This window comes from Salmo salar, chromosome ssa01, assembly GCF_905237065.1.
Source record: "Salmo salar chromosome ssa01, Ssal_v3.1, whole genome shotgun sequence".
NCBI classification, from domain to species: Eukaryota; Metazoa; Chordata; class Actinopteri; order Salmoniformes; family Salmonidae; genus Salmo; species Salmo salar.
In genome coordinates, this window is record NC_059442.1 from 83,753,263 (window position 1) to 83,897,441 (window position 144,179).

General features: G+C 41.9%; 2 protein-coding genes across 3 annotated transcripts; both read left to right on the plus strand.

Annotated features, from left to right (window-relative positions):
- Nucleotides 1-30,064: 30,064 nt before the first annotated feature.
- Nucleotides 30,065-59,058, plus strand: btbd17a (BTB (POZ) domain containing 17a). The gene is made up of 6 exons (XM_014212543.2): nucleotides 30,065-30,599; nucleotides 36,311-36,438; nucleotides 36,664-36,821; nucleotides 54,646-54,804; nucleotides 55,146-55,305; nucleotides 57,467-59,058. The coding sequence occupies exons 1-6, from the start codon at nucleotides 30,497-30,499 to the stop codon at nucleotides 58,220-58,222; spliced, it is 1,464 nt and encodes a 487-aa protein (XP_014068018.1). The 5' UTR covers nucleotides 30,065-30,496; the 3' UTR covers nucleotides 58,223-59,058.
- Nucleotides 59,059-65,687: 6,629 nt separating this feature from the next.
- Nucleotides 65,688-117,033, plus strand: map2k6 (mitogen-activated protein kinase kinase 6). Of its 2 annotated transcripts, none has more exons than NM_001136549.1 (12): nucleotides 65,688-65,778; nucleotides 97,107-97,170; nucleotides 101,043-101,091; nucleotides 102,074-102,187; nucleotides 102,546-102,665; nucleotides 109,110-109,226; nucleotides 110,146-110,197; nucleotides 111,052-111,179; nucleotides 112,103-112,180; nucleotides 115,084-115,220; nucleotides 116,580-116,625; nucleotides 116,941-117,018. In NM_001136549.1, exons 1-12 carry the CDS (start codon nucleotides 65,688-65,690, stop codon nucleotides 117,016-117,018), a joined length of 1,074 nt encoding a protein of 357 aa, NP_001130021.1. The 2 variants fall into 2 exon arrangements, with proteins under 2 accessions (NP_001130021.1, XP_014066880.1); XM_014211405.2 differs by lacking the exon at nucleotides 65,688-65,778 and adding an exon at nucleotides 65,840-66,116 and having other exon boundaries at nucleotides 116,941-117,033.
- The last annotated feature ends 27,146 nt before the right edge of the window (nucleotides 117,034-144,179 follow it).

Here is a 144,179-nt window from a genome sequence, read left to right on the forward strand (position 1 = left end):
TTTATGGCGGCTCAAATGCAGTCCACATAACCTCCAACAGAGGAGGTGGCTCCGGTTCGGGGCGTGACCCCCGCTCCACCCGCTGATCCCTCTGTTTTAGTAGAACCGGACTGTAGATCATCGCTGGAGGTTCTGGGCTGCAGGCCGCTGCTGGAGGTTCCGGGCTCCGGACTGGGGAACGTCGCTGGAGGCTCCGGACTGGGGAGCGTCGCTAGAGGCTCCGGACTGGGGAGCGTCGCTGGAGTCTCCGGACTGGGGAGCGTAGCTGGAGGCTCCGGACCGGGGAGCGTCGCTGGAGGCTCCGGACTGGGGATGCGCACTGGAGGCTCCGGACTGGGGATGCGCACTGGAGGCTCTGGAGACAACGAGGACCAGCTGCCTCCAATTGGAGATCAACCCCCCAAAAAACAACATAGAAATAGAAACTTAGAACTAAAACATAGAATACCTAAACATAGAAAAATACAAAACATCCCCTGTCACGCCCTGACCTACTCTACCATAGAAAATAACCTCTTACTATGGTCAGGACGTGACAATCTTTACTTGCATGAATGTAATATGTTCTTGTTTATCTACCTTAGTTCAACGCACCGACTGGAAGTCCCTCTGGAAGTCCCTCTGGATTAATGTAAAAATTAACACTAATGAGCTCTAATTTGATCAAAAAATGTTGAGATGGAAGGGCATTCCGTGTAACAATGGCTCTTGTCTATACAATACTGTGCGTTGCCTTCATTTGTTTTGGACACCAGGGGACTGTGAAGAAACCCCTGCTGGCATATGTACGTATGTATGTATGTCTGTCAGAACTGTATGTTATTTGATCATACAAACAATTTGGAATTTTCATCATTGATATTTCTCATAAAAACAAGAAGTGATGGAGTCAATCTTTCTTCTACTACTTTTTTTTTGCCAAGTGAGATTGGCATGAGAGACACACAGGCACAGACACATGATGTGACACGCTTTCTACACACACATGGATTTTGTATTGTAAATATGTGGTAGTGGAGTAGTAGCCTGAGGGAACACACATTTAGTGTGTTGGGTAAAGTTTTATGAAATGTAATGTCATGTAATATTTTAAATTGTATATAACTACCTTAATGTTGCCTTGGCAGCAGCTAATGGGGATCCTTAAAAAATACAAAAACAAATGCATCTTGATGATATTTGCCCTCCTACAGTGAAGGGCAAGACGTGCTGCTCTGTTCTGGGCCAGCTGCAGCTTTCCTAGGTCCTTTTTTACAGCACTTGACCATATAACCAGGCAATCGTTAAGATGTGTCAGAACCAAAGCCTGCAGGACTTGTTAGGTCAAATGTGGGGTTAAAAAAGCAGAGCTTCTCTTTATCAAAGACAGACTTCTCCACATCTTTACAACAATTGAATCAATATGCCTTGACCATGACAATTTACAATCTAATATAAAACCAAGAAGTTTTGTTTCCTTAACTTGCTTAACCGCCACACCATTCATTACCAGATTCAGTTGAAGTCTGAAATGTAGGGAATGATTTGTACCAAATACTATGCTTTAATTTTTTATATGTCCGGGACTAATTTACTACTAGCCACCCATTCCAAAACTGACTGCAAGTCTTTGTTTAGGGTTGCAATGATTTCACTAGCTGTGGTTGCCAACATATATAATGTTGAATCATCAGCGTACATAGACACACAGGATTTGTTTAAGGCTAGTGGTAGAAAATTTGTAAAAATAGAGAACAGTTAGGAACCAAGAGAGCAGCCTTGCAGGATACCACACAAGCTGCTATTAAATAAGACTCTGTGTTATATTGGATAGATAGCTCTTAAACCGATGAAATGGTAGAGGATGTAAAGCCATACAGTATCATATATATTTTTCCAATAACAGATGATGGTCAATAATATCAATGGCTGTACTAAAGTCTAACAATACAGCTCCCACCATCTTATTATCAACTTCTTTAAGTCAATCAGTCATTTGTGTCAGTGCAGTACATGCTGAGTGCCCTTCTCCATAAACATGCAGAAAGTCCGTTCATTTGTTCACAGAGAAATAGCATTGAATCTGGTCAAACACAATCTTTTCAAAACGTTTGCTGAGAGCCAAAAGCAAGCTGATTGGCTGACTGTTAGAACCAGCAAAGGAGGCTTTGCCATTCTTGGGTAGCCAAAATACTTCCCTCCAGGTCTGATGACAACTTTTTCTCAAGGCTGAGATTAAAGATATGACAAACAGGAGTGGCAATGTAGTCCTCTACCATCCTCAGTAGCTTTCCATCTAAGTTGTCAATACCAGGTGTTCTCATTATTGATGAAAAACAATCCTTTTTTCACCTCTCCCACACTAACTTTACAGAATTCAAAATGTCAATGTTGTAACGGCCGTCGAAAGGAGTAGACCAAGGCGCAGCATGGTGAGTGCTCATCATTAACTTTTAATAGAACACTTTCAACAAACAAGAAAAACGAACGACAGCTAAACAGTTCTGTCAGGAACATGAACTAAACAGAAAGTAACCACCCACAAAACCCAAAGGAAAACAGGCTGCCTAAGTATGGCTCCCAATCAGAGACAACGATATACAGCTGTCCCTGATTGAGAACCATACCCGGCCAAAACAAAGAAATACAAAACATAGAGAAAAGGACATAGAATGCCCACCCTAGTGACACCCTGGCCTAACCAAAATAGAGAATAAAACCCTCTCTATGGCCAGGTCGTGACAGTACCCCCCCCCTCCCAAAAGGTGCAGACTCAGGCCGCAAAACCTGACTCTATAGGGGAGGGTCCGGGTGGGCCTTCCTTACGGCGGCGGCTCTGGTGCGGGACGTGGACCCCGCTCCACCTTCGGCTTGGCCCACTTAGGTGGCGCCTCTGGAGTGGGGACCCTCGCAGCGGGCTCCGGACAGGAGGGCGACTCTGGCAGCTCCGGACAGGAGGGCGACTCTGGCAGCTCCGGACAGGAGGGCGACTCTGGCAGCTCCGGACAGGAGGGCGACTCTGGCAGCTCCGGACAGGAGGGCGACTCACCTGGCTGGGGAGACTTGCAGGAGGCCTGGCTCTGGGCGCAGGCACAGGATTCACCAGGCTGAGGAGACATGCAGGAGGCCTGGCTCTGGGAGCAGGCACAGGATAGACTGGGTCTCGGAGACGCACTGGAGGTCTGGAGCGCACGGCCTGCACAACCCGTCCTGGCTGAATTGTCACTGTAGCCTGACACGGGCGAAGCGCTGGCACCGGGTGAACTGGGCTGTGCTGGGGAATGATGGCTGCCGTGTGTAGAGCAGGCGCAGGGTAGGCTGGACCTAGGAGACGCACTGGTGGCCAGATGTGCTGCGCCGGCGCACTTCTCCCTGGCTGAGTGCAAACTCTAGCACGGCAACGCTGAGGAGCCCGTATCGACCGCACCGGGCTATAGCTGCGCACTGGTGACAGTGCGTAACTCAGCATAACAGGGTGCCTGCTTGAACCGTTGCTCCCCATAATAAGCACGGGGAGTTGGCTCAGGTCTCCAACCTGACTTACCCCAACTCCCCGTGTGCCCTGCCTCTCAGGCTCCTGTAGCTCCCTTAACTTGTCCTCCCAGAATGGACGTTCCGACTTCCATGTACATCCTTCTCCCCGGTGCTCCAATCCACGCTGCTTGGTCTTCTTTTGGTGGGTGGTTCTGTAACGGCTGTCGAAAGGAGTAGACCAAGGCGCAGCGTGGTGAGTGCTCATCATTAACTTTTAATAGAACACTTTCAACAAACAAGAAAATGTACGACAGCTAAACCGTTCTGTCAGGACCATGAACTAAACAGAAAGTAACCACCCACAAAACCCAAAGGAAAACAGTCCCTGATTGAGACCCATTACCCGGCCAAAACAAAGAAATACAAAACATAGAGAAAAGGACATAGAATCCCCACCCTAGTCACACCCTGGCCTAACCAAAATAGAGAATAAAACCCTCTCTATGGCCAGGGCGTGACAAATGTTTTCTTTAATTATTTGGTATTTTATGCATGAATATGATGGCTGACAGTTTGATGTTGGCATTTTATGTCTGAGTCATTAAAATAATTGGCAATATCAAAAGGTTTTCTGATAAATGAGCCTTCTGATTCAATGAAAGATGGAGTTGAATTAGTCTTTCTGCCCATAATTTAATTTGAAGTGTTTTTACATCATACTTTATATAATTTATCTTAGTGTCTTAACACAGTTTCTTCTTTTTTTTCAGTTTACTCACATAATTTCTCAATTTACAGTACATTTGCCAATTAGCTATGCAGCCAGACTTATTAGCCACTCCTTTTGCTTAATCTCTCTCAACCATAACCTTTTTTAATTCCTCATCAATCCCGAACCATGAAAGGAGCCCTAGACCATTATTCCGATCTGCACAGAGCCCTGACCTCAAACCCAATCGAACACCTTTGGGATGAATTGGAACGCCGACTGTGAACCAGGCCTAATCGCCCAACGTAAGTGTCCAACCTCACTAATGCGCGTGTGGCTGAATGGAAGCAATGTTCCAACATCTAGTGGAAAGCCTTCCCATTAGAGTGGAGGCTGTTATAGCAGCAAAGAGGGGACCAACTACATATTACTGCCCATGATTTTAGAATGAGATGTTCAACAAGCAGGTGTCCACATACTTTTGGTCATGTAGTGTATGTTAATGAGCCATAAACAACAATACCAAAAATATGTTATGCTACTGTATTCTGGTACTAAATTGCAGTAAATTACTGGCAGGACATTAGCCAGTATATTACTGTAGATTTACAGAAAAAAAGTTTTTAGATTTCAGAATTCTCACTAACGGGTGCAACAAATATAGCCTCTTACAAGGCAGGCCTCAAAATATGTTAATGAGCCAGAGATTCTTTTGCCGCCCAAGGAATTTTCCCACAATGCACAATAATTCACAGTCTGCTGATGTCAATATACAGCAATACAGGTGTAACAGTCCTTTACAATTGCTGTAATTTTATAGCAGTGTAGTGGAATGCCATTGGGCCCTCTTAATGCATACCTCTTTACAGTACTGGACTGTTATATAGAATTACAGTAGCTAAGCATTCATAATACATTGTAAGCCTCCAGACATATTAGCATCTTACAATTAGAATCGTACATACAATATGCAAATTAGGCAATTAGCAATTACCTGCTAATACAATTAGCATCAGGTAATTATCATAATAGTGAGTGGCGTATAGGCAAACTAAGGGAATGTGCGCGTGAATTACATTTGCATTGCATTACATTAGCACTAATACAAGACATTTTAATAAAACAATTATAACAATAATTATCTTTTCCTCATTGCTCTGTAGTCTATTGGCATTGGGAGCTTGAGAAAGCATTGGGGATTCAGTTTAAACTCAAAATCAAGGGTTCAAATAAAGCAACAATTTGAATAACTAGATCTTCTAGCTGGAGCCAAGTATGGAATATTACAAATAGTTATGAAAATAGTTTTTGTTTTCAAGCACAAGAGGTCACCAAAACTTTCTTTGCAGAAGAGGTCACCAATGTGCTCAACTGTACATTTGTCCCATTATGGCTGTCCTGCGGTGTCACGTAGGACTGCAGATATGAGACGTGGCGGTGAGATGGGGTGAGAGGGGCTTGGAGGGGGTCAGAGATGTGGGGATCACCAGACCAATGTATTTTACTGGTGATTTGCCCCATTATGGCTCTCCTGTGGTTTCAGCTAGGACTGCAGGTCAGAGAACACAGCAAGGAGGGCTACGTGGGGGGTTGGAGATAGATGGGGGTCGTCAGAGCGGAGCGGGGGTCTCCTCACTGTATGTACTATATGTTTACCATCCTACCGCCCCGCATCTTGCACCACAGGCTCAGTCAAGTAGATAATGAACCCCAGAGCCATTGATCGTGCACAGGCATAGGTCGCTTTCAATCAGGCAGAGCCGATGGCCCGAGGCTGGGTGGTGCGTGGGAGGAAGAATATGCGTTAGGGGGGTCTTGACACAAACACAAGAAGAGTGGATGCGAGATCTACTGATTCTGAACGTACAGTTTTATGATACCTACTAATCTCTCTGCAAATATGCCCCATCACAGTCAAGTTTCAATCTACTCAGTCACTGCCTGCTACCTCCAACAGCTACAGAGGCCTCACTGCAGGGGTTGACGTCATTCGTTAAGAAGGAATGGTTTGTGTGTGTGTGTGTGTATGTGTTTTCAAGAAAGAATCAATCAGACAGAAATTAATCAGAGTTCTGTCCTTTCAAAGTCATAATATTTTATATTTTTCACAAGAGGTCACATTTAACAAGCTGTTTTATGACACCATCTACCCACACTCACAGCAAGCCGTCTATGTCCCAAATGGCACCCTATTCCCTACATAGTGCACTGCTATTGACCAGAGCCCAATGGGCCCTAGTCAAAACTAGTGGGTTTTATAGGTAATAGAGTGCTATTTGGCACACAACCTGTCTCTCTATCTCTCTGCCTCTAATGGTCAGCTGTAAACCTGAGAGGAACCTGGCCTGTACTCTGTATTTTTCCATCTCTCGGTTATCCTGGATCAGAAGCCCTGCTGATATCTTGCACAGTCGGTCACACGCACACATACACTCTCTCACACACACATACATACGCTCCAATCCCCACTTTTTGTTTTTTTTCCCATGGTTAAGCAATTATTGCATTTGATATCTTGGCGGAACCCCCCCAAAAAAATCTAACAATGCTGTGTGTAGTTTCTGACAGCCTCAATCACTGCTACAGCCATTTGTCGGCACTCCTTTAAGAGTAATAGTGTGCAATAGTTCAGTCCCCATTATTCCTTTTTAGCATCGGCAACATGTTCTGCAAAAACACACTCCCTGATCACACATTCTAAGCAAGCTAGAATGACTTCTGGGGTGGGCTATCAGCTGATCATCCCAATGCAGAAATCAGGTGTTCTGCTGCTGACAAACAGTCAAACAGCAATTGCCCCCTTTCCTGTCCCTGACCCATTATATAACTGGCTAAATGTCAAACATGCATGAGGTAAAGACAAGATTGAGAGCTCAGTTGAACTGTATGCACACAGAAATTATGTGGTTGAATTGTTGATGATCCCTTGTGTCCACATTATAACAGCCTTAGTGCATTACGGGGCTCTATAAGCATGGATATTCTTTTGTTCTGGATGAATGCTCTACAAAAAAAAGGCATGTATAAAAGGGACTTACTATGTCATGGATTGAATAATTTAGAATGCTCAGTTGAATTTATTTAATATGTAAGGCTGTGAAGGATATTTTCCAGAAATAACACTTTGCTACTTGGCTATCTCTTTTAAGTTGTTTCCCATATACATGTAGGTCAGCGTTATCTTCCAATATCAGATTGGTTTCTGTCAGTTAACGTCATCTTTACATTTCTTTGATGTTGCCCTGAGGGACAAGCAGCTTTTTATTACTCACTCAAGTGGATGACGTTAGAATGTCCGCCTTCCTGCATGAAACAGTTATCCTTAATCACTACTCATCACTACTACACAAAACCTACACAAAACCTAGTGGGTTTACTACTTGATTGATATTGATTGATTATATACAGTGCCTTCAGAAATTATTCACACCCCATAACTTTTTCCACATTTGCTTTAGCCTGAATTTTTAAATGGATTAGATTGATATTTTTTTGGTCACTGGCCTACACACAATACCCCATAATGTCAAAGTGGAAATGTTTACAAATTAATACAAAATGAAAAGCTGAAAGGTCTTGAGTCAATAAGTATTCAACCCCTTTGTTATGGAAAGCCTAAATAAGTTCAGGAGTAGAAATGTGCTTGAAAAATCACATAATAAGTTGCATGGACTCACTCTGTGTGTAGTATTAGTGTTTAACATTATTTTTATGACTACCTCATCTCTGTACCCCACACATACAAATATCTGTAAGGTCCCGCAGTCGGGCAGTGAATTTCAAACACAGATTCAACCACAAAGACCAGGGAGGTTTTCCAATGCTTCGCAAAGAAGGGCCCCTATTGGTAAATGGGTAAACAAATAAAAAAAGCAGACATTGAATATCCCTTTGAGCCTGGTGAAATGTTTTACTACACTTTGTATGGTGTATCCATACACCCAGTCACTACAAAGAAGCAGGCATCCTTCCTAACTCAGTTGCCGGAGAGAAAGGAAACCACTCAGGGATTTCACCATGAGGCCAATGGTGACTTTAAAACAGTTACAGAGTTGAATAGCTGTGATAGGAGAAAACTGAGAATGGATCAACAACACTGTAGTTACTCCACAATACTAACCTAATTCACAGAGTGAAAAGAAGGAAGCCTGTACAGAACACAGTTATTCCAAAACATGTGTCATGTTTGCAACAAAGCACTAAAGCAATACTGCAAAAAATGTGGCAAAGCAAATAACTTTTTGTCCTGAATACTAAATGTTATGATTGTGGCAAATCCAATACAACACATTACAGACACCACTCTACATATTTTCATGCATAGTTGTGGCTGCATCATGTTACGGGAATGCTTGTAATTGTTAAGGATTGGGAAGTTTTTCAGGATAAAAAAGAAACAGAATGGAGCTAAGCACTGGTAAAATCATTGGCCGAGTTCCAGTTTTGACTTAAATCTACTTGAAAATCTATGACAAGACCTAAAAATGGTTGTATAGCAATGATCAACAACCAATTTGACAGAGGTTGAACATTTTTGGAAAGAATAATGTGCAAATGTTGCACAAAACAGGTGTAGAAAGCTCTTACACTATGCCCAAACCAGATGTGTGCGTGCATCCGCTTGCACCATCGTGTGCAAATTGATTTTGTCCCCCCACACCAAAAGCGATCACGACAAGCAGGTTGAAATATCAAAACCAATTATATTCATTTGGGGACAGGTCGAAAAGCATTAAACATTTATGGCAATTGAGCTAGCTTGCAGTTGCTAGCTAATTTGTCCTATTTAGATAGCTAGCTTGCTGTTGCTAGCTAATTTGTACTGGGATACTGGGATATACACATTGAACTTTTATTTTACCTGAAATGCACAAGGTCCTCTTCTCCGACAATTAATTCACACATAAAACGGTCAACCGAATCGTTTCTAGTCATCTCTCCTCCTTCCAGGCTTTTTCTTCTTTGGACTTTTTATGGCGATTGGCAACTAACTTTCATAATAAGGTGTATTACCATAACCGACCTCAGTTCATCTTTCAATCACCCATGTGGGTGATGGCACGTGGGTATATGCTTCTAAAAGCCAATGCTGAGATGGGAGAGGCAGGACTTGCAGCGCATTCTGCGCCACAAATATAATAAACTTCTATTTTAGCACCTGGCAATGCAGAGGCTCGTTGGCACGTGCGAGCAGTGTGGGTGCAATGACTGAATAACATGCATGTGTACATTTATTTTGCGATGCTCGTGCACGCGACGCGACCGGTGTGGTCAGCATGTTGTGTTACAGCCTAAATTTAAAATGGATTTAAAAATATACACTGCTCAAAAAAATAAAGGGAACACTTAAACAATGCATCCTAGATCTGAATGAAATAAATAATCTTATTAAATACTTTTTTCTTTACATAGTTGAATGTGCTGACAACAAAATCACACAAAAATAATCAATGGAAATCCAATTTATCAACCCATGGAGGTTTGGATTTGAATTAAAGTGGAAAACCACACTACAGGCTGATCCAACTTTGATGTAATGTCCTTAAAACAAGTCAAAATGAGGTTCAGTAGTGTGTGTGGCCTCCACGTGCCTGTATGACCTCCCTACAACGCCTGGGCATGCTCCTGATGAGGTGGCAGATGGTCTCCTGAGGGATCTCCTCTCAGACCTGGACTAAAGGATCCGCCAACTCCTGGACAGTCTGTGGTGCAACGTGGCGTTGGTGGATGGAGCGAGACATGATGTCCCAGATGTGCTCAATTGGATTCAGGTCTGGGGAACGGGCGGGCCAGTCCATAGCATCAATGCCTTCCTCTTGCAGGAACTGCTGACACACTCCAGCCACATGAGGTCTAGCATTGTCTTGCATTAGGAGGAACCCAGGGCCAACCGCACCAGCATATGGTCTCACAAGGGGTCTGAGGATCTCATCTCGGTACCTAATGGCAGTCAGGCTACCTCTGGCGAGCACATGGAGGGCTGTGCGGCCCCTCAAAGAAATGCCACCCCACACCATGACTGACCCACCGCCAAACCGGTCATGCTGGAGAATGTTGCAGGCAGCAGAACATTCTCCACGGCGTTTCCAGACTCTGTCACGTCTGTCACGTGCTCAGTGTGAACCTGCTTTCATCTGTGAAGAGCACAGGGCGCCAGTGGCGAATTTGCCAATTTGGTGTTCTCTGGCAAATGCCAAACGTCCTGCACGGTGTTGGGCTGTAAGCACAACCCCCACCTGTGGACGTCGGGCCCTCATACCACCCTCATGGAGTCTGTTTCTGACTGTTTGAGCAGACACATGCACATTTGTGGCCTGCTGGAGGTCATTTTGCAGGGCTCTGGCAGTGCTCCTCCTGCTCCTCCTTGCACAAAGGCGGAGGTAGCGGTCCTGCTGCTGGGTTGTTGCCCTCCTACGGCCTCCTCCACGTCTCCTGATGTACTGGCCTGTCTCCTGGTAGCGCCTCCATGCTCTGGACACTACGCTGACAGACACAGCAAACCTTCTTGCCACAGCTCACATTGATGTGCCATCCTGGATGAGCTGCACTACCTGAGCCACTTGTGTGGGTTGTAGACTCCGTCTCATGCTACCACTAGAGTGAAAGCACCGCCAGCATTCAAAAGTGACCAAAACATCAGCCAGGAAGCATAGGAACTGAGAAGTGGTCTGTGGTCTTCACCTGCAGAACCACTCCTTTATTGGGGGTGTCTTGCTAATTGCCTATATTTTCCACCTGTTGTCTATTCCATTTGCACAACAGCATGTGAAATGTATTGTCAATCAGTGTTGCTTCCTAAGTGGACAGTTTGATTTCACAGAAGTGTGATTGACTTGGAGTTACATTGTTTTGTTTAAGTGTTCCCTTTATTTTTTTGAGCAGTATATATTCTGAACCATATACACACAATTATGGGGTATTGTGTGTATATGGGTGAGAATACAAATATATATATATATATATATATTAAATTCAGGCTGCAACACAACAAAATGAAGGCACTGTACATGTATCTGTAACATGGTATACTATATTAAATGATGGGAACAAGTACTCACCTACACATATACATCGGTATGGTACTCCTGAAGAGCTCTCCCAACGTAGAGTCTTATCCCAGCAGCCCCAGCCATTTCCACATTCCCCAATCCAAGCAGACGTGATTGGTGGTGGTGCATTTGGCATTGCCTCCACGGGAAAGAAAACTGCAACCATCCTTGCATTCACCCTTGCTACACACTCCGCAAACAATGTGAGTTGTGTGCATCCGTCACTACGGCTGGGTAGAGTAGATTACTTACAAGGCTGCTCTGTGCAATTAAAAGTCACACTGGTCGTGGCATCTTTAACAATCCATCCATTTGAGCAGGATGCTGTGCAGATTGTTGCTCCCCCCTCAGACTTGCATCCCATAATCCCTGCCCCAATAATGAGTGCAGTGTAACACACAGGCAAATGACTCCACTTTCCTTTAGAGCAGATGTCTTTGGATAAGGCTGGTAGCCATATGCACATTTGAGTTGTACCTGCTGCTGGTCAGTGATGTGGTAAGGCGTCTCTCAGTAATTATTAGACAATTGGTCAGACCTGAGTGAGCCACAACCATTTTTGTTCTACAACATCCACTGTGAGGAAATGTACGCTTTGAATGTTTTACCGTTCTTTCTTTTACCAGTGTTCACCAGATACTACAATCAGGATGAGATGCCTTCCTTCTCTAGGGCAAATATGTAGCGTACAAAATAATCTAACCGGTCCCTATATACTTTAGAGCACCCATTTGTTTTCTTGTTTCTGCAGCAACAGTGTCGTCTGAACAGTGTCTAGTGATTTACCTTAATCACAGAACCCTGTACCTTTCATCATGTGATCGAAATCACTCAGCATGAAATATAACGTTTTGCCATTTTGAAATGTGGTTCCAACTTCAGATAAGATTTTTTTTATATATATTTTTTATTTCACCTTCATTTAACTAGGTAGGCCAGTTGAGAACAAGTTCTCATTTACAACTGCGACCTGGCCAAGATAAAGCAAAACAGTGCGACAAAAACAACAACACAGAGTTACACATAAACAAACGTACAGTCAACAACACAATATAAAAATCTATGTACATTGTGTGCAAATGTAGAAGAGTAGGGAGGTAAGGAAATAAATAGGCCATAGAGGCGAAATAATTACAATTTAGCATTAACACTGGAGTGATAGATGTGCAGATGATGATGTGCAAGTAGAGATACTGGGGTGCAAAAGAGCAAGACGGTAGTAATAATATGGGGATGAGGTAGTTGGGTGTGCTATTTACAGATTGGCTGTGTACAGGTACAGTGATCAGTAAGCTGCTCTGACAGCTGATGCTTAAAGTTAGAGAGGTATAAGAGATATAAGACTCCAGCTTCAGAGATGTTTTGCTATTCATTCTAGTCATTGCTAGCAGAAAACTGGAAGGAAAGGCGGCCAACGGAAGTGTTGGCTTTGCGGATGACCAGTGCAATATACCTGCTGGAGCACACTTCACAAAATAGATGGCATCATGTGTCAGGAAAATGATGTGGATATATTGAAGCAACATCTCAAGACATCAGTCAGGAAGTTAAAGCTTGGTCGCAAATGGGTCTTCCAAATGGACAATGATCCCAAGCATACTTCCAAAGTTGTAGCAAAATGTCTTAAGGACAACAAAGTCAAGGTATTGGAGTGGCCATCACAAAGCCCTGACCTCAATCCTATAGAAAATGTGTGGGCAGAACTGAAAAAGCGTGTGTGAGCAAGGAGGCCTACAAACCTGACTCAGTTACACCAGCTCTGTCAGGAGGAATAGGCCAAAATTCACCCAACTTATTGTGGGAAGCTTGTGGAAGGCTACCCGAAATGTTTGACCCAAGTTAAACAATTTAAAGGCAATGCTACCAAATACTAATTGAGTGTATGTAAACTTCTGACCCACTGGGAATGTGATGAAAGAAATAAAAGCTGAAATTAATAATTCTCTCTACTATTATTCTGACATTTCACATTCTTAAAATAAAGTGGTGATTGTAACTGACCTAAGACAGGGAATTCTTACTAGGATTAAATGTCAGGAATTGTGAAAAACTGAGTTTAAATGTATTTGGCTACGGTGTATGTAAACCGACTTCAACTGTAGGTCTAACAGTTTGGGTCTAGAATGTCTCCCCCTTTGAAGAGGGGGATGACCGCGGCAGAAGCTGTTCAAGGTCCTGTTGGTTCCAGACTTGGTGCACTGGTACTTCTTGTTATACGGTAACAGAGAGAACAGTCTATGACTTGGGTGGCTGGAGTCTTTGACAATTTTTAGGGCCTTCCTCTGACTTCATCTGGTATAGAGGTCCTGGATGGCTGGGAGCTCAGCCCCAGTGATGTATTGGGCCGTACGCATTACACTCTGTAGCGCCTTGCGGTCGAATACCAAACATTTGCCATACCAAGCGATGATGCAGCCAGTCAAGATGCTCTCAATGTTGCAGCTGTAGATTTTTTTGAGGATCTGAGGGCCCATGCCACATCGCTTTAGCCTCCTGAGGGGGAAGAGGTGTTGTCGTGCCTTCTTCACACCTGTGTTGGTGTGGGTGGACCATGTTAACTCCTTAGTGATGTGGGCACCAAGGAACTTGAAGCTCTCGACACGCTCCACTACAGCCCCGTCGATTTGGATGGGGGCATGCTCAGCCCTCCGTTTCCTGTAGTCCACGATCAGCTCCTTTGTCTTGCTTAAGTTGAGGGAGAGGTTGTTGTCCTGGCAACACACTAACCTCTTCCCTGCAGGCTGTCTTATCTTCGTCGGTCATCAGTCCTACCACCGTTGTGTCGTCAGCAAACTTAATGATGGTGTTGGAGTCATGCGCGGCTACCCAGTCGTCGGTGAATAGGGAGTACCTTTTCAAACTGAGAAGCCTGATCTGAGGTCAGATCAACTTTGGAGAAGCTGCAGTACAGGAGAAGAGAACAGAGATTAAGGTTTTTCCAGTACCCATGACTGTTTTTCTGGAAGAAATAACAACACAACAAGCATTAACTGAAGGGAATATATACACTAGACCAAGATGTGCTGTTTTGCTAACTCTGCCACATGTATGCATATTGGTATGAACACTGAAATGTTGATTACTAAGCATTGTCCCTGTCAAACAAATCAAAATGTGTGTCTTTGCTAATTGGTAAAGGTGCGGTCATATTATCGTCAATAATAACAATAAAAAATAATACTATTCATAATAATACTATTCACAATCTGTATCGCTGAAATCTAAATGTAATTTCCTATTGAGCCGACAGACGCCGTGTTTACCTTGTACAGTGCATTCAGAAAGTATTGAGACCCCTTCACTTTTTCCACATTTTGTTATGTTACAGCCTTCTTCGAAAATGTATTAAATATTTTTTCCCCCCTCATCAATCTACACACAATACCTCATAATGACAATGCAAAAACTGTTTTAAATGTTTTTTGCAAATGTATTAAAAATAAAAACTGAAATTTCACATTTACACAAGTATTAAGACCCTTTACTAGGTACTTTGTTGAAGCACCTTTGGCAGTGATTACAGCCTCGTGTCTTCTTGGGTATGACACACCTGTATTTGGGGAGTTTCTCCAATTTCTCTGCAGATCGTCTCAAGCTCTGTCAGGTTGGATGGGGAGCGTGACTGCACAGCTATTTTCAGGTCTCTCCAGAGATGTTCAATTGGGTTCAAGTCCGGGCTCTGGCTGGGCCACTCAAGGACTTGTCTCGAAGCGTTGTCTTGGCTGTGTGCTTAGGGTCGTTGTCCTGTTGGAAGGTGAACTTTCACCCCAGCAAGTATCTCTCTATAATTTCCTACGTTCATATTTCACTCGATCCTGAATACTCTCACAGTCCCTGCTGCTGAAAAATATCCCCACAGTATGATGCTGCCACCACCATGCTTCACCGTAGGGATGACATTGGCTAGGTGATGAGCAGTGCCTGGTTTCCTCCAGACATGACGTTTGGCATTGAGGCCAAAGAGTTCATTTTGGTTTCATCAGACCAGAGAATCTTGTTTCTCATGGTCTGAGAGTCCTTTAGGTGCCTTTTGGCAAACTCCAAGTGGGCTGTCATGTGCCTTTTATTGAGGAGTGGCTTCCGTCTGGCCCCTCTACCATAAAGGCCTGATTGGTGGAGTGCTGCAGAGAAGGTTGTCCTACTGGAATGTTCTCCCATCTCCCCAGAGATCTTCTGGATTTCTGTCAGAGGGACCATCGGCTTCTTGGTCACCTCCCTGACCAAGGCCCTTCTCCCCAGATTGCTCAGTTTGGCTGGGCGGCCAGCTCAAGGAAGAGTCTTGGTGGTTCCAAACTTCTTCCATTTAAAAATTATGGAATTCACTCTATTCTTCAAGACATCAATGCTGCAGAAAGTTTTCGGGTACCCTTCCCCAGACATGTGCCTCGACACATTCTACAGATTCAGATTCAATTATTTTGATCTCATGGCTTGGTTTTTGCTCTGACATGCACTGTCAACTGTGGGACCTTATATAGACAGGTGTGTGCCTTTCCAAATCATGTCCAATCAATTGAATTTACCACAGGTGGACCAATCAAGTTGTAGAAAAATCTTAAGGATGATCAATGGAAACAGGATGCACCTGAGCTCAATTTCAAGTCTCATAGTAAAAGGTCTGACTACTTATGTAAATAAGTTATATCTGTGTTTTATTTATTTATACATTTGCAAAAAATTAAATAAACTGTTTTCACTTCGTCATCATGGGGTATTGTGTTTAGATTGAGGATGTTTACTTATTCAATCCATTTTAGAATAAGACTGTAACGTAACAAAATGTGGAAAAAGTGAAGGGGTCTGAATACTTTCCGAATGCACTGTGTCGCAATAATCATAATAATACATCTTGTGGTTTCTAAAAGCCTGACACAGCTATACCTATAGATGGACAATAGCACCTAAAATGTGTCCACACAATACAGATCTCCAAGAAGTTGAATGTGTGCTATATGATCACCCCCTGAAAATGACTCCCTCAGCCAAATATGTTTAAACTCAGTTTTTCACACATTTCCTGACATTTAATCCTAGTAAAAATTCCCTGTCTTAGGTCAGTTATGATCACCACTTTATTTTAAGAATGTGAAATGTCAGAATAATAGTAGAGAGAATGATTCATTTCAGCTTTTACTTCTTTCATCACATTCCCAGTGGGTCAGAAGTTTACATACACTCAATTAGTATTTGGTAGCATTGCCTTTAAATTGTTTAACTTGGGTCAAACGTTTCAGGTAGCCTTCCACAAGCTTCCCACAATAAGTTGGGTGAATTTTGGCCTATTCCTCCTGACAGAGCTGGTGTAACTGAGTCAGGTTTGTAGGCCTCCTTGCTCACACACGCTTTTTCAGTTCTGCCCACAAATTTTCTATAGGATTGAGGTCAGGGCTTTGTGATGGCCACTCCAATACCTTGACTTTGTTGTCCTTAGGCCATTTTGTCACAACTTTAGAAGTATGCTTGGGGTCATTGTCCATTTGGAAGACCCATTTGCGACCAACCTTTAACTTCCAGTCTGATATCTTGAGATGTTGCTTCAATATATCCACATAATTTTGCTTCCTTATGATGCCATCTGTTTTGTGAAGTGCACCAGTCCCTCCTGCAGCAAAGCACCCCCACAACATGATGCTGCCACCCCTGTGCTTCACGGTTGGGATGGTGTTCAACCTCAGCTTGCAAGCATCCCCCTTTTTCCTCCAAACATAATGATGGTCATTATGGCCAAACAGTTCTATTTTTCTTTCATCCGACCAGAGGACATTTCTCCAAAAAGTATGATTTTTGTCCACATGTGCAGTTGCAAACCGTAGTCTGGCTTTTTTTATGGCGGTTTTGGAGCAGTGGCTTCTTCCTTGCTGAGCGGCCTTTCAGGTTATGTTTGATATAGGACTCGTTTGACTGTGGATATAGATACCTTTGTACCTGTTTCCTCCAGCATCTTCACAAGGTCCTTTGCTGTTGTTCTGGGATTGATTTGCACTTTTCGCACCAAAGTACGTCCACCTTTAGGAGACAGAACGCTTCTCCTTCCTGAGTGGTACGATGGCTGCGTGGTCCCCTGGTGTTTATACTTGCGTACTATTGTTTGTACAGATGAACGTGGAACCTTCAGGCATTTGGAAATTGCTCCCAAGGATGAACCAGACTTGTGGAGGTCTACAATTGTTTTTCTGAGGTCTTGCCTGATTTCTTTTGATTTTCCCATGATGTCAAGCAAAGAGGCACTGAGTTTGAAGGTAGGCCTTGAAATACATCCATAGGTACACCTCCAATTTACTCAAATTATGTCAATTAGCCTATCAGAAACTTCTAAAGCCATGACATCATTTTCTGGGATTTTACAAGCTGTTTAAAGGCACAGTCAACTTAGTGTATGCAAATTTCTGACCCACTGGAATTGTGATACAGAGAATTATAAGTGAAATAATCTGTCTGTAAACAGTTGTTGGAAAAATTACTTGTGTCATGCACAAAGTAGATGTCCTAACCGACTTGCCAAAACTACAGTTTGTTAACAAGAAATCTGTGGTTGAAAAACGAGTTTTAATGACTCCAACCTAAGTGTATGTAAACTTCCGACTTCAACTGTAGATACATGATGAGGGAAGTGATCTTTCGAATGGTTAAATCAATATTTGCAATATTTGCAATGCCGGGAATTTGCATGTCAAAGATCACCAGGAAATTGACAGGAAAATTATAGCCACTACTGCACTTTTACACAGATGTAAGGTCCTCTGATAAGTAAATAACAAAACATTAACAAAATACAGGTTCTTAAAACATCAGTGTGCAAGCATGGAAAATAACAAGGCAGATCTTTTAATAGAAAGCTTTTTGTTTTTTTTCTGTAGCAGCAAGAGGCAGTGCTCAAGATCCCCATCAATTTACAATTGATAACCGGATCGCTCCACGCATAAGGTACCCATCAAAAGTTTGGACACACCTAGTCATCCAAGGAGTTTTCTTTATTTTTACTATGTTCTACATTGTACAATAACAGTGAAAACATCACAACTATGAAATAACACATATGGAATCATGTAATCAAAAAACGTGTTAGGACCCCTTCGAGATAAAATCCCGTTAACGGGATTGGTTGGCCAACAACCAGTGAGATAGCACGGCGCGAAATGCAACCACTTTGTCAGATTTCAAAATAACTTTACGGAAAAAGCACATTGTTCAATATTCTGAGTATAGAACTTAGCCTTCAATGCTAAGCTATACAGTTAGCCTACAACCACGGCGTCGACAAATCTCTAAAAATATATTTGAAATATTTTCTTACCTTTACTGATCTGGAATGCTTTTCCAACAGTCTTGAAGGAGTTCCCACATAAGCTGAGCACTTGTTGGATGCTTTTCCTTCACTCTGTGGTCCAACTCATCCCAAAACATCTAAATTGGGTTGAGGTTGGGTCATTGTGGATGCCAGGATATCTGATGCAGCACTCCATCACTCTCCTTCTTCGTCAAATATCCCTTACACAGCCTGGAGGTGTGTTGGGCCATTGTCTTGTTGAAAAACAAATGAAAGTCACACTAAGTGTCACCAGCAAAGTGTCACCAGCAAAGCACCTTCACACAATCACACCTCCTCTTCCATGCTTCACGGTGGGAACCACACATACGGACATCATTTGTTCAACTACTCTGCGTTTCACAAAGACACGGCGGTTGGAACCAAACATCTCAAATTATGACTCATCAGACCAAAGGACAGATTTACACCAGTCTAATGTTCAGTGCTCATGTTTCTTGACCTAAGCAAGTCTTTTCTTCTTATTGGTGTCCTTTAGTAGTGGTTTCTTTGCAGAAATTCAACCATGAAGGCCTGATCCATGCAGTCTCCTCTGAACAGTTGATGTTGAGATGTGTCTGTTACTTGAACTCTGTGAAGCATTTATTTGGGCTGCAATTTCTGAGGCTGGTAACTCTAATGAACTTATCCTCTGCAGCAGAGGTAACTCTAGGTCTTCCTTTCCTGTGGCGGTCCTCATGAGAGCCAGTTTCATCACAACGCTTCCACACCTCATTAAACTCATGAAAGAAAAATGTAAACTAAGGAGAGAATTCATTAAAACAAGATCACCTCACCTTAAAACAGAAGTAAACCGGCTCCAGAACCACATCAAACACCAACTCACTCTGCACAAGCAGAAGTAATGGTCCACATTCTACCATCAACTGGACAAACTTCAACCCTACCCTTCCCCAAATGCAACCTCAAGACAAGACACTGAACAGTTCCTAACCTACAACTGAACCCACTGGGTTTTGGTCAATAAATAACAAGTATTAGAAAAATATATATAATCATTTTTATAATTATTTGATATTTTACTACCTTTTACTTTATTCTACTCCAACCCTTGTATGTATCTCTCGTACTATATTTTGTACTTGTTACTATCAACTACCAATGAGCTTTCCTTATCTCTTCGAATGCCCTTCCCACTTCCCTTCTCTCCCACCCTCCGCAACGGCGACCAATCAAGCCAGAAGAAATGGGTAAAAAAAAGAGCAGATGCTCTGTGCTATTCAAGACCAAGACTACTACTAGCCCACTACTAGCTGTCATACATATGTATGTACATGTTTCTTGTTCATGTTCGACTGGCTTTGCAATCTACATGAGGGAGGAGGGATGCGAAAGCAACAATAAGTGCATTCAACCAAGAAAGGTGAAACGACCAAATAGCACATCATCACAAAAAAATGTAGGGATGGATCGAAATGTACATAATGGGTACCTGGAGGAAAATGGAGGAGGGTCACACTTTTTCCAATTTCAGTCAAGGGGAAGGTTTAGTATTTTTTAAACCTAGTCCAGGGGAGGGTCATGTCATTTGTAGTGAATGACATTCTATATTTCTCAGTGTTTTAGAATTAGGTACTTATTAGGCTATATATCGATGTATACCCAATGCAGCTCCTAATCTCTGATTCTCCACTGGGTGCACAATATCAAGTGCACCTATAGTTTACTTTGTGTGGCTTCAATCAAATGATCCATAGCCTCTAGGCTATAGGCTACAAAGTGCATGCTCAGAGAAGCACAGAGCAAAGTTATATTTCTAACGTAGCTGCTGGGATGGTGTAAAGAAAACTAGGCTGAATTACACACTGCAATGGATATTCCAACCCTGAGCACCGGCCTGCTCTGCTCTTGCTGATCAATAACTTTTTTGTGTGCTGTCTAACCAATGGCTGTGCTGGTTAGGCCAACATTGGCAGCCCTACGGAATCAAAGGCTTCTTCTGATTTTTGTTGTTGTTGATTAGGCCTAGTCCAAAAAAACGTTATTGCATGCGGACTAGCCTATAACCTATGTTCTGTTCAATTTCAGAAGGAGAGCACGAAGATGAGAAGGAGGACCGAGGTCAACTTTGATATCTTGCTACTACTATAATATATTTTATTAATAAAAATATGTTTCTTCCCCATGATGTATGCCTATTTATCAGAGTTATTGACCTCACAATAAACCAGATTGAAGCAACTTACATTGTGATGCTGAAACTTGAAGCAGCAGCTGCTGCACAATCAATCGGAAATGAAAGTAGGCAAATTCGAGTAGCCATAATTAATTTCAACCGTCTTCATTTTAATTAGACTTTACTAACAATAAGAGGGCTTTGTGTTGGAGCCTATTTCTTCCTAGTTTAGAAATAAGAGGTAGACCTTCCTGTTTGACAGACGAAATTAGGCTATATGCAGCTAAATCCATAGATTTGTCGGTCAATTCCTCTACCCACCATGCACTCTTAAGCCTACCTTCATGTCAGTGAAGGGCTGTTAAGTTAAAACCAAGACTGAATTGAGGGGTTATGATAGGCTTACTTTTTATTAAATCCCAAATATAAGCTTATTTTACTCCAATGTCTGCAAATAATTTTATTGTAAACAGTGTATTCATGGATTGCAGGTTGCGTCTTAATGTTATGAAGATTCTCTTGAGAACTGGTGACCTCTATACCAGCCAGTGTCTGAGTGAGGCCCGGGAAGATTGTCAAAGACCCCAGCCCCCCACGCCATACACTTTCACTCTGTTACTGCACAGCAAGCGGTACTGGAGCTCAATGTCTGGGACCAAAAGGCTCCTGAACAGTTTCTACCCCTAAGCCATAAGACTGCTGAACAGTTCATCAAATCGCCAACCGAACTATTTGCACTGACTCTCTTGCCCTGACTATATGTACACTCACTGGACTGTACCCACACACTCACACATACTTACACTGACACTCCAACACACACACACACACACACACACACACACACACACACACACACACACACACACACACACACACACACACACACACACACACACACACACACACACACACACACACACACACACACACACACACACACACACACACCATGTATGCTGCTGCTACTCTGTTAATGTGCTACTCTGTTAATGATCTATCCTGATTGCCTAGTCACGTCTACCTCTACCTACATGCACATATTAGCTCAACTACCTCGTACCCCTATGGCTGAGACCTTTTTAGAACGTTCACAATAAGGACACAACTGTGTAACGGAAGTGCAACCCATGAATAGACTCAAAACATGGTTCAAACCAGAGCCATCTAAATAGTCTACATACACCTTGCTCAGTCTTCACATTTTGCTGCCTTGAAATTAAATGTAGAAAGGGATTCATTTGAATTTTCTCCCTACAAATCTACACAACCTACTCCACATTTTCAAAGTGAACAAAAAATTATAGGACATTTTCCAAATAAACACAAAATAATGAATGTGTATGCTTTCACATCCCTGAGTTAACACTTGGTGGAAGCATCTTTGGCAGCTATTACAGCGGTGAATCATTTCGAATAAGATTCAATACTTGAAAATACAATATATAGACATCTTGGTTTTAATTTTCTTTCACTTTGAAACGTAGAGTAGGTTGTGTAGATCAGGGGTAAAAATCTGATTTAATCCTTTTTAGATATAATTTAAGGCAGCATAATGAGAACACAATGGGTGTAATGGGTGCAATGGCTGTGTAGACTTGTATATGTATATACAAGTATATGGCTCTGGTTAAAACTATTATTTCAATCTCATGGATGGTCAGTCCATAGCTCTGTCTATAAATGTGTATGGTTACGTCTCTACAGCCCCATCCCTCAGATGTTTACCAAAACAAGTGTCTTTAGTGCAGCTTTAAGGAAAATGTCAAGTAAAAACTATAAGACAGTACATTATATAAAACATGGGGAAAGGGTTATTTATCCATCATTTTTGTAATGCCTGATGGTTTCTAAGACTGAAGCCTTTGTTTTGCCGTCAAATGTTTTTGTTTTTTAAATGTTGTATGTTCATTCATTGTCTAGCTTTCATTTCAGTGATTGTTAGCAAGCTAATGAATGCTGTTACCATTGTGATTTCTACATAGTTTATATCTGGTTTTAATAACTCAAGGAGTTTTTTTTTCAAGCCCCCCCAAAATGTTATTTTGTTTTTACCTACTGTAGACAACATAGGGGCCATTTTAAATTGTTTCGCGGGCTGGGCCTTGAGGTTGACACGTGTCAATACATCTTCACTGAAACTGCATTTCTGTGTCTGCTGTATTTGGTTCGTCAATCCAAGCCAAACACAGCGGACACAGGGAAGGAGATCCAATGAACCCTTACACAAACTTTCAAAATATACAGTGTTGCGTTGTGACCATATAACAATGGATACTGTGGCAAAGAAGGGGGTCGAGTGATAAATGGCAGATATGTGAGGGCAGAACTAATAAACGGGCTCTGCCCGATCACTAAAATGGCCACCCCGATCAGAACTACAGATCACAAAATGGCCGACTGCCAAAACTACAATTCCCAGAAGCAAGGGGAACCCTCAGAAGGTGGAGCCGACCCACAGATAAAAGGTCAAGAAAAACCAGGAAGAGAGAGAGAGGGCGGGAAGGATCTATGAACCATAGAGAAAGAGACAATCTACATTGGCTGGATTTACCGTGTACGAGCTGGACTGTTTTGGACTTACCTGTTGGCGTTTAGACCTGGACCTACCGAGAACCAGATTTGTGTACCGAACCCTGCTATCCTTGACCTTACCTGCGGCCTGGGTGGACCATTTTAGTGATCGGGCAGAGCCCGTTTATTAGTTCTGCCCTCACATATCTGCCATTTATCACTCGACCCCCTTCTTTGCCACAATACGTTGTACCATAAGATATTGCGTTGTCACAATGGATATGTATCTGTATAAAATGCGCACCCAAGGTATGTCTTTGCATTACTTTATCTGAATGGCACACTTTGAACAATGTCTGTGTTTCTTTGTCAAGACACATTGCAACAACAAAAAAACTCAACGCATTATTAAATGATGACTTCAGTAAAATGATGACTCTAAATTCTACATCCATGGTATATCCCATGGTTAGGCCTACTGTAAGAATACCAGGTCGACTCGACTCACCGCTTTCATACTCTTAGAAAAAAGGTTTCTAAAAGTTTTCTTCGGGTGTGCCCATAGGATAACCTTTTTGGTTCCAAGTAGAACCCTTTTGGATTCCATGTAAAACCATTTGTGGAAAGCTTTAATACAAAAGTGGTACATTTTGTGATACAAGATGAAATAAAATAAAAATGTGAGTACATTACTTAGCGTCTTCATTGGAACTACATTTCTGTGTCTGCTGTATTTGGTTAGTCAAACCAGGCATGACAAAATACATCATGTACAGTTCCAGAGATGTTGCATCATGACAAACCAAATACAAGTGACACAAGGAATCCTTTATGCAGAATACCCTTCATGCAAACTTACAAAAGATATTGCAATATAATACGTTGTCACCAAAATATAGAAATGGAAATACTATTTTTCACCAAATGTATGTCTTTGCCTTACTATATCTGAACGGCCCACTCTAAACACTGCCTGTCTTTTATTACCTTTGAGTCATTACACATTGCAAAATATCAATACTATGACTTCAATGAAATTATGACTTCATTATGCCCCATATGCCCTGGTTAAATGTAGTGCAATATTTAGGGAATAGAGGGGTATTTGGGACTAAACCTCTGTCTCATTTTAACCGTCCTTGCTCTCCTGCCAAATAACACTACCACTAAATAACTAACAACTAAAATACATACTTGACATAGTCCATGAGACTGACTAATGTGTGTATAGTTTGGCACAATACCTGCATAGCCATTGACGTGTCCATCATATTAATGACTTTTCCCCCAGGTCACATTGGATGTGTCTGAAATGGCACACTATTCCCTGTATAGTGCACTACTTTTGACCAGAGCCCTATTGTCAGAAGGTGGGTATAGCTGGTGCATGAAGTCAGGCGCAGGAAAGCAGAATGGGTGAGCAACATACTTTACTCAAAATAAAGGCACAAGGTAACAATACACTTGACCAACAATAAACGGTAATCAATTACGCACGGGTGAAAACAGCACCCGTCGAAAACCAGCCATAACGTACCGAATGAACATAGAAACAATCACGCACAAAAACATGGGGGAAACAGTGGGTTAAATACATGAACATGTAATTGGGGAATGAAACCAGGTGTGTAGAAAACAAAGACAAAACAAATGGAAAATGAAAGGTGGATCGGCGATGGCTAGAAGACTGGTGACGTCGACCGCCGAACGTCGCCCGAACAAGGAGAGGGGCCAACTTCGGCAGAAGTCGTGACACCTATGGTGCCATTTGGGACACAGGCTATTTCACGGCTGCAGAGGCTTACGGCTACCAGCTACCGGTCAGGCTGAGTAACAATCAACTTTTATCACCACAGCCAGATATCCCTTCAGAAACCTGTCACTACAAAACACATTCATGTATTTTGAACTCTGAGCCCATCCTCTCCACTCTGGCCTGAGTCAACTGCAGATTTCCCTTTTAAAGCAAGAACTCATATGGGAGTGAGGCGTGCTCTGGGTAATCTCTCTCTCACACACACACACACACACACACACACACACACACACACACACACACACACACACACACACACACACACACACACACACACACACACACACACACACACACACACACACACACACACACACAGGGACAAATGAAGACACAGGTCAGCCTGTCTTGGCTACCATCCTTAACCCCTGTTTCCAAACTATCACTTAGCCACAGCTTCCAAGCGATGATGCACTCATTGTATCCTCTCTGCTCTCTCCGTTACATGAACAGCTTTTCAAGAATTCAACCTTCTGATCTCTGTACCAAGTGAAGTTAGTTGTGACAGTCTATTTATAGTTAATCAGTGGGGAGGCTGATGATGATGAATAGTGGTGAAAAAAACAGACCTTTTTTAAACAAAGCTACTGCAAGCGTTGTGATATGGTTACAAAATAATTCCTAACCCACGGACAACAGGTGACAATCCCAGAAAAAAGGAGCACTCCGCATAGATCTTTGTTTATTCACGGGATGAAGAAACAGGCTTAGGTTTCGGTGTAGGATGCCTTCATAATCAGAGTGATGAATAAGAATTTGTTCTTAACATTGTAAATAAGAATTTGTTCTTAACTGACTTGCCTAGTTAAATAAAGGTTAAATACATTTAAAAAATAAATAAAAATCAGGGCCTGTTTGTTGAGTCTTTGTTGTATGGCGACAAGTTATTACATAATCGTAGCGGTTGGGGAATAAGTAGACTTTGCTCTGCTAGTTGTAGAGATGTACATCTGTCGAGAGAGACTGGGGAATAAGTAGTATGGGAGGACATGAATATGTAAACTTGATGTCCTGCTGGAAAATGTCCTGGAAAAGGTTAAATGGATAGTTCACCCAAATTACAAAATTACATATTGGTTACCTTTACCCTGTAAGCAGTCTATGGACAAGGTATGACAGCAATACATGCTTTGGTTTAGTTCCCCTGGCACTGTTTACAAATGCTTACGTGTTTGGGAACGGTGTCAGCCACTGCCAGGGAAACTAAACCAAAGCATGGATTGCAGTCCTACCTTATCCATAGACTGCTTACAGGGTAAGTAAACTAATGTGCAATTTTGTAATTTGTGGGAACTATCCCTTTAAGACGAGCTTTATCTCCAAATACCTGAGTTCTTTTCTGTTTGTTCCTAGTTAAGGCCTATCTGAGTGATATTGCAGTAAGGCGACATCCCAAATGGCACCCTATCCCCTATATAGTGCACTACTTTGACCAGAGGCCTGCTGTCATACCTTGTCCAAGGAATAGGGTGCCAATTGAGATGCAGCCTTAGAGTTTACAGTGCTGGTTCCTGCATGTTATCAGACTCATACCACTGCAATGACACTCCTCTTGGCTGACACGTCCCATAAAAATGTACTCACAGATAACTTGATGGTGTCCCAAATGCCTTACCTATATAGTGCACTACTTTTGACAAGGGCTCTATATAGGGATAAGGTAGCCTAGCAATTAAGTGATGTGGGCCAGTAACTGAAACTTCGCTGGTTTGAATCCCAGAGCAAACTAGGTGGAAAATCTTTCTATTTGCCCTTGAGCAAGGCACTTAACTCTAATTGCACTGGTAAGAATGTCTGCTAAAATGTGTTTCCTTTTGGGCAGGGTTGTGACGACACCAGTATCACGATACACAGTGGTATCATGGCAAGGAAACAAAACATGAAGTTGTTTTAAATTCTTTAAGAAAACAGCCCTAATGTTGGAAACAAACATCATTATGTTGTCATCCAGAGGCTTTTTTATTTATTTTTTACTTCTATCACATAATATTTTACATGGAAAATCAAATATCGCGATACTGGTATTATCAAAACCCTACTTTTGGGACGGATTTCTTGTCTCAGTGGGTTTTGAGGATAAATAATTAATTGTCACAGAAGTGATTTCTCTGGCTGATAGGGAGCCATTAGGTGGAATGAGCTGATTTGCTGTGCGAATGAATTCATCTTTTAATCTACAATGTGTACATACACTAATGTGATTGGTTACATTACAGTACACATAATTAATTTAGTATTTAGTTCATTAACACGGATTTATTTAGCAGGGGTTTAAAAAGGAATAAACAAGCAATCAGACACACACACACAAACTCAAACAGTTAAAACAAGTTACAGAGGATTACTTTATCATCAGGGCGAAGGGAAGGGATCTCTTTATCTGGTGAGGACTCACAGATGGACATCATTATCTTCAGACTGTTTCCATGACGAATGCAAGGACTAATGTTGATACCAAGCGTTAGATAGCACAGAGGCTATGAGGCTGTGACTCCTTTCGATAATACAGACGAGCAGACGGTTTGTGTTTGACGTGAAGTGAGCCTACCCTCTTGTGGCAATAGGATGCTAGTGTTGATGATTGGCCAGATTTATGACTCCTGTGCAAAATGTATAATCAAAACCAATGGGTTTATTGTGTATTTTCTGTTAAACAAGTTCTGGCACAAAAATGTGTATCTGAACACACATTAGGAAAGAGAGGGAATAAAATAGGAAACGGAAAAAGAGGAGAGCTGTCTCTGAGACCCATCCCAGAGTAGTTCTTTCCCACATGGTTAAAGTCCATGCACTCTCTGCCAACCAGGAATTTGGTCTTTGGGATCCCAGCCAGACAATGTTGCCCCCTCTCCTCTCTGCTCTCCTAAAAGCCTAATTAAAAACCCAAAAGACAATGTGACTTCCTGCTTGGATGGTTATTGACTTTGACAGGTTCATCATACGTAATCAATAATCACCCCAGGACAGCCAGAATAGACTAAGGTCAACATTAATATGATACTGGACCACTGACTGCTACTGCTGCTGCTGCTTCCGCAGCCAGCCATTGATTATATTGTGCCTGGACTATCATGTTGAAGTTTGGGTCTTTGTGGGATCTTGGGGTAAATTAAAGCCAGTGCATGTTTAACCGGCAGAAAATGAATGGCGGCAATGTACATTTTTATGCCTTTCCCTAACCCTATATATTGTCTATATATTTCCTTTGTCTATCTTTGATTATGTGTTATGTATGCACAGAGCCGCAACCAAAATTTTTATGGGGAAAATAAAGTCATTATCTTATCTTATCTAACCCTTACCTTGACCTTACTCTTTCTTAAACCTAACATTAATCAATTTTATTCCTTAGGGGAGAGTGGGGTAAGTTGAGCAATTTTTTATATTCAGTATATAGTATTCTTTCTAACAAATATATCTACATTCAGCATGTTGTGTATCCCTGGAAATAATCAGCATTCATGTAAACATAACCGTTTTGAAAACATAGCTTGTTCATAGAAAGTGGTCTCGTGGCACAACTTACCCTGCGTATGCGGTAAGTTGAGCCGTGGGACAAGCTAAGTTAACCTGCCTGCCTACAAATTTCTGTACAGAATGAAATATTACCACTACAATTTTAAAACAATGTCTATCTTTACTTCCCAAACACTTAATTCAACACATTCACAATTGAATTTTGTCTCGTAAACATGTTCAGCATCTTTTAACACAGGCTTAACACCTAACAAACACTTTAAACATAGGCCAGGCCCTGTTGTTACCTCATATTGGGGTGGCAAGTAGCCTAGTGATTAGAGTGTTGTACTAATAACCAAAAGGTTGCAAGATCAAATCCCTGAGCTGACAAGGTAAAGATCTGTTGTTCTGCCCCTGAACAAGGCAGTTAACCCACTGTTCATAGTCCATCATTGAAAATAAGAACTGACCTGCATAGTTAAATGAAGGTAAAAAAATATATTCCAGTGATATTACCTTGGAAGAAAAAACATCTATTTGCTCAACTTACCCCATGGCCAACATTTTGACTATATTAGCTCAGGATGCACTTTCATACTATGTTTAGGACCTCATATTGACACTTATGGAGACCCCAACTTATGTATAGAACATTTTTAAAATTATCTACTTTGGTTTAGATACAAGCATCATGAAACCTCTAACACAATAAATTCATTTTACTTGCTGAAAATCCGTTTTTTTTGTACCTAACTTGCTTAACACTTTTTCCATTTGGTTGGTTCCTTCACAAACTCCATGAAATGATAACCTCTTCTTAAATAGTTTGTCAAATTATTAATTTGGAGCATATATTCCTAGAAACAAGGGTAGCTCAACTTACCCCTTTGGCTCAATGTACCCCACTCTCCCCTATGCCTAAACTTAAATTATCATTCTTTAGTGGGGTCATAAGATCTGTGTTTTGTCTGTGTATAGGTCACATTCCAAAAGATGTTTGCTCTACACAAACAGATGGAACGATTGACCATTGATTGTCTCATTTATTGTCTCTCTAATTAATTAAACGTGATCTCGCCTGAAGCCTTAGATACATTATTGGCTTGGGTCGCTGTGTCACGCATAGGGACTAAGCTCGCTGGTCACAATGACACACAAACACATATACAATGAAATGTGCAGACTAACACTACCAAACCTAGTCAATACGTTCTATGGCCTCAATTGTCCCATTTGTATAGTAACCTGATGATGCCAGCATACTAGCTATGATTAAATAATTGAATGAGATATATTGTACATTATTTAGAAAATTAGGATATTTTGGTTGGCTCAGAGCAGGCCACACGCACACACGCATGCATGCACACATGCACTAACACACACGTACTAACAAACACGCACTATCAAACATGCACTAACACACTCAGGCACATAGATTTGTTTTGTACACCACAGCATGACATGTTACCATCAATTGATGCAGTAGTTCCTTTGCCAGTGAAGAATCTCTATCCTAGCACCTTCCTAATACTCTATCTCCTTCACATCGCAGCTATGACCGCCCAAGGCCTGCTATACAGATCCAGATCAATGGCATGCACTGAGCAGCAATACACCCAAAGAAGAGAAAGTATTACAAAAATCAAAGCGGTCGTCATGACAATGGCCTACCCGGGCGGGCTGGAGACAGATTCATTCCACCAATCGATGGATGGTTCTATTGTATCTGTGCATGTGCAGAATCCTGTGGTCTGGAACTAGCGGATGTGTGCCAAAGTCTACAGACCTAGAAGAGCCAGTGTCCCACATACAGACCCCTCTTTCCTCTTTCAGCATCAGGCCAGACCGACCGACGGAGCAGGACAGCCATAGGATACCACAAGCCCAGCTAAGAAGGGGAGAAGAGAGAGACAGAGAAGGGGATATAGAGGAGAAAGAGAAGAAGAGGAGAATAGACAAAGAGGGGGAGGTAGAGAGAGACTGAGGGGAGAAAGGGAGACGAGTGAGACAGAGGAAAAGTACTTTCTGTAAGAGAAGAGGAAAAGGAGAGATGCCTGCTGCCCTTCTCAGACCCAGAGGGCCCCTGGCCCAGACCAACCTGATCAGCACGCTGCTGTTGTCTCTCTGTCTCCACACCGGCTCCGTCACTGGAGGTAAGGCCACCCAACACCAGCACTGTCTGTCTGACCCCAGTGACAACTCACCTTGCTGGGTAGGATGATAGCAACAGGGGATTGAATTGAGATAACAAAACATTTCAGAGCAATGTATTGTAGATGGTCATTGTAGGTGCATTTAAACCTTGGGGGCATAGTAAATGTAACAGTGGGAGTGTTTGAACCCTACCAAGCTAGCACATTTGGCTCCTTGGAAGTTGTGGGAACGTATTTTTAGGTTGCCGGTTCAGAGAAAGTTTAACTCTGATTTTGAGAACGTTTTCCAGTGCGGTATTAAAAACTTTCTTAAAACTTTCACTGAATGTTTCAATAAGACTTTTAATAACACTGCTGGCTTATTTTGAGTTAACTTTTTTGAACTCCAAGTACAGATAGGACACATGGAAATTAATTTCCTTGGGCATTAATCATCAAAAAACAGATGTATTTTTTATTGTGACACAGCATCAGTGAGATGCAAACCTATAGGTTGTTATCAATAAAATGTCACTATAAGATGCAGAGCGTTCGATTTGCCTGCTGGGGGGAAGGGAAACCCTAAGCTCCGCTAAAACCATTGATAACTAGGTGCCGTTTTCAAGGGATTGTTAAATACATGTTAACTATTTACTGTAGTATCGTCACATCTTAAAGAGCGTAGTCAGAACTACAGATGTCTGACTATTCCATGTAAAACAATTGTGCACATTTGGCTCCATCGTCCGAGTTATACAGAAAGTAACTGCATGCGTTTAATGATCAGTAAACATCAATTGATCATGTAATTTCAGATACGTAAGGGTAGCCACACGATATCTCTCAATATTGGCCACCATTAATTAGATATTTGAGTGATATAAAATAAAGTTAACTATAACTGACAAGTATGAGTGGTTTAGGTAATTTTCCATCCTTTGTGGGCTCTGCCTGTCAAGCATCAGAAGGGCACATTTGCTAATATGTTTACTTTGCAAGCTACCAGTAGAAACTTTGTACAGTTGGCTAAACATATATTAAGTAGACCGAATGTAATTTTTTCACTGACCAATTTAAGCCTACCTAGCGGCGTTAGCTAACATCCCTTTTTCAACATTGTTTTTAAGAGTTTTTCAAGATTGCTGCTGACAGACATGATTGGCTACATTGATTGATTGACCACGTCAAATTGGCTAGCTAACAAATATTGTTTGATTTGCTTGCCGTCTATAGTGATGACAGTAGTCCGACAGACAACTTTACCAGGACTTGCCAATGTCAAGCTCTTTCCAAAAGCCTAATTTCTGATGAAGCAAGCCAAATAGCATGCCAAATGAATAGGCTACCCTCACGTATCTGAAATTACATGATCAATTGATGTTTACTGATCATGAAAAGCATGCAGTTACTTTCTGTATAACTCTGATGACAGAGCTAAACAGTTACTTTCTGTATAACTCTGATGATAGAGCTAAACAGTTACTTGCTGTATAACTCTGATGACAGAGCTAAACAGTTACTTGCTGTATAACTCTGATGACAGAGCTAAACAGTTACTTGCTGTATAACTCTGATGACAGAGCTAAACAGTTACTTGCTGTAACTCTGATGATAGAGCTAAACAGTTACTTGCTGTAACTCTGATGATAGAGCTAAACAGTTACTTGCTGTATAACTCTGATGACAGAGCTAAACAGTTACTTGCTGTAACTCTGATGATAGAGCTAAACAGTTACTTGCTGTAACTCTGATGATAGAGCTAAACAGTTACTTGCTGTAACTCTGATGATAGAGCTAAACAGTTACTTGCTGTAACTCTGATGACAGAGCTAAACAGTTACTTGCTGTATAACTCTGATGATAGAGCTAAACAGTTACTTGCTGTAACTCTGATGATAGAGCTAAACAGTTACTTGCTGTATAACTCTGATGACAGAGCTAAACAGTTACTTGCTGTATAACTCTGATGACAGAGCTAAACAGTTACTTGCTGTATAACTCTGATGACAGAGCTAAACAGTTACTTGCTGTAACTCTGATGATAGAGCTAAACAGTTACTTGCTGTAACTCTGATGATAGAGCTAAACAGTTACTGGCTGTAACTCTGATGATAGAGCTAAACAGTTACTTGCTGTATAACTCTGATGACAGAGCTAAACAGTTACTTGCTGTATAACTCTGATGACAGAGCTAAACAGTTACTTGCTGTATAAGTCTGATGATAGAGCTAAACAGTTACTTGCTGTAACTCTGATGATAGAGCTAAACAGTTACTTGCTGTATAACTCTGATGACAGAGCTAAACAGTTACTTGCTGTATAACTCTGATGACAGAGCTAAACAGTTACTTGCTGTAACTCTGATGATAGAGCTAAACAGTTCCTAGCTGTATAACTCTGATGATTGTAACGCTTGTCGTTGGGAATGGATGACCAAGGCGCAGCAGGTTGCATGTTCATCATTATATTTAATGAATAAAGATGACACAAAACAAAACAATAAACAAAGAACGACAGGTGACAATTTCACAGGCTACAATAATCACTAGCAGTGCGAAATACAACTACCCACAAAATCCCAAGGTGAAAACAAGCATCTAATATATGACTCCCAATCAGGAACAACGACGTACAGCTGTTTCTGATCGGGAGCCACACAAACCACACAGAAATAGACAGACTAGAAAACCATAGAAAACCAACACTAGAACAATTACTAAAACCCCAGACTACATAAAGCCAAACACCCCTTAAATAACACACACAACCCGAACCATATGAAACAAATATCCCTCTGCAACGTCTTGACCAAATCTAATACAATTACTCCCTCTGCTGGTCAGGACATGACAATGGTAGAGCTAAACAGTTACTTACTGTATAACTCTGATGATAGAGCTAAACAGTTACTTACTGTTTAACTCTGACGATAGAGCTAAACAGTTACTTGCTGTATAACTTTGATGATAGAGCTAAATGTGGAATAATTGGAAATGTGTAGACTATGCTCTTCATGAGGTGATGATATTAAAACCAAATAGTTATAGCTAACATTTATTTAACAATCCCTTGAATACTGCATGTAGCTAGTTGTCAATGTTTTAGCGAAGCTGCCCCCCAGCAGCCAAATCGAACACTCCGTACCGTATTGTGACGTTTTATTGATAAAGACCAATAATCTCTGTTCCCTATCCATGGATTTAGTCGACTGTGCCACCAGAATAATATTCTTAAAACGTTCTTTGAACGTTACTAATGTTTTCTTGTGGTTTTTATGTAACGTTATCTTGAAGTTCTGAGAACATGACTTTAAATAGAACCATGAGGAAACCTGCACAAAACGTTATGCCGAAGTACTGAAATACCCACGGAAGAACGTTGTTTCTTAAGCGCTAGCTGGGTATCCTGCTCAATTCCCAGAAAATTATGGGAAAGTTGTATGCAAAATAACCATAGGCCCACCAAGCTCTCACCAAGCTCTAAGAAACATATGCTATGCTATGCACACTTGACCTACTCCAATTTGCCTACCGCTCCAACAGATCCACAGAAGATGCCATTTCCATCGTTATTCACACAGCCGTAACACATCTATGTGAGAATGCTGTTCATTGAATCCAGTTCAGCATTCAACACTGTTGTTCCCTCTAAGCTCGACACCAAGCTCAGAGCCCTGGTTCTGGAGACCACCCTCTGCAACCGGATTCTGGACTTCCTGATGGGCAGACCACAGGCTGTGAGGATTGGCAACAACCCCTCCTCCACACTGACTCTTAACACTGGGGTGTGTCCTCAGCCCTCTGCTGTACTCCCTGTTCACCCACGACTGCGTTGTTTGCATGACACCAACTCCATCATCAAGTTTGCCGCTGACACCATGGTTGTAGGCCTGATAAACAACAATGAAGAGTCAGACTACTGTATAGGGAGGAGGTAAGTGAACTGGCATTGTGGTGCCAGTGTAACAATATTGTTTCCATCCCTCTCTTCGCCCCTACCTGGGCTTGAACCAGGAGCCCTCTACACACATCATCAACTGACACCCACGAAGCATTGTTACCCATCGCTCCACAAAAGCTGCAGCCCTTGCAGAGCAAGGGAAACTACTTCAAGGTCTCAGAGCGAGTGACGTCACCGATTGAAACGTTATTAGCTCACACCCCGCTATCTAGCTAGCCATTTCACACCGGTTACACTCACCTCCCTTTTGACCTCCGCCATTTCCGCAGCAACCAGTGATCCACGTCAACAGCATCAATGTAACAGTTTTGCTTCCGTCCCTCTCTTCGCCCCTATCTGGGCTCAAACCTGGGACCCTCTGCACAAATCAACAAGTGCCTCCCACGAAGCATTGTTACCTATCGCTCCACAAAAGCCACGGCCCTTGCAGAGCAAGGGAAACAACTACTTCATGAGATCTGATAGAAACTGTCTCTGAGCCTGTTGGTATCTACAAGCCATCAGCGTGTTTAACACTTGAATTGGACTGACCACCTGCACTGACTCTCTGCACCTTAGCACACATGCACTAACTCACGCACACACAGATATACACTCATCCACACACACACATACATTCATGCTACATACACATCACAACTGCTGCTACCAGACTCTTATTGCGATTGCAAAATAATGCACAATTTCAACACTTGCCCCCAATTCCCCCTTCCCCAAAACAAGTGTAAATATTGTACTATAAAATGTTTAATCTATTTTACTGAGCCATTTACTTTATGTTCATATTCTTATCTTTTATTATTTCTTATTGTTGTTGCATTGTCCAGAAGGAACCTGCAAGTAAGCATTTCGGTGGGCGGTGTATACCATGTGTATCCTGTACATACGACTAATAAAACTTGAAACTTGAATGTCTGTGACTGGCATAACAAGAGAAAAACTGCTGATGCACAACCAAATTTCGAAATTGCACCTTGTGGATTGTACCATTCTAATTATCAACAATAAGTTGAGACCCCGACTGAGTTTTGGGAAATTGATCCACAGGCCTACAAAAGGGCGGCTGCCAATTGCCCATTCCTGTTTTCAACAATTTGTGCAGTCTTATAGTAATTTACACTGTCATCCTCATGCTTGTGTGAATCAGTACTGGTTGAGATTTCTGGAAACATTAAGTTAAAGTGTAAATTTACCCAAAAGTAACTGATGTTTCTTGTTCCCCTTTCTTCCGGAAAAGGTTGACCAACAGAAAAAGAGGAACTGCCTCTGACAAATTAATATATGCTAAAATAGATCCTCAATTCAAATAATATACAGTCTCTGAGTCCCATTTGAATCTTGTCAGGGCATGTATCACAGCCTACATTAGCCGCACATTAAGCAAAGTTGAATTAAAACTGACCTACGATCACCCAGACAGTGTGCACAGCTGTGATGATTGATCCCATGGATTGGGACTCTACCCCCTACTCCCAATAGTCATGGTGAAGGTTGAGGGGGCATAGATTGGGCTTTGTCCCATTTCTTTATTTAACGACCATCCCTTCCCCCTCCTTCTCTTTTCCCTATCCATGGTGAGGGGGCCCAGGCCATCTCCTGCATCTGTGCCCTTGCTAAAGGGCAAATACACCACTTTTCAACCTCATATTAATTATCTCCAGCATCATACCAGTGTCTGCATGTGAATACGGTAAATGTTTTGGTTTTGTAGCAACAAAGAGTTAAACCATAGAACGTCATTGCCCTTTAAAACCTAAAACTTCCTATTCTAGGCATAATGAAAGCTGATGAGATCCAGAATGGTGGTGGGGACACCATCAGCCACTCCCTGGCCCTGGTGCAGCGTCTGGAGGCCCTGCTGGCTCAGGGGAACGGCAGCGATGTGGCCCTCAGGGTGCAGGTAGGAAACTAGCCTAGAGAGTTAAAGAGGCTGGCCAGAGACCGGAGGGTTACCGCCTTAAATCCTGGGTCTTACTGGGACAAATCTGGTGGCTGACACTGTACTTGAACCTCTCTGTGTATTTATGTATGTGTCTTGGGAGGATAAAGGAAAGTGACAAATTGCAGTGTCTGTGACTTTAAAAAAAGTAATCTTTTTCTCTTCCTCCTCCTCCTCTTCTTCCAGACAGTGGGAGCAGAGCAGGTAAAGGTGATCCAGGCCCACTCCCTGATGCTGTCCCTGCAGAGCACTGTGTTCGAGGAACTGCTGCTCAGCCGTAACGGCACCACCCTGGTCCTCCTGGAGACCGCTGAGTGTGCTGCCGTCTTCGACAACTTCATCAGGTAATAATAATAATAACTAGATGGTAATTGTACATGAAGTACAATTGATGGGACTTGCTTTAACGCTTTAAACATATTTTTGTAGTAGTGGTAGAAGTTAAAAAAGTTATACATTGCTCAAAAAAATAAAGAGAACACTTAAACAACACAATGTAACTCCAAGTCAATCACACTTCTGTGAAATCAAACTGTCCACTTAGGATTAGGATGCAATACTGATTGACAATACATTTCACATGCTGTTGTGCAAATGGAATAGACAACAGGTGGAAATTATAGGCAATTAGCAAGACACCCCCAATAAAGGAGTGGTTCTGCAGGTGGGGACCACAGACCACTTCTCAGTTCCTAATGCTTCCTGGCTGATGTTTTGGTCACTTTTGAATGCTGGCGGTGCTTTCACTCTAGTGGTAGCATGAGACGGAGTCTACAACCCACACAAGTGGCTCAGGTAGTGCAGCTCATCCTGGATGGCACATCAATGCGAGCTATGGCAAGAAGGTTTGCTGTGTCTGTCAGCGTAGTGTCCAGAGCATGGAGGCGCTACCAGGAGACAGGCCAGTACATCAGGAGACGTGGAGGAGGCCGTAGGAGGGCAACAACCCAGCAGCAGGACCGCTACCTCCGCCTTTGTGCAAGGAGGAGCAGGAGAAGCACTGCCAGAGCCCTGCAAAATGACCTCCAGCAGGCCACAAATGTGCATGTGTCTGCTCAAACGGTCAGAAACAGACACCATGAGGGTGGTATGAGGGCCCGACGTCCACAGGTGGGGGTTGTGCTTACAGCCCAACACCGTGCAGGACGTTTGGCATTTGCCAGAGAACACCAAGATTGGCAAATTTGCCACTGGCGCCCTGTGCTCTTCACAGATGAAAGCAGGTTCACACTGAGCACATGTGACAGACGTAACAGAGTCTGGAGACGCCGTGGAGAACGTTCTGCTGCCTGCAACATCCTCCAACATGACCGGTTTGGTGGTGGGTCAGTCATGGTGTGGGGTGGCATTTCTTTGGGGGGGCCGCACAACCCTCCATGTGCTCGCCAGAGGTAGCCTGACTGCCATTAGGTACCGAGAAGAGATCCTCAGACCCCTTGTGAGACCATATGCTGGTGCGGCTGGCCCTGGGTTCCTCCTAATGCAAGACAATGCTAGACCTCATGTGGCTGGAGTGTGTCAGCAGTTCCTGCAAGAGGAAGGCATTGATGCTATGGACTGGTCCGCCCGTTCCCCAGACCTGAATCCAATTGAGCACATCTGGGACATCATGTCTCGCTCCATCCACCAACGTCACGTTGCACCACAGACTGTCCAGGAGTTGGTGGATGCTTTAGTCCAGGTCTGGGAGGAGATCCCTCAGGAGACCATCCGCCACCTCATCAGGAGCATGCCCAGGCGTTGTAGGGAGGTCATACAGGCACGTGGAGGCCACACACACTACAGAGCCTCATTTTGACTTGTTTTAAGGACATTACATCAAAGTTGGATCAGCCTGTAGTGTGGTTTTCCACTTTAATTTTGAGTGTGACTCCAAATCCAGACCTCCATGGGTTGATAAATTGGATTTCCATTGATTATTTTTGTGTGATTTTGTTGTCAGCACATTCAACTATGTAAAGAAAAAAGTATTTAATAAGATTATTTCATTCATTCAGATCTAGGATGTGTTATTTTAGTGTTCCCTTTATTTTTTTGAGCAGTATACTTTACTATTTAAAGCAAAGCAGTTCTAAAGAACTGAATAGAACGCCGCAGCCCGTCTGGTGTTCAACCTTCCCAAGTTCTCTCACGTCACCCCGCTCCTCCGCTCTCTCCACTGGCTTCCAGTTGAAGCTCGCATCCGCTACAAGACCATGGTGATTGCCTACGGAGCTGTGAAGGGAACGGCACCTCCATACCTTCAGGCTCTGATCAGGCCCTACACCCAAACAAGGGCACTGCGTTCATCCACCTCTGGCCTGCTGGCCCCCCTACTTCTGAGGAAGCACAGTTCCCGCTCAGCCCAGTCAAAACTGTTCGCTGCTCTGGCACCCCAATGGTGGAACAAGCTCCCTCACGACGCCAGGACAGCGGAGTCAATCACCACCTTCCGGAGACACCTGAAACCCCACCTCTTTAAGGAATACCTAGGATATGATAAAGTAATCCTTCTAACCCCCCCCTTAAAAGATTTAGATGCACTATTGTAAAGTGGTTGTTCCACTGGATATCATAAGGTGAATGCACCAATTTGTAAGTCGCTCTGGATAAGAGCGTCTGCTAAATGACTTAAATGTAAATGTAAATGTAAAGTATGTATGGTTTTGAAAAACTTTATAGTAGTGATAGTGTCTGCAGTAGTAATTGTAGTGACTGGTTATATTTGAAAAGGTAGGTAGATGAAAAGTTGGAATAGCTTGGACATATGACAGTTGGTTTGCTATACCTAGACTGAACGGTTTAAGAGTTACTGTTGGTGAGTTATATTGTGCTAATTTATGCTAACTTCTATCGTTTTAGACGATAAACAATTAAAGAATTTGAAGATATGATTTCCTGAACATGTAAAAGTTGGTTTGCTGTATCTAGATTGAAGGGTTCAAGAGTTACTGTTTTAGACAATGAACAATTTAAGAATTTGAAGTTAGGATAGCCTGAACATGTAAAAGTTGTTTTAGTGTCTCGAGTTTACTCTTGGTGGGTTATTTATGCAACTTTATATAGTTATAGTTGATAAATATCTTTAAAACACTTGAATTTTGGATAGCCTGAATGTTTTAAAGTTGATCTTATAGCTTAATCTAGCCCTGCAGACAAAGAACCATATATGTGCATCATTCCCCATTTTCAGATAATCAATCATTTCTAATTGTTTTTGTTTGTGTACCACATCTGGAGTTTTGCAGCTAAAATGTATATGAATCACACTTAACTATTCCTACTAGTATTGGTATTTTTTTGTTACACAAAACACACATTCTCCAGGTTTGCAACATTGTATCATTACTGCCTGACCAGGACCTCAGTCTGTCTGTCAATCAACACATTACACCAAGAGCCTTGACAGTTTTGATGATGGTCTCATTAGAGCGCCATCCCACTCTTGACAGTCACAAATACCTGCGTTCATGTACTAGTCAGGCACTAATATCTCATTAAGGTACAAAAATAAACTGATGCCTGTATAATTCTACATGTCCCTAACAAGCCTAGCATAAATAATATTATAATAATAAGAAAGGAAAAATAAGCTAAAACAACGTAACGTCTATACAGGTCCATTAACCCATAACGAACAGTAACAATGACGAGCTGCAACCTGTGCTCCTCTGTCAACTTTACACAAATTCTGCGCGTAACATTATAGGCACACACTCGCCATTATGCAGGAAACAGTGTAATTTTACCGATAGACATTAATCGTCAGGTGGATAGATAGATGTAAATGATACGTTCTCCGGACTAATCTAGCAACCACTTTCTTAATGTATAACCTATTAGCTGATATGTTTCGCTGCAGCTAGTTAAACAGAACTAAATAACGTCGTTAGCTAGCTACCTATGTTAGCAAGCTAGCTTGGTTGATATACGGTTCTTCCACGTACCTCTTTTGGACAAGTTTTCCCAGTTTTTCTTGCCCTTTACGATTAATATAGGGTTTCCCTGAAGGCCTCAATGTCTTTCATTGCCTGTCCTTCCATTCCTTTAGTTTGGTTTTTCTTTCCGACATTTTGGCGATTTTCATCGGCAGCAGAAAATGGAAGTGCTTGTCCGTCCATTCTTAGTTGTGGACATAAACGTTTTTTTCCGTGTGAGCCTATTTTAAAACATAAAATACAGTCTCATTAGCGCATGAAAGTCTTGCGAAACCACTTCATTTAATAGAGATGAAATCAAATAATAATGTTTGAACGTCATTTAAAAAAAATTCACATATACAGTTGTTTGTCACAAGGGCAAGATTGTAGTCAGTAGATGGGGTCAGCTGTTGTGTGGTTGTGGTCAGAAGTTATGCAGTTGTGGTCAGTAGTTGTGGTCAGTAGTAGACTGGTCAGTAGTTGTGTGTTCAGAAGTTGTGTGGTTGTGGTCAGAAGTTGTGTGGTTGTGTTCACTAGTTGTGTGGTTGTGGTCACTAGACGAGGTCAGTTGTTGCATGGTTATGGTCAGTAGTTGTGGTCAGTAGTTGTGTGGTTGTGGTCAGTAGCTGTGTTGTGGTCAGTAGCTCTGTTGTAAGTAGTTGTGTGGTTGTGGTCAGTAGTTGTGTGATTGTGGTCAGAAGTTGTGCGGCTGTGATCAGTAGTTGAGTGGCCAGCAGTTGTGTGGTTGTGGTCAGTAGTTGTGTTCAGTAGTTGCATGGTTATGGTTAGTAGTTGTGGTCAGTAGTTGTGTGGTTGTGGTCAGTAGTTGTGTTGTGGTCAGTATCTGTGTGGTTGTGGTCAGTAGTTGTGTAGTTGTGGTCAGTAATTGTGGTCAGTAGTTGTGTGCTTGCGGTCTGTAGTTGTATGGTTCAGTTGCTAGGCAACAGTAGCCTTGTCAACACTGCTCCCTTATACTGTGGCTAAAGCAAGTGTGAGAAACATGCTAACATACAGTTTGTTTGTGCTAATACTAAATAAATACTGCACATAGACCCACAAAACATATATGCTAGATTCGTGATAGTGTTTATGGACAAAGCAAGGAAAGTGAACTTCAACGCGATGTAGTTTATTGGAATTTGGAGCTGTTATTGATAAATAATTAATCTGCTAGCTTCTGACATGACTTGCTGCATCTAGAAAGAGAGCAGTTGATGGGTAACTAAAAAAGCTATATCTACAGATTGATACAAGCTATTCCTAATATTTCTTCTGTTTTGAAAAGCAGAGAAGTAGATTAATATTTTATACTCATGTTTTTGTCTGACTTGTTGGGGGTGTGGTCAAAACGGCAGTAGTTTGGAAAAAGAGTGGTAATGCAGTTACTAAAACAGTTGTACCGTAAGTTCCGTAGTAAATATTTTTGTTCTGTAAACAGATATGAATAGCAGAGAAGTAGACGAAGATGTCCTACCCTCTAACTTTTTGTCTAACTTGTTGGGGCAGTGGTCAAAGTGACAGCTGTCTGCAAAAAAGTTACAGAACATTTTGTTGATGTGGTTACTAAATCAGCTGTAACTTTTTATCAGAATCATTTTTGGGGTTCAAACCCCATATTTGAGTAACAGAGATGTAGACCTAGATGTAAACGCTTTAACTTCTTGTTGCAACATGGTCAAAGTATCTGATTTGTGTCAAAAGTTGCATTATTGCATTTACAGTGAATGGAAGATGGAAGTGATGATGTCACAATGGGGCTTTTTAGAATCTTGAGGAAATCCCATACAAGGAAATTGAGGACAAAAAGAAAGACAAAAAGGGTAATATTTTAAAAAACAACTCAAGCGCGACCATTCTGCATGTTTTAACATTTGAATGGTGTTTCTTGCTTAAACGGTGTAAGAGGACTAGTGCGCTTAAAGAATAAGAATAAGAAGTATGTTGAAGATTGAAGCTGGGGCTTTTGCTTTGCAAGCCCCACAATGATTAATTTGATTTATAAAGCACATTTCTCACATTAAAGGCGCTAAAGTGAGGGAGAGCATTGAGTGTGCTGCCTTCTAAGTTTGGGTGAAAAGGGAGACACACACACACACACACTCACATGCACGCACACACACACACACACACACACACACACACACACACACATATATATATATATATATATATATATATATATATATATATATATATATATATATATATATACACACACACACACAGTGTGTTGCCATCAGGTTCTTCAGTTGAGGAGGGAGACTAGAGGAAGTAGCCTGGTTAACCATGTGGACCGCTGCCCTCCCTGCTAGAGGAAGTAGGTAATAATTCAGAGGAAATTATATAACGAGGAATTACCCTCCTGACAAGCTTTACACACCAAGGTTTAGGGTTAATTGAAAAAAAAATTGGAGGAGAGGGAGTTTTGCTGTATATGTCACAAATGCTTTATATACAGTATTTATGACAGTGTACAACAGTTCTGTATTTTCATATAGCTTGTGTGACATCTTGTGGGTGTACTAAGTAACTGCAGCCTCTTGACTAATTCAGCATGGTTGGTTGGTGTGAGAATACAGTATATCAATGAGTAGTAAAACCTAATGGTCTATGGAGGAGTCAGCACATCAATCATTGATCATAGTAGTGTTGTCACGATACCAGAATTTTGGGCTTTGATACCGATACTAGGTTTAGTATCTCAATACTCGATACCATCACGATACTCATTACCAAAACGATACCCAAATGATACCACAGCAAAAAAAGAATGCATATTAGCCAAAGTAACTGATTGACACTTGATCCAGACAGATAAACTCAGCTACTGCTCTGTTTAATCGTTGGGCATCTTTTTAGTTCAATATCATGAACATTTTTCAGAGAGACATGTATGCATTAATTCATCAATTATACAATCAAACAATACATATGACTTTGTTTATACCAATCTATTTATTTGAATGGTAAATCTCTGTTAATAAAATTTGGTAAAACAAGATGTAGCCTAGAACTATCCACAATACAGGTGAATGCATATTCAATAGGAGTGTGTGCATGGATTGCGTTATTGAGCTTGTTTTGGCTGATTTCATGGGGTTACAGATGACAATCTGTTTCCGTTCCGTTTGGGACTTATTTTATTTACTGTTTACGGTTTTCATACTATCACAAACCAGTGGAGGCTGCTGAAGGGGGGATGGCTCATAATAATAGATGGAATGGAGTTAATGCAATGGTACCAAACACATCAAACACATGGTTTCCATGTGGTTGATACCCCTCCATTGACTCAATACCAGCCATTGTTATGAGCCGTGCTCCCTTCAGCAGCCTCCACTGGTTTGTGATAGTATGAAAACCGTAAACACAAAATATGCCGATTTCAAAGCTGATTGCCACCAAAAACTTTATTAATTCACTTACTCGATCTCTCTCTCACGGAACTGACTGCCTTGTCAACATTGGGTGTGGATACGGTGGGAACATGTCTGTGCAAGTGTGGTGCAAGAGTTCCAAGTTGTCTTGATTTACCAGTTCTGAGTTTCCAGTTGTTTTGAGCATGGCAGAAGTCATGCTGGATTGACCGCATGGCCGATGTTGAATGTTTATCCTTTTAAGCTTGGAAAAGAGACCCTTAAACCCGAACTTGGACCACCTGAATAGCAGGCTAGTGATTGCTTTGCAATGCTTGCAGTTAGCCACTGATTCCTGCCAAACCACTCATTGTTGAATTTGCGATTTCCAACTTGTTGTGTAATGTTAATGTCCAATGGCCGATGAACACCGATACATTTAATCTATAATTTCTCTTTATTATTTATCTTCATATGACAAGGATTGAAAAGGATTTGCCAGTAGATTGTCGACTTGACTGAGCGGTATGATGGCTGCGTGGTTCCATGGGGTTTATACTTGCTACTATTGTTGTACAGATGAACGTGGAACCTTCAGGCATTTGGAAATTGCTCCCAAGGATGAACCAGACTTGTGGAGGTCTACAATTGTTTTTCTGAGGTCTTGGCTGATTTCTTTTGATTTTTCCATGATGTCAAGCAAAGAGGCACTGAGTTTGAAGGTAGGCCTTGAAATACATCTGCAGGTACACCTCCAATTGACTCAAATGATGTCAATAAGCCTATCAGAAGCTTCTAAAGCCATGACATAATTTTCTGGATTTTTCCAAGCTATTTAAAGGCACAGTCAACTTAGTGTATGCAAACTTCTGACCCACTGGAATTGTGATACAGTGAACTATAAGTGAAATAATCTGTCTGTAAACAATTGTTGGAAAAATGACTTGTGTCATGCACAAAGTAGATGTCCTAACCGACTTGCCAAAACTATAGTTTGCTAACAAGAAATTTGTGGAGTGGTTGAAAAACAAGTTTTAATGACTCCAACCTAAGTGAATGTAAACTTCCGACTTCAACTGTATAAAATATATTTTGTTTTACACTTTTTTGGTCACTACATGATTCCGTATGTGTTATTTCATAGTTGTGATGTCTACATTATTATTCAACAATGTGCAACATTGACAGGTAATGTATATTTTTTTAGCTAAACAGGTGGGGCTCAAAACCTTCCTTGAATGACCGGTCGCCACTGCTGCCAGGCCATTGCAGGATATCTTGGTTGACTCATTTTCCCCGTCTTTGTAAAGACTACAGCCTGACAGGAGCCAAACTTCCTTGTTCCCCACCCTCGAAGGCAGTCTTTTCAAAATTGGGGTGGTACTATTTTACAGGTGCGATATTACTGTACACTGACTATCCTCAAAGATTCTTAAATAATTATTATGAATCTTATGATTCCTCCTTCCAAGAAGAGCTAGACGCCGAAATGTTAAATGTTCTTTTAAATAGGAACATACAGCCCTATTTATTTCAAATCAAAGTTTATTGGTCACGTGTGCCGAATACAACAGGTGTAGACGTTACAGTGAAATGCTTAATTACAAGCCCTAACCAACTGTGCAATTTTTAAGCAAAAAATAGGTATTAGGTAAACAATAGATAAGTAAAGAAATAAAAAAAAAACTGTAAAATTACAGTGAAAATAACAGTAGCGAAGCAATATACACTTGGTACTGGTACAGAGTCAATGTGCTGGGGCACCGGTTAGTCAGGCTCAATGCAAATAGTCCGGATAGCCATTTGATTACCTGGTCAGGAGTCTTATGGCTTGGGGGTAAAAGCTGTTGAGAAGCCTTTTAGTCCTAGTCACCGCTTGTGACTCATTAGTCTTGGAGTAATTACACCTGTGTGTTGTAGCTAGCTAGCTAACATTTGTCTGTGAGAAATCTCATATTCTACACCATGCTGGTACAGTAGGAATACAGACAAATGCCCATGAATGTGTAATAGCAAATAAACTGTCTTGAATACAAGCAATGTTTAGTTATTTCCTATAGTGACACACTAATCGACTGTTTTATTAAAACATGTTGACTGTATTTAGTCACTTGTCAGTACACTTGTAAAAACAATGATAGAAAACACCATTATATACAGTGCATTTGGAAAGTATTCAGACCCTTTGACTTTTTCCACATTTTATTACGTTACAGCCTTATTCTAAAATGAATTAAATTAGAACATTTTACTCATCAATCTACACACTCTACGCCATAATGACAAATCGAAAACAGGTTTGTAGAAATGTTTGCAAATTTATAAGTAATAAAAACTAAAATACCTCGTTATCATAAGTATTCAGACCCTTTGCTATGAAACTCAAAATTGAGCTCAGGTGCTTCCTGTTTCCATTGATCATCCTTGAAAAGTTCCTACAACTTGATTGGAGTCCACCTTAAAACATTTCTGCAGCATTGAAGGTCCCCAAGAACATAGTGGCCTCCATAATTCTTAAATGGAAGAAGTTTGGAACCACCAAGACTCTTCCTAGAGCTGGCTGCCTGGCCAAACTTAGAAATCGGGGGAGAAGAGCCTTGGTCAGGGAGGTGACCAAGAACCCAATGGTCACTCTGAAAGAGCTCCAGAGTTCCTCTGTGGGGATGGGAGAAACTTCCAGAAGGACAACCTTCTCTGCAGCACTCAATCAATCAGGCCTTTATGGTGGAGTGGCCAGATGGAAGCCACTCTTTAGTCAAAGGCACATGACAGCCCACTTGGAGTTTGCCAAAAGCCACCCAAAGTACTCTCAGACCATGAGAAACAAGATTCTCTGGTCTGATGAAACTAAAATTGAACCCTTTGGTCTGAATGCCAAGCGTCATGTCTGGAGGAAACCTGGACCATCCCTATGGTGAAGCATGGTGGTGACAGCATCATGCTGTGGGGATGTTTTTCAGAGGCAGGGACTGGGAGACTAGTCAGGATCAAGGGAAAGATGAACGAAGCAAAGTACAGAAAGATCATTGGTGAAAACCTGCTCCAGAGTGCACAGGACCTTAGAAGGGGGGAATGGTTCATCTTCCAACAGGACAATGACCCTAAACACACAGCTAAGACAACGCAGGAGTGGCTTTGGAACAAGTCTCTGAATGTCTTTGAGTGAACTCAACCGAACATCTCTGGAGAGACCTGAAAATAGCTGTGCAGCAACACTCCCCATCCATCCTGACAGAGCTTGAGAGGATCTGCAAAGAAGAATGGAGAAACTCCCCAAATACAGGTATGCCAAGCTTGTAGCATTATAACCAAGAAGTCTTGAGGCCATAATCGCTGCCAAAGGTGCTTCAACAAAGTACTGAGTAAAGGGTCTGAATACTTATTTAAATGTAATATTTCCGTTTTTAATTTTTAATACATTTTCCCAAATTTCTAAAAAAACGTTTTTTTGCTTTGTCATAATGGGGTATTGTGTGTAGATTGATGAGAGGGGGGAAAAAATTATTTAATACATTTTAGAATAAGACTGTAACCTAACAAAATGTGGATAAAAGTCACGGGATTTGAATACTTTCCAAATGCACTGTACATATTGTATGTACAACAGCTAGCAATATCTATCCCACAACGCAGTTGTGAGCATACTAGGCATTCTCCACCAGAGCTGTTGCTAGAGAATTTAATGTTTATTTCTTTACCATAAGCTGCCTCCAACCACGCCAGCCCAGGACCTCCACATCCAACTCTTCACCTATGGGATCATCTGAGAACAGCCACCCAGACAGCTGATGAAACTGTGGGTTTGCACAACGATGAATTTCTGCACAAACTGTCAGAAACCGTATCAGGGAAGCTCAACTGTGTGCTCGTCATCCTCACCAGGGTCTTGACCTGACTGCAGTTTGGTGTCATAACCGACTTCAGTGGGCAAATGCTCACCTTCGATTGCCACTGGCACGCTGGAGAAATGCATATCACGGATGAATCCCGGTTTGAACTGTACCAGGCAGATGGCAGACAGCAAGAGGTTTGCTGATGTCAACGTTGTAAACAGTGCCCAATGGAGGCAGAGGGGTTATGGTATTGGCAGGCATAAGCTACGGACAATTAACACAAATGCATTTTATCGATTGCAATTTGAATGCACAGAGATACCGTGAGGAGAACCTGAGGCCCATTGTCGTGCCATTCATCCTCCGCCATCACCTCATGTTTCAGCATGATAATGCATGGCCTCATGTCCCAAGGATCTGTTCACAATTCCTTGAAGCTGAAAATGTCCCAGTTCTTCCATGGCCAGCATACTCATCAGACATGTCACTCATTGATCATGTTTAGGGTGCTGTGGATCGACAGTGTGTTCCAGTTTCTGCCAATATCCAACAACTTCGCACCGACATTGAAGAGGACTGGGACAACATGCCACAGGCCACAATCAACAGCCTGATCAACTCTATGCAAAGGAGATGTGTTGCGCTGCATGAGGCAAATGGTGATCACACCAGATACTGACTGGTTTTCTGATCCACACCCCTACCTCTTTTTACAGTATCTGTGACCAACAAATGCATATCTGTATTCCCAGTCATGTGAAATCCATAGATTTTGAATTCTGATTCGTATTTCAATTGACTGAAAACTTAGAAATTGTTGCATGTTGCATTTATATTTTTGTTCAGTGTATATTATACTATAACGTCAGTCTAACTGAATATGGATGTTATGTTGGTTGAATGTTCCAGGCAGGTTCAAGAATGTTCTTCAACTGGTGAACCTCTTCTTGTGTTGGGTAATTGCAGCTGGTTTAGCCGGCTTTGACGCTGTGGCGATGTTGGCAGGGATGTTGAGTTTCGGGGACTGTGACTGGCTACTTGTAGACAACCGTCTGGTCCTCTCTGCACTCCACAGCCAGGTGGACAAGCCTGTTGTACACTTTCTTCACCACCATCTGCTACAACCGCTTGCAAAATATTTATTTGTACTGCAAGTCTCCTGGAAAGTCATGAAGACTGATCATGAGGATACAATAAACCATGTTAGTCTGTAAACAAAAAAGGGACAGTAGACTGGTATGCGTTTTGTTACACTCCGAGTCAATGATGGGGCATTGAGATGTGAAAAGTTTGACGGGGGCTTGACTTGTAGACAGTCTAGTTGTGTATTATTGTATATGAGCACATACAGTTGTGCTGTTGAGTAAACAAGCCAACAATATAGTGAATAGGCTAGAAGAGTATACTAACAACCCCTCTCCCCCATGCCAACGAACTGACTGCAAGGGTGTGAAAAGGTTGAGAAATACTTGTCTGGTAGACAGTTTAGTGTATTGGTGATTTTTTTCTTCTTCATGTCAATAGATCATGCATATTAACCTCTATGGGGCAGGCGGGACGAATTCGTCCCACCTACGTAACAGCCAGTTGAATCCTGTGGCGCGATTTTCAAATACCTTAAAAATCCTATTACTTCAATTTCTCAAACATATGACTATTTTACAGCTATTTAAAGACAAGACTCTCGTTAATCTAACCACACTGTCCGATTTCAAAAAGGCTTTACAACGAAAGCAAAACATTAGATTATGTCAGCAGAGTACCAAGCCAGAAATAATCAGACACCCATTTTTCAAGCTAGCATATAATGTCACAAAAACCCAGAAGACAGCTAAATGCAGCACTAACCTTTGATGATCTTCATCAGATGACACACCTAGGACATTATGTTATACAATACATGCGTGTTTTGTTCAATCAAGTTCATATTTATATCAAAAAACAGCTTTTTACATTAGCATGTGACGTTCAGAACTAGCATACCCCCCGCAAACTTCCGGCGAATTTACTAACAATTTACTAAATTACTCACGATAAACGTTCACAAAAAGCATAACAATTATTTTAAGAATTATAGATACATTACTCCTCTATGCACTCGATATGTCCGATTTTAAAATAGCTTTTCGGTGAAAGCACATTTTGCAATATTCTAAGTACATAGCCCGGCATCACAGGGCTAGCTATTTAGACACCCAGCAGGTTTAGCACTCACCAATATCAGATTTACTATAAGAAAAATGGTCTTACTTTTCCTGTTCTTCGTCAGAATGCACTCCCAGGACTTCTACTTCAATAACAAATGTAGGTTTGGTCCAAAATAATCCATAGTTATGTTCCAACAGCGACGTTTTGTTCGTGCGTTCTAGACACTATCCCAATGGTAAATAACGGTCGTGCGCACGGCGCATTTCGTGACAAAAGATTTCTAAATATTTCATTACCGTACTTCGAAGCATGTCAACCGCTGTTTAAAATCAATTTTTATGCCATTTTTCTCGTAAAAAAGTGATAATATTCCGACCGGGAATCTGCAATTAGATAAACAGCCGAAGGAAAATATATCACTGGGTCGAATCGGGCACGCGCCTAATTCCATTGTCCTCTGATGGGCCACTTGGCAAAGGCGATTATATGTTTCAGCCTGAGGCTGCCTCATCATCGTTCAGGTTTTTCCCGGGCTCTGAGAGCCTATTGGAGCCGTAGGAAATGTCACGTTACAGCTAAGATCCTGACTCTTCAATAAACAGAAGCAAGAACAACAACACCTTGACAGACAGGCCACTTCCTGCATGAAACCTTCTCAGGTTTTTGCCTGCCAAATGAGTTCTGTTATACTCACAGACACCATTCAAACAGTTTTAGAAACTTTAGGGTGTTTTCTATCCATATGTAATAAGTATATGCATATTCTAGTTACTGGGTAGGAGTGGTAACCAGATTAAATCGGGTACGTTTTTTATCCGGCGGTGTAAATACTGCCCCCTAGCCCTAACAGGCCTTCACACACAATACCCACCACCCAACAGACACCATTCAGTCGCCCACACCATCCCCTCCTTACAAATACCTAATTTTCTGAAACTTAGACTTCGCCTGAACAATCAACTAAGCCTCCATAATACAGAGAATACTACAGTAGAAGTTGTAGCCTACTTGTAAACACAGCACCTATGACAACAACACACGGACCATGTTTATGTCCAGCTCCAGTATATTTATTTACTCATCATGGAGTCATGGAAAGTTCTAGTAGATTTTAGTAAGATTTTATAAGGTGACACACTAGTTCCTGGTGCTGAGCTTGATGTTGAGGCCGCTGCAGATATTGATGGGATCGGACTCTAAATATAACATAAACACTCACATTAGCCTCTACAGTAGTTATTTAACAAGCTAGCGCTTAGCTAACGTAACCTAACGAAGCTAATGTTAGCTTGCAAAGTTACAAATCACATCGCCATAGCAGCTTGCTAATTACATTGATATGCTTCAGGATGTCTAGCCAGCGTATTATGAAAGCTAGCTAGCTAGATTTTAGTTTAGTTAAATAAACAAATGTAGTTCGCTAGCTATGACGTGACCATGAGTTGAGACTTCAGTTCGTTTTTAAAATCCTCTGGCTGAAAGTGCTGGCTTCAAACACAGACATTTAGATATTTCTCACATACACCTTCTACATCCTGAAATCGCTATGAATTCTGGATATTGTGGTTTGCTTACAACTGGAAAATGTAGCTGGCCTGTTTCTACTGGTGGGATGCAGAGACGCTCACATGTGCGTGTAGTGAGGAAATGTTACATTTTTATGACACATATTATATATTAATAACATATTAATGGACATATATAGTGTAATAGAGCAGTGGTGAAATGTCCCTTTAAAGTGTCACTCCAGTCTCCTTTTCACCACATGTAACAACTGATTTACTTTACAAAAAGGCACATCTCAATAGGTGGTCCAGGTAAGTCATGACATAGCACAAGTGGGGGGGGGGTTAGCCTTTCCTCTTTTGTTCTATGCTCCTCTATTGTTACTCAAGCAAGTGTGAGGCCAATGACATCACCACTTCCAATCAGATCAACTCCGTGAATGCCCTACTCCTTGAAGTTTGCAGTTGTGTCTAAAAAACACTATTTTGCTCAAAACGCTTTTCAAAAGAAAAAGTTTAAAAAAATCACTGGAGGATGTCTTTAAGAGTTTCTGTTCCCAGCCTTCCGAGTGTCGCAGCGGTCTAAGGCATTGCATCGCAGTGCTTGAGGGGTCACTACAGACCCGGGTTCGATCCCAGGCTGTGTCACAGCTGGCCGTGACCGGGAGACCCATGAGGCAGCGCACAATTGGTGCGGCTGGCTTCCGGGTTAAGCGAGCAGTGTGTCAAGGCAGGGTTGTGTTTCGGAAGTCTCATGGCTCTCGACCTTCACCTGTCCTGAGTTCCATAGGGGAGTTGTAGCGATGGGACAAGACTGTAACTACCAATTGGATATCACGAAAAAGGGGGTAGAAGTACAAAAAATATATATAATAATAATAACAAATAAAACAAATAATAATTTATAACAATAAAAAATTGTTTCTGAATACCTCACAACAAAATTCCAATCCCATTATCCCATGAGAGAATTCACAGCTATTTGTATCACGGCTGTGTACATACCCCCCACAAGCAGGTGCCTAGCCCATCCCGACACCACGCTGGCACTCCAAGAATTACACAGTCTTTTGAAATAATTGGAAACAGAATATCCCGAGGCCACATTCATTGTAGCGGGGGACTGTAACAAAGAAAATGTAAGGAAAATTCTCCCAAAATTCTGACAACACATCTCTTGCCTCACTAGTGGGAGAAGTACATTGGACCATTGTTATTCCCCACTGGATAGCCAGGGGTACACTCCAAAACTCAGACATAATTTACAAAAGATGCATTTGTGTTCAGTGAGTCTGCAAGATCAGAGGCAGAAGGGATGTCCATGTGTTGTCTTGATAAGTGCGTGAATTGGACCATTTTCCTGTCCTACTAATGATTCAAGATGTAACGAGTATGTGTAGTAAAAAGTGCATTATTTTCTTTAGGAATGTAGTGAAGTAAAAGTTGTCAAAAATATAAATAGTAAAGTACAATACCCCAAAAAACTACATAAGTAGTACTTTAAAGTATTTTTACTTAAGTGCTTCACACCACTGCATAAGACAGACGGTTACTTAAGGCAAAAACGAAAAAAGGGTGGTTGGTCGGGTTGGACTTATAACGTGAACATCTAGCAACCCACAGGTTGCATTTTTGAATTTCGTCATGGACAACTTTAGCATTTTAGCTAATTAGCAACTTTGCAACTACTTACAACTTTTTAGCTACTTTGCACTACTTAACATTTTAGCTATCCCTTCCCTTGTAACCCAACTGCTAACCCTAACCTTAACCCCTAGCCTAGCTAAAGTTAGCCACCTAGCTAATGTTAGCCACAACAAATTGTAATTTGTAACATATTGTACGAATTGCAATTCGCCACATATCATACGAATTATAATTTGAAACATATCATACGAAATGAATGATTGACATCCACAAATTAATACATACCATACAAAATTAAATATATCATACTAAATGGAGGGATTACATGTACTATGTTACGTCTACCCCTGAGTTCAGGTTGTTCAGTAAAACTAGATAATCAAAGACTGTGTATGTTACCTGTGTGTGTGTTAGAGGTACTGTTTCAGTTGTCAGTTCAGTTCAGTTATGATATAGACTGCATCAAGTTCAAACGTAAACAGAATTGATCACTAACCAAGTTACCTAGTTTCTGAGAGACTGACCTCTTTGCCTTCATCTGACCCCCTGCTCTTCTTTCTCTCTATACTTCTCTCCTATTATTATGGAAGGATCTTCCTGTGTATCCTTATCGCTGTTTTCCTCTCCTTAGTTTTAACATAATATACTGAACAAAAATTTCAACTGGAAGAACTTGTCCCGATTGGTATTTTTAAATCACTGATGAATGATTTTGAGACTGATTCCCTAACCTGTCAATGTTTTTAATTTGCTGTTTTTGATTTTGTTATACTCTTGTGAATTCTATGGTTTTTACTAGATTACTTGTAGATTTTCATGTAGTTTGTCTGTAATTTTTGTAATGACTTGGTGTTGCCTATCTTGGCCAGGACGCTCTTGAAAATTTGATTTTAAATCTCAATGAGCCCTTCTTGGTTAAATAAAGGTTAAATAAAATTATAAAAAAACGCAACATGCAACAATTTCAACAGATTTACTGAGTTACACTGCATATATAAAGGCAATCAGTCAATTGAAATACATTCATTAGGCTCTAATCTGTACATTTCAAATGACTGGGCAGGGTCGCAGCCATGGGTGGGCCTGGGAGGGTATAGGCCCACTCACTCAGAATTCGTTTTTCCCCACAAAAGGGCTTTATTAGAGAGAGAAATACTCCTCAGTTTCATCAGCTGTCGGGGTGGCTGGTCTCCGGATGTGGAGGTCCTGGACTGGCGTGGTTAAACGTGATCTGCTGTTCTGAGGCCGGTTGGACATACTGCCAAATTCTTTAAAACGATGTTGCAGACGGCTTATGGTAGAGAAATGAACATTATATTCTTTGGCAACAGCTCTGGTGGACATTGCTACAATCAACATGTCAATTGCACGCTCCCTCAAAACTTGAGACATCTGTGACATTGTGTTGTGTGACAAAACGGCACATTTTAGAGTAGCCTTTTATTGTTCCCAGAATAAGTTGCACCTGTGTAATGATAATGCTGTTTAATCAGCTTCTTGATATGACACACCTGTCAGGTGGATGGATTATCTTGGCAAATGAGAAATGCTCACTAACAGGGATGTAAAAAAATGGGTGCAGAGCATTTGAGAGAAATAAGCTTTTTGTGCGTATGGAACATTTCCTGGCTCTTTTATTTCAGCTCATGAAACATGAGACCAACACTTTACATGTTGTGTTTAAATTTTTGTTCAGTATACAGTATATTTGTTGTTCCATTGTCCTACTAAGAGTTGTTGAATATCTATTAATCTCCCCCTTCCCACTCTCTCTATCCAGGTACCTGTATTGTGGAGAGATCTCCCTGTGTCTGGAGCAGGCCACCTCTCTACACAAGCTGGCCACTAAGTACCGCGTCCAGGGCCTTCAGCAGGGGGTCACCCAGTACATGACCCAGAACCTGGCCAGCAACTCCCCTTCTGGACACGTGGTGGAATGGTACTGTACCGTTTATTTATTTAATGTTTATTTAACCAGGAAGTCCCATTGAGGTCAGAAGACATCTTTCACAAGGGAGACTTGTATTTTCATTATGACATCCATACATTAGTCTTTACAATAAAGATTGCATTCATTAACAACTAGTTCAACTTGTAAAACATATACTTGACTTAAATAATTGTTATCACTATTCCAGGAACAAGTACATAAGTGCATCAGTTGGTAACATGAAAGCATGGACTGGACTAGTTGTTGACACCATTGCAGGTACTATTACATAAGTGCATCGGTTGGTATCATGGAAACATGGTCTGGACTTTTTGTTAACAACACTGCAGGTACCAGTACGCCCTGCAGACTGGAGACGTGGCCCTGCGGGACAGCTGTCTGCAGTACCTGTCCTGGAACCTGTCCTCTGTGCTGCAGAGTGGGGAGTGGACGCATGTCAGCAACGACCTGCTCATGACCCTGCTGCAGCGCTCAGACCTCATCCTGCAGGTACGCCTACTCCTGGGTAGCCTGATCCCAGATCTGTTTGAGAGTCATTCCTCACAAAACTCAGACAACAGAAAATACCATAATATGGCCGATTTTCATGAAATGTAATCCATTGAATAGTTCTTTATTAACGCATAATTGAGAAATAAATAATGAAAGTTGGCATATTCATGACATTTTGGCCTTTCACCTGTAGATGATACAAAGCAAAAATTACTGTCATATGAAGCTTTACTGCTTGCGCTGTTATGAGCAGGGGCCCTAATAGCAAAACCGGGTCGCATTTTCAAAACGCAAGCCAACAAAAAATATCTGCGTTTTAACCATTGAAAGTCAACAGTGTTATTTTTCTTCAATAGAGTGATCAGGGGAGTGCAACTATAGTTTTCCTTCACACAAAATACATTAGTGCAACACATTTGGCAGAAAATAGCTTAATTTTCATCAGATGACAACATAAGTGCAACGCTAAATTAGCTTATGTAGTGGGCAGTAATTTTTTACATGTGCATATAAAGTTTATATTATATTATAAATATCTCACGTGACTCGTAATAAGATGAAGCAATTAACCTATTAAAATGTTTATCTGACTCCATAAAAATAATGGAAATATATACCCAAGCTTTAGGCAATGAGTTGATGTAGACTAAAAAGAATTGGTCTTGAGAATGGTCTACAGTACATTCAGAATGTATTCAGACCCCTTGACTTTTTCCACATTTTGTTACGTTACAGCCTTATTCTAAAATGTATTAAATTGTTATTTTCCTCATCAATCTACACACAATGCCCAATAATGACAAGAAAAAAACGTTTTTTCGAAATGTTGGCAAATTTATAAATAAAAAACCCTGAAATATCACATTTAATTAAGTATTCAGTACTTTGTTGAAGCACCTTTGGCAGTGACTACAGCCTCAAGTCTTCTTGAGTATGATGCTACAAGCTTGGCACACCTGTATTTGGGCAGTTTCTCCCATTCTTCTCTGCAGATCCTCTGAAGCACTGTCAGGTTGGATGGGGAGTGCAGCTATTTTCAAGTCTCTCCAGAGATGTTCGATTGGGTTCGAGTCCAGGCTCTGGCTGGGACACTCAAGGACATTCAGAGACTTGTCCCGAAGAAACTCCTGCGTTGTCTTGGCTGTGTGCTTAGGGTTGTTGTCCTGTTGGAAGGTGAACCTTCACCCCAGTATTATGTCCTGAGCACTCTGGAGCAGGTTTTCACCAAGGATCTCTCTGTTCTTTGCTCCGTTCATCTTTCTCTTAATCCTGACTAGACTTCCAGTCTCTGCTGCTGAAAAACATCCCCACAGCATGATGCTGCCACCACCATGCTTCACCGTAGGGATGGTGGAAGGTTTCCTCCAGATGTGACGCTTGGCATTCAGGCCAAAGGGTTCAATCTTGGTTTCATCAGACCAGAAAATTTTGTTTCTCATGGTCTGAGAGTCTTTAGGTCAAAGCGGGCTGTCATGTGCCTTTTACTGAGGAGTGGTTTCCGTCTGGCCACTCTACCATAAAGGCCTGATTGGTGGAGTGCTGGAGAGATGGTTGTCCTTCTGGATGATTCTCCCATCTCCACAGAGGAACTCTGGAGCTCTGTCAGAGTGACCATCGGGTTCTTGGTCACCTCCCTGACCAAGGCCCTTCTCCCTTGATTGCTCAGTTTGGCCGGGCGGCCACCTCTAGGAGGAGTCTTGGTGGTTCCAAACTTCTTCCATTTAAGAATGATGGAGGCCACTGTGTTCTTGGGGACCTTCAATGCTGCAGACATTTTTTGGTACCCTTCCTCAGATCTGTTCCTTGAGACAATCCTGTCTCGGAGCTCTACGGACAATTCCTTCGACCTTATGGCTTGATTTTTGCTCTGACATGCACTGTCAACTGTGGGACCTTATATAGAGAGGTGTGTGCCTTTCCAAATCGTGTCCAATCAATTGAATTTACCACAGGTGGACTCCAATCTAGTTGTAGAAACATATCAAGGATGATCAATGGAAACAGGATGCAACTGAGCTCAATTTTGAGTCTCATAGCAAAGGGTCTGAATACTTTCCGAATGCACTTTATATTGTGTCTAATGTAATACTGGCTGCAAAATGAATTTCCCCGGCCTGTGGGAACAATAATGTTTTAAAAATGTGACTTTGAATTGCAGAGTGAAATGGAGCTCTTCGCGGCACTGGAGGCCTGGATCAATCAGAACGAACCGGATGCTCTAACGGCCGAGAACGCTCTGAGAGCCGTCCGTTATGCCATGATGCCCCCTATGGAGCTCTTCCGCCTGCAGACCCAGTCTCCTGTTCTGGCCCGCTACCAGGAGTCGGTCCGGGACCTCCTCTACCAGTCCTACCAGTTCCACTCCTCCTCCCCCCTCCACATGGCCAAGTACTTTGACGTGAACTGCAGTCTCTTCATGCCCAGGAACTACCTCTCCCCTGCCTGGGGGAGTCCTTGGGTCATCAACAACCCCATGAGGGACGACCGCAGCACCAGCTTCCAGACGCAGCTGGGCCCCAGCGGCCATGATGCCAACAAGAGGGTGACCTGGAACTCCCTGTTCTCGCCCCGTTGGTTGCCCCTCAGCATGAGGCCAATGTACTCCGAACAGGGTTCCACACAGCCGACACGCGTTGACGGAGGCCGCCTGCGCATCATTATTACTCCCGCTACATCGAGTGCAGACTTTGCCGGGGTGAGCTTCCAGAAGACGGTGGTGGTGATGGCGAGGAAGCAGGGAAAGATGGTGGTGAAACATGTTTATAATTTCCACCAGAGCACCGAGGAGACTGGAGACTTCCTGGTGGAAGCCGATCTGCACCGTAAGACGTCTGAGTACCTGGTCGATGGTTCCCTTCATCTACACATCGTGGTCAAGCCGCTCTACCAGACCCTCATCGCTACGAAGAAATGACCCCCTTCACTCTTCCTATGCGTCCCAATTCTCTATCCTTCTGCTCTAAGTGTGTACTTGTTCACTTCCCTTCAGGTCACTTGTTCACTTCCCTTCAGGTCACTTGTTCACTTCCCTTCATGCATGTAGAGGAGTGCATGAGTGCACACTTCGGGAGAAATTACCCTCCTCCCTCTCCATACATGCAGTGGTATGGTGGACACCATGTAAGCCAAGCACTGCCCTCTTAAAGCATCACACTCATATCGCATAATACGCAATGTCAAGGGAGAACCAACCCACCCCATCATGTCTGCAGTGTATGGGATACATGGATAGTAGACGATATCTGTTTGATAGCTTTTAGAAACATTTTGAACAGTATTTATTCAAGATCATTATGTCTTTCAAACTTTGTTTTAGCTATGTTTTAAATACTATTTATCTTGGTGCTACTATACGCCAGGCATTCACCTCAAAGGGGGCTTTGCCATTCATCACATCTGACATGGTCACCCTGTTCTGTTTCTCATGTAGCATACCAAGGCCTACAAACCAAAGTACTAGAAATTGATAGTGAAATGGATTGAATCCATTTAGCCAGTTTGTATAATAAATAACACTAAGGTTATCAAAAACGTTTTTAGATTAGATTAATTGTCACTTATTTTTATTAATAATAGTTAATATTAGTTATCTTAGAAAATGTTTAAAAATCATACAACGTTTGAGGAGCTTTTATTATTCTCAAGCTGTTCACCAAGGTTCAGAAACAGTGTTTCCTCTTCATTGACATTACTGTTGAAGATATATGTTGCTTGTGGTACCATCCAATAAAGCAAAGTTCTTCCAGGGCATTTTCTGTGTTTCCAATATTTTAGAGTGATGTATTACAAGTATAGCTTATGTCTTTGTTTATTGATTTTGTCTGCAAATGAGTGCATTCAAAGGGGGAACTTCCAAGTTTAATTTAATTTAAATCATAATACACTTTAAATTAATATTGTCAAGTATCGCTACGACAACAGCCGAGCCATCAAACAGGCAAAAGGACAATATCGGAACAAGGTGGAATCCTATTACACCTGCTCCGACGCTCGACACACATGGCAGGGGCTACAGTGCATTACGGACTACAAATGAAGCCCTAGCCATGACTTGCCCAACGATACCTCTCTACCAGACAAACTCAATGCCTTTTATGCACACTTCGACAAAAAACAACGAGGAGCCCTGCGAAAGGGCCCCCGCTAATCCATAGGACTCGGTGATCTCTCTCTTCGAGGCTGACATGAGTAAGGTTTTTAAACAGGTCAACACTTGTAAGGCCACAGGGCAAGACGGTATTCCAGGGCGTGTCCTCAGGGCATGTGCAGACCAGCTGGTAGGCGTATTCACAGACATTTTCAACCTCTCAATGTCCCAGTCTGTAATCCCCACATTTCAAGCTAACAACCATCATTCCTATCCCCCAAAATTCTAAGCCATCCTGCCACAATGACTACCACTCTCAAGCACTCACATCTGTAATAATGAAGTGCTTTGAAAGGCTGGTCATTGCACACATCAAGTCTATCATCCCAGACACCCTGGACCCACTCCAACTTGCATACTGCCCCAACAGATCCACAGATGCCGCAATCTCAATTGCACTCCACTCTGCCCTCTCCCACCTTGAAAAGAGCAGTGCCTACGTGAGGATGCTGTTCATCGACTACTGCTCAGCGTTCAACACCATAGTGCGCTCTAAACTCATCACCAGGCTCGGAGCCCTGGGACTGAACACCCACCTCTGCAACTTGATCCTGGACTTCCTGACAGGTCGACACCAGGTATTTGTATTTATTATGAATCCCCATTATCTGCTGCCAAAGCAGTAGCTACTCTTCCTGGGGTCCAGCAAAATTAAGGTAGTTATATACAATTTTAAATTGTATATTGTCCCACCGGGAACCAGTATCAAGAAGAAAAAAGTATGAAAATGTATGCACTGTATGTAAGTCGCTCTGGATAAGAGCATGACAACACATAAAAATATTACAATACACTTCACAAGAGATTTCACAACACATTAAACGTGTGCCCTTAGGCCACTACTCTATTACCACATATCTACAACCCAAAACCCATGTGTACGTGTGTGTAGAGAGCATGTGTTTTCGTGTGTGATGGTAAGAGTCGGCAACAACACCTCCGCCACACTGACCCTCAACACGGTGGCCCCAGGGGTGTGTGCTTAGCCACCTCCTGCACTCCCTTTTCCCTGTTTCAGGCCATAAGAATTCTTAAATTGTTTGTTAAATAGTTAACCAAATAGCTACCCGGACTATATGCATTGACCCCTATCGTGGAGAAATTACAAGATTATGTTAATTATAGTCTTATTGCATCAAATGGTTGTTTTATTTAACAAAATAGGGTTCTTAGAACTCTATTGTGTCTGTGTGAACTGAGAGGAGCTTCTGAGATTTAACTCTAGCAACTGATTTAAGATGGTCTTGTTCTCTCTCAGAGCCAGCCTTCCATAGAAGGAGTTGGTGTTTGTGTGCCGGGAGGTACCAAGGTGGAGATGGCTCAGGTATGGATAATGATGAGAGGAACTTTGTTTTGGGGGCCAGACCCTGGTTTCTACACAATGAGAACAGTCTTTACAGCAGATACTCTCTAATGTGAATTATTATCATCTTTCATACAAATCCTTGCCTTGTGACCCATTCCATATATCTGTTGTTTGTCATGAACATTCAGGAGGATGTACTTTGCTATAATTTGCTGTGTCTCAAATACGCTTGTTGGGCTCTCAACAAATCATCTAGGGGTGATTCGTCGACCAGCTTCATTATTGCAATAATTAATCGATGTTATTAATACAGTGGCTTGTGAAAGTATTCACCCCCCTTGGCATTTTTCCTATTTTGTTGCCTTACAACCTGGAATTAAAATTGATTTTTGGGGGGTTCGTATCATTTGATTTACACAACATACCTACCACTTTGAAGATGCAAAACATTTTTTATTGTGAAACAAAAAAAGAAATAAGAAAAAAAAAAAGAAAGAAAACTTGAGTGTGCATAACTATTCACCCCCAAAGTCAATACTTTGTAGAGCCACCTTTTGCAGCAATTACAGCTGCAAGTCTCTTGGGGTATCTCTCCATAAGCTTGGCACATCTAGCCATTGGGATTTTTTCCCATTCTTCAATGCAAAACCACTCCAGCTCCTTCCAGTTGGATGGGTTCCGCTGGTGTACAACAATCTTTAAGTCATACCACAGATTGTCAATTGGATATAGGCCTGGGCTTTGACTAGGCCATTCCAAGAAATGTACATGTTTCCCCTTAAACCACTCGAGTGTTGCTTTAGCAGTATGCTTAGTGTCATTGTCCTGCTGGAAGGTGTACCTCCATCCCAGTCTCAAATCTCTGGAAGACTGAAACAGGTTTCCCTCAAGAACTTTCCTGTATTTAGCGCCATCCATCATTCCCTTAATTCTGACCAGTTTCTCAGTCCCTGCCGATGAAAAACATTCCCAAAGCATGATGCTGCTACCACCATGCTTCACTGTGGGGATTGGGTTCTCGGGGTGATGAAAGGTGTTGGATTTGCACCAGAGATAGCGTTTTCCTTGAAGGCCAAAAAGCTCAATTTTAGTCTCATCTGACCAGAGTACCTTCTTCCATATGTTTGGTGAGTCTCCCACATGCCTTTTGGCAAACACCAAACATGTTTGCTTATTTTTTTTCTTTAAGAAATTGCTTTTTTCTGGCCACTCTTCCGTAAAGCCCAGCTCTGTGGAGTGTATGGCTTAAAGTGGTCCTATGGACAGATACTCCATTCTCCGCTGTGGATCTTTGCATTTCCTTCAGGGTTACCTTTGGTCTTTTTGTTGCCTCTCTGATTAATGCCCTCCTTGCCTGGTCCATGAGTTTTGGTGGGCGGCCCTCTCTTGGCAGGTTGGTTGTGGTGCCATATTCTTTCCATTTTTTAGTAATGCATTTAATGGTGCTCTGTGGGGTGTTCAAAGTTTCTGATATTTTTTTTATAACTCAACCCTGATCTGTACGTCTCCATAACTTTGTCCTTGACCTGTTTGGAGAGCTCCTTGGTCTTCATAGTGCCGCTTGCTTGGTGGTGCCCCTTGCTTAGTGGTGCCCCTTGCTTAGTGGTGTTGCAGACTCTGGGGCCTTTCAGAACAGGTGTATATATACAGAGATCCTTTGACAGATCATGTGACACTTACAATGCACACAGGTGGACTTTATTTAACTAATTAATTGTTTAGAATTTTTTGAAACAAGTTATTTTTTTCATTTCACTTCACCAATTTGGACTATTTTGTGTACGTTCATTACATGAAATCCAAATAAAAATCAATTTAAATTACAGGTTGTAATGCAACAAAATAGGAAAAACGCCAAGGGGGTGAATACTTTTGCAAGGCACTGTATGTTTTGAATAAAGTAATATTCTGATTGGTGATCGACCTTGTCTCTCCTCATTATTGATTAGAATTTCCACAACACCCCTTTTTGCACTAACATTTTTGACTCATAACACGCTGCTGCTACTGTTTACTATCTGTCACTTTATTCCTATCTACCTCAATTGCCTCATACCACTGCACATCGGCTCAGTACTGGTACCCCTTGTCTATAGCCAGGTTATTATTACTCATTGCACACCCTACATCCACATCGATGAGGCTGCAGTGGAGATGGTCAAGATCTTCAAGTTCCTCTGTGTCCACATCGCTGAGGACTTATCATGGTCCTCTCACACCAGCACAGTCGTGAAGAATGCATGGCAGTGCATCTTCTCCCTCAGGAGGCTGAAAAGAGTTGTCATGGCCACTCAGATGCCCTCAGGAACTTCTACAGCTGCTCCATCGAGACCATCCAGCCAGACTATTCTCCATGCTCCTGTCCTGACGGTACCGGTACATCAAGGCTCAGACCAGCAGATTCCTAAACAGCTTCTATCCCCTGGCCACTGTTAAATTATTGTTTGCCATTACCATTAGTATCTATCTATTTTATCCTGCTACTGGTCACTATTACTCCTGTTCACATGTATATATTACCACTAGTATATTACCATAAGTATTTATATATTCCCATTTTTTTCCATGACATAGACTGACCAGGTGAATCCAGGTAAATGCTATGATCCCTTATTGATGTCACTTGTTAAATCCAGTGTGCCTTGCAAAAGTGATTGCTGTCCTCGTTATGAAATTATCAACTTTACCCTGTGTACCTAAAGATGACCATACAGTATACACATACAGTGTACAAAGCATTAAAAACACCTGTTCTTTCCATGACATAGACTGACCAGGTGAATCCAGGTGAAAACTATTATCCTTTATTTACTGAAAGAATGTCAAATGAGCAAAATCATTTTGTGAACCGGTGATTCTTAATGTTTGAAAACATTTTAATTTTTTTTATGCTATATTTGGATTTGTTTGAGGTTGGCGGACCAATCCACTCGTATCTTAAACATTTGAATCGGTGACAGATGCATATTGGTGAATCGTTACATCCTTACTAGATACACACACTCATCACCACACACACACACACCCACCTACCACACATGTTGCAGTTGTATTTTTGTGCATTCAAATTGCCATCGTCTGGTTTTGTTTATATCCCTGTTAGTGAGCATTTCTTATTTGCCAAGATAATCCATCCACCTGACAGGTGTGCCATATCAAGAAGCTGATTAAACAGCATGATCATTACACAGGTGCACCTTGTGCTGGGGACAATAAAAGGCCACTCTAAAATGTGCAGTTTTGCCACACAACACAATGCCACGGATGTCTCAAGTTTTGAGGGAGCGTGAAATTGGCATGCTGACTGCAGGAATGTCCGCCAGAGCTTTTACCAGATAATTTAATGTTCATTTCTCTACCATAAGCCCCCTCCAACGTTGTTTTAGAAAGTGTGGCAGTACATCCAATCGGCCTCACAACCACAAACCATGTGTATCGCGTTGTGGTCGAGCGACTTTCTGATGTCAACGTTGTGATCAGAGTGCCCCATGTTGGCGGTAGGGTTATGGTATGGGCAGGCAGGCATGTATTTTATCAATGGCAATTTGAATGCACAAAAATACAATTTTTCTAAGGTATCTGTGACCAACAGATGCATATCTGTATTCCCAGTCAAGTGAAATCCATAGATTAAGGCCAAATTAATGTATTTCAATTGACTGATTTCCTCATGTGAACTGTAACTCAGTAATATCTTTGAAATTGTTGCATGTTGCGTTTATATTTTTGTTCATTATATATATATAATAAAATACAGGATATTAGAGAAGATGCTATATAGCCTTCAAACATGAAGCAGTTCTTCATGGAAGAGTGGGTCAAAATCCACAGTAACGTGAGAGACTGATCAACAACTATAGGAAGCGTTTGGATGGAGTCATTGTTGCTAAAGGTGGCACAACCAGTTATTGAGTGTAAGGGGGCAATTACTGATTCACACAGGGGCATTAGGTATTGCATAACTTTGTTTAGGAAATAAATGAAATAAGTACGTAACTGTTGTATTATTTGTTCACTCAGGTTCCCTTTATCTAATATTAGGTTTTGGTTGAGGATCTGGTCAAATTCAGTATAAAAAATATGCTAAAGTAGAGAAAATTAGAAAGGGGGAAAATACTTTTTCGCAGCACTATAGCTATATAAAGTTTAATATAGCCTGCCAGAGAAAACATGCTGATCATTTATCACACATAGCCATACTCAGATACTGCAGTAAAGTAATACAATGCTGTAATACAGTATGCATAACTACATAATTGACCTCAGTTCCCACAATCCTTTGCGCCCAAGCAGTAAGAACGTTAGTAAAACAGGCCAATGGTCTTGCTATCTGGAATCCTTGGGACGTCCCTACTCACCATTGAAGTTGACATTTAAATGGTTAAGGTATGGATTTAGGTTAAGCAATGGTTATGGTTAGGGGTTAGGGTAGGGACGTCCCAATGATCCCCCATAGCAGAAACCATAGGCCAATGGCTCAGACCAAAGATGGTGGATAAATGAAAATAGTTCACCCAGGCTTTTAACCATTGAAAAAAACTGTCAGTGCCGGTCTACATAACATGGTGCCTCTCAGCTGAGTCTGGTCTTAGTTCATCGACTTTCATTGAAGCAACAAAAAAATAACAGCGAGTGGGATGTCTCGCTTCCTCTTCCGTCGCTGGCTCACACTGTCTGATCGAAGGTAGTAGCTTTCAGCTGCCAGCCGTAGCCTATTATTTAAGTGCCGCTGAGAATTCTTTGCATTACAATTGCAAAATTACCAGTTTCCAGACCGTTTTGCAAGGTATGCAATTGTAATATTGCTTTTTGCACGGACACACACGGTTCAAACGCAAAAAGGCTCCAAGTGCATAAAGATCGCTGCTTGGATTTTGCATCTTTGTTGCAAAGCAAGTCGCTGAAGCAAGCTCCCGTGCGAGGGCGATGGAGGGAGGGAGTGAGAAAGAAGGCAAAGTCTTTTGTGCTTCCCCTCCCCCCGAGCAAAGTAAAGGGGAAATGTCTCAGCCAAAGGGAGGTAAGAATATTACATGCGATCTGTGCAAAAATATTGATATGCAATCAGCTCTGCATTGTCTGCAGGTTGGATATAGTCAATGCATTTTAAAGTTTGATACGTTAAAAGGGTCAGCATTTCCTGTTTAGATATTTTCTTTTGCAGAGTTCCTGGTAGACGGTGCTGTCTGACAATCATTGCTCATTTTTACATTTTTATTTGCAGTCCTCTTGTACCAGAGATGTTATAGCGTAGATATAGCTGTCATACAGTCAGCAACACCCCGCAGACATAAGATTGCAACACCTTTAAAGCATGCACTATCCATGCACATTTCGACGAGATGTTGCCTTGGCAAGGTAATGTAAGGAAATGCATGTATTGCACTGCATTTGCACTTTCACACGAGGTGCATCCATTAACTGCGAACTGTTTGTCCAGGATTGTGCATGCGTTGTAGCCAGGTCAAGTTCAGTTCAAACGGCTTTTGAAAATCACACAAGTTACTCTGACCATTTTCTTCTGGTTGCGGTTTTGTTTTCACTGTCAGTGGTGCGTAATGGAAAATTATTGGGACGCCTTGTACTACTGACTGAGCTTTATTCCTGCAGTAATAAATAATGTAGACATTTCAAAAAATAAAAAGCTAAATTTAGATTTGCTGTGTGAACGTCTACTGATGCAAACAGCCAAGGGAACAGGGCAATAGGCTATTATAATACGAGTCTCCAAGCAAAAATGTCCTTGCCACAGTCAGTAAGTAGCTAGTAGAATGTTTTATGTCAGCTCTTTCCCTTACGAAAACAGGCTGCAAATACTGCGTCCAAAATACGTATTTTGTTATTGCAGTAATTTTACAGTGTTACGCCATTGCAACAATTACTGTGTCCAAAATATCAGTTGACTGCAGTTACTGCTATTTTACTGAAGTTTCAAAACGGCAATCTTTTTTTTGAAAGGGAATTCTCTCAAGACCACTCTGCACAAGACTATGCCTAGAGACAATAATCAGAACTAATTTCTATAACCCTCTGGAATGCATTTCCACTGACCTAATGAATCCACAGGTGTCAAATGTATTCTATGGAGGGATGCAGGTGTGCGCTGCTCCCTTGTACTTGGTTAATTAATGATTACTGATTTAATGATTACTGGTCACTGATTAATTAGAAGCTCCCCTCACCTGGTTATCTAGGTCTCCATTGGACACACATTAAAAGAAAACCAGCAGACTCTGGGCACTCCATGGAATTAGTTTTACACCCCTGATCTAATCTTTTCAGACAGCATTTGCATCTTTGAAAGTCTTGGAGTGTTTTCACACCACGTGCCTAATTGTTTTATTACTCCTATAAATCCAGAAGTTATTATGAGTTGGCCTTCCCTCATTAGCCTCCACTGCTGGGGTGAACATGAATTTTGACAGATCATCAAGGAGAAAAATGTACAGTATATGATTCAAATAAGATTAGCATAGCCAGGAGTACAATTATCGGGTGTGTCACAAAGGGCACCATATTCCCTATAGTTAGGGCCATTACATTTTTTTTTGGGGGGGGGGGGGGGGCAGTATTTCCAGCATTATCCACTAGGTTTGCTGCAGATAGAACATCCTGGGAGATGTTATTTAACTTGACACAAGCTGTCTACAATCAATCAATATCTGGTTGTGCGTGAGGGTTTGGTTGAGGGATTGCCTAAAAGCGACCTCGTACTAGGTTCGGTTTGCTACTAGCAGAACTCCGCTAGGTGAAGTGGAAGTCTGTGCTTCGCATACTCCCTTTAAAAGTCCTTTGCTGGACAAAATAGAAAAATGCGGCAATATTACTGTTTGTCCCTCTTGAGATGCCGTAGCAACAACATAGCCAGTATACACTTCCTCCAGATATTTGGAATTAATTTAAGATAAATCAAGATCTGTTATTAATTTGTTGAAAAAAAATTGCAGAGGAGGACTTAGTCATGCAATTTTACATCTAACAAGGATGTTTGATGCAGTAGTTCTCAACATTTGCATTTAAGCTAGACATCTCTCATTGAATGACATGAAACACTTACTTGAAGAATCTCGTCTGTAGTTCCCACTCCTACTAGGAGTAGTACTGTTGACTAGTGATGTAACGATTCACCGATATGCATCGTTCCTTTTATATATATATATATATATATATATATATATATATATATATATATATTATTTTTTTGTATTTTTTTTTACATATGGCTGCATCGATCTGCGAACCCTAAACTGATCCAAATGTAGCATGCTTCGGTCAGAAAATCTATTCAAACATTACGAATTGCAGATTAACAATTTTTTTTTCTCATATTACTTTTTTCTACCTTCCAAAAATACTTAATATTTTGTGACAACTGATGCGTCCTCTCCTTCATTGTCGAACTAAGCATGTAACTGCGTTGACATCCATTGATCTTCATGTAATTTTGCATGCCGAACAACCATAGGATATATCAGTAGCCTAGATAAACTGTGCACTGTGCCCAGCTTCGCGCGCTGACCGACAGGATGTAGGCGGCCTGTTCCTGATCTTACACATCTGCACGGCACCTACAGCATTCAAATGTTAAAATTGCGCGATATTATGCTTTATTAGTTGAGTGACAACCTATGTAATTTGCTAGGTTATTGTTATCTATGCACTGTTGAAAATTGTGTTTTACCGGAATAAAAGTAAGCTTACAGGAGACACGTCTCTTATCTGGCTATACCTTCTGAACAGCACTTACAATAGATTTTATTTTGATTGTTCAGGTTCACCATCAGCAATAGTTTTGGTAGTTTTGCTTTAAACAATCAGTGTATATGGTCATTTTTAGATAATATCAAATGTAATTAGTCACATGCGCCGAATACAACCGGTGTAGACCTTACAGTGAAATGCTTACTTACGAGCCCCTAACCAACAATGCAGTTTAAAAAAATAAGGATAAGAAACAAGTAATTAAAGAGCAGCAGTAAAATAACAACAGCGAGACGATATACAGGGGGGTACTGGTACAGAGTCAATGTGTGGGTGCACCGGTTAGTTGAGTTAATATGTACATGTAGGTTGAGTTATTAAAGGGACTATGCATAGATGATAACAACAGAGAGTAGCAGTGGTGTAAAAGAGGGGAGGGGGGGCAATGTTCAGGAGTCCTATGGCTTAAGGATAGAAGCATTTTAGAAGCCTCTTGGACCTAGACTTGGCACTCGGTACTGCTTGCCGTGCGGTAGCAGAGAGAACAGTGTATGACTAGGGTGGCTAGAGTCTGACAATTTTTAGGGCCTTCCTCTACCACTGCCTGGTATAGAGGTCCTGGATGGCAGGAAGCTTGGCCCCAGTGATGTACTGGGCCGTTCACCTTGCGGTCGGAGGCCGAGCAATTGCCATACCAGGCAGTGATGCAACCAGTCAGGATTAGAGGTCAACCGATTATGATTTCTAAACGCCGATGCCGATTATTGGAGGACCAAAAAAGGCCGATACCGATTAATCGGCCAATTTTTTTAACTTTTTTTTATATATATATGTATGTGTAATAATGACAATTACAACAATACTGAATGAACAATGAACACTTTTATTATAACAAAATATAATACATCAAATCTATTTAGTCTCAAATAAATAATGAAACATGCTCAATTTGGTTTAAATAATGCAAAAACACAGTGTTGGAGAAGAAAGTAAAAAGTGCAATATGTGCCATGTAAAAAAAACTAACGTTTAAGTTCCTTGCTCAGAACACGAGAACATATGAAAGCTGGTGGTTTCCCAGTTCTTCAATATTCCCAGTTAAGACGTTTTAGGTTGTAGTTATTATAGGAAGTATGACGTGTCGACTATTTCTCTCTATACCATTTGTATTTCATATACCTTTGTCTGTTAGATGTTCTAATAGGCACTTTAGTATTGCCAGCCTAATCTCAGGAGTTGATAGGCTTGAAGTCATAAACAGTGCTGTGATGCAAGCATTGCTAAGAGCTGTTGGCAAACGCAGTAAAGTTTGAATGAATGCCTACAAGCCTACTGCTGCCTACTACCGCTCAGTCAGACTGCTCTATCAAATCATAGCCTTAATTATAATATAATAAACACAGAAATACGAGCCGTTGATCATTAACTTCACTAGGGTAGGGGGCAGTATTTTGACGTCCGGATGAAAGGCGTGCCCAAATTAAACTGCCTGCTACTCAGGCTCAGAAGGTAGGATATGCATATTATTAGTAGATTTGGATAGAAAACACTCTGAAGTTTCTAATACTGTTTGAATGATGTCTGTGAGTGTAACAGAACTCATATGGCAGGCAAAATCCTGAGAAAATCCAACCAGGAAGTGGGAAATCTGAGGGTTGTAGTTTTTTCAAGTGATTGCCTATTGCCTACACAGTGACTTAGGGTTCATTTTGCACTTCCTAAGGCTTCCACTAGATGTCCACAGTCTTTAGAACGTTGTTTCATGCTTCTACTGTGAATATGGAGCGAACAAGAGGGCCTGGAGTCAGATGAGTGAGGAAATGACATGAGCTCAGAGGTGCACGCTCACGTGAGTGTGAGCTGTGTTCCTTTTCTTTTCTGAAGACATTAGAATTGTCCGGTTGGAATATTACTGAAGATTTATGTTAAAAACATCCTAAAGATTGATGCAATACATCGTTTGACATATTTCTACGAACGTAAATATAATTTTTTTTTTACATTTCGTCGTGACATTTTTGCGCTCTTCCTGCATTTGGAGTAGTGGACTGAACGTGCGAACAAAAAGGAGGTATTTGGACATAAATTATGCACTTTATCGAACAAAACAAACATTTATTGTGGACCTGGGATTCCTGGGAGTGAATTCTGATGAAGATCATCAAAGGTAAGTGAATATTTATAATATTATTTCTGAGTTTTATTGACTCCACAAAATGGCGAGTTTGATTTCGTGTCTGAACGCTGTACTCAGATTATTGCAAAGTGTGCTTTCGCTGTAAAGCTTTTTTGAAATCTGATACAGCGGTTGCATTAAGGAGAGGTGTATCGATAATTCTTTGAATAACAGTTTAATATTTTATCAACGTTTATGATGAGTATTTCTGTAAATTGATGTGCTCATTCACCGGAAGTTTTGGGAGGCAAAACATTTCTGAACATTACACGCCAATGTAAAATGGGTTTTTTGGATATAAATATGAACTTTATCGAGCAAAACATACATGTATTGTGTAACATGAAGTCCTATGAGTGCCATCTGATAAAGATCATCAAAGGTTAGTGATTCATTTTAGCTGTATTTCTGTTTTTTGTGACGCCTCTCCTTGCTTGGAAAATGGCTGTGTGGTTTTTCTTGTCAAGGTGATGTCCTAACATAATCTAATGCTATGCTTTCGCCGTAAAGCCTTTTTGAAATCGGACAATGTGGTTGGATTAACGAGAAGTGTATCTTTAAAATGGGATATAATAGTTGTATGTTTGAGAAATTTGAATTATGAGATTTTTGTTGTTTTGAATTTGGCGCCCTGCTATTTCACTGGCTGGTCACATCCCACATACCCAAGAAGAGGTTTTAATATGGTCAAATCCGGAAACTATCATCTTGAAAACAAAACGTTTATTTCAGTGAAATACGGAACCGTTCTGTATTTTATCGAAGGGGTGGCAACCCTAATTCTAAATATTGCTGTTACATTGCACAACCTTCAATGTTATGTCATAATTATGTAAAATTCTGGCAAATTAGTTTGCAACGAGCCAGGCGGCCCAAACTGTTGCTTATACCCTGACTCTGCGTGCAATGAACGCAAGAGAAGTGACACAATTTCCCCAGTTAATATTGCCAGCTAACATTAATTTATTTTAACTAAATATGTAGGTTTAAGAATATATACTTCTGTGTATTGATTTTAAGAAAGGCATTGATGTTTATTGTTAGGTACATTTGTGCAACGATTGTGCTTTTTTCGCCTATGCGCTTTTGTTAAATCATCCCCCGTTTGGCGAAGTAGGCTGTGATGCGATGATAAATTAACAGGCGCCGCATTGATTATATGCAACGCAGGACAAGCTATTTAACCTAGTAATATCATCAACCATGTGTAGTTAACTAGTGATTATGTGAAGATTGATTGTTTTTTGTAAGATAAGTTTAATGCTAGCTAGCAACTTACCTTAGCTCCTTGCTGCACTCGCGTAACAGGTAGTCAGCCTGCCACGCAGTTTCCTCGTGGAATGCAATATTGGCGTCCAAAAATGCAGATTACCGATTGTTATGAAAACATGAAATCGGCCCTAATTAATCGGGCGTGCCGATTAATCGGTCGACCTCTAGTTCAGGATGCTCTCGATGGTGCAGCTGTAGAACCTTTTGAGGATCTGAGGACCTATGCAAAATGTTTTCAGTCTCCTGAGGAGGAATAGGTTTTGTCGTGCCCTCTTCACAACTGTCGTGGTGTGCTTGGACTGTCTTAGTTTGTTGGTGATGTGGACACCAAGGAACTTGAAGCTCTCAACCTTCTCCACTGCAGCCTCGTCGATGAGAATGGGGGCGTGCTCAGTCTTCTTTTTCCTGTAGTCCACAATCATCTCCTTTGTCTTTATTTTTACTTTTTTTATCACGTTGAGGGAGAGGTTGTTGTCCTGGCACCACATGGCCAGGTCTGTGACCTCCTCCCTAAAGGCTGTCTCGTCATTGTCGGTGATCAGGTGATCAACCACTGTTGTCATAGGCAAACTTAATGATGGTGCTGGAATCGTGCATGGCCATGCAGGCCTGAGTGAACAGGGAGTACAGGAGGGGACTGAGCACGCACCCCTGAGGGGCCCCTGTGTTGAGGATCAGCGTGGCGGATGTGTTGTTACCTACCCTTACCACCTGGGGGCGGACCGTCAGGAAGTCCAGGATCCAGTTGCAGAGGGAGGTGTTTAGTACCAGGGTCCTTAGCTTATTGATGAGCTTTGAGGGCACTATGGTGTTGAACGGTGAGCTGTAGTCAATGAGTAGCATTCTCAAATAGGTTTTCCTTTTGTTCAGGTGGAAAGGGCAGTGTGGAGTGCAATGGAGATTGCATCCTCTGTGGGTCTGTTGGGGCGGGTTGCAAATTGGAGTGGGTCTAGGGTTTCTGGGATAATGGTGTTGATGTGAGCCATGACCAGCCTTTCAAAGCACTTCATGGCTACAGACATGAGTGCTACGGGTCGGTAGTCATTTAGGCAGGTTACCTTAGTGTTCTTGGGCACAGGCACTATGGTGGTCTGCTTTAAACATGTTGGTATTACAGACTCAGACAAGGAGAGGTTGAAAATGTCAGTGAAGACACTTGCCTGTTGGTCTGCGCATGCTCGCAGTACACGTCCTGGTAATCCATCTGGCCCTGCGGCCTTGTAAATGTTGACCTGTTTAAAGATCTCACTCACATCGGCCTCAGAGAGCGTGATCACACCGTCTTCCGGAACAGCTGGTTCTCTCATGCATGTTTCAGCGTTATTTGCCTCGAAGCGAGCATAGAAGTAGTTTAGCTCGTCTAGTAGGCTCGTGTCACTGCGCAGCTCTCGGTTGTGCTTCCCTTTGTAGTCTGTAATGGTTTGCAAGCACTGCCACATCTGACGAGCGTCAGAGCCGGTGTAGTATGGTTAAATCTGAGTCCTGTATTGACGCTTTGCCTGTTTGATGGTTCGTCGGAGGGCATAGCGGGTTTTCTTATAAGCTTTTCGCTCCTTGAAAGCAGCAGCTCTAGCCTTTAGCTCAGTGTGAATGTTGCCTGTAATCCATGACTTCTGGTTGGGGTATGTACATACAGTCACTGTGGCGACGACGTTGTCAATGCACTTATTGACGAACCCAATAACTGATGTGGTGTACTCCTCAATGCCATCGGAGGAAACCCGGAACATATTCCAGTCTTTGCTAGCGAAACAGTCCTGTAGCTTAGCATCTGCTTCAATTTACCACATTTGTATTGTTCTAGTCACTGGTGCTTCCTGCTTGAATTTTTGCTTGTAAGCAGGAATCAGGAGGATAGAATAATGGTCAGATTTACCAAATCTGAGGTAAATCTGCTTTGTATGCATCTCTGTGTGTGTGCAGTAAAGGTGGTCCAGCATTTTTCCCCCTCTGATTGCACATTTAACACGCTAATAGAAATGTGATTTTCCCTACATTAAAGTCCCCGGCTACTAGGAGCGCCGCCTCTGGGTGAGCGTTTTCTTGTTTGCTTATGGCAGAATACAGCTCATTCAATGCTGTCTTAGTGCCAGCCTCTGTGGTGGTATGTAAACAGCTACGAGAAATACAGATGAAAACTCTCTAGGTAGATAGTGTGGTCTACAGCTTATCATGAGATATTCTACCTCAGGCGAGGCAGTAGCTTGAGACTTCCTTAGATATCGTGCACCAGCTGTTGTTTACAAAAATACATAGACTGCCGCCCTTTGTCTTACCAGATGCCACTGTTCTATCCTGCCGGTACATCGTATAACCAGCCAACTGTATGTTGATGTTGTTGTCGTTTAGCCATGACTCCGTGAAGCATAAGATGTTACAGTTTTTAATGTCCCGTTGGTAGTTTAATCTTCCTCGTAACTTGTCGATTTGATTGTCCAAAGATTGCAGGTTTGCTAGCAAAATGGAGGGAAGTAGGGGTTTATTCGATCGCCTACGAATTCTCAGAAGGCAGCCCTACCTTCGCCCCCTCTTTTTCCGCCTCCTCTTCATGCAGATCATGGGGATCGGGGCCTGTTCCCGAGGAAGCAGTGTATCCTTCATGTCGGGCTCGTCAGAGACATGAAAGGAAAAAGAGGATTCTGCTAGTCCGTAGTGAGTAATCGCAGTCCTGATGTCTAGAAGATATTTTCGGTCATAAGAGATGGTACCGGCGACATTATGTACAAAATAAATTACAAACAACGCAAATAAACAAACAAAAAACACAATCGGTTGGGGACACGTAAAACGTCAGCCTTCATCTGCTGCGCCATTTTAATGATATAAAGGATAATGTTGATAATTTAATAACAAGGAATTACTTTTGCGAGGCACGTGCATGGCCAAAGCGGGAGGAGAAAATAATCTCACTAAACTTCCTAATGTTAGAAATCATCCGATTTTGAGATGGGGGTGGAATCCAAACTTGTGCTATATATTCATTGCAAAAACAAACAGGCTACATTGCTGCCCCCCCCCCCCAATCTGACAGTGGTAGTCGGGTCATAGATGCCTAGCCTACCTCATTCTCACACACACACACACACACACACACACACACACACACACACACACACACACACACACACACACACACAGTACATACACCATAGACATGCATAATTTACACACGAACACATACAGAAGTCAGCTCAGACAGATCCAGTTCAGAGGCCCAGCTCATGAGCTCCATCAGCAGATTTGATTTTCATTTAGAATGGAAAATGTATGTGTTTATGCATCTAATCTTAGTGCATCATATCGCATTTTACAGAATCGCATAGATTCATTCTCTAATCAAACGGAATCATTTCAAACTTAAATGTATCGTTCCTGTATCGGAGCTAGGGTGCAACATTTTGGGGAAAATTCAGAAGTGGTAACTTTCTGTGGGAATTAACGGGAATATATGCAAATTAATATTGATAGCGTTTAAATGTAGATGTTTTTTGCATTGGATATATTTACCATATATGGAGACAGAAATATTTTACCTTATCATAAATAGACATAACTGCAAATGATTAAATCCTTCCAATAGAAATAAAAAAAAAATATTTAGCTACGAATTTAACTTGAATTAAATGAGTTGACTCTTCACAAGGGATGATTTCATTGAACAACAAAAGGGAATATGATCCCCAATGATCCATTGCATCTACCAAAAACGTTTTCAACATACATCTGTAAAATGATAGTCTAGAAACTAAAGCTTTGGTTGGCTTCCATGTCTTCTCCCTGGACCTCTTCAATATCCACCTCTTGAACATCAGACTCTGAGGCCTCATATTCACTGTCACTTTCCAACCTTGTTGAGGATAGCTCGTTGTCAGGCTCAAAAAGCCTCATATTTTCCCAGATGGCCACCAGTATTTCAACCCTTGTATTGGTCAGCCTGTTTTGTACTTTGGTGTGTGTGTGTTTTCCCAAACAAGGACCTGTTGGCTCAGGTGGCTGATGTTGGTGGGATTTGGAGGATGATAGAGGCAACAGGGGAAAGAGCCTCAGATCCACGAAGTCCCTTCCACCAGGTGGCTGATGAGATATGTTGGCACGATTGCCATATTGCATCTCCAAGCCCTTGCTTGGAAGTGTACTTCGCCAGACTGCCAAGAACCGTGCCCTCATCCAGGTGAAGGTGACGAGACACACTAGTGATGACACCATAGGCCTTGTTGATCTCTGCACCAGACAGGATGCTCTTGCCAGCATACTTGGGGTCCAACATGTACGCTGCGGTGTGTATGGGCTTCAGGCAGAAGTCTTCATGCTTTTTGATGTATTTCAGAATTGCAGTTTCCTCTGCTTGGAGCAACAGTGAAGTGGGTAGGGCAGTACAGATTTCTTCTCTTACATCTGCAAGCAGAGTCTGAAAATCAGACAGGATGACATTGTCTCCTTCAATCCGTGCATGGAATGGCTACTGCTATAGGTTTCAGGAGTTTCAGGCTGCTTACCACTCTCTCCCAAAATACATCATCCAGGAGGAACCTTTTGATGGGGCTGTCCATATCGGCAGACTGTGATATGGCCATTTCTTGGAGAGACTCCTTCCCCTCCAGGAGACTGTCAAACATGATGACAACACCACCCCAATGGGTGTTGCTGGGCAGCTTCAATGTGGTGCTCTTATTCTTCTCACTTTGCTTGGTGAGGTAGATTGCTGCTATAACTTGATGACCCTTCACATACCTAACCATTTCCTTGGCTCTCTTGTAGAGTGCATCCATTGTTTTCAGTGCCATGATGTCCTTGAGGAGCAGATTCAATGTATGAGCAGCACAGCCAATGGGTGTGATGTGAGGGTAGGACTCCTCCACTTTAGACCAAGCAGCGTTCATGTTCGCAGCATTGTCTGTCACCAGTGCAAATACCTTCTGTAGTCCAAGGTCATTGATGACTACCTTCAGCTCATCTACAATGTGGAGACCGGTGTGTCTTTTGTCCCTTGTGTCTGTGCTCTTGTAGAATACTGGTTGAGGGATGGATATGAAGTTGTTAATTATTCCTTGCCCACGAACATTCGACCACCCATCAGAGATGATTGCAATACAGTCTGCATTCTCTGTGATTTGTTTGACGTTCACTTGAATGCTGTTGAACTCTGCATCCAGTAAAAGAGTAGGTGAAGCATGTCTGGTTGGAGGGGGTGTATGCTGGGCGAAGAACATTCAGAAATCTCTTCCAATACACATTTCCTGTGAGCATCAGACGTGAACCAGTTGCATACACAGCTCGAGCAAGACATTCATCAGCATTTCTCTTACTTCGTTCCTCCATTGAGTAAAAAAAACCTTCTGATTCCAGGAGGACCATGAGCTGTTGCTATCGATAAGGTGTCTGATTCATAATTTTCACCTCGAATAGAAGTACAGGGACTTTTGTCAGAGGTTGCTTGTTGTGAGCGCTGAGGGAATTTTATGCACTTGGCCAGATGATTCTGCATCTTTGTTGCATTCTTCACATATGATTTGGCACAGTATTTGCAAATGTACACCGCTTTTCCTTCTACATTAGCTGCAGTAAAATGTCTCCACACATCAGATGTCATTTTCCTGTAAAGATGAGAAAAAAAATAGTTAAAAAAAACATTCAATTCCATGTACAGATAAATAGTTAAGCAGTTAGATTATACAACTTATAAAATGAAACATGTATGGAAACAGGTGAATTAACACTCCTCATTTAGCAGAACTAACTAGCAGAAATTGTTAACAAGTTAGAAATGATTTAAACACACTTTGCTGTAGGCTACTATTTACTAGTTATAACAAAACAATCATGTATGTCATGTAAAATATATTCACCCCACCCAGTATTGTAATCAAAACTTACCAGAAAGCATGTAGTCCTTGGCTCAGACAGTGTAGTAGTGAGGGCTCAATAGCATCTCATTAGTGTGCAAGATCTTGAGAATCAGCAGTACATGTGATGGAAGAATGCACTGTGCATGCAGAGGGTTGCAATTCTATTGAATTGGGAATTGTTTAACCAAAATATTGTGGCATAGACCTAGAATTGCCTTATGTGTATCCCACAAAAAAAGGTTCACTGTTAGCTTAACTTCCCATGGGAAATTTCTGGCAAAATTCTGGAAATTTACTGGAAATTTTCAGACCCTTTGCAACCCTAGTGGACCCGGACAAGCACACCTGATTCTACTTGTCAACTAATCATCAAGCCCTTAACAAGTTGAATCGGGTGTTTTTGTCCGGGGTTCCAACAAAAATGTGTGCTGTTGGGGGTAGCACTGTGACATCATGGTATTCTGGATGACGTAATTGGCCAGCTAAATGATCGCGGTGTCCGTAATAACCGTTCGAATATCGCAGTTTCTCCGCTCCTGTGAATGTACAGCCATGGGTGGACTTTCAGCCATTGCTAGTGTACCCGTAGGAGCAAAGCATGAAATAAAACCAGGTAGTAAAAGCAGGAAGTGTACCCATCAATATGTGCTGTGATTTGTTGATTCAACTGATCAATAACAACAAAAACATTCCACTGCATGAGCCACATCTGAGATGCGTTCAACAAGGGAAAACGTTTGTGAACCCTAGCTAACATATAAAAAAGTTTGAAAAGGTAGTGTGTGGCAAATGAAAATGTAGAAGATGAAGAACAGCGGAAGCACTACGGGTGAGTAAAGGCACTATTTGTCAATTCACTTGCAATTGAACAAATGTTGAACTTAGTTAATTTACTTTTTTGTTTTTAGCAGAGAAACTACCTTGGTTACTTAGCTAACTAGAAACTCAAGCATTCTTGTCTTAGCAAGCTTAGCTGGCTAACGTTAGCTAGCTTACTCACTAACCTTTAGCTAGGCAAACTGTTGAAGTCTGTTTTGTTCTATTTCAAGATTTAACTAGACCTACTCATCTGTAATGCTTCTGATCAATACATGGAGAAATTCTGAAGACAAATTTGAGAGCTCCGTGACCAAGAAGAGTGAGGCCTGGGAAATTGTAGCTCTAATGCTTCAAGAGAAAAAGTTATACTGTGACATGGGAGACGTGCGATGCGAAGTGGAGTCTGCACAGGTGTGTGTTGCTATGTAGCTACCTCCTCTTTGTCTTTCTCCTCTTTCTTTCCTATTGCTAGCTTGTTCTCTCACTTTCAGCGCGAGAGAGAGAGAGAGAGAGAGAGAGAGAGACTGCCTTAGTGTGGCTCAGTTGGTAGCGTTTGCAACACATTCCCACAGGGGACCAGTATAAAAATGTATGCTCTTGCTACTGTAAGTCCTGCCTTTTGACTGAAATGGAAATGTAACTGTTGTTAATGTTCACTCATGATGCCAAATTGTGTGTCACACAGGTACAAGGCCATCATTTATGGACATCAGAAGACTGGTCAGGGGAGAAGAAAGTGAGAGTTGTACTTCATGGAGGATGCGATGACCCCCGCAGTCATTATATAATCTTTTCCCACACGCAACACTCACACTGACACCCACAACACTCACACTAACCCCACCATTACTACACACACAACATACAGCACACAATACTAATTACACTGTCAATCAGCCCAGCACCTCCACAGATACGCCACACACAGCATGCTACAGTAGCGCTGACACCCTGTCACCCTCTCTCTCTAATACAACACCTTATAACCCTCATACCAACACCACTCCCTACAAACAATCCAAAAATAATACCAGAAGAGATGCTCGAGGGCGAAACTGGACAGTATCATTGCACTTCAAGAAACAAAACAAACACTTCAAGCACAGAGTGAGAGAAACTATTTTCTTAATAAACAGTTTACCGCTGCACTCCAGAATTTCAAAGAACAGTAGCCTAAATGTATTTATTTATTTATTGTATAATTGTCAACTAATAACTCATTCTCCTGAGATTTTCCTTGATTGTATGTTTAACTGAAATTGTTAATAACTAATTGTTTTGGAACATGTTTTATTAAAATGGAAACATAAATAACTGGCTTTGTTACCTTGTGCTTGCACACAAACACACACAAAACAATTCTCATGTAATCCAATAATAATTTTTTGATCAAATATGGTTATGTACTATACCTGGGGTTCCCAACTGGCGGTCCGTGGACCAAAATACTGTTACAACACCAGCAAATCAGCTCCAAGTAATTAACATTTTGGAAATCTGTTCCAAAGTATTCACACGCGTAATGGCACAATACATTTGGTTATGTAGCGTATGGACACCTGCTTGTCGAACATTTCATTCCAAAATCATGGGCATTAATATGGAGTTGGTCCCCCTTTTGCTGCTAAAACAGCCTCCACTCTTATGGGAAGGCTTTCCACTTGAGGTTGGAAAATTGCTGCTGGGACTACAACAACAATCTTTCATTCAATCGAATAAAATAAGAGGAATATAGTATCAAAATAAACTGGTGTGAGGGTAAATGTGTGTTGTAGTTCAGGTTCTCTCTCTTCAGCTATGCTAGTTCAGGTTCTCTCTCTTCAGCTAGGCTAGTTCAGGTTCTCTCTCTTCAGCTAGGCTAGTTCAGGTTCTCTCTCTTCAGCTAGGCTAGTTCAGGTTCTCTCTCTTCAGCTAGGCTAGTTCAGGTTCTCCCTCTTCAGCTAGGCTAGTTCAGGTTCTCTCTTCAGCTAGGCTAGTTCAGATTCTCTCTCTTCAGCTAGGCTAGTTCGGGTTCTCTCTTCAGCTAGGCTAGTTCGGGATCTCTCTTCATCTAGGCTAGTATGGGATCTCGCTCTTCAACTAGGCTAGATCGGGATCTCTCTGTTCAGCTAGGCTAGTTCGGGATCTCGCTGTTCAGCTAGGCTAGTTCGGGATCTCTCTTCAGCTAGGCTAGTTCGGGATCTCTCTCTTCAGCTAGGCTAGTACGGGATCTCTCTCTTCAGCTAGGCTAGTTCGGGATCTCTCTTCAGCTAGGCTAGTTTGGGATCTCTCTCTTCAGCTAGGCTAGTTCGGGATCTCTCTCTCTTCAGCTATGCTAGTTCAGGATTTCCCTCTTCAGCATTCCTGCCTGTCAGGGATGGGGTCAAGGATGGGGTCAATGGTGGCCTCCTGGTATTTCCTTGGTGAATCCTTCATGGATCAGGACCAAGTTGTGGAGAACACATGCACTGGCAATCACATGGAGTACTTTGTTTAGAAGGAACATTTCCAAGTGCAGCAGTCTCCGCCATTTGAGTAGCCCAAACGCCCTCTCAATGTCTCGAAATGTGGACCTGATTTTGAAATGCTTTTGTTCATCTTCAAGGTGGCAGCTGTTTCTGAATGGGTGGGTCTTGAGGTCGCTGGTCATGTACATTCTGGCATCGTGCACAGAACCAGCATTTGCTGTGTAGATGTTTGTTAACATGAGCTGGCTGTCGCATACTTCCTGGAGTTGAAAGGTGGAATGGCCATTTCTGTTTATGTAGTCATCTCTGTTTATGTAGTCATCTCTATTGTTGGAAGGTCCCCTGATGGTAATATGGGTGACATCTATACACCCAATCACCCCAGAGAACCTTGTCTTTTTCTCGAACGCGGCCTGAACTACTGATAGTTGCTCTACAGAAGGCCACTTCAGATAGTCAAGCACCAGCTGTGTGAGGCCTGTGATCACTTGAACGAGGTGGAGATGCAATGTTCCTTTGTTGAGATTGAACTGGTCTGCCACTCCCCTGAAACTTTCCTGGTTGGCCATCAGCCACAGGGAGGCCAACACCCTATTTTTAATGAGTCCACCTCTGTGAGGCACCATAGGAGCCAGGTCCTCGCACAGTATCTGGAACAAAACAAAATAACAATCTGTTAGCTCTGTGTTTGAGCTAAAAACACTCAGCAATGTTGAGTAATCTGTTACTCATTGGTGTTGTTGCATTACTGCAAAGTCTGCCAGTAGCCTATTGATAGGCAGCTTACATAGGTTTACAGTGCAGAGTACTTTAATAGTATAACTTATGAGGATGGTGTTACTAAATGAATTAATTAGGCCTATTCATTTATTGGTAAATCATTAGCCTACTTTTTACATATGGACACTGAAACATCATGTATTGGCCTATATTTTGCTATATACCCTCATCAATCTATACACAATACCCCATAATAACAAGCAAAAATAGGTTTTTAGAAGTGTGTGTGTGTGTGTGTGTGTGTGTGTGTGTGTGTGTGTGTGTGTGTGTGTGTGAAACACACACACACTACCTTTCAAAAGTTTGGGGTCACTTAAAAATGTCCTTGTTTTTGAAAGAAAAACATTTTTTTTTGGTCCTTTTAAAATAACATCACATTTGTCAGAAATACAGTTTAGACATTGTTCATGTTGTAAATGACTATTGTAGCTGGAAATGGCAGATTTAAAAAAAAAACAACAACAGGCGTACAGAGGCCCATTATCAGCAACCATCACTCATGTGTTCCAATGGAACATTGTGTTAGCTAATCCAAGTTTATCATTTTAAAAGGCTAATTGATCATTAGAAAACCCTTTTGCAATTATGTTAGCACATCTGAAAACTGTTGTTCTGATTAAAAAAGCAATACAACTGGCCTTCTTTAGACTAGTTGAGTATCTGGAGTATCAGCATTTATGGGTTTGATTACAGGCTCAAAATGGCCAGAAACAAAGACCTTTCTTATGAAACTTGTCAGTCTATTCTTGTTCTGAGAAATTAAGGCTATTCCATGCATGAAATTGACAAGAAACTGAAGATGTCATACAATGCTGTGTACTACTCCCTTCACAGAACAGTGCAAACTGGCCCTAACCAGAATCGAAAGACTGGGAGGCCCCGGTGCACAACTGAGCAAGAGGACAAGTACATTAGAGTGTCTAGTTTGAGAAACAAACGGCTCACAAGTCCTCAACTGGCAGCTTCATTAAATAGTACCTGCAAAACACCAGTCTCAACATCACCAGTGAAGAGGTGACTCCGGGATGCTGGCCTTCTAGGCAGTTGCAAAGAGAAAGCCATATCTCAGACTGGCCAATAAAAATACAAGATTAAGATGGGCAAAGGAGCAAAGACACTGGACAGAGGAACTCTGCCTAGAAGGCCAGCATCCCGGAGTCGCCTCTTCACTGTTGATGTTGAGACTGGTGTTTTGCTAACATAATTGCAAAAGGGCTTTCTAATGATCAATTAGCCTATTAAAATGATAAACTTGGATTAGCTAACACAACGTGCCATTGGAACACAGGAGTGATGGTTGCTGATAATGGGCCTCGGTACCCCTATTTAGATATTCCATAAAAAATCTGCCGTTTCCAGCTACAATAGTCATTTATGACATTGTCTACACTGTATTTCTGATCAATTTGATGTTATTTTAATGGACCAAAACATTTGCTTTTCTTTCAAAAACAAGGACATTTCTGACCCCAAACTTTTGAACGATAGTGTATAGTTTTTATATATGTATATATAATCACATTTTACATAAGTATTCAGGCCCTTTACACAGTACTTTGTTGAAGCACCTTGAGTCTTCTTGTGTATGACCATACAAGCTTGGCACACCTGTATTTGGGGAGTTTCTCCCATTCTCTGCAGATCCTCTCAAGCTCTGTCAGGTTGGATGGGGAGCTTCACTGCACAGCTATTTTCAGGTCTCTCCAGAGAAATCCGTGCTCTGGCTGGGCCACTCAAGGACATCCAGATACTTGTCCCGAAGCCACTCCTGCGTTGTCTTGGCTGTGTGCTTAGGTTCGTTGTCCTGTTGGAAAGTGAACCTTCACCCCAGTCTGAGGTCCTGAGTGCTCTGGAGCAGGTTTTCATCAAAGATCTCTGTGTACTTTGCTTCGTTCATCTTTCCTTCGATCCTGACTCGTCTCCCAGTCCCTGCCGCTGAAAAACATCCCCACAGCATGATGCTGCCACCACCATGCTTCACCATAGGGATGGTCCAGGTTTCCTCAACGTTACGCTTGGCATTCAAGCCAAAGAGTTCAGTCTTGGTTTTATCAGACCAGAGAATCTTGTTTTCTCATGGTCTGAGATTCCTTTAGGTGCCTTTTGGCAAACTCCAAGTGGGCTGTCGTGCATTTTACTGAGGAGTGGCTTCTGTCTGGCCACTCTACCATAAAGGGCTGATTGGTGGAGTGCTACAGAGATGGTTGTCCTTCTGGAAGGTTTTCCCATCTCTTCAGAGTAACTCTGGATTTCTGTCAGAGTGATCATCGGGTTCTTGGCCACCTCCCTGACCAAGGCCCTTTCCTCCTTTTGCTCAGTTTGGAAGATTCTTGGTGGTTCCTAACTTCTTCCATTTAAGAATGATGGAGGTCGCTGTGTTCTTGGGGACCTTCAATGCTGAATAAATGTTTTTTGTACCCTTTTCCCGGTCTGTGCCTCAACACAATCCTGTTTCGGAGTTTTACGGGCAATTCCTTTTAACCTAATAACTTGGTTTTTGCTCTGACGTGAACTGTCGACCGTGGGATGTTATATAGACAGGCGTGTGCCTTTCCAAATCATGTCCAATTCATTTAATTTACCACAGGTGGACTACAATCAAGAATGATCAATGGAAACAGGATGCACCTGAGCTCAATTTTGAGTCACACAGCAACGTGTCTGAATACTTATGTAAATAAGGTATTTCTTTTCTTCTTTTTTTACATTTGCAAACATTTCTAAACAAGTTTTTCGCTTTGTCGTTATGGGGTATTATGTGTAGATTGATGAGCAATTGTTTTTATTTAAATACATTTTAGAATAAGGCTGTAATATCACAAAATGTGGAAAAAGTGAAGGTCTGAATACTTTCCGAATGCACTGTAGAAATATACATTTTTCCTCTTTTAATTCTGTTGCATGAGATGCAATTCTAGGTAACAAGATAATTGAGGCTGGGCTTGTTTTATTATTATTGATTTTATTAAGGAAATCAGACAGCGTTCAGACGTTATTGAAGAGGGGCACATATCATACGTAATACATCCGATACATTATGCAAATTACCCGGAAGGTCTCCCAACCCAATCCGAAAGTGAGCCCGAAAGGAGAGGTCACTGTATGTCGGGATCACCTCATCTTCAATCCCATCAATAGCGACTGCGAGTAGGGGAAGCAGTGCTTCAAAAGAATCGGGACCAAAATAAAAATAATCACCCACAATTGCTTCAGCTGCAGCAAGCATATCTACTCTTCTTGTTGCATCCATTTTTTGTTTTGCCAAAAACTAACAAATGGAACGTGTTTGTTACAAACGTTCAACAAACTGTTGAAAGCAAACATAGTTCGCCACGAGCGTTGTTTACTGCTACTGCATTCCGGGTGGCGTTGCTCAGGAAACCTAAGACTTATTTGCTACAGCACCTTGCTTGTTTCAGCAAGGAGCAACAAAGTTTCATCACGTTGTTAAGAGTCAATATTGCCGCAGAAACGGACTCAAGCGCATGAATGCCCGGCCATCCCATCTTCAGTCAGCTGTTCGCCCCTCCCCAATTTAAATAAACGGTTATGACTACATCCATAACTGTCCATAACTGGTAAAATCATGCTTTAGTAGCCTATTTTGAATCATTTTATTTATTTCTGTAAAGACTGGAGTAGGCTAATTTGGCTATATCATTCAATTTACTTAGGGAAAGCGTCCCCTAGCCTTATGAACACACACCCTATGCGCCCAAGTCAATCTACCACCAATCCCACCCCCCCCCCATGGTAGAAAAGTTAACTATTTCTATTGGTCAGCTTGTTGAGAATGAAATAGCCCGAACAGACTCTAGGACAGTTGTGGGGCAATATCCCAAATTCATACAACCAGTAGGCCTAGGCTACATATATATATTTTTTAAGTATTAATCTGATGCAACAGATCAGAACGCTTTGCTTAAAATGTTGATAAACTATTATTTCATAACATTATTAGGGCACAAGGCAGTAGGCTACGCACGAATGTTCATTTGGCTACCGGACAATGAAAGGAAGTTGAAAACCAATCAAACATGAGAGAAATAGGCTACTGGTTTCAATGGCATGTGGTTGTCTTTATAAAATAATTGCCTCCAGGGATATGGTCAGATTTTGCCTAGGCTTCTTTGAAGCAATGTAAAACATGCCTCATAATATGTAGTAAAATGTTCAAGTTTCAAACAATTAAGTAGCTTAATGTTTTCAAAATGCATACTGCCTCCAGCTCATTGCAAAGTGGTGTGTGACACGCTGATGTAGCCTTCCTTTCGTTGCCTATGCATTTGAATGGCGAATGGGAAGCGTGCTTCAATTACCAGTTGAGAAATAAAAATAAATAAATAAAAAGCTCTTTTTAAACGTGGCCCACGATTGCATTTAAAATTGTTGCACAATGATTTGGTTAATAAAAGCGCTGTCTGACAGATTTGGCGCTCGAAGGCTCTGTATCTGTATGAAATTCCATGAAACTATGCAAATTAACCCATAGACCGATAAGCAAATGGTCAAATATATTTACATCAACTGGTATTTCTATCAATGAATAGGCTAAAAAGCATTATTTTGCTATGGGATTTCATATTTTCTCCTGGACAATTGGCCGGTGCCAATTACATTTTTTGGCTTTTCAACAAAAGAAATATGGCCAAAAGCCGGCTATTAGCGGTTAACGGAAACCTTGGTGCCAGCACTAGTTGGGGGTCCTCGAGCACCGGATTTTGGAAACACTGCTCTACAGTGCATGTTTGCAGGAATAGTTCAGATTAATATCCATACATTACAACATAATAAGACCACCACCCAAGCCATCTGTGTATTGAGCTTGATGCATCAGGACAATAGTTGGATGTGCATTGAGTTTGATGCATCAGGACAATAGTTGGATGTGCATTGAGTTTGATGCATCATTACAATAGTTTGATGTATTATGAGGACAGTAGTCATCAGATAAATGAACACAGTCACAAAGTACAACATAATCAGGTTAGAAAACAGACCACCACAGTAGAGCTGGGAATTGCCAGGGACCTCACAATACAATATTATCATGATACTTATGTATATGTATTGCAATTCGAAACTGTGATTTTATTGCTATTTGATGTTCAAAACATATTGCTCACTATGTCTTCTGTAGACAGACGAGAGAGCAAGGGAGCATGAGAAAATGAATTTAGATCAGACATGGAAATAAAAGTGCTGAAAACATGTTGGCTCACTATTTAAAAAGAAGACGGAGAACAAGCTATAGGATGAATAATACCCGAGTTATTTTTAAATCTAAAAATCGATACTTGGAGTCAAAGTATCGATATGATATTGGCCAAAATAATATTGCGATTAGTAACTATTGATTCCCCTCCATCGTTAGTAACCTATCTGTGGATTGAGCTTGATACATCAGGACAGTAAGCGTCACGACAGTTAGGCCTAACATGATACATTCATCTGAACGAGCTTGTGTGCTGGAGCTCTGTGTGAAGTGGAGTGTGTGCCGTGGAGCTGAAAATGAGAGGAGCATAAATCCAGCCTCGTCTTCGTTCACCCTCCGAGGAGTAACCGCCCCGCGATGCATGCCATCACAGCAGGTCACGAACACCGTTTTCTCCTTCCCTGCTCTCAAAGGGCAAGGGAAGGAGGGCATCTTAAATGCCATCCTATTCCCTATAATAGTGCACTACTTTTGACCAGGACCCATAGAGAATAGGCTGCCATTTGGGACACAGCTTGCCTCTGCTCAGTAGCTCAGTCCTCCTAGAGCATGTCAAGCACGCCAAAATAATAAAATCAATGGATCACAGCTGAATCTTAACGTTGATCTTGAAGTTTCCTGAGTAAGCAATCAATGTTTTCACTACACATCATTGGCGGGGCTGACGCCTTTTGGATGCTTTTCTCTTTGTATAAGCTCTCTCCCTGCAACCATCCTATTTTTGTAAATTATTTTTTATTCAGTTATTTGACTGGAGGACCGTTTTTAGTAAATCCGTGTCATGTGTCTAATGAAATTACAAGCCGACCAATTCTGGTCTTTTGCCCAATTATTGGCTCAGCTGGAGGCAAAACAGCACTTGTCATCATGGCTGGATTAAATGTGCAAATGTGCACTTAGCTGTCCTCTGCCTGATTACCAGTTACATAAAACCTCCAGCTAGAACACGGAGGAAAGGAAAACTTGTCATGCCGCTCCTCTTGCAAATTACTGCACTCTGGTTCCCACCGAGAGAGTGCATCGCATTGCATGGCATGCTATTCGACAGTGGATGCATCCCAAATGGCACCCTATTTCCTACATAGTGCATTACTTTTGACTAGAACCCTATAGGCCCCTTTCAAAAGTAGTGCACTATATAGGGAATATGGTGCCATTTGGCACGCACACAGTGACAGTCCTCTGGATGTGCGACAGATAAGCTGTCTGGAGGTAAATACACTTGAATTAATTCCAGATAGACATTTTGTTCCATATTTAAATACTGATTATTAGGGAAGTTAGTTTAGCTACTCTTGCAATTTTTTTCCCTCAATTTTGAATGAAAAGTGCTTGAATTATGTGAAACCCAGCTAAGAGGAATGGTGGATTTTATTTTAGCAACACACCTGTTAGGGTTTGTGTGTGTGTGTGTGTGTGTGTGTGTGTGTGTGTGTGTGTGTGTGTGTGTGTGTGTGTGTGTGTGTGTGTGTGTGTGTGTGTGTGTGTGTGTGTGTGTGTGTGTGTGTGTGTGTGTGTGTGTGTGTGTGTGTGTGTGTGTGTGTGTGTGTGTGTGTTGAATAAAACATAGCAGGTCACCTGGTCCCAGCAGTCAATAATTTTTAATCTAATGGTCTCGGGGACCAATTAATGTTTTCCTTCTTTCTGTTCTGTAACAGCCTCTCGCCTCCAGCCAAATCTCCAGGCTGAAGCCTGGCCAAATCAAACAGCCCAGTAGGCCTACATCCTGTGAAAATCTGCTATGAAAGAGTTAGCAGGCTGCCACGCTTGGACTCGTAAATAATGCTAGCTCATGTTAGGCTGCTACCAGACCAGCAAATGTTATGGCTGCTAAAGACAAGTGCTTCCCTTCATTTCTAAGTTATCGACTTGATCTTACTATGCATTGGGCCATTCTTCGCACTCTTGCAGATAAGGGCTAAAAACAGGTGTACTAAATACGACATGAAGATCACATGCATTGGTCGGTCCCCCCATAGTTGAGCAGTGATCTCATGTTGTAGTCATCGTGGTGAAGTTGGCTGCCCCCTAGTTAACCACTACTTAAGCAGGACTGTGCACTGCAGTGACCTGAAGCTGATACACTTACGCACACACACCACCGCCAAGAGTATCGTTAAGTAAACCTCAACCGTCTAAGAAGCGTATAGCCTTGTGGTTGCTGGTGGTGACGAAATGGTTCCCAGTTGAGCTTCACAACATGACAGCTGTAACCCAAAGGATATATACTGAACAAAAATATAAATGCAACAATTTGACTTAGTTCCAATTCATATCAGGAAATTGAAATAAATTAGTCCCTAATCTATGGATGTCAGATGACTGGGCAGGGGCGCAGCCATGGGTTGGCCTGGGAGGGCATAGGCCCATCCACTTGGGAGCCAGGCCCAACCAATCATAATTCGTTTTTCCCCACAAAAGGGCTTTATTACAGACAGAAACACTCCTCAGTTTCATCATCTGTCTGGGAGGCTGGTCTCAGACGATCCCTCAGGTGAAGAAGCCGGCTGTGGAGGTCCTGGGCTGGCATGGTTACATGTGGTCTGTGGTTGTGAGGCCGGTTGGACGCACTGCCAAATTCTATAAAACGATGTTGGAGGCGGCTTATATGGTTGAGAAATTAATATTCTGGCAACAGCTCTAGTGGACATTCCTGCAGTCGGCATGCTCCCTCAAAACTTGAGATACCTGTGGCATTGTGTTGTGTGACAAAACTGCACATTTTACAGTGGCCATTTATTGTCCCCACCACAAGGTGCACCTGTGTAATGATCATGCTGTTAAATAAGCTGCTTGATATGCCACACTTGTCAGGTGGATTGATTATCTTGGCAAAGGAGAAATGCTCACTAACAGGGATGTAAACAAATTTGTGCACAACATTTTAGAGAAATATTTTGGGGATCTTTTATTTATTTCTGCACAAGAAACATGGGACCAACACTTAACATGTTGCGTTTATATTTTTGTTCAGTGTAGAATGCCTAGTATGCTCACAACTGCGTTGTGGTATAGATATTGCTAGCTGTTGTATATATGTATGTAATTGTATTTTATTTAATATTTTTTACGACTGTACTGACAAATGACTAAATGATTTCAGCTGCATCAGAAACCATTAAAGTGTTGACTTCAACTTCTTGATCAATTCATTGTGATATTCATGAAATGTATTTCGATAAACCAGCTTCAGTCTTACTGCTAAAACAAATGATGCAGGTAGTTGGTTTATCATTTAAACTTTAATTTGTTGCCAAGTAAACATGTTTTAATTAAACAGTAGATTAGTCTGTCAATATAGAAAATAAGTAGACATGACTTGTATTTGCTCTAGAGACCGAGGTGAGTTTACACAGCAGTATGCAGGAACAGTTATCCCTCAACTCGAGACATCTGGCATTGTGTTGTGTTACAAGACTGTACATTTTACAGTGGCCATTTATTGTCCCCAGCACAAGGTGCACCTGTGTAATGATCAAGCTGTTTAATCAGATTCTTGATATGCCACACCTGTCAGGTGGATTGATTATCTTGGCAAAGGAGAAATGCTCACTAACAGAGGTTCTAAACAAAACATTTTTGAGAAATTAGCTTTTTGTGCATATGGAACATTTCTTTGGAATGTGTAGGGTATCTCACAGACTGCCTGGGTGGCCAGTAGGGGCATAACAGCCGCAGGCTCAAGATATGTTATTTTCATCCCTCTCTCTCTCTGTCGGTCTCTGCTCTGGCCTGCCCCCCTCCCATTTCTATTTCCCTCTCTCCCTCCGTCCATCCCTCATGCCGATGTCTTATTCATATCTTCCTCTGGGTCTCAGGAATTCAATTGAGGACCTCTTGGGATTGTTGGAATTCCGGGCAGTGTGGGTTTGGAAGAGGGAGAATAAGCGGGCTGGTTGGTTCCGCCTGCTATGAATGCCACTCTTGGTTTATTATCTGCAGTGTGAGGCATGGGCCTGTCTGGCTGCACAAAGCTTTTGCTCAAAGCACTGTCTCCGGCAGCCTTGGTTTCAGCAAAGATCGCTCTGGCAGAGGTCACTGGCTGTTTTCTTCGCCATTTCTTTGGCTTCAGTACTACTGCTTTTAATTACATGCTGACTACACTGGGCATGCACGTGCGTGCTCTATTGCGCGCGTGTTGATTTTGTCCATCCACACCAGATGCGATCAGAACATGCAAGTTGAAATAAAAAATAACTCTGAACCAACTATATTCATTTGGGGACGGGTCGAAACACATGAAACATTCATGGACATTTAGCTAGCTTGCTGTTACTAGCTAATTTGTCATTGGATATAAACATTGGGTTGTTATTTTACCTGAAATGTACAGTCTTTTTTTTTTGCTGTATCTTTGTAGAATATCGACCCATTTTGAGTCATTACAAAATCGTGTGTTCTCTACTCAGAAAATTAATCCACAGATAAAAGGGGAAACCTTGTTAGTTTCTAGTAATCTCTCCTAGTTCAGTCTTCTTCTTCTGGGGATTTTATATGGCATTGGCAATCAACTTTAAGGTGCATTACTGCAACCAACTGGAGTGGGGTGTGGTCCTCATTCGTCTCTCAGTCACCCGAGTGGGTACATGCTCCTAAAACCAATGAGGAGATGGGAGAGGCTGGACTTGCAGTAACTCAAGCATCTAAAATAGCACCAAGTTCTATTTTAGCGCCTGGCTACTCAGATGCTTGTTGATGCATGCAAGCAGTTTGGATGAAATTATTCAATAACATAGAGTACCAGTCAAAAGTTTGGACACACCTACTCATTCAAGGGTTTTTCTTTATTTGTACTATTTTCTACATTGTAGGATAGTAGTGAAGACATCAAAACTATGAAATAACACAAATGGAATCATGTAGTAATCAAAAAAGTGTTAAACAAAAAAATATATATTTTAGATTCTTTAAAGTAGCCACTCTTTGCCTTGATGACAGCTTTGCACGCTCTTGGCATTCTCTCAACCAGCTTCATGAGGTAGTCACCTGGAATGCTTTTCCAACAGTCTTGAAGAAGTTCCCACATATGCTGAGCACTTACTTGTTGGCGGCTTTTCCTTCACTTTGCGGTCCAACTCATCCCAAACCATCTCAATTGGGTTGAGGTCCGGTGATTGTGGAGGCCAGGTCATCTGATACAGCACTCCATCAATTTCCTTCTTGGTCAAATAGCCCTTACACAGCCTGGAGGTGTGTTTTGGATCATTGTCCTGTTGAAAAACAAATGATAGTCCCACTGAGCGCAAACCAGATGGGATGGCGTATCATTGCAGAATGCTGTGGTAGCCAATCTGGTTAAGTGTGCCTTGAATTTTAAATAAATCACTGACAGTGTCACCAGAAAAGCACCATCACACCTCCTCCATGCTTGACAGTGGGAAGCACCCATGCGGAGATCATCCGTTCACCTACTCTGCGTCTCACAAAGACACAGCGGTTGGAACCAAAAATCTCAAATTTGGACTCATCAGACCAAAGGACAGATTTCCACCGGTCTAATGTCCATTGCTTCTTATTATTATTTGTGTCCTTTAGTAGTGGTTTCTTTGCAATTCCACCATGAAGGCCTGATTCACGCAGTCTCCTCTGAACAGCTGATGTTGATGTGTCTGTTACTCTGAAGCATTTATTTGGGCTGCAATCTGAGGTGCAGTTTATTGCCGATTTCTGAGGCTGGTAACTATGATGAACATATCCTCTGCAGCAGAGGTAACTCTGGGTTTCCCTTTCCTATGGCGGTCCTCATGAGAGGCAGTTTCATCGTAGCACTTGAAGGTTTTTGCGACTGCACTTGAAGAAACGTAAAAATGTATTGACATTTTCCAGATTGACTGACCTTCATGTTTATGTCTTTAAGTAATGATGGACTGTCATTTATCTTTGCTTATTTGAGCTGTTCTTGCCATAATATGGACTTGGTATTTTACCAAATAATTCTATCTTCTGTATACCATTATTTCATAGTTTTGATGTCTTCACTCTTATTCTACAATGTAGAAAATAGTCAAAATAAACAAAAACCCTGTACTGAGTAGGTGTATCCAAACTTTTGACTGGTACTGTATGTGTACATTTATTTTGCAACGCTCACGCATGCAACGCGTCTGGTTTTGTCAGCTTGTTAGGCTACAATGTAAAATAAAACTAGCGTTGAATGTTGAGATCAGCGAGAAAAAGCCTAAAAGGGGAGATTGTATATATGATTTTACATTTTGCAAGATAATGTGGAATAACTAAAAACCGCATCTGTATTTGCATACTGTAACTTGCCAAAATTCCCTCTCACAGATGTGAAAATATATGAGCAGAATTGTAATCTTAGTAAGAGCTTTTTTTGAAGGCCTGTTTTTGAAGCTAACCAGATTTTATTGGCTCAGGACAGACAATGCAGCATATTAGCTTATTCTTTCCCTGTACACTGTAAATTATATAATCTATTGATCCTATACCTTTCTCTCTTTCGTTCTCTGAGTAACGATCACTGGACATATTTGTTCTAGGTCAACTGCAGGTTCCATTTGTTGTGATTTTCCTCTCTGGAGAGATCTGATAGAATCCTAATGTTTAAACAGGCCTGCTATAGGTCTGCATCCCAAATGGCACCCGTAGTGGACTACTTTTGGCCAGGGTCCATAGAGCACTATATAGGGAATAAGGTGCCATTTGGGAAGTACACTAGGTCTGTTCCAATCACTTAGCGACATCTTGACTATGTGTGCCTGATTGAGCTATATTCAAATGTCTCTCTCTACTCTCATGTAATTCTTTGGCATGTATGTCAGTGCATGCACTGTCTTTTTGTATCGTTACGAGTTACTTCGCTTTGCGTACATGTATGTCTATCTCCCATGCATGCAAATCTGTGTGAATGAATGTAAAGCAAGCCTATATGCTACATATTAAATCAGCGCGCATTCAGCAGGGAGTGGTGTCTGGCTGCGTTGTGATGATTTGCATGTTTGGCCACTGTGGACTGGAGATGAAAGCTTTGAAAGCTGTTGTCTTCTCGATGGAGTAGAGCGTGCCGCGTCTTGTCCAGTCCCATTGAGCCAGAGACTGGGAGGCTGAGGCTTAGTTCCGTGGAGTTTTGCTGAATCACCTAGCAGCATGGCATGCCATGCGCAATCATTGTGAAAGCCTGGTAAAGGTGCTGGTGCTCAACCAAAACCACTAACCAGATATTATTTTTGGCTGAAGTTTGGGATATGAAAATGCATTATTTGAGGTAGGGAGGAGGCAGAGGACCAAAGAGAGAGCATGCCTGAAGTATACCCTGCCAGAAGTATACCTTGCCAGCCTGGCATGCATAGTCATTGAGAAAGCTTGGGGAAGCTGGTGCCTGGTACTTAGCCATAATAACCACTCAACGATTCATTGTTTTGGCAAAGATATCAGTGAGAGGTGCCAGGAGCTTGTCCAAAGGATGTAACGTTGCATAACGTGCTGTTAGAAATGTTTCATGTAGAACAGATATGATTGTCTGTCAGATAGAAAAGGGAATTGTGTCAGCTCTATTCATTCTATTTCTATCTGCAGTGTTCAGAACATTTCAGGCTGGCAGGGTATGTTACAGGAAAGCTCTCTGTTCGGACCTCAGCCGCCCAAGTTTCACTGAACACACACGCCAGGTGTTGAATAGAGCAGGGAATATTTTGACAGTCTGAAACCTGCAGATAGTTTCATTTGTTCTGTGTTGGTCCAAATGTAGTCAAATGTAGACTTATTAGAAGACTATAGTGTCGGTTTTCAGTTAGGCTACTATTGTTGTCTGTGTAAATGCGTGTGGGAGGGACCCAAAGTGACATTTTGGTGCAACAAAGCTGCTTTGGAAAGTGGAAGCCATGAGGCATGCAGTGAGAGGCAGCACAGAGAGAGAGGTGGTGGGGGTAGCACACCCTGGGCTGTGGTTTCAACAAACCAGGACACCCTGTGTGTGGGTGTTTTATTTATATTTGTGAGGTTTCAGTTAGTATGGTTTCCAGTAGAGGTTGACCGATTAATCGGAATGGCCGATTTCATAACAATCGGAAATTGGTATTTTTGGATGCCGATTTGGCCGATTTTATTTTATTTTTTATTGTTATTTTTTTAGACCTTTATTTAACTAGGCAAGTCAGTTAAGAACACATTCTTATTTTCAATGACGGCCTAGGAACGGTAGGTTGACTGCCTTGTTCAGGGGCAGAACGACAGATTTTTACCTTGTCAGCTCGGGGAATCAATCTTGCAACCTTACGGTTAACTAGTCCAACGCTCTAACCACCTGCTTTACATTGCACTCCACGAGGAGCCTGCCTGTTACGCGAATGCAGTAAGAAGCCAAGGTAAGTTGCTAGCTAGCATTAAACTTATCTTATAAAAAACGATCAATCAATCATAATCACTAGTTAACTACACATGATTGATGATATTACTAGTTTATCTAGCCTGTCCTGCGTTGCATATAATCGCTTAGGTACACGTTGCTCCAACCATAAACATCAATGCCTTTCTTAAAATCAATACACAAGTATATATTTTTAAACCTGCATATTTAGTTAATATTGCCTGCTAACATGAATTTCTTTTAACTAGGGAAAATGTATAACAAGGTAAAAATCTGTCGTTCTGCCCCTGAACAAAGCAGTTAACCCACCATTCCTAGCTCGTCATTGAAAATAAGAATGTGTTCTTAACTGACTTGCCTAGTTAAATAAAGGTAAAAAAAAAAAAGGTAACAAAAACATTTTCCGGCCAAGTCGGCCTCCAAAAATACCGATTTCCGACTGTTATGAAAACTTGAAATCGGCCCTAATTAATCGGCCATTCCGATTAATCGGTCGACCTCTAATCATAGCACAGACTTTGCATTGTCAGGTGGGTTTACCTGACAATGCAAAATACCGCTGTGTGCTGTGGGATTCTCCCAAGTACTTGTCTTCAGTTACTTTTAAATGTTCTCACGTTCCAAAACTTGCCGATCAAACCATAAGCAGTATGCCTCCTGGTGCAAGTCAAATCACTGTGCTCAAAGCCAGGTAGTGGCATCACCTGTTTACAGTGTGTGACATGGATGTGTGGCCCAGCCCTGCTGTGTAAACAGACCTGGATTTAGTGAGCAGATCTGGATTTAAATATTATTTGAAATCGTTAAAATATTTTCAGTGTTTGCTTTAGTCTGCCTGGACTGCCAGGTGGGCGGGGTTTCCAATTTTGGGACTTTTTATATTGGTTCTGTTGCAACAGGCAACCTCAATCAAGCACAGCTAAATTACATGCAATTATTTCAAATGGTAGTTAAACCCAGGTCTGTGTGTGGAAGCACTAGCTTCCTCATCCAGTCAGGGGAGGTGTGAACCAGATGCTCGCGTGCACGCTCAAACATACACACACTTTGTTGGCGACGGCAACCTGTCACTCATGCCCCAGTCACACCGTCAGGAGTGTCTGTAATGCCCTGTTACTGTGGTGTTGTGCCATTTAAACGCTCCGCCCGCTCAGTGCAGTACCTCCAGATGGAGAGAGCTCTAACCCACCTGGCTCCACCACTGCAGACGTATCTCCTCTTCTCTCGCTGCTCGCAGTCTAACCCACCTGGCTCCACCACTGCAGACGTATCGCCTCTCGCTGCTCGCAGTCTAACCCACCTGGCTCCACCACTGCAGACGTATCTCCTCTCCTCTCGCTGCTCGCAGTCTAACCCACCTGGCTCCACCACTGCAGACGTATCTCCTCTCCTCTCGCTGCTCGCAGTCTAACCCACCTGGCTTCACTGCTGCAGACATATCTCCTCTCCTCTCACTGCTCGCTGTCACAGGGCTTGTTGTGTTCAATTAGGATCTGGAGTCACTCACTGCATCCAACCGTAAGTGTCTGACTGGCTGTCGGGTTTTGGGCTTGGGCTCTGGAAGGGAAAATACACTACAAGATGGGACATCTGAGATGACTAAAAGGAACATTTTTAGAAACTCCAGTTTACAATTGATTGTGGTCATCCAAACTGCTGTTCTAACTTTGTTGAATGTGATTTGCTGTCTTCAGGTGTGTGTGTCTGTGTGTATAATTGTATTGTTCTACAAGTTGTTTATTGCTGTCCTTTCTGTCTCCCTCCAGGTAAGAGGAAGCCCGTGCTCCCGCTCTCCAAGGACGTGTTTGAGCAGCCTCCTGCTGCTGCCACGTAAGACTTTCAGTCTTATTTATCTGCTTTATATGACAACTCTTTGTGTATTCCAACAACACTGTGTTATTCCCCTTGTGTAATTACAAAAAACGCTCACTATGCAATTAAAATGTGGTTACTAAAGTAGCCTAATAGTACCAAAATTGTATTAACATGTCGTTACTAGTGTAATTACAATGTTACTTGAGTACAAAGGTACAAGAGCAACTTAATATATTAATATAACGTGTTCCCCTGTTTTTTATGATACATGATAATATGAATGTCTTGTTTTGCACACTTTGTACAAAATAATAAAATGCAGGACGACAGGATCTTTATAAAACATAGCTATACTTTATTAACTAAACTCTGGTGTAACAGATGTGATTGTATTCTCTTTTGCGTTGTGTAATACGTGAAAGAAGGTCACGTATTGGTCCCAGTTGCTCTGACATAGAATGAGCACATAAGATGTGCGACTTGCACCAAGATGACTGCTGTAGCATGGATCGCCTGCACAGAATTATCAGACTGAGGAAAAATTAATAATATACTCTATCGGTCAAAAGTTTTAGAACACCTACTCATTCAAGGCTTTTTCTTTATTTTGACAATTTTCTACATTGTAGAATAATAGTGAAGACATAAAAACTATGAAATAACACATATGGAATCATGTACTGTAGTAAATATGTTTTATATTTGAGATTCTTCAAATAGCCACCCTTTGCCTTAATGACAGCTTTGCACACTCTTGGCATTCTCTCAACCAGCTTCATGAGGTAATCACCTGGAATGCATTTCAATTAACAGGTGTGCCTTTTTAAAAGTTAATTTATGGAATTTATTTTCTTGCTAATCAGTTGTGTTATGACAGAAGATAGACCTATTTGGTAAAAGACCAAGTCCATATTATGGCAAGAACAGCTCAAATAAGCAAACCGAAACAACAGTCCATCATTACTTTAAGACATGAAGGTCAGTCATTCCGGAACATTTCAAGAACTTTGAAAGTTTCTTCAAGTGCAGTCGCAAAAACCATCAAGCGCTATGATGAAACTGGCTCTCATGAGGACCACCACAGGAATGGAAGACCCAGAGATACCTCTGCTGCATAGGATAAGTTCATAAGAGTTACCAGTGTCAGAAATTGCAGCCTAAATAAACTATTCACGGAGTTCAAGTAACAGACACATCTCAACATCAACTGTTCAGAGGAGACTAGGTTAATCAGGCCTTCAGGGTCGAAATGCTGCAAAGAAACCGCTACTAAAGGACACCAATAAAAAGGAGAGACTTGCTTGGGCCAAGAAACACGAGCAATGGACATTAGACTGCTGGAAATTTGTCCTTTGGTCTAGAGTTCAAATGGGAGATTTTTGGTTCCAACCGCTGTGTCTGTGAACGAATGACCTCCGCATGTGTGTTTCCCACTGTAAAGCATGGAGGAGGAGGTAATATGGTGTGGGGGTGCTTTGCTGGTGACACTGTCTGATTTTATTTACAATTCAAGGCACACTTAACCAGCATGGCTACCACAGCATTCTGCAGCGATACACCATCCCATCTGGTTTGGGCTTAGTGGGACTATCATTCTTTTTTTTTTTAAGGGAACTCCTTCAAGACTGTTGGAAAAGCATTCCAGTTGAAGCTGGTTGAGAGAATGCCAAGAGTGTGCAAAGCTGTCATCAAGGCAAAGGGTGGCTATTTGAAGATTCTCAAATGTAAAATATATTTTCATTTAACACTTTCTTGGTTACTACATGATTCCATTTGTGTTATTTCATAGTGTTGATGTCTTCACTATTATTCTACAATGTAGAAAATAGTAAAATATTAATATAAAGGTGTTCTAAAACTTTTGACCGGTAGTGTAACTATAACAAAATACAAAACACAATATGTATAAATACCTGAAAGAGACAAAGATTGAGCACATAAGATGTGTGACATGCACCAATATTGCTGCTGTAGCATGGATCTGACTTGCACCAAGATGGCTGCTGTAGCATGGATCTGACTTGCACCGAGATGGCTGCTGTAGCATGAATCTGACTTGCACCAAGATGGCTGCTGTAGCATGAATCTGACTTGCACCAAGATGGCTGCTGTAGCATGAATCTGACATGCACCAAGATGGCTGCTGTAGCATGGATCTGACTTGCACCAAGATGGCTGCTGTAACATGGATCTGACATGCACCAAGACGGCTGCTGTAGCATGGATCTGACATGCACCAAGATGGCTGCAGTAACATGGATCTGACATGCGCCAAGATGGCTGCTGTAGCATGGATCTGCAGCAAGGAGAAACTACCATGTATGAATCGTGCGCTAAATACTACCACCATGACTTCAACAGAGCATGCTAGCTAATCGCTCATATAGCAATCCAGTCAAAATGCATGGCTAGAATTACATCAAACTGTATATTATGCACCAATTAATGTACGTGTTGAACTCATAAACATCGTAAATATGAAAACAGAACACAGCACTTGAAATCATGACCTACTGCCTGCACAGAATTATCGGGCTGGAAAGAATTTGTTCGATCTCCCCCTATCTGTAAGCGCAGCAAATTACATTACACCTTATTGACGTCTGACTTGAACCAACCAATTAAAATACGTAAACATTAAATACACATTTTTGCAGTGGCAAGTGGAACCTTAAATAACCACGTTACGCTGGTATGTTCGTGTCTCCGGCCATGATGAACTGCAATAACCTCACGACCTGGTTGGTCTTAACCAATCATAGCACAGTATGATATGACAGCAGAATGCAACCCATTTTAGATTAAGTATGTTTCACATGAATATTACAGGATACAATGCTGCTCAATCAACTTAATGATCATAAAGATGTCACTGATGACTCTGTTTCCTCCCATGACTAATGAGGATAGAGGAGGCTAGTTAGAGATGACCTTTTGGATGCGTTCACATACTGTTATATTTGGCGCAATGCCCCAGTGAATATTGTTGATGGAGCACATTTTCACTGTCAAAAAGAAGATAACTCTGGACTAATGCTCAGTTTCTTACATTAACATTTAGGCTACATGCAGTTATTCACATTAAATATGTAAATCATAATGAATTAATGCATACCAGGGTTGGGGTCCATTCTGAATTGAGTTGCAAATTGCTCTATAATTTAAATTAAATGATTGAATTTGAATATCATTGGAATTTAATTTGTTTTAAAGAAAGAATTTATTTCAATGAAATCCAAATGGCTTATTTATTCTACACGTCACCAAATAAATGTTTATTTTGACATCATATATGGTCAGCAATGCCATGCAGCATAAGGTTAAAATGTTTCATTTTTAAAACTCAATTTAAGCAATTTAAAATAATTACAGAGGTCTGGAAATATTCTAAGATCATGTTGTGTGTTGTCTATAATAATGAATAATTCCCTTAACGTTTTTAAATATCAGAAGATGAAAAAATCCCAGAATGCATTAGATCGAACACTGCCGTATGCAAGGGAACAATCTAACATCTCTTGACAAAGAAGAAAAATACAGTTTGACATCTGAATTATAATCAAATTAATATTTGAAATGGTATGTGTATTTTTTTGCATTAATAAGTGGCATATCCTTTCGATAAACTATTTGTCAAATGAATGAGAATTTCATGGTTCACGTCTCAGTTGAATTGGTTTAAATTAATTACATTTTACTTCAATTCAAATTTTTTGTATCTTGTGGTGTGTGGCCAATTCAAATTCATTGTCTGAATTTAATTAAATTAATAATTAATATAAATATATTAACTTAATTCAGAAATTCCAAATTTACCCCAACCCTGATGAATACAGAAAATGTTGCACATAAACTTTTTTTTATCCTAACAACTGTCTACCTTACAGACCCCCAAGAGATTTGGATTCGAAAGCTTGTGTGACCATCGGAGAGAAGGTACCTCATCTAGTTAATGTTCAGTATGCTATCTCTTACTGTCACATTCTTACCTTTCGTCTACCACTATGTTCTTTCCCACACATGTTCCTTTGACAAAACCTTTATATAAAACTGAAGAACTTACATAAACATACGTTTTTACATCTGTGTATAGTTGTTCTAACCTCTGTATACTTTAGGTTGAGTTAGGTCCTCTGTCTGTGGTCTGGATGCAGAAAGCTGAAAGCTTGGCTCAATTAAGGGTCTGTGAGCCATAAAGAACGGCCTAGCAAACATTATGACCCAGATTGAACACTTCTGATTGTAGGCAGACTGGAATGTGCTTTACTGCCTGACGGGCAGTAAAAATATTTATTTTAAACTCATCAAATAAGTGGAATTTTCCATTGGCAAAGATGCAAGGTTTTTTTGTCTTACAATATAGCCTGAAGTCAAAGTCAGGGCAGCAATTTATTTTTTGGTTCTTGTATAAAGTGTAAGAAAAAAAATGGTCCCATGATTTACGTAAACTATTCTTTCAGATGAAAAGGGGCATTTGTGGTGTCTTTGGACTCAACCCATCAATCCCTTAGAAGAGACTATATACAGTATTTAGTGTTTCAATGTACAAAGCTTTCCATGATGATAAAAAACTTGGGTTGGTGTAGATGTTTAAACAAAGACATAGCGCAGAGCCAAGCAGCACTCTTAAACAAAGAGAATAAGAGATACTCCCACCTAAAATGACCCCGTATGTTGGTAGATTAGGATTTGGTGTTTCTTTTCGTGTTTGTCGCTCTCTGTTTCTGTTTGTTTGCACAAGATGAGGATTGGGTACCAATCAATCAATATTTTTGTCCCTCTTTTTGTATTCATTGATTACTTCAACTATGGGAGAAGTAAGGGAAGGAAGGGAGATTTTTACCCAGTCTTGCTCTCTCATTGCATCACCGTGTTTGAATCCAGCCTGACATGGTACTCTCCCGTCTGTCCTGTGCAGAACTTTGTGGTGAAGGCCGATGACCTGGAGCAAATCGACGAGCTGGGAAGAGGGGCGTATGGTGTGGTGGACAAGATGAGGCACATGCCCAGTGGCTTGATCATGGCAGTGAAGGTATGTGAGATTTGATGATGTAATTGATGTTCGCTTTCAGGAGATCTAGGTCAGGTTACTATAGCAAAAGCACTTATACAGGCAGCCTAATTCTGATCTTTTTCCCCAATAATTGGTATTTTGACCAATCAGGTCAGTTATTTTGCCAATAATTGGGCAAAAGATCAGATTTGGGCTGCCTGTGTTAACGCAGCAATAGTGACAGCTGTTGATGTAATACATTGGATGGATGGATGGATGGATGGATGGATGGATGGATGGATGGATGGATGGATGGATGGATGGATGGATGGATGGATGGATGGATGGATGGACTTGATTTGTTGATTGATTTGATGTCCTTTCGCTCCCACCCTAGAGGATCCGTGCCACAGTGAACACCCAGGAACAGAAGAGACTGCTGATGGACCTGGACATCTCAATGAGGACAGTAGACTGCTTCTACACAGTCACTTTCTACGGCGCACTCTTCAGAGAGGTAACTAGCTACTTTATAATAACAATAATACTTAGACATTATAGGGCGTTTTTCTTAACCTGTCTGGGCTAGGGGGCAGTATTTTCACGGCCGGATGAAAAACGTACCCAATTTAAACAGGTTACTACTCTGGCCCAGAAACTAGAATATGCATATTATTAGTAGATTTGGATAGAAAACACTCTGAAGTTTCTAAAACTGTTTGAATGGTGTCTGTGAGTATAACAGAACTCATATGGCAGGCAAGAACCTGAGAAAATTCCAAGCAGGAAGTGGAAAGTCTGAGAATTGTAGTTCTTCTTTTGATTCTCTATCGAAGCTACAGTGTCTGTGGGGGACGTTGCACTTTCTAAGGCTTCCATTGGCTGTCTAAAGCCTTCAGAAAGTGGTTTGAGCATTTTCCTGCCACTGGGCAGATAATAGGAGCTCATTCACTGAGTGGTCTGCCTGGCAACAAAGGGATTGGATATGCGTGGTCACGCGAGCACGCCGTTCCTTCTTTTTCTTCTTGAATCAATATGCTATTGTCCGGTTGGAATATTATCGCAATTTTACGTTAAATATACCATAAAGATTGATTTTAAACAGCGTTTGATATGCTTCTAAGTTCGGTAATGGAACATTTTGACTTTTCGTCTCTCATTCCGCGCTCGCGCGTTATGTCTTTGGATAAGTGATCTGTACGCACGAACAAAACGGAGGTATTTGTACATAAATATGGATTATTTCGAACAAAAACAACATTTCTTGTGGAAGTAGCAGTCCTGGGAGTGCATTCGGACGAAGATCAGCAAAGGTAAGAGAATATTTCGAATACTCATTCTGAGTTTAGGTTGCGCCGAACTTGGCGGGTGTCTGAATAGCACATCATGATGGCTGAGCTATGTACTCAGAATATTGAAAAATGTGCTTTCTCCGTAAAGCTATTTCAAAATCTGACACAGCGGTTGCATCCAGGTGTAGTCTATCTATAATTCTTTAAATAATTGTTATATATACTGCTCAAAAAAATAAAGGGATCTGAATGAAAGAAATAATCTTATTAAATACTTTTTTCTTTACATAGTTGAATGTGCTGACAACAAAATCACACAAAAATAATCAATGGAAATCCAATTTATCAACCCATGGAGGTCTGGATTTGGAGTCACACTCAAAATTAAAGTGGAAAACCACACTACAGGCTGATCCAACTTTGATGTAATGTCCTTAAAACAAGTCAAAATGAGGCTCAGTAGTGTGTGTGGCCTCCACGTGCCTGCATGACCTCCCTACAACGCCTGGGCATGCTCCTGATGAGGTGGCGGATGGTCTCCTGAGGGATCTCCTCCCAGACCTGGACTAAAGGACAGTATGTGGTGCAACGTGGCGTTGGTGGATGGAGCGAGACATGATGTCCCAGATGTGCTCAATTGGATTCAGGTCTGGGGAACGGGCGGGCCAGTCCATAGCATCAATGCCTTCCTCTTGCAGGAACTGCTGACACACTCCAGCCACATGAGGTCTAGCATTGTCTTGCATTAGGAGGGACCCAGGGCCAACCGCACCAGCATATGGTCTCACAAGGGGTCTGAGGATCTCATCTCGGTACCTAATGGCAGTCAGGCTACCTCTGGCGAGCACATAGAGGGCTGTGCGGCCCCCCAAAGAAATGCCACCCCACACCATGACTGACCCACCGCCAAACCGGTCATGCTGGAGGATGTTGCAGGCAGCAGAACGTTCTCCACGGCGTCTCCAGACTCTGTCACGTCTGTCACATGTGCTCAGTGTGAACCTGCTTTCATCTGTGAAGAGCACAGGGCGCCAGTGGCGAATTTGCCAATCTTGGTGTTCTCTGGCAAATGCCTAACGTCCTGCACGGTGTTGGGCTGTAAGCACAACCCCCACCTGTGGACTTCGGGCCCTCATACCACCCTCATGGAGTCTGTTTCTGACCGTTTGAGCAGACATACATGCACATTTGTGGCCTGCTGGAGGTCATTTTGCAGGGCTCTGGCAATGCTTCTCCTGCTCCTCCTTGCACAAAGGCGGAGGTAGTGGTCCTGCTGCTGGGGTGTTGCCCTCCTACGGCCTCCTCCACATCTCCTGATGTACTGGCCTGTCTCCTGGTAGCGCCTCCATGCTCTGGACACTACGCTGACAGACACAGCAAACCTTCTTGCCACAGCTCGCATTGATGTGCCATCCTGGATGAGCTGCACTACCTGAGCCACTTGTGTGGGTTGTAGACTCCGTCTCATGCTACCACTAGAGTGAAAGCACCGCCAGCATTCAAATGTGACCAAAACATCAGCCAGGAAGCATAGGAACTGAGAAGTGGTCTGTTGTCCCCACCTGCAGAACCACTCCTTTATTGGGGGTGTCTTGCGAATTGCCTATAATTTCCACCTGTTGTCTATTCCATTTGCACAACAGCATGTGAAATGTATTGTCAATCAGTGTTGCTTCCTAAGTGGACAGTTTGATTTCACAGAAGTGTGATTGACTTGAAGTTACATTGTGTTGTCTAAGTGTTCCCTTTATTTTTTTGAGCAGTGTATTTTGTCAACATTTATGATGAGTATTTTTGTAAATTGATGTGCACATTCACCGGCAGTTTTGGTGGGAATACATTTTCTGAACATCACACGCCAATGTAAAATTCTGTTTTTGGATATAAATATGAACTTTATCGAACAAAACATACATGTATTGTGTAACATAATGTCCTAGGAGTGTCATCTGATGAAGATCGTCAAAGGTTAGTGCTTCATTTAGCTGTGTTTTGGGTTTTATTGACACATGTCCTTGCTTGGAAAATGGCTGTGTGATTATTTTTGTCTATGTACTCTCCTAACATAATCTAATGTTTTGCTTTCGCTGTAAAGACTTTTTGAAATCGGACAATGTGGTTATATCAAGGAGAAGTGTATTTTTAAAATGGTGTAAAAATAGTTGTATGTTTGAGAAAGTTGAATTATGCCATTTTGTTGTTTTTGAATTTGCCGCCCTGATATTTCACTGGCTGTGTCCCGCAGGTGGGACGCTAGCGTCCCACCTAGCCCATAGACGTTAAACCCAAATACGCTTTACAATAAACAGCATATTTGTTTATTCAGTCCCCAAACGTTTTTGCAATTGCAAAAGCTACTCTTTATGGGATTTTCCTACTGACTTAGTTTATTTCTATAAGGAACATAGGCTTCCTACAATGTCATTACAAAGATGTCAGAGGACAGAGCCTTGTAGATATGCTGTTAAGTATATTGGCACCCTTGCAATTTCAAACGGAGTGCAATGAATCAGAATGTTCTGTTTTCTCTTTTTAAAACAGGCTATTTTTACCCTGTAAACAAATAAAAGAGGATTCCTCAAGGGTTCTATGGTAAAGGGGATTGTTCTTTGTGGAGCAATAATGACTAAAATAGTCCTTTGAGCTCTTTAATGGTTCTTTGCAATTCAGAAAAGTGTTCTTTCATCTTTGAGTTATAATTCAAATGAAGGGGCGGTGGCTCATTTAAAGCTGCTGGCAAACGGAGGAAAGTGCTGTTTGAATGAATGCTTTCGAGCCTGCTGCTGCCTACCACCGCTCAGTCAGACTGCTCTTTCAAATCATAGACTTAATTATAATATAATAACACACAGAAATACGAGCCTTAGGTCATTAATATAGTAAAATCCGGAAACTATCATTTAGAAAACAAACGTTTATTCTTTCAGTGAAATACGGAACCGTTCCGTATTTTATCTAACTGGTGGCATCCATAAGTCTAAATATTGCTGTTACATTGCACAACCTTCAATGTTATGTCATAATTACGTTAAATTCTGGCAAATTAGTTCGCAACGAGCCAGGCGGCCCAAACTGTTGCATATACCCTGGCTCTGCGTGCAATGAACGCAAGAGAAGTGACACAATTTCCCTAGTTTAATATTGCCTGCTAACATGAATTTATTTTAACTAAATATGCAGGTTTAAAAATATATACTTCTGTGTATTGATTTTAAGAAAGGCATTGAGGTTTATGGTTAGGAACGTTCGTGCAACGATTGTGTTTTTTTTTCGCAAATGCGCTTTTGTTAAATCATCCCGCGTTTGGCGAAGTTGGCTGTCTTTGTTAGGAAGAAATAGTCTTCAAACAGTTCGCAACATGCTAGGCGGCCCAAACTACTGCATATACCCTGACTCTGTTGCACAGAACGCAAGAGAAGTGGCACAATTTCCCTAGTTAAAAGAAATTCATGTTAGCAGGCAATATTAACTAAATATGCAGGTTTAAAAATATATACTTGTGTATTGATTTTAAGAAAGGCGTTGATGGTTATGGTTAGGTACACATTGGTACAACGACAGTGCTTTTTTCGTGAATGCGCTTGTTAAATCACCCGTTTGGTGACGTAGGCTGTGATTCAATGATAAATTAAGATAAACTAGTAATATCATCAACCATGTGTAGTTAACTAGTGATTATGTTAAGATTGATTGTTTTTTATAAGATACATTTAATGCTAGCTAGCACCTTACCTTGGCTCCTTGCTGCACTCGCATAACAGGTAGTCAGCCTGCCACGCAGTCTCCTCGTGGAGTGCAATGTAATCGGCCATGATCGGTGTCCAGAAATGCCGATTACCGATTTGTTATGAAAACTTGAAATCGGCCCCAATTAATCGGCCATTCCGATTAATCGGTTGACCTCTAGTAAGCAACTCCAGTGTAGATTTGGCCTTGTGTTTTAGGTTTTTGTCCTACTGAAAGGTGAAATCGTCTTCCAGTGTCTGTTGGAAATATTGCTGAGCGATTAACCTACTTTTTTTGGGAGGGGGGGTTATTAAACAACAAATTGAATGACGTCGTTTCAGTTACTTGAATTCCATTTAGTTCTGTTTTTGTGAGCACGTTTCTATAGAGAGAAATCAAATCATTCACGAGAGAAATTAAGTCAAGAAGTATATGGGACACTGGGCTGAAGGGAGTTGTAGTGATTTTTTCTTCATAATCAAACCGAACTGACCTCAAAAAGCACTAATCGCAGACTGAACCAGGTTTTTCTCTTGGATTTTGCCTATGTTTATAGCTGTATTCCATATTTTTTTTAATCCTAAAAACCTCCCTAGGCCTTGCCGATGACAAGCATACCGTAACATGATGCAGCCACCACCATGCTTGAAAATATGAAGAGTGGTACTCAGTAAAGTGTTTGCCAATTCGTTTTTTCAGTATTACTTAAGTGACTTGTAAACAGGATGCATGTTTTGGATACAAAAATAACTACAATGTTGTTGATCCATCCTCAGTTTTTTTCATATCACAACCATTAAACTCTGTAATGTTTAAAAATCATCATTGGCCTCATGGAGAAATCCCTGAACGGTTTCCTTCCTCTCCGGCAACTGAGTTAAGAAGGGCACCTGTATCTTTGTAGTGACTGGGTGTATTGATACACCATCCAAACCCTAATTAATAACTTCAACATTTTGATTTTGATATTTTTACACATCTACCAATCCGTGCTCTTTTTGTGATGCATTGAAAAACCTCCCTGGTCTTTGTGGTTGAATATCTGGTTGAAATTCACTGCTCGATTGAGGAACCTTACAGATTATTGCATGTGTGGGGTACAGAGATGGGGTAATCATTCAAAAATCATGTTAACCACTGTTATTGAACACGGATTGAGCCCATGCAACTTATTAAGTGATTTGTTAAGCACATTTTTACTCCTGAACTTATTTAGGCTTGCCATAACAAAGGGGTTGCAAAGGGGTTGCATGATTTTTTTGTCCAGAACATTTTTGACTTTGTGGCCAGTTGTAAATTAAACAAATACAAGTGTAAACAACAAATGTTTTTTAATTTAAAATTATTTTAGGAGAAACAGAATTGTGCATCGGTGTCAATATATTTGGCCGCATCTGTATGTTCATAGAGGCAGGTACTTAGTTACTAACTTAGTCCTCTTCCTAACGATATGGAACATAAGGCTTCCTACACTGCCATTACAGCCTTGAATTATACAATGACATTGTACTCTATGATGTGCTGCCATTCAGACCGGTACCATAGAGATGTGGGAGGGCATAGCTTTTTATGTTGTAGTCAACATAAACAAATAAAGAATTCCAGATTTTTCCGGATGTAGTTGCCTTCCTCCTGAAGAGAAAGAGTGTTCCACAGGATATCCCTCCACAGCAGAGCACATTAGAAAAAGCTCTTTCCTGTTAGTCGAACCGTGTGTCAGGAATGTAGTCCGACTCTGTTGTGTTTTTCCAATCTCTCCCTCAACCCCTCTCTCCATCATTCTGTCTTCCCCCTTTCCATTTCTTTTTCTTTCTATCTCCAATCTCTCTACCCCTCTCCCCATCTATCCATCTCCCCCTTTCGACTCCCTCCACCATCTCTCCATCTGTACATCATACTGTATCCTCCACTATCTGAAAGATTGCCCCTTGTTATGTAATCAGGGTGATGTGTGGATCTGTATGGAGCTGATGGACACTTCTCTGGATAAATTCTACAAGCAGGTGATAGATAAAGGCATGACCATCCCCGAGGACATACTGGGAAAGATGGCCGTCTCGGTGAGTAGGACTAGGGCCCAATCCAAATCGTCCCCTGCGCCCTATGTACAATCATACTTGTAGAAGTTTCACCATATTGCTTATACCAATCAAATCCTTTCATATCTCCACAAATGCATAGGGCATAGAGTTTAGGTGATGATTTGGGATTATATGGTAAAAGCATGCGTTTTCTTTTTGTTCCATCTTTGAAATGCAAGAGAAAGGCCATACATTGAGATAGGATTCTAGGTGTAATTTAGATGTTGTCCACAAGATGGCAGCAGTGTGTGCAAAGTTTCAGACTGATCCAGTGAAGAATTACATCACTAGACAATATGTTGTATCAATATAAATTCGGTTAATTTATAAATGTTCAAGTACATAACTATAGAGAACATACAAAAATGCTATGGTAATAAACAATTAAAGATTGCACACTCCCAGGAATGTAATACATGATGGATCATTAGCATCCCTACAGAATATACACTAACCTTGACACATCTAGATGGCTGGTCGGGGTGGGTGTGGAGCCAGAGACAACAGTGGGGTCAAACTGTAAAACCCAGTTCCTACATTTGAATATAAAAATGGATTTTATCAAACAAGTTACTCCGGTCCCGTAGAGGTTAATTCATATGAGTTATCAGTCAGCCTAGAGACCAAGATGAATAATACATGGGTTGGTTATGTGTAGGAATATACAGTATATTATGAACGTATTGTTCTCAGATCAGTCAGTCTCTAGACCAAGAGAAATAGCCTATTACTGTACGTGGTATACATGTAGTCGACTAAATGTGTTAATTCATGCTAGATGCTTAATATAGTAAGAATTAATAAATAATAGATGCAACCATATGGATTCCCCAATCTCCTTCTCTTTCTGCTGATGTGTCGGTGTTCTGTTCTTATGTTCTAATCTCCCTGGTTACAGGTAGTGAAGGCTCTGGACCATCTGCACAGTAACTTGTCAGTGATCCACCGAGGTAACATCACAGAGTTAAATAAAACGTTTTATATTAAAATGTGTATATGTTACTGCCAAAAATAAAGGAAAGACTTGAGTAAATGATGGATACAAAGTATGTTGTGGTTCCTGAGTTAATTACGCAATTAACATCCCATCATGCTTAGGGTCACGTTTAAAGGGTATGTGTATATGTGTCTCAGTCCCCAGATCTCAACCCAATTGAACACATATGGGAGATTCTGGAGCGGCGCTTGAGACAACGTTTTCCACCACCATCATCTGGAAAAATGGTGTTGCATCCTTCCAATAGAGTTCCAGACACTTGTCGAATCTATGCCGAGGTGCATTGAAGCTGTTCTGGCGGCGTGTGGTGGCCCAATGCCCTAATAAGACACAATGTTGGTGTTTCCTTTATTTTGGCAGTTACCTGTATTATGCATCTCTATGGGGTACACCTTAAAACAGTTGGACTAGTGTCCATCCTTTAAAACCATGTCTCACCAAAGGTCAAAGAGTCTATTTCTTGTGTCTAAAACCTCAGTGTTCCATGCGTCTGTTTCTGTATTAACATTGCATTTAGTAATTTAAGATGATTGCCGGTTACTAAAATAAAGTGAAAACTGCGCCTAGCCAGCGACCACAGTCCTGCTGCAAAAGTGTTTTGAGGGCTGTGTGTTTGAGACTGTTAACTGCTTCCCAGTTCTGTCACTGTGGCTAACTGACTCGGCAGATTAAATCAGTGATGACCCTGTTTCTCGTTCACTTCCGTCACACTCCTCTCTGTCTCTTCCATATCTCTCTTTCCTTCATCTCTCTCTCTCCTCTCTATATCCTTCCATCTCCTCTTTTTCTCTCCTCTCTCTCCCTCAGATGTGAAGCCATCAAACGTATTGATCAACACACAGGGCCAGGTGAAGATGTGTGACTTTGGGATCAGTGGTTACCTGGTGGACTCCGTGGCCAAGACCATAGACGCCGGCTGCAAGCCCTACATGGCGGTGAGTGGGTGTGTGGTAGTAGAGGTATAGGGGGTTTAAAATATATACAAAATAGATGTCTACTCAGTAAAATCGAACTATAAAGGATTTAGGCTTAAAGATGCTCATGAGCCAAGCGGGTCCCCAAAACTGTTGGACAGCTTTGTACGTCATCCAATTCCTATGATATGTTACGTCCTGCAAAAATAAATACATTTCCTACAATTCACATAACCTATTACGAATTCCAATTCATACAATATGTTACGATTTTTTTTTTACATTTAACCTTTATTTAACTAGGCAAGTCAGTTAAGAACAAATTCTTATTTACAATGACGGCCTACACCTGCCAAACCCGGATGACGCTGGGCCAATTGTGCACCACCCTATGGGACTCCCAATCATGGCCGGTTGTGATACAGCCTGGAATCGATCCAGGGTGTCTAGTGACACCTCAAGCACTGAGATGCAGTGCCTTAGACCACTGCGCCACTCAGGAGCCTAAATGCTGGCTCAGTGAATAACTGTTTACAGAACAGAGATATGATGTTCATGTTAATGAATTATTGTACAAGTTTGATTGAGCTGAGTTGACTGCTTGCTGCCTATATGTTTAAGTGCTACAGGTCTCTATGTTATGTCATTAGCCATGCCCTTTAATAACCGCAGTTAGCTTTTAACTGCTGTGTGCCCAAACAGTGTGTCCACAGAGCCTTTGATTGGCTGAGCAGTTTTTAGGGCCTGGTAGCACTCAGAGAACAGAATGGGTTGTGTGTGTTTGAGGTACAGATGATGGGGGAGTTTGGGTCGTCTAGGACAACTAATGTTAGTTTGCGATACTAAAGTGATATTATCCGGGTCTCGTGTGTGTGTGTGTGTGTGTGTGTGTGTGTGTGTGTGTGTGTGTGTGCGTGTGTGCGCGGTTCTGTTCTGTCCCCCAGCCAGAGAGGATCAACCCAGAGATTAATCAGAAAGGCTACAACGTCAAGTCTGACATTTGGAGTTTAGGAATCACTATGGTGAGTCTCTATTCAAATTTTTACTTATGCAGATTATTAATTTCTAATAAAAAAATTATGATTATTACACTAGTAGGCCTATATTATACACTGCTCAAAAAAATAAAGGGAACACTTAAACAACACAATGTAACTCCAAGTCAATCACACTTCTGTGAAATCAAACTGTCCACTTAGGAAGCAACACTGATTGACAATACATTTCACATGCTGTTGTGCAAATGGAATAGACAACAGGTGGAAATTATAGGCAATTAGCAAGACACCCCCAATAAAGGAGTGGTTCTGCACGTGGGGACTACAGACCACTTCTCAGTTCCTATGCTTCCTGGCTGATGTTTTGGTCACTTTTGAATGCTGGCGGTGCTTTCACTCTAGTGGTAGCATGAGACGGAGTCTACAACCCACACAAGTGGCTCAGGTAGTGCAGCTCATCCAGGATGGCACATCAATGTGAGCTGTGGCAAGAAGGTTTGCTGTGTCTGTCAGCGTAGTGTCCAGAGCATGGAGGCGCTACCAGGAGACAGGCCAGTACATCAGGAGACGTGGAGGAGGCCGTAGGAGGGCAACAACCCAGCAGCAGGACCGCTACCTCCGCCTTTGTGCAAGGAGGAGCAGGAGAAGCACTGCCAGAGCCCTGCAAAATGACCTCCAGCAGGCCACAAATGTGCATGTGTCTGCTCAAACGGTCAGAAACAGACTCCATGAGGGTGGTATGAGGGCCCGACGTCCACAGGTGGGGGTTGTGCTTACAGCCCAACACCGTGCAGGATGTTTGGCATTTGCCAGAGAACACCAAGATTGGCAAATTAGCCACTGGCGCCCTGTGCTCTTCACAGATGAAAGCAGGTTCACACTGAGCACGTGACAGACGTGACAGAGTCTGGAGACGCCGTGGAGAACGTTCTGCTGCCTGCAACATCCTCCAGCATGACCGGTTTGGCGGTGGGTCAGTCATGGTGTGGGGTGGCATTTCTTTGGTGGGCCGCACAACCCTCCATGTGCTCGCCAGAGGTAGCCTGACTGCCATTAGGTACCGAGATGAGATCCTCAGACCCCTTGTGAGACCATATGCTGGTGCGGTTGGCCCTGTGTTCCTCCTAATGCAAGACAATGCTAGACCTCATGTGGCTGGAGTGTGTCAGCAGTTCCTGCAAGAGGAAGGCATTGATGCTATGGACTGGCCCGCCCGTTCCCCAGACCTGAATCCAATTGAGCACATCTGGGACATCATGTCTCACTCCATCCACCAACGCCACGTTGCACCACAGACCGTCCAGGAGTTGGCGGATGCTTTAGTCCAGGTCTGGGAGGAGATCCCTCAGGAGACCATCCGCCACCTCATCAGGAGCATGCCCAGGCGTTGTAGGGAGGTCATACAGGCACGTGGAGGCCACACACACTACTGTGCCTCATTTTGACTTGTTTTAAGGACATTACATCAAAGTTGGATCAGCCTGTAGTGTGGTTTTCCACTTTATTTTTGAGTGTGACTCCAAATCCAGACCTCCATGGGTTGATAAATTGGATTTCCATTGATTATTTTTGTGTGATTTTGTTGTCAGCACATTCAACTATGTAAAGAAAAAAGTATTTAATAAGATTATTTCTTTCATTCAGATCTAGGTTGTGTTGTTTAAGTGTTCCCTTTATTTTTTTGAGCAGTATATTATTTATAAATGCTACAGTAACCACAGATTAAATGTTTTATTTTAGTTTTCCTGAGAGACATTTTGTACATTGCTAGTAATAGTCATAAGTGGAGAAATAAAAGTTATATTGATTTGAAATGAATTATTGTGCAAATAGAACATGTTTTTCATGTTCAAGAAAAGCCCTGCCTTCTTTCAGGGAGACAGGATGACCTTCTACTGCTCTGCTCCAGGAGAGCTGTTACATATTCCTCTCTCTCATTTGCACATCCTAAATTCTGTCACACCCAATAACAGTTTGGTGTCAAAAGAACATGTGATGATCTTCCAGCTGCCAATGGTACTTTTCAGAAATGTAACTGTCTAGGGCAGGGGTATTCAATTCTTAACCTCCGGAGACTGCTGGTTTTCTCTTCTACCTGATAATTAATTGCACCCGCCTGGTGTCCAAGGTCTAAATCAGTGCCGATTAGAGGAGAACAATGAAAAAACACAGTGGAACTGGATTCATGGTCCAGAGTTGAGTTTGAGGGGTCTAATGTCACAAATCACCCAATTTCTGGCGTTTAACGACAGAATCTTTAGCTTAGTGCATTTTATGTACAACAATTCAATGCTGCATTCCTATTCATAGGTTGCACCTCCATTACTAGGTCGCGTCATGCCATTGTTTTGAATGTTCTAAAGCCACCCTACCGGTGACGCAATACTGGTGCCCTAAAGTCGTGATAATCCCAGTCATTCTGGGCGCAGGCTAACGACTGTTTAGTGTAAATTACACTACAGTGCCTTGAAATACGATTACATTGCTAAAGTAGTCAAATGTTTAGTAGGTAACAACTTTGTCAGCATTATCATGTTATCAAATTTACTTTCGACATACGGCAATGTTGTCATTAGCCAGCAAAGTTCCTCAAAAATAGCTAGCAATGCTAACTTTAGCTAGCTTAAATCAGGTGACCTCTCGACCTTAGCTAACTAGCTACCGTTATTCTGCATCGAAAGTCAATCTGGCGACATCAAAGTGATGACAAAAGGTTTTACTACAAATGATTTGTAAATCTTCATCAGCGCTCATTGACAATGCATTGAGTAGAATGCTCAGTTGCTCATCAGTATAAAACAAACGTCCAAATTAATATTGTGACGAAACATGCAACCCATGAATAGCCTGACCTCTAGCAGTGCCCTGTGATATCCTGTGCCCTGTCATATCTCATGCCCTGTCATATCCTGTGCCCCCCTCTTCAGATTGAGCTGGCCATCTTGCGTTTTCCCTATGACTGGGGCACACCCTTCCAGCAGCTGAAGCAGGTGGTGGAGGATCCATCCCCCCAGCTTCCTGCTGACCAGTTCTCCCCTGAGTTTGTTGACTTCACCTCCCTGTGGTACGTTCTCCTCTCCTGTAAAGCTAGCCTGGTCCCAGATCTGTTTGGGCTGTCTTTCCAAGTCTATGGTCGTTGTTATGTCTGTCATGACAGCGACAATTGGATTTGGCAAGACATCAGAAGCAGATCTGGGACCAGGCTTACCTGTACATAATTTAGGCCCTACAAAAGTGTTGTCAATGTCAGTTATGTCAGTATTTTCTTTCTGTACTTTGCCTTGTCTAATTCCACTCAAGGTCTTTGACTATTGTATGAGTCCTACTTGAGCGCTTGCTGGATTGAGACTCACAAGAGAATTTCTCTTGACAATTTTTCCAGTTGTTGTCATAGCCACAAGCACTTTATGACCAGGACAGAATGTGATGCATGTGCCTGGGTTCCAGAGACTAGGCTACCCTCTGTGGAATGTGTCTAAATATGCATTCTCACCAGCCTGTTATGTCTACCGCGCACTGTTAGGTCTCCACACCAAATATTTAATATCTACTCATGCCGTTTTTCCCTTCCCACAACCCTAAAAGGTTTTACATTTGTTTTACATGTAGGCCTACAGTACAGAAGATAAATTACATTTTTCCCACCATAAAACCTTGCTAATGGGTCACTTTGGTCTGTTGTGTTGTACAATGTAGGCTCTAGTATTTCAGTTTTATGGCTGTCCGAAATGGGAACCTATTATCTACAGCAGGGATGAGCAACTTTGATCTGGGTGGGGGCCACAAAAAATCTGAACTCATCATGAGGGGCCGGCCCTAGCCTTTTGGGCAAAACGGCCCCACCTTGCGAGCAAAACATTTTAGCAGCCTCCCACTTGACAGCGGAGAGAAAAAAAATGTAAGCTTTAAAGTTAATTTCCTGCATTTTGACATGGGGCGTAGAGAAAATGTTGCCATTTTAAAGCAAGTTTGCTGCAATTCTACACTTTTTGCCATGGGGCAGAGAGAAGATTTAGCAATTTTAGAACTCATTTCTACTCATTGTGCCATGGGGCAATGATAATTTGTTTAAATTTTACAGCTAGTTTCCTGCAATTCTACTCATTTTGCCATACTGCTATAAAAAATGTTTGCAGTTTTGAATATGATATCTGAATGAGAATGATTAACAAAATCAATGAGGGCCCCACCGATCAGTAATTTGACCATGATTACTAGAAGTTTAGTTAGCTGGCTAGATGAATTTACCAATCTTTAGGTTTTTACTCCGTTGACAGTTCCATGTCCGCTTGCAGTTGATTCAATCTGGAGTAGAGTGGAGTGGGAGACACATTACCAGATATGAGTCATCTAACAGTATGTCTATATGAATCATAGACATTGCAGTTGTAATCCTTTATCTCGATGCCCTTTTCATTCCCAGTTTAAAGAAAAATTCCAAAGAGCGGCCAAACTACCCAGAACTCATGGTGAGTGTGTTTTGAACTTTGGATATGTCTTATTATTTAGTTACACACTTTATTTTCAACTCTAAGAAATGTTCAATGCAAAGTGAATGTGACCATGTCCTCTTCCATTACTAACAGTTGACCACTAGATGGCAGACTTAGTCCAGTAATAATTTATGTTTTGTAATAATCTCCCCACTTCATTTATATCCAATCAATGCTATTGATTATATATCAAACTTTTGTTGAGTATATTATTTTTATACTTTATTTGATTTTACATGAATCAGTTAAATTGTCTCTTCTCTCATTTATTTTCTAATCTTTTCATCCCAGCAACATCCCTTTTTCATCTCCCACAAATCCAAAGAGACTGACGTGGCTTGCTTTGTCAAGGTCATCCTCGGGGACTGATAAGCAGCCCTGATCTAAAACAACGCTCTGACCAATTGCCACAGGGGGAGGCGGGCCTTACAAAAAAGCAAATCGCAAACCCTGTTACCTGCAGGACTCCAACGCCTCCCCAGTTCCCGACCCCTCCCTCTGGCACAGATGCAAATGGGCAGTAGAGGAACTCCGAGGAGATGAATGAGGAGAATGATGCCCAACCATGTTGGAGGAATGAGGAGTTAGCCTTAAGGCCTCAAGGCCCTCACATATTAGATATGGGCAGTGGGGCAACGTGTAATTTACTGTTTTTTGAGGATTGGAGGGCCAGGCCATGTGTAATCTGGATTAATTTAACTGTATGAAATGCGACTCCCGCCGACTCTCTAATTTTGTCCCACCCTTGTTACTGTACTAGACCCACTGCTCAAACAATGATTTGGATGTTAGTGAATTTAGGAACGTGTGGATTATGCCCTGTGCTATTGGTCAATCTCTAATATATTTTTTAACCTGGTGTGAAAACATAAAACAGAGTTTAAAAACAACTAAAAGTGATAAATATACATATGTATAATTTAAATGTTTGTATTATACTCAAAGAAAGTTGCATTGGTTTACTAATAGACTGCACATGTACAGAACATATATACTATATAATGAGTGGGTTTCAGTCCCCTTAGATAAACAGATAGTTACAGAGAGATTCAGATTCTATGACAGTCCAATGGTTGAGCTGTAGACCGGTAGACAGGCTGGAGGCCTCAGTCAGAACTGCAATGGGTTCTTCAAAGGAAGTTACTGCAGTTTGCTCTCTAATGTTGTGTGTTTGGGTGGGTGGGTGGGTGGGTGGAAGCCTTCCATGCATGTGTTGTGTATAAACTGAGGTAAATGTGGGCGATGTCATTGTTGTCAGTTGTGGGAGGGGTGCATCTAATCCTTCCTAGTCACTTCCTGAATATTCTTCTGTTCAACTCAAATAGAACTGGAGATAAGTTATACAGTTATTATTATTTTAAAGATATATAGCTTATATTTATTTATACTGATGAGATACAGTATACTGCAGTGTGCTTATTTATTAACTGCTGTTTTCCCTTCGAAAACTTTACATTAACAATAGAGAACTTTCTTATTTTACTGTTTGTGTGTATTTGTTGTGTGTCGCACTTGACAGGTAATGTTTTACGAAAACAGTTACTCATAACGCAAGCCTTATACACTGACTATACATTAAGGACACCTGCTCATTCCATGACATAGACTGACCAGGTGAAAGCTATGATCCCTTATTGATGCCACTTGTTAAATCCACTTCAATCAGTGTAGATGAGACAATTGAGACATGGATTGTGTATGTGTTCCATTCAGAGGGTGAATGGGCAAGACAAAAGGTTTAAGTGCCTTTGAACGGGTTATGGTAATAGGAGCCTGGGGGCGCACCGGTTTGTGTCAAGAACTGCAATGCTGCTGGGTTTTTCACGCTCAACAGTTTCCCGTGTGTATCAAGAATGGTCCACCCACCCAAAAAAAGTCTATCCAGCCAACTTGACACCACTGTGAGAGGCATTGGAGTCAACATCGCCAGCATCCCTGTGGAACGCTTTTGACACCTTGTACGGTCCATGACACGACAAATTGAGGCAGTTCTGAGGGCAGGGGGGGGGGGGTGCAACTCAATATTAGGAAAATTTTCCTAATATTTGGTATGTGCTGCTTTAAAAAGTGAAAACAAAAACTGTATTGGTGGTCTCATCTTTATTTACTCAGCATGTGTCCCGTTCTGTCCAATTGGGTTATTTCTGAACAATATTTAGGGGACCCCTTTTGGCTCAAGCGCACCACAAGAAGCAAACATAATGTATAGTCTCTTTTGTGCAGTGTCAGCCCCTCCACATTTCTCTACATTATCAAATGTACTATACCGGCTTAAACACTGCAGGATTATATAGATTCAACATTAGCTTGCATAGGTTACATAATTAAAGTTTTCTGCGCTTAACCCCCCCCCACTTACCAAAACACAGAATACTTTATAGTAACCCAGGCTACTTAATAACTAACAGGGTCAGCCCCTCCACATTTTTATATATCATCAAATTTCCAGTACCTTCAGAATGTATTCATTCACACCCCTTGACTTTTTCCGCATTTTGATGTGTTACAGCTTGAATTGAAAATGTATTGAATTAAGATTTTTTTTTGTAACTGGTCTACACACAATACCCCGTAATGTCAAAGTGGAATTGTGTTTTCCCAAATTTGTACAAATTAATACAAATTAAAAACAGAAATGTCTTGAGTCAATAAGTATTCAACCCCTTTGTTATGGCAAGCCTGCATAAGTTCCGGAGTAAAAATGTGCTTAATTTAGTTTTTACTCATTCTGTGTGCAGTAGTAGCTTTTAACATAATTTTTGAATGACTCATCTCTGTATCCCACACATACAATTATCTGTAATGTCAGTCAGCAGCCTCCACTGTTTTCAGCATGACAATGACCTAAAACACAAAGCCAAATCTACACTGGAGTTGCTTACCAAGAAGACAGTGAATGTTCCTGAGTGGCTAAGTTACAGTTTTGACTTAAATCTACTTGAACTTTTTATGGCAAGACCTGAAAATGGTTGTCTAGCAATGATCAACAACCAATTTGACAGAACATTTTAATTTTGAATAGAGAAATGGGCAAATGTTGCATAATCCAGTTGTTGAAAACTCTTAGATTTACCCAGAAAGACTTCCAGCTAACATGTATTGACTCAGGGGTGTGAATACTTATGTAAATTAGATATTTATTTTATTTTCAACACATTTGCTAAAATGTGTACATATATGTTTTCACTTTGTCATTATGGGGTACTGTGTATAGATATGTGACAAAAATGCAATAATCCATTTTGAATTCAGGCTGAAACACATCAATAGCTGCATCAATGTAAATGCAATCGAGAATCACATCAAATAGTATCATGCTTTTAAAACTCGCCTCACTGTGATCGATCAATTTGAAGAAAGAAGTTCAACAAAATGTGGAATAAGTCAAGGGGTATGAATAGTTTCTGAAGGCACTGTACCTACTTGGACTGCAGAATCATATTAACTTGCCACTTGCTTGCATAAATTGCAAATGTAGCTGTTAATGCACTTACCCTCTCAAGCCCATTCTACTAGATTGGGAAAGGGGGATACCTAGTCAATTGAATGCATGCAACTGAAATGTGTCTGCCATAATCAACATCCACAGCACCCAGGAAACAGTGGGTTAACTGCCTTGCTCAGAACAGATTTTTAAGTCTGGCGTTCACTAGTGGTTTGATGCTGTGTCAAAATATGCTGTGTCAAAGTACTCTCATGTTGTCATCAATATGAAAACTTGAATTGTTATGATCCAGCAGAATGGGAAGGCAGGGTATTACTATGGCTGTTGTGGTAACCGTATTACTGCCACACCAGCAGTCATGAGTCATGACCGCAGTGAAATTCCATGTCACCATTGAGTCACAGTAATCTCTTATGCACTCTGGATATGCGTACCCAATTTGCTAACCACGCTAATGGCCTGGTACTCAGTGCTCTGTTGTCCCTCTAACCCAGTGGTGTCAAACTCATTCCATGGAGGGCCTAGTGTCTGCTGGTTTTTGGCCTTTCAATTAAGACCTAGACAACCACGTGAGGGGAATTCCTTACTAATTAGTGACCTTAATTCAACAATCAAGTACAAGGGAGGAGTGAAAACCACAGTCACTCGCCCCCCCCTGGAATGAGTTTGACACATGCTCTAACCACTCTGACATCAATGCAAATGCAATCAAATCAAATGCTCTAATCATTTTATTTGTCATGTGCCGAATACAACAGTGAAATGCTTATTTACAAGCCCTTAACCAACAATGCAGTTTTAAGAAAATACCTTAAAAAAAAATTGTAAGAAAGTATGCGATAAGAATAACAAATAATTAAAGAGCAGCAGTAAATAACAATAGTGGGGCTATATACAGGGGATACTGGTACAGGGTCAATGTGCGGGGGCACTGGTGTCGAGGTAATTGAGGTAATTATGTACATGTAGGTAGATCAAACACATCCTCAAAATAGTATCATGCTTTTAAAACTCACCTCACTGTGATCGATCAATTTGAAGAAAGAAGTTCAACAACAGGTTTAAACTGAATGGAAAACATGGTCGTTGTGGATGTTGTTTCAAAACCTAACACAACGAAATGGAGAACGCTTTCTAAGGTGATGATTCATTCAAAACACCCCTACTATTGGAGCTTATGCATACGCATAGGCCTATATATGAACCCAAGTCCTGGAGAAAAAAAATTGTTCATTGGACTGGTTGATTGTGCAGGGTGGCTAACATTTAGCCTACAATTATAGTGAATTTGATTTTGAGTGGCCTTTTCATAATTAATAGGCTGATACATTGCTTTAGATGCAGAATATCTCACTACTGTATGTTTCCATCTCCTTTCTCATCTTCATTACTTTCTCGAGCGCATAGAGTGGCTGTCAACAATTTAAGGAAATATGTTACTATCAATGTTCCCGAACAGATTTCACTTGGTTTCCCAAATTAAGCACTGGGTAGCTGCAGGAACAGGGTTGGAGAGCCCATGGCTCACAGAGTTTGGGCGGAATATCACCTGCCGTGTAGCGAGAGGCTGCATCAAACAGTGCTTGATGCGTGGAATGAAATATGTGTTCTTATAAGCCCAGACATTTCTGTATTAAAAACTCAAAACAACATTTTAAATGAGAATACGCTATTGGTCTGAAGCCTGAAAAAGAAAGGAAATTCACATGAGCACCACAATGCCTATTCCACCCATGCTATACCAAGGTTTTCCAGCACAAAGCTTTGACATAATACAGTAGCTATGTTGGTATTGTACTTTAAACTATGTGTAGGCAGGTTGCTTAGGATTCAAGCCCTGAGTATTTTACGAAGTGCATATGGGTGATGTCTTTTTTCCCCTGCCCCTGTCCCTGCCTGTTTGATAATGGGCCATTCTAAACTAATATGACATTTTAGTAAAGACAAGATTAAATTGAGGATAGTCTGATAAGTGAAAATATGATCACTTGATGATAGAACAGGGTGTGCAGCCTGAGGCAAGGAACAGAGCACAAGCTTTTTTTTGCGACTTTCTCAAATCATCAATAGCCTATAGTCGCATCATGCAGCCCACATATACTTTGATTTCTAAAGTTTCCAAAATAACTCTAAATCTAGCATATATGACCTGTTTAAAATAATCACTTTTACGCTGAACATAGTCACTTCATAGGCGCACTCGCATATAAAATCATATAATATAAAAAAGTCACGGGATTTATAAGCATATCTTGTCTGCTAAATTAACTATCCCATAGTCTACGGCATGGCGCACAGCCAGATAACATACAGTAGGCCAACTCATAATCTATTTTTCTGAAATACATTTTCTTCATAACATAATGCATCTTCAGACCTGCCTAAAATAAATAATGAATGTATTGTGATGGTGTAAATGAAATAGATTTATTTGACTTGTTTAAATGTAGATGTTCCAAGGGTGCGCATCAGCAACTTGTATGTGTGGAGGCCTGGAGATACTAAACGTGTTTATGTTAATTAACGATCAATTACAGTGAGACTGGCAGTAATTTGCATGACAGTACTCGGCTGACAAAATTTCATGACAGCAACAGCCCTAGGTATTATCGTATTTCAATAATGAAATACACAGTTCTCTGTCAACACATTGTTACCAGGTTGTCAGTTTGTGCTTTTTATAAATTAATTTTTTATTTCACCTTTATTTAACCAGGTAGGCTAGTTGAGAACAAGTTCTCATTTACAACTGCGACCTGGCCAAGATAAAGCAAAGCAGTGCGACACAAACAACAACACAGAGTTACACATGGAATAAACAAACATACAGTCAATAATACAATAGATAAAGTCTATATAAAGTGTGTGCAAATGAGGTAGGATAAGGGGGGTGAGGCAATAAATAGGCCATAGTGGTGAAATTATTACAGTATGGCAAATTAAACACTGGGGTGATAGATGTGCAGAAGATGAGTGTGCAAGCAGCGGTACTGGGGTGCAAAGGAGCAAAATAAATACAATAAATAACAATATGGTGATGAGGTAGTTGGATGGGCTATTTACAGATTGGCTATGTACAGGTGCAGTGATCTGTGAGCTGCTCAGACAGCTGGTGCTTAATCCATGAGTCTCCAGCTTCAGTGATTTTTGCGGCTTGTTCCAGTCATTTGCAGCAGAGAACTGGAAAGAAAGGCGGCCGAAGAGGAATTGGCTTTGGGGGTGACCAGTGAAATATACCTGCTGGAGCGCGTGCTGCGGGTGGGTGCTGCTATGGTGACCAGTGAGCTGAGATAAGGCGGTGCTTTACCTAGCAACGACTTATAGATAACGTGGAGCCAGTGGGTTTGGCGACGGATATGAAGCGAGGGCCAGCCAACGAGAGCATACAGGTCGCAGTGGTGGGTAGTATATGGGGCTTTGGTGACTAAACGGATGGCACTGTGATAGACTGCATCCAATTTGCTGAGTAGAGTGTTGGAGGCTGTTTTGTAAATGACATCGCTAAAGTCAAGGATCGGTAGGATAGTCAGTTTTACTAGGGTATGTTTGGCAGCATGAGTGAAGGATGCTTTGTTGCGAAATAGGAAGCCGATTCTAGATTTAATTCTGGATTGGAGATGCTTAATGTGAGTCTGGAAGGAAAGTTTACAGTCTAACCAGACACCTAGGTATTTGCAGCTGTCCACATATTCTAAGTCAGAACCGTCCAGAGTAGTGATGCTGGACAGGTGGGTAGGTGTGGGCAGCGATCGGTTGAAGAGCATGCATTTAGTTTTGCTTGCATTTAAGAGCAGTTGGAGGCCACAGAAGGAGAGTTGAATGGCATTGAAGCTCGTCTGGAGGTTAGTTAACACAGTGTCCAAAGAAGGGCCAGAAGTATACAGAATGGTGTCGTCTGGGTAGAGGTGGATCAGAGAATCACCAGCAGCAAGAGCGACATCATTGATGTATACAGAGAAAAGAGTCGGCCCAAGGATTGAACTCTGTGGAACCCCCATAGAGACTGCTTGCGGTCCGGACAACAGGCCCTCCGATTTGACACACTGAACTCTGTCAGAGAAGTAGTTGGTGAACCAGGCTAGGCAGTCATTTGAGAAGCAAAGGCTGTTGAGTCTGCTGATAAGAATATGGTGATTAACAGAGTCGAAAACCTTGGCCAGGTCGATGAATACAGCTGCACAGTATTGTCTCTTATCGATGGCGGTTATGATATCGTTTAGGACCTTGAGCGTGGCTGAGGTGCACCCGTGACCAGCTCGGAAACCAGGTTCCATAATGGAGAAGGTACGGTGGGCTTCGAAATGGTCGGTGATCTGTTTGTTAACTTGGCTTTCGAAGACCTTAGAAAGGCAGGGTAGGATAGATATAGGTCTGTAGTGGTTTGGGTCTAGAGTCTCTCCCACTTTGAAGAGGGGGATGACTGCGGCAGCTTTCCAATCTTTGGGGATCTTACACAATACAAAAGAGAGGTTGAACAAGCTAGTAATAGGGGTTGCAACAATTTCGGCAGATCATTTTAGGAAGAGAGGGTCCAGATTGTCTAGCCTTGCTGATTTGTAGGGGTCCAGATTTTGCAGCTCTTTCAGAACATCAGCTATCTGGATTTGGGTGAAGGAGAAATTGGGGAGACTTGGGCAAGTTGCAGTGAGGGGTGCAGGGCTGTTGACTGGGGTCAGGGTAGCCAGGTGGAAAGCATGGCCAGCCGTAGAAAAATGCTTATTGAAATTCTTAATTATCGCGGATTTATCGGTGGTGACTGTGTTCCCTAGCCTCAGTGCAGTGAGCAGCTGGGAGGAGGTGCTCTTATTCTCAATGGACTTTAGAGTGTCCCAGAACTTTTTGGAGTTAGTGCTACAGGATGCAGATTTCTGTTTGAAAAAGCTAGCCTTTGCTTTCCTAACTGCCTGTGTATATTGGTTCCTAACTTCCCTGAAAAGTTGGATATCGCGGGGGCTATTCGATGCTAATGCAGTACGCCACAGGATGTTTTTTGTGCTGGTCAAGGGCAGTCAATTCTGGAGTGAACCAAGGGCTATATCTGTTCCTGGTTCTACATTTTTTGAAAGGGGCATGCTTATTTAAGATGGTGAGGAAGGCACTTTTAAAGAACAACCAGGCGTCCTCTACTGATGGAATGAGGTCAATATCCTTCCAGGATACCTGGGCCAGGTCGATTAGAAAGGCCTGCTCGTTGAAGTGTTTTAGGGAGCGTTTGACAGTGATGAGGGCTGGACGCTTGACCGCAGACCCATTACGGATGCAGGCAATGAGGCAGTGATCACTGTTATCCTGGTTGAAGACAGCAGAGATGTATTTAGAGGGCAGGTTGGTTAGGATGATATCTATGAGGGTGCCCGTGTTTACGGATTTGGGGTTGTACCTGGTGGGTTCATTGATCATTTGTGTGAGATTTAGAGCATCAAGCTTAGATTGTAGGATGGCCTGGGTGTTAAGCATGTCCCAGTTTAGTTCACCTAGCAGCACGAGCTCTAGGGGGCAATCAATTCGCATATGGTGTCCAGGGCACAGCTGGGGGCGGAAGGTGGTTTATAGCAAGCGGCAACGGTAAGAGACTTGTTTCTGGAGAGGTGGATTTTTAAAAGTAGAAGCTCAAATTGTTTGGGCACAGACCTGGATAGTATGACAGAACTCTGCAGGCTATCCCTGCAGTAGATTGCAACTCCGCCCCCTTTGGCAGTTCTATCTTGTCGGAAAATGTTATAGTTAGGGATGGAAATTTCTGGGTTTTTGGTGGTTTTCCTAAGCCAGGATTCCTAAGCCAGGAGTGGCCACTAGGACATCTGGGTTGGCAGAGTGTGCTAGGGCAGTGAATAAAACAAACTTAGGGAGGAGGCTTCTAATGTTAACATGCATGAAACCAAGGCTTTTACGGTTACAGAAGTCAACAAATGAGAGCGCCTGGGGAATGGGAGTGGAGCTAGGCACAGCAGGACCTGGATTAATTTCCACATCACCAGAGGAACAGAGGAGGAGTAGGATAAGGGTATGGCTAAAGGCTAAAAGAACTGGTCGTCTAGTACGTTCAGAACAGAGAATAAAAGGAGCAGATTTCTGGGCACGGTAGAATAGATTCAAGGCATAATATACAGACAAGGGTATGGTAGGATATGAATACAGTGGGAGTAAACCTGTGCATAGAGTGAAGATGAAAGAGATATTGTCTCTAGAAATATAATTTAAACCAGGTGATGTCACTGCATGTGTGGGAGGTGGAACTAAAGTGTTAACTAAGGCATATTGAGCAGGGCTAGAGGCTCTACAGTGAAATAAGGCAATAATTACTAACCAAAACAGCAATGGACAAGGCATATTGACGTTAGGGAGAGGCATGCATAGCCGAGTGATCATAGGAGTCCAGTGAGTGGCTTCAGGCAGCTAGCGGGCCGGGGCTAGCAAAAGGGCCTTTGAGGGACGTCGCGACGGAAGAAAGTCTGTTGTGGCCCCCTCGTGCTGTTACGTCGGCAGACGGATCAGCATGGCTCCGTGTGGTAAACCAGGCCAATTGGCAAAATAGGTATAGTGGCCAAAGAATTTGTCCGATGTGCTTCTTAAACTAACAGTCCGATGTGCTGTAGACATCTAGCGGGCCGCGGCTAGCAGGCTAGCGGATGGGCATTCAGGGGACGTCGCGACGGAGGAGCCAGTTGAGAGACCCCCTCGGGCGAATCACGTCGGTAGTCCAGTCGTGATGGGTCGGTGAAGGTCCAGGCCAGTCGGCAAAATAGGTATTGAAGCCCAAGGAATGGCTGATGGACCTCTACGGCTAGCCAGGAGATGGGCCTAGCAGATGGGCCTATTGGTTCTTGCTTTGGGACAGAGACGTTAGCCAGGAGTGGCCACTCAGATAGCAGCTAGCTAGCTGCGATGATCCAGGTGAAAAAAAAAAAATATATATATATATATATTTTTTAAAGCAGTGTGTCCTGCTTTTGAAACTTTCAACAGTCCTTTAAGTAAAATAGTTATATTATTTAAATGTTGCTTAACGAGATTACAAAGATACAGAATTACAAACTGCATACAGTCATTCCTGTATTACTGTCTCAAAGACCCAGATTTGAACATGTTGTAAATTAGTGTTAAAGGCAGCCGTGTTAATGAAGTGTTAGGGCAGCTGTGTTCTCTGTGCCACCTTCATGTTTAGTCCCACTTTTTTCTTTTGTCTTATTGTGAAGTAGCGTGTTCTCTTCTATAAACTATAAAAACATCCATGCATTGATGTCCTCTGCTTGTCTGTAGAGGCAGTCAGCCCTGGGCAATAAAACCTTTCCTGTCCTTCATATCTGTTGCTGCACCTTTCTTTCAGCGCTCTGACTTTGCCGATAACTTCTTCATTGAGGAAAATGTACTTATTATGATTGTGATATGTGGTTGTCTCGCCTAGCTATTTTAAGATGAATGCACTAACTGTAGGTCGCTCTGGATAAGAGCATCTGCTAAATGACAAATGTAAATGTCTCACTACAATCACAGACTCTATACCTTTCATTACCAGACCCCCTGCATCCCACAGTAGTGGACCTATTGTCCTTCGCCTCTTGGCATGACAGGTGCTGTGCCATCAACAAACATGATTGCTAGGGTCTGCTCACCCACAATGTGGCACTGATTTTATCCCAGCACTGTTCAAAAGAATGTCTCTTTTGAATCGTGTTCCACTGTTAGCAACTTAAAGTCCATCCTCTTCCATAACTGTTACTATAAGACGGACAATGTTTTATTATATTAGATTAGACTAAAGATGGATTATAGGACCACAAGATATAAGTCATAGGTCATACTTTTATTTAGCACAGACATAAATACTTCTTTTGTAATGGACAGGCAGTCCAATTCTGATATTTTTTCACTAATTGCTCTTTTGACCAATCAGATCGGCTCTGAAAAAAGATCTGATGTGAAAAGATCTGATGTGATTGGTCTAATAGGAATTAGTGGAAAAAAGATCAGAATTGGGCTGCTGGTCTAAACACAGCTCAATAGGCCCAGTCTCCTCTCTATTCATCACACACACCCTCATTATCACTCTGATTAAATTAACCAGTGGGTCATAGAGCTGGTTTGTAAAGCCAGGGAACACGTGAATTCAGGCTGAGGACAGGAAATCTAAGTCGGGGACATTTTGTCTGTGGCCACCTATTATTTCGGGATAGACTCTTACCATCAAATCAAACAGCTGGCCAGCGCCCAGGCAGGATGGGGAATATTTGGTTCTGTGCCAAGATTAATGCCCTGATTCGGTGATTAAGGGCTTGTAGTAGAACACAGGCAGTTAGTAATTACGTCTCTTTTACAGTGGCGATTTTAGCATGTACATCTTGGTGGGTCAAACAAAGCCAGCAAAGCCACTACACAACACAACACTAAAGAATACATTAATTGCACTATAACGGTGACAAACGGTGCCCACAAACTGTTAGGGCCTACATAAAGCTGTCCTAACAGCAGAGCTTTCTTAGACTGAAGATGGACAATGGGATGAATCCTTACCAGTGCTACACCTGGCTATCAACGGAGCCTTGTCTGGTGGCGAAACAGTTCATTCAGCCTCATTTACTCCCTTTAAAAAAAACTGTAACTGATATGGCTGACTTGCTTAAACAAATGTGGTTTATACTGTCAGTTGAGATGTACAAACTATTGCATAAGGGAACAACGAGCAGATAAGAGGCAATCAGTAATTTCAATGAACACATTCATTAGCAAGCAAGGATGGACGTAGTCAATATAACATTTTTTTCAGCACTTTTGAAATGTACAGCAACATAATTCAGAACATGGGCTGTTCTTACAGTATTCTCCCTGTACACCAAGAAATCATCAGTCTAGAATTTTAATGGTAGGTTTATTTGAACAGTGAGAGACAGAATAACAACAAAAAAATCCAGAAAAACGCATGTCAAAAATGTTATAAAATGATTTGCATTTTAATGAGGGAAATAAGTATTTGACCCCTCTGCAAAACATGACTTAGTACTTGGTGGCAAAACCCTTGTTGGCAATCACAGAGGTCAGACGTTTCTTGTAGTTGGCCACCAGGTTTGCACACATCTCAGGAGGGATTTTGTCCCACTCCTCTTTGCAGATCTTCTCCAAGTCATTAAGGTTTCGAGGCTGACGTTTGGCAACTCGAACTTTCAGCTCCCTCCACAGATTTTCTATGGGATTAAGGTCTGGAGACTGGCTAGGCCACTCCAGGACCTTAATGTGTTTCTTCTTGAGCCACTCCTTTGTTGCCTTGGCCGTGTGTTTTGGGTCATTGTCATGCTGGAATACTCATCCACGACCCAATTTCAATGCCCTGGCTGAGGGAAGGAGGTTCTCACCCAAGATTTGACGGTACATGGCCCCGTCCATCGTCCCTTTGATGCGGTGAAGTAGTCCTGTCCCCTTAGCAGAAAAACACCCCCAAAGCATAATGTTTCCACCTCCATGTTTGACGATGGGGATGGTGTTCTTGGGGTCATTCCTCCTCCTCCAAACACGGCGAGTTGAGTTGATGCCAAAGAGCTCCATTTTGGTCTCATCTGACCACAACACTTTCCCCCAGTTGTCCTCTGAATCATTCAGATGTTCATTGGCAAACTTCAGACGGGCATGTATATGTGCTTTCTTGAGCAGGGGGACCTTGCGGGCGCTGCAGGATTTCAGTCCTTCACGGCGTAGTGTGTTACCAATTGTTTTCTTGGTGACTATGGTCCCAGCTGCCTTGAGATCATTGACAAGATCATCCCGTGTAGTTCTGGGCTGATTCCTCACCGTTCTCATGATCATTGCAACTCCACAAGGTGAGATCTTGCATGGAGCCCCAGGCAGAGGGAGATTGACAGTTCTTTTGTGTTTCTTCCATTTGCGAATAATCGCACCAACTGTTGTCACGTTCTCACCAAGCTGCTTGGCCATGGTCTTGTAGCCCATTCCAGCCTTGTGTAGGTCTACAATCTTGTCCCTGACATCCTTGGAGAGCTCTTTGGTCTTGGCCATGGTGGAGAGTTTGGAATCTGATTGATTGTTTGCTTCTGTGGACAGGTGTCTTTTATACAGGTAACAAACTGAGATTAGGAGCACTCCCTTTAAGAGTGCGCACCTAATCTCAGCTCGTTACCTGTATAAAAGACACCTGGGAGCCAGAAATCTTTCTGATTGAGAGGGGGTCAAATACTTATTTCCCTCATTAAAATGCAAATCAATTTATAACATTTTTGACATGCGTTTTTCTGGATTTTTTGGGTTGTTATTCTGTATCTCACTGTTCAAATAAACCTACCATTAAAATTCTAGACTGATAATTTCTTTATCAGTAGGCAAACATACAAAATCAGCAGGGGATCAAATACTTTTTTTCCCTCACTGTAAGCAGACAATGAAAGCTCTTAAAATATTTTATGATTACATTTCTCTAAAACAGGCTATAGGCTACATGTGCCCCACCAAGTAACAACAGTAGGCTAAGTTATCAAATAAAATCAATCACATTTATTTTTATATAGCCCTTCGTACATCAGCTGATATCTCAAAGTGCTGTACAGAAACCCAGCCTAAAACCCCAAACAGCAAGCAAAGCATGTGAAAGAAACGCACGGTGGCTAGGAAAAACTCCCTAGGAAAAACTCCCTAGAAAGGCCAAAAACCTAGGAAGAAACCTAGAGAGGAACCAGGCTATGAGGGGTGGCCAGTCCTCTTCTGGCTGTGCAGGGTGGATATTATAACAGAACATGTTCAAGATGTTAAAATGTTAAAATGTTCATAAATGACCAGCATGGTCAAATAATAATAATCATAGTAGTTGTCGAGGGTGCAACAAGCACGTCCGGTGAACAGGTCAGGGTTCCATAGCCGCAGGCAGAACAGTTGAAACTGGAGCAGCAGCACGGCCAGGTGGACTGGGGACAGCAAGGAGTCATCATACCAGGTAGTCCTGAGGCATGGTCCTAGGGCTCAGGTCCTCCGAGAGAAAGACAGAAAGAGAGAATTAGAGAGAGCATATTTAAATTCACACAGGACACCGGATAAGACAAGAGAAATACTCCAGATGTAACAGACTGACCCTAGCCCCCCGACACATAAACTACTGCAGCATAAATACTGGAGGCTGAGACAGGAGGGATCAGAAGACACTGTGGCCCCATCCGATGATACCCCCGGACAGGGCCAAACAGGCAGGATATATGAGGGGGAAAGGGACCACATAAATAGGGTGAGGCACATGGGCTACTAACAGCTTACTAAACAACATAAACTTAGTATTACTTTCTTAGCTACTGTATACATATCTCCCTGGCATGTTACATCATTTATGCAGCAGCATACAATACATGTTTGGACCTGGCGCGACGGTCCTTTTCGTGGACAGATTTTGTCATCAAACTTTTGTCATCAAAGTCTGTCATTCTCTGGAATTATAGTGCTTTCAAAACAACTGGGAACTTGGAAAAAAAACAAGGTCGAATCATGATGTTAGTGATCTTCAGGTTGGAGCTCTAGAAAGAGTCCAGAGTTCCCGACTTGGTGTTCCAAGTTGGATGAACGTTCAAAATATATTTGACAGTCGGAGCTAGTTTTTTTCAGAGTTCTCAGTTGTTTTGAACTCACTGAAGTCTGAGATTTCCCAGTTCCAAGTTTCCAAATGTTTTGAACGGGGCAGAAGTCATGCTGGATTGACAGCATGGGCAATGTATTCAAATTTTTCTGACCCATGGTGTGTTGCGAGTAAATGTTTATCCTTTTAAGCTTGGAAAAGAAACCCTTAAACCCAAACTTGGAGCACACACCCACTCCACTGAATAGCAGACTAGTGATTGCTTTGCAAAGCTTGCAGTAAGCCACTGATTCCTTCCTAACTTCTCATTGTTGAATTTGCAATTTCCAACGTGTTGTGTAAAGTTTATGTCCAATGGCCGATGAGGATGACTGCTTTCAAGCTACAGATACTTTTGTATGTATTTCCAGCATCTTCACAAGGTTCTTTGCTGTTGTTCTGGGAATGATTTGCACTTTTCGCGCCAAAGTACGTTCATCTCTCGGAGATAACGCGTCTCCTTCCTGAGCGGTATGATGGCTGCGTGGTTCCATGGTGTTTATACTTGCGTTCTATTGCTTGTATAGATGGACGTGGTACCTTCAGGCATTTGGAAATTGCTCCCAAGGATAAAGCAGGCTTGTGGAGGTCTACAATTTTTGGGGGTATCTTTCAATTTTCCCATGATGTCAAGCAAAGAGGCACTGAGTCAAGATTGGCCTTGAAATACAACCACAGGTACACCTCCAATTGACTCAAATGATGTCAATTAGCCTATCAGAAGCTTCTAAAGCCATGACATCAGCACAAAGTAGACATCCTAACCGACTTGCCAAAACTATAGTTTGTTAACAATTAATTTGTGGTTGAAAAACAAGTTTTAATTACTCCAACCTAAGTGTTTGTAAACTTTGACTTCAACTGTGTGTCTGTATATATATATATATATATATATATACACACTACCGTTCAAAAGTTTGGGGTCACTTAGAAATGTCCTTAGAAATGTTTTTTGTCCATTAATAAAATAACATCATATTGGTCAGAAATACAGTGTTGACATTGTTAATGTTGTAAATGACTATTGTAGCTGGAAATGGCAGATTTTTTTATGGAATATATACATAGGCGTACAGAGGCTCATTATCAGCAACCATCACTCCTGTGTTCCAATGGCACGTTGTTTTGTTTGCTAAACAGGTGGGGCTCCAAACAAGTGGGGCTCTGCCTGAATGACTGGTCATCACTGCTCTTTTAGCTGGCCAGTGCACTTGAGATTTGGTTCTGGTTTCCGAGATTGGTTGACAACCACGTGAAAACAAATGGGACTCTTCACTCATGTTGCATGTGTTTCTTATATCTCATCAAATACCACTCTATGTCAAGAAATCTATGCTTGATACTGTTTATCTTTTAAATTAATCTTCGAACACTGAAAAGCTTTAATATCTTTAGCATCATATAGCTTGCATTTGGTGAAAGGAAGTTTCAGCTCAGCCAATGTTAGGGGCAGTTATTGTGGTTACTGTTTGAATTTACTATTGGTATAGTTTCAAGTGGCGCTGTTGAAGTTGATTGAAATTACATATTTGTTATTTATGTGCATAAGATGTTGCAGACAGTTTTTTGTCATATTTAAATCTCTTGTGGATTGTAAGATGAGAGGAGAGTGCTCTGTTTTGTTCTGACCGTATAGATTCTATAAAGTAAATTCTGGCTTTTGCGTTGTACTCTACGTATGCTGTGACTGAATATGTGTGGGGGGGAGGGCCAGTGCTATCTTTATCACCACTGTTCCTGCACTGAGCTATATTTTACTGGAAGATATCACCAGTCACATGTCTGACACACACACACACACACACACACACACACACACACACACACACACACACACACACACACACACACACACACACACACACACACACACACACACACACATACACACACACACACACACACACACACACACACACACACACACACACACACACACACACACACACAGGGAGCCAGATGTGCAATGAAAGAATGATTACCTCTCTCTCTCTCTCTCGTGTGTGTATAGGAGTGTCCGTGCGTGTGTTCACATCTGTGTGTGTGTGTCCCCGTGCGTGTGCGTGTGTGTGTGCGTGTGTGTGTGTGTGTGTGTGTGTGTGTGTGTGTGTGTGTGTGTGTGTGTGTGTGTGTGTGTCTCAGTTCACGTCTGTGATTCTATTTGTGTGCTGGTTAGTAGTACCCACATGCTGTTGAAATTACCTCCCTGGGTTTGTCCTTGTGGCAGGATGTCACAGTGGTAAATATGTCCATTCGATTATATGTCCTCGTTATCATTTCCCACTGTCTGATTATTCTTCCTGGTTTCTGACTTTGGGATTTTTTCCCATCTGTATATTTTGGGACTTTGGGTTTGGTAAAATGTGAATTCTCCTTATGGGAATTGGAGTGTTGGTTATTAATGAAAAAGGTGAGAGGTCACCGGTGAGACAGGTAGAGATGAGTCGTTCTGAATGGTCAGAAACTAAGAATCATAGGAAGTAGTATTTGTCATCATCTTCCTCACCCTCTTCCTCCACATGCCTTATAAAACCGGTGACATGATGACATCCCATTCACAAACTGGAAATGAAATGCTTTTCGTCAGTCTGTAGTTTCCCCCATTGTTTATGTTGGTCTCTATGGAATAAATAATGTATCTGTCAAGGAGAAGAAGCTGTTGTCTTCTCTATACACTTAAAGCCCTTTCTTCAGAAGCTGTAAATCAGTCGTGAGCAACATCATGGTATAATGTTCTGTTATGCATTTGCCAGACTATATCAAGTGTAAATCTGTCGTGTGTGTCTGAGAAGTGTGGGATTTCATGGAAACGGATGCTTAAATACTATGCTTTTGTTTTCACACATTATTGCACAACACTTTTGCTTGAATGTCCCGCGTTAAAGTGAGCTGTGTAGCCATCAGATTCACTGTGTTGTAATATGGAAACTTGTGTAACTTTGGAGCTTAGTGTCTCTCTGAGGCTGACGGATACCTGTATGCAGGTACATGCAGCTGTGCTTGACTTATAACGTCGCTGTGTTGAGCTCTTTTGTGGGGAATTCAATTCAAGCCATGATATAAGGGCACAAGGTGAGACCCAAATGCAGACACAGGAGGCAGATGGTAGAGATCCAATATTTATTATAACAAAGGGAGTAGGCAAAGGCAGGTCGGGGACAGGCGAGAGTTCATAAACCAGGTCAAACAGTACCAGAAGATAGGCAGTCTCGCGGTCAGGCCAGGCAGGGGTCAGAAACCAGATCCGAGTCCAAAACAGTACAAGGGGATAGGCAGACTGGTAGTCAGAACAGGCAGATTGGTCAGGGAGGTGGGTTCGGAGTCAGGACAGGCAAGGGTCAAAACCAGGAGGACTATAAATAATCAGAGACTGGAAAAAATGGGTGCAAAGAAAAACGCAGGTTGACTTGGCAAACAAGACGAACTGGCACAGAGGGACAGGAAACACAGGGATATATACACAACTATCTATTTAAAGCCTCTGATATAAAAAAAGACTGTTCACTTAGAGCTAAATTAATATTTTTTTTTTAAAGATTGCTGAAACTGATTGTGTGCAATTGTATTGATGGAAATTCAATAAAATAGCTATCTTTACACAATAATCATGTGCGTGCTTGTATATCCACTTTCTTTCTCATTCATATTTTATGTCAGGGGAGGAGGAGAAAGGCACTTTGAGAGGATGGCTTCTTCCCTTTATCGCTCTGGCCCAACTTTAACTCAGAAGAGCAGACTGGCAGACTGCAGATTTCTGTCTACAACAGAGAAGAGCCAGAGACTTAGCAGTATTCAGTCAAATCACATTTTATTTCTGACATGCATGATAAACAACAGGTGTAGACTAACAGTGAAGTGCTTACTTACGGGTCCTACACACATGACGCCGGAAGAGATGGCTACCATTTTACGGGCTCCTAACCAATTGTACTATTGTGTGTGTTTTTTTGCATTATTTGTAACTTATTTTGTACATAATGTTTCTGCCACCGTCTCTTATGACCGAAAACAGGACAGTGATTACTCACCTCATACTGGACGAAGATTTTTTCTTTAACGAGTCGAACACAATGGATTTACTTCAGACACCCAAATCCCCATCATTCGCATGAAGAAGAGACGGAGATATCGGGGACATAGGTCGGGGTGCCTTGTAATGATCTGACGGCGAGTGAGTAAGCCCCCTCTACCATCAGTCCTATTAGCCAACGTGCAATCATTGGATAACAAAATGGATGAGTTCTGATCAAGACTATCCTACCAATGGGACATTAAAAAATGTAATATCTTATGTTTCACCGAGTCGTGGCTGAACGATGACATGGATTTTTTTTCACATTTATTTAACCAGGTAGGCCAGTTGAGAACAAGTTCTCATTTACAACTGCAACATGGCCAGATAAAGCAAAGCAGTGCGACACAAACAACAACACAGAGTTACACATGGAATAAACAAACGTACAGTCAATAACGCAAAATAAAAAGTATATATACATTGTGTGCAAATGGGCCATAGTAGTGAAGTAATTACAATTTAGCAAATTAAAACTGGGGTGATAGATACTTGTGTGCAAAAGAGCAAAAAAGTAAATAAAAACAATATGGGGATGAGGTAGGTAGTTGGATGGGCTATTTACAGATGGGCTGTGTACAGCTGCAGAGATCGGTAAGCTGCTCAGATAACTGATGATTAAAGTTAGTGAGGGAGATATGTATCCAACTTCAGCGATTTTTGCATATAGCTGGCAGGGTTTTTGGTCCATCGGCAAGATAGAACAGCTGCCTCCGGTAAGACAAGGCGTGGCGGCATGTGTCTATTTGTAAATAACAGCTGGTGCACGAAATCTAATACTAAGGAAGTCTCGAGGTAGAGTATCTCATGATAAGCTGCAGACCACACTATTTACCAAGAGAGTTTTCATCTACAACAACAAGCTGTATAATGCCACAAGCAAACAAGAAAATGCTCATCCAGAGACTGCGCTCCTAGTGGCCGGGGACTTTAATGCAGGGAATCTAAAATACTTTTTACCTAATTTCTACCAGCATGTTAAATGTGCAACCAGAGGAAAAAAACCTCTAGACCACCTTTACTCCACACACAGAGATACGTACAAATCTCTCCCTCACCCTCCATTTGTCAAATCTGACCATAACTCTCTCCTCCTGATTCCTGCTTACAAGCAAAAACGAAAGCAGGAACTACCAGTGACTCGCTCAATAAGAAAGTGGTCAGATGACGAAGATGCTAAGCTTCAGTACTGTTTTGCTAGCACAGACTGGAATAAGTTCCGGGATTCCTCCGATGGCATTGAGGAGTACACCACATCAGTCACTGGCTTCATCAATAAGTACATTGATGACATCGTGCCCACAGTGACCGTACATACCCCAACCAGGACGCTTATAAGAAATCCCGCTATGCCCTCCGACAAACCATCAAACAGGCAAAGCGTCAATACAGGACTAAGATTGAATCGGACTACACCGGCTCCGACGCACGTCGGATGTGGCAGGGCTTGCAAACTATTACGGACCACAAAGGGAAGCACAGACGCAAGCTGCCCAGTGAAACGAGCCAACCAGACGAGCGAAATAACTTCTATGCTCGCTTCAAGGCAAGCAACACTGAAGCATGCATGAGAGGATCAGCTGTTCCGGATGACTGTGTGATCACGCTCTCCGTAGCTAATGTGAGTAAGACTTTTAAACAGGGCAACATTCACAAGGCCGTAGGGCAAGACGGATTACCAGGATGTGCATGTGCTGACCAACTGGCAAGTGTCTTCATTGACATTTTCAACCTGTCCCTGACCGAGTCTATAATACCAACATGTTTCAAGCAGACCACCATAGTCCCTGTGCCCAAGAACACCAAGATAACCTTACTTAATGACTAGCGACCCGTAGCACTCACATCTGTACCCATGAAGTTCTTTGAAAGGCTGGTCATGGCTTACATCAACACCATTATCCCAGAAACCCTAGACCCACACCAATTTGCATACCGCCCCAACACATCCATATATGATACAATCTCTATTGCAGTCCACACTGCCCTTTCTCACCTGGATAAAAGGAACACCTACGTGAGAATGCTATTCATTAACTACAGCTCAGCGCTCATCACTAAGCTAAGGACCCTGGGACTAAACACCTCCCTCTGCAACTGGATCCTGGACATCCTGACGGGCCGCCCCCAGGTGGTAAGGGTAGGTAACAATATATCCTCAACACAGGGGCCCCTCATGGGTGCGTGCTCAGTCACCTCCTGTACTCCCTGTTCACCCATGACTGCATGGCCAAGCACGATACCATCATTACATTTGCCGATGACACAACAGATCACCGACAACGATGAGGCAGCCTATAGGGAGGAGGTCAGAGACCTGGCAGTGTGGTGCCAGGATAACAACCTCTCCTCAACGTGATCAAGACAAAGGAGATGATTGTGGACTACGGGGCTGTAGTGGAGCATGTTGAGAGATTCAAGTTCCTTGGTGTCCACATCACCAACAAACTATCATGGTCCAAACACACCAAGGCAGTCATGAAGAGGGCACGACAACACCTATTCCCCCTCAGGAGACTGAAAAGATTTGGCATGTGTCCTCAGATCCTCATAACGTTCTACAGCTGCACCATCGATAGCATCCTGACTGGCTGCATCACCGCCTAGTATGGCAACTACTCGGCTATCCGAACGCAAGGTACTACAGACGGTAGTGGGTACGGCCCAGTACATCACTGGGGCCAAGCTTCCTGCCATCCAGGACCTCTATGTCAGGCGGTGTAAGACGAAGGCCCAAAAAATTGCCAAAGACTCCATCCACCCTAGTCATAGACTGTTCTCTCTGCTACAGCATGGCAAGCGGTACCGGAGTGCCAAATCTAGGTCCAAAAGGCTTCTTAACAGCTTCTTCTCCCAAGCCATAAGACTCCTGAACAGCTAATCAAATGGCTACCTGGACTATTTGCATTGCCCCCACCCCACCCCTAATTTTTATGCTGCTGCCACTGTTTATTATCCATGCATAGTCACTTTATGTCAACCTACATGTACGTATTACCTCAATTACCTTGACTAACCGGTGCCCCCACACATTGACCCTGTACCGGTACCCCCTGTAAATAGCCTCGCTACTGTTATTTTATTGTTGCTCCTTAATTATTTGTAATTTTTCAATTTTTATTATTTGTATTTTTTACTTTAGTTTATTTTAGTAAATACTTTCTTAACACTTTTTTTTCTTAAAATTGCATTGTTGGTTAAGGGCTTGTAAGTAAGCATTTCACTATTCAGCACTTGTGACAAATACAATTTAATTTGATTTTCCAACAATGCAGAGAGAAAGATTAAAAAAAATTGAAATAGTGACGCGAGGAATAAATACACAGTGAATAACAAATAATAACGAGTAAAAATAACATGGCTATATTTTATTTTTTATTTAATCTTTATTTAACTAGGCAAGTCAATTAAGAACAAATTCTTATTTACAATGATGGCCTACCAAAAGGCAAAAGGCCTCCTGTTGGGACGGGGGCCTGGGATTAAAATAAATAAATAAATACAATATCAATATAGGACAAAACACACATCACAACAAGAGAGACAACACAATACTACATAAAGAGAGACCTAAGACAACAACATAGCAAGGCAGCAACACATGACAACACAGCATGGTAGCAACACAAAATAACAGCAACATGATAGCAGCACAAAACATGGTACAAACATTATTGTGCACAGTCAACAGCACAAAGGTCAAGAAGGCAGGGACAACAATACATCACACAAAGCAGCCTCAACTGTCAGTAAGAGTGTCCATGATTGAGTCTTTGAATGAAGAGATTGAGATATAACTGTCCAGTTTGAGTGTTTGTTGCAGCTCGTTCCAGTCGCTAGCTGCAGCAAACTGAAAAGAGGAGCGACCCAGGGATGTGTGTGCTTTGGGGATTTTTAACAGATTGTGACTGGCAGAACGGGTATTGTATGTGTAGGATGAGGGCTGCAGTAGATATCTCAAATGGGGGGAGTGAGGCCTAAGAGGGTTTTATTAATAAGCCTCTACCAGTGGGTCTTGCAACAGGTGTACAGAGATGACCAGTTTACAGAAGAGTATAGAGTGCAGTGATGTGTCCCATAAGGAGCGTTGGTGGCAAATCAGATGGCCGAATTGGAAAGAACATCTAGCCGCTCGAGAGCGCCTGTTACCTGCAGATCTGTAAATGATGTCTCCGTAATCTAGCATGGGTAGGATGGTCATCTGAATCATGGTTAGTTTGGCAGCTGGGGTGAAAGAGAAGTGATTACGATAGAGGAAACCAAGTCTAGATTTAACTTTAGCCTGCAGCTTTGATATGTGTTGAGAGAAGGACAATGCACCATCTAGCCATACTCCCAAGTACTTGTATGAGTTGACTACCTCAAGCTCTAAACCCTCAGTGGTAGTAATAACACCTGTGGGAAGAGGGGCATTCTTCTTACCAAACCACATGATCTTTGTTTTGGAGGTGTTCAGAACAAGGTTAAGGGTAGAGAAAGCTTGTTGGACACTAAGAAAGCATGTTTGCTAGCAGAATGGATGGAAGTGGGGGTTTATTCAATCGCCTACGAATTCTCAGAAGGCAGCCGGCCCCTTTTTCTCCGCCTCCTCTTCACGCAAATCACGGGGACCTGGGCCTGTTCCCGAGAAACCAGTATATCGTTCACGTTGGGATCATCAGACTCGTTAAAGTAAAAAAATGATTCTGCCAGTCAGTGGTGATTAATCGCAGTCCTGATGTCCCGAAGTTATTTTCGGTCATAAGAGACGGTAGCGGCAACATTATGTACAAAATAAGTTTAAAAAAATATTACAAACTGCAAATAAACGAACAAAACACACAATCGTTTCAGGGCACGTAAAACGTCTGCCTTCTTCTCCGGCGCCATTTTCGTTTTGTTCTGCGCCATTATTTGCCTGTTTGTGGCCCGCCTCTTAGCTTGCACGATTCTTGCCACTCTCCTTCGACCTCTCATCAACAAGCTGTTTTTTGCCCACAGGACGGCCGCTGACTGGATGTTTTTTGACTGTCACACCATTCTCTGTAAACCCTAGAATCTGTCATGCGTGAAAAGCCCAGAAGGCTTGATGTTTCTGAGATACTGGAACCGGCACGCCTGGCACCGACGATCATACCACGGTCAAAGTCACTACCGTAATTGGAATTAATGAAAGATGGATGAATGAATGAAATTCATTGAGGGGAGTGGTTTGTATTTCACAGTATTTTATTGTAATTACAATAGGTTGGTGCAAGGAGGTTGGCCGCTAGGTATTGTGTTTACACATTACAGCATATTAATGAATATTGTGTTATATCACTTGCACTTCTAGAGGCCTAAACAAAGGCTTCCAAACTGGCAGTGACTACAGGGCAAAACAGGCCAAAAGGACATGGCAAAATTCTCAAACATTTAATTTAAGGTGTAAGACTAGCTGCCACTCCAAACTGTCCTCTTTATTATTTAAATTGATGGTGCACGTAACCACTTTGGAGTTAAATTGACACAGCATTCTCACTCACAAGTGCAACAAATATAGCCTCTTACAAGGCAAAATGTGTTAATGAGCCAGAAACAACAATACCATGCACCCACTAGTGGTCAAAAGGGTTTTGGCACTCCAAAGATACGGTAAGGTACTGTATTCTGTGGGGTTGAATTAGAGTATCATTCGGAAATACAGCAACTCTTTCCCCACCCACAACATTTTCCCACTATGGACCATAATTTACAGTGTGATGCAGTAAAATGTTTCAGAGTATTTTGTTCTTGATAATACCGACAATTACCACATAAATGACAGTTTTCTGCTACAGAGCATTTACTCAGAAAATGGATTTGCTCATTGTTTTGAACAAGAGAAGAATGAGGTCAGACATTATTGATGGCACCCCATAGGGAGTGACTGACTGTCAGTCTGTGTGTCCTCTGACCTGACCCAGCTAGTCTGTCATTGACACACCACCTTGGAAGGCTGATGTCTAACCGTGTCCCCAATGTCCAGCTCCAACCTTTTGGATATCAAATCAAATCAAATGTATTTGTCACATACACATGGTTAGCAGGTGTTAATGCAAGTGTAGCGAAATGCTTGTGCTTCTAGTTCCGACCATGCAGTAATATCTAAGAAGTAATATAACCTAACAATTTCACAACAACTGCCTTATACACACAAGTGTAAAGGAATGAATACGAATATGTACATAAAAATATATAAATGAGTGATGGCCGAACGGCATAGGCAAGATGCAGTAGATGGTATAGAGTACAGTATATACATATGAGATGAGCAATGCAGGGTATGAAAACATTATATGAAGTGACATTGTTTAAAGTGGCTAGTGATACATTACATCAAGATGGCAAGATGCAGTAGATGGTATAGCGTACAGTATATACATATGAGATGAGCAATGGAGGGTATGAGAACATTATATAAAGTGGCATTGTTTAAAGTGGCTAGTGATACATTTAATTACATCAGATGGCAAGATGCAGTAGATGGTATAGCGTACAGTATATACATAAGAGATGAGTAATGTAGGGTAAGTAAACATTATATAATATAAAGTGGCTAGTGATAAATTGATTACATACATTTTTCCATTATTAAAGTGGGTGAAGTTGAGTCAGTATGTTGGCATCAGCCACTCAATGTTAGTGATGGCTGTTTAACAGTCTGATGGCCTTGAGATAGAAGCTGTTTTTCAGTCTCTCGGTCCCCGCTTTGATGCACCTATACTGACCTCGCCTTCTGGATGATAACAGGGTGAACAGGCAGTGGCTAGGGTTGTTGTTGTCCTTGATGATCTTTTTGGCCTTCCTGTGACATCGGGTGGTGTAGGTGTCCTGGAGGGCAGGTAGTTTGCACCCGGTGATGCGTTGTGCAGACCTCACTACCCTCTGGAGAGCCTTCCGGTTATGGGTGGAGCAGCTGCCATACCAGATGGTGATACAGCCCGACAGGATGCTCTCGATTGTGCATCTGTAAAAGTTTGTGAGTGTTTTTGATGACAAGCCGAATTTCTTCAGCCTCCTGAGGTTGAAGAGGCGCTGCTGCGCCTTCTTCACCACGCTGTCTGTGTGGGTGGACCATTTCAGTTTGTCCGTGATGTGTACGCCGAGGAACTTTAAAACTCTCCACCCTCTCCACTACTGTCCCCTCAATGTAGATAGGGGGCTGCTCCCTCTGCTGTTTCCTGAAGTCCACGATCATCTCCTTTGTTTTGTTGACATTGAGTGTGAGGTTATTTTCCTGACACCACACTCCGAGGGCCCTCACCTCCTCCCTGTAGGCCGTCTCGTCGTTGTTGGTAATCAAGCCTACCACTGTAATGTCGTCTGCAAACTTGATGATTGAGTTGGAGGCGTGCATGGCCACGCAGTCATGGGTGAATAGGGAATACAGTAGAGGGCTGAGAACGCACCCTTGTGGGGACCCAGTGTTGAGGATCAGCGGGTTGGAGATGTTCTTACCTACCCTCACCACCTGGGGGCGGCCCGTCAGGAAGTCCAGGACCCAGTTGCACAGGGCGGGGTCGAGAGCCAGGGTCTCGAGCTTAATGACGAGTTTGGAGGGTACTATGGTGTTAAAGGCGGAGCTGTAATCGATGAACAGCATTCTTACATAGGTATTCCTCTAGTCCAGATGGGTTAGGGCAGTGTGCAGTGTGATGGCGATTGCGTCGTCTGTGGACCTATTGTGGCGGTAAGCAAATTGGAGTGGGTCTAGGGTGACAGGTAGGGTGGAGGTGATATGGTCCTTGACTTGTCTTTCAAAGCACTTCATGATGACGGAAGTGAGTGCTACGGGGCGGTAGTCATTTAGCTCAGTTACCTTAGCTTTCTTGGGAACAGGAACAATGGTGGCCCTCTTGAAGCATGTGGGGACAGCAGACTGGGATAAGGATTGATTGAATATGTCTGTAAACACAACAGCCAGCTGGTCTGCGCATGCTCTGAGGACGTGGCCGGGGATGCCGTCTGCACCTGCAGCCTTGCGAGGGTTAACACGTTTAAATGTTTAACTCACGTTGGCTACAGTGAAGGAGAGCCCGCAGGTTTTGGTAGCGGGCCGTGTCAGTGGCACTGTATTGTCCTCAAAGCGAGCAAAAAAGTTGTTCAATCTGTCTGGGAGCAAGGCATCGTGATCCGCGACGGGGCTGGTTTTTCTTTTGTAGTCCGTGATTGACTGTAGACCCTGCCACATACCTCTCGTGTCTGAGCCGTTGAATTGCGACTACACTTTGTCTCTGTACTGACGCTTAGCTTGTTTGATTGCTTTGCGGAGGGAATAGCTACACTGTTTGTATTCGGTCATGTTTCTGGTTACCTTGCCCTGATTAAAAGCAGTGGTTCGCCGTTCAGTTTTGCGCGAATGCTGCCATCAATCCACCTTTTCTGGTTGGGGAATGTTTTAATAGACGCTGTGG

Coding starts and splice junctions, on each gene's coding strand:
- map2k6 (NM_001136549.1), top strand. CDS start 65,688: ATGGAGGGAGGGAGTGAGAAAGAAGGCAAAGTCTTTTGTGCTTCCCCT. Junction 111,180..112,102: donor GCTGCAAGCCCTACATGGCG/GTGAGTGGGTGT, acceptor TCTGTCCCCCAG/CCAGAGAGGATCAACCCAGA. Junction 112,181..115,083: donor GGAGTTTAGGAATCACTATG/GTGAGTCTCTAT, acceptor CCCCCTCTTCAG/ATTGAGCTGGCCATCTTGCG.
- btbd17a (XM_014212543.2), top strand. CDS start 30,497: ATGCCTGCTGCCCTTCTCAGACCCAGAGGGCCCCTGGCCCAGACCAAC. Junction 36,822..54,645: donor GTCTTCGACAACTTCATCAG/GTAATAATAATA, acceptor CTCTCTATCCAG/GTACCTGTATTGTGGAGAGA. Junction 54,805..55,145: donor TCTGGACACGTGGTGGAATG/GTACTGTACCGT, acceptor ACAACACTGCAG/GTACCAGTACGCCCTGCAGA.